This window comes from Silurus aristotelis (assembly GCF_946808225.1).
Source record: "Silurus aristotelis genome assembly, chromosome: 13".
Taxonomy (NCBI): Eukaryota; Metazoa; Chordata; class Actinopteri; order Siluriformes; family Siluridae; genus Silurus; species Silurus aristotelis.
The window spans coordinates 7,669,986-7,814,164 of record NC_139586.1 but is presented as its reverse complement, the minus strand read 5'-3'; the positions used below and the strand labels follow the sequence as shown (position 1 = coordinate 7,814,164).

The following is a 144,179-nucleotide window of genomic DNA, read 5'->3' as shown; positions in this document are numbered from 1 at the left end:
GAACAGAATAGAAATCGATTATACAAAAAATTACAGTGTGGTCAGTTCGGATGTAGCACAGTGCTCATTTAGTAAATGCATAGATAAACAATATGCTAATTGTGTGTTATTGTTAAATTAACATTATGCCAAGTCGTCCCAAATAAAACACTGCATGGGAAACGACTTTGGCGTGTTAGTGTCAGTGCACTTTTCTACAAGCTATTGTAAACAAGCTAACGTAACTAGATAAGTCATATTTTAATCGCTTATATAGCAGATTCATGGAAAATTACATCGCTAATCAGCATTTTTGCTGCAACTAATTTATGTATGAGTAGAGCTTTATTTAAAGTGAATAAAATACCCTAGTTAATAGAGTTGAACATTAATTGGGCCGCAGCCACACACCAGACTCGAGTATGTAGAGTAGGTGAGATCTACTGGGAACGCAGGCAGTGGGTCAAATCACTGTGAGGAAGGGGAGGGGGGAACTCAACTGTTTCTAAATGCATTTTCTACTTACACAATTATTTAGGTATACATAGATATATTGTTTACTATAGAGAGTGCGATATTTTTTAGATAATCTTTTTTGGGGGGGGACAACCCTCGGATGGGGGGGGCATGTTCCCTCCTTCCCCCCTGGGATTTACGCCCATGTGTATAGAGTAAGACACAATTGTTTTATTTTATATGTGTAAACTAATGACAACTGTAAATTGTTCCTGAAATGCAGGTGTAATTAAGTTTTTCTTGCACATGCTTGAAGGTCTTGCGTTTGTTGTGTAAAACAATCCATGAATGCCCTCATTTTATTGCATCTGTATAAACCAGTCAGGTTGGAAAAATGTTTTGCGAATGCCCACTTACCGCAACTAATTATACTTTACAATTATTCGTTGGAAACCGAGCAATGAATTACCTTTTTTCAGGTAAAGTGCTGCATTCTAATGAGTGCTGCTTGAGTTTAACCTGCATTGTTTACAAGGCAACTGATGAAAGGCAAGGTGTGACAGTATGCTCCTCCCATAATGATTATTTTGTTTGGAAAGCAGGATATTTGTATATTTGTATAAATATTTGTATATATATTTATATCACCAGTGTATATTTACCCGTTCTCTGTGTATAATAATAGGCATCTGTATATCATGTTCACAATACATATATATATCCATCCATCTGTATATTATTGTTCATAGCACATATATATTTATATTTATCTGTAATTATATTCATAGTACACATATATATATATATTAATCTGTATATTATGTTTTTAGTACATATATATTCATCTGTATACTACATTTATAGTACATATACATCTTTAAATTACTGTTTATAGTCTATATTTCATTTGATTTAACTTGTTAATTCATGTAAAAACTATATATCCTGCACTTGCTGTTATTGCACTCTGGATAACCCAAACTGCATTTTGTTGCCTTGTACTTGTACATGTGTAATGACAATAAAGTTGAATCTAATCTAATCTAATCTAATCTAATCTAATAAGAACAGTATGTATATTGTTTTAAAACACTATAAATAATCAGGTATTTCAGTCTACGAAAATTTGAAACACAATACACCAGACCTGACAAGAAAAACTGGGAAATGGGGAAAAATACACAGGACCAGGCCAAAGTTTTGAATTGCAGTAGTTTATTGAGTGCTAAAAGACAGAGTAAACGAAGAACTTCCACACCTTCACTTTCTTTGTTGAACATCCAGTGTTAACAAGCATTACACACATTCCTACAATAATAATAATTATAATAATAATAATATAATGTGAAAATGTTTTTCCTTAATTTAACAACTTATTGCATGCAAAACTAAGAAGAAGAGAAGAAACACTACATAGACTATTTAAGAGAAAACCTATACTTTAAAGTAAATCATAAAATCTTTTGTCATGGATAAAGATGAACATGCTTTATGCCGTTCCGTGGTTCAAGACTGGTCCAAAGTTCAACGTCTCCTTCGGCGTCCCTGCGTTCCTGTACATTCGGTTTTCTGGCAGCCACACGAGTCGATGTAAATATATGTGTATGTGATCTTCGATCCATCAGGGCAAATCATTTCCACACTTTTCTTACTGGTTTGCTGCTCCTGACAGCACGAGCAGGTGTGCATCAATGTGTTAGAATCTGCAGAGTACCTGTTAAAGGTGGGACAGAGGCAGGACGCTTTAATCGTTCAGCTTTTGCTTGGATGTGTGATAATTCCGTTTTAAGAATTGATTCTCATACTCACATCGAAGATGTGCCACAGAATCCACCGCAGGAAGTGATCTCCACCGGAGTTGTACTTATGCATTTATCATGTGTCAGCACAGTAGTGTTTTTCTGGATGTTACAGTCGCTCTTTGGAGTACCTGTAGAGTAAATAGAGAAGACAAGGGTCAAGATTAAGGAAAATCCAATACATTGCATTTTTTAGACAAATATGCAGCCGTGGCTTTTACTTACAGCTCATACAGCAACCGTCAGCATCAGATGTCTCTGTTCCCTGTTTTAAAAGCGACAGACATTGTAAATGCATTTAATTTCACAAAAAAGCAGACTATTGAACAAAAATCTATTTTTGTGGTATTTCTCATTAGCAAATAATTTTTAACCATCCATGAAGTCAATGTGATTAAATGGCAGTGTTTTTTTTTTTTTTTTTTTTTTTTTTACCAGATATGGAATGTCCATATAGATAATTCGTTATTGTTACTGATGAACAAAATTGCTTTAAATGTTGCAAAACATTTCCAGGTTTTGTGACTGTTAAATAAATGCCTAAGAAAATACCAAGAGATTTCAAGACTGGTCCTGAACCTGAGCTTGTTTCTCCTAGTTATCTAGCATGCTAACTATTTGGGATCGCAGGCAAACGAGGACATTTACAAATATCATATTCAAGGTAAAAATGACCTAAAGATCATTTAATAATGAATTCACCTCCTCATACTTTAACTATTAATCATAAATATAGCTGTTGTGTCTAATTTTGGAAAAGTATATATGATTCTTACCGGGACACAGATATCTGGGTTGAAATTAGGACACGTTTTTCTGCTTTCCTTGGTCATGGGCTCACCATTGACATCTTGGCAGGTGTATTTCACACATTTATCTCCAGGTGGGGAAAGTGTTTGGTTAATCTGTGGACAAATTACAAATGCCATCAGGACAGGTCAAATGCTTCACATTCTATGTGCGTTTACTCAGGTACTTCGGATAAAAGATAGATTTACAAGGATACTCCACTCACCAAGATGGTCGTTGGGACATTATTGATCATGACCACACAGCTCGTCCTCACACACTCTCCACAGCACTTGCCAGAGACAGACTTGTACTCATAACCCTTAAAGAAAAACAGGTGGATATTTTTCAGATTTTTTTGGGGGGGGCGGGGGGACAACTGCCATATTTTTCAACACATTTGAACCTCGCATTACCTCATTACATGTCGAATTACAAATCATTGCCACGCACACTGGAGTCAGAAGCTCAGTTTTGGGATCCACAACTGAGCCACATTCACATTCGTCACACACATTATCACTGGGCATGGGGGAACCAGGCTAAACAGAACACATGAATAATTGTTAGGATAAATTATACAAGAAAAGCACAGATTACTTTGAGTCCCTGTCCAAAAAAATTTATATGAGTAAATACTGGATCTCACTTTACCTGGTATATTGTTCCATTCTGCACACAGGCTTTCATTGGTTCTACAAAAAATTGTGTGGATGTTTATTTTTATTTTACTTACTCAGAATTTTAACGTTCAACACTTTAACGTTGTCCAAGTTTAAATCTATTTTAGAATCTTGTGATTTATGTGCATATGTACTCACTGCAGGTGTATGTAGGACAACAGTCTCCTGCTTTTGATTCTATCTCTTGTGTGAAGCCCAGAGGGCAGCTCATAGTGGTCATGACACACTGACTTGGATCACACTCTGCAATGAAAAAAATAGCATTATGCACAAATGAAAGATGAAAAGGCATCTGATCATCTATGTTATCTATAGAAATCTTATATCTATGATTTTATATTAATATGTCAAACGATTCTTTCGGTGCATTAGGGAAGCTTTTTTTAGTACAGAAACCATGACATGCTTGGTGCCACATTACTCACGACATTCATAGCTCTGACAACAGCCATCTGTTTTGTTGACAACCACGTCTCCAGCTCGATCACAAACGGGCACCGTAATGGTTGGACACACAACTGGTTTGCACTGAACGCTCTTGCTTTCCTCATCACACTCACACTGTTGGCAACCAACTTGCCATGTTTCATTGGGCTGAAAAAAAAAGAAAAAGAAGTATGTATATTAGAGACAATGCTGTGAGGCTGTAGAAGGCTCTTGGTTTACACAATAAATAAAATAATTAAACACCTTGTTTAAACATAATTTTTATGACAGCTACTATTATTCCTGAAGCAGACTTGATTTATATATTTTATAATCATGATGAAACAATGAAATGATTAAACAGCCAGTTTCACCATACACCTTAAAAGGTGTTCGGCCATTTACACACTTTATCTGTTCAACTGGGCTACAATGGTATGGTTCATAGATGACTGAGCCATTTGTACATGTTAAAGTGGTGCAGTTATCCACCTTCCAGGACTCCCCATCCAGTAATTGTTTGATTATTGCAAATAAAACTAGAATGATCATAAAATATTCTAGAAAAAGATCAATCATTGGTAAGTAAAAATAGTATCTACAATGTTGTACTTTGAATTTTTTTTTGGTTATTTTATTTGCAGTTTTATGTGCATTTAACTCTTTAGACCCTAGGATGTAACATTCGGTCACAATCATTATTCACTAATCCAAATCTTGTCTTAAAACTACAAATGATTCTGGCAGGTTTAAATATGTTTTTACACAAGTAGTTACAGATAATTAGATTTATAATAAGCTGGGAAATGGAGATGGAATGTTTTAAGTTTACCTTTCTTGGTGGATTAAGACCAGTACAATATGGGGTTACAGTTGTAGGAGGTGTGGCAACAGTGGAAATACTTGTAGGAGGTATGGATGGAGTACTAATAAATGCTGTGGTGCTGTGTGGTTTGGTGGTAATCGGAGGAGGGGTTGTCAAACAGGAATATGACTCAGTCTCAACATCACAAGTGGCATTGCAGTATGCAATAAAGCACCACCCGAAGCCATCGGTTACATTATAAATAATGGTTTCTGAAGAATAGAAGACGTTTAATATAAATTAAAATGTCAATGTAAATAAAAAATATATATTTACAACAATGTAATTAAATATATGTATGAAAGCTTACCTGATGGAAAATTTGTTCCATTTACAAAACAACATACGTGTGGTGATGTCAAAGCTGCAGATGTAGTAGTACTGACATTCAGTTGTGGGCCAGTTGAGGGAGGTAAAGTAGTTGGCCCAGTTACAATACTAATTGTTGTCTCAGGAGTACCTGTGCTAATGAGTAATGTCGGTGTACTTGTTAGTGTTGTAATTTCTGGTGATATTGTGGTTTCTGTGGAAGGACCAGTGCTTGTTACTTCTGGTGATTCGGTGGTGGTGGTGGTTGGAAGAGTTGTAATTGGCAATGTTGTTATTTCTGGGGAAATAGTGGTTTCTTCACCAGTTGTTGTTTCCAAAGGCTGGGTGGAGGTTATTTCTGGTTGCAAGGTTGTTATCTGCGGAGCAGATGTAGTGGTCAGAGGTGTTGTTTCTCCTGGTAATGTTGTCTCTGTGGATAGAGCTGTAGTAGCCTGAGTAGTTGATACTATTGGACCCACTGTTGTTTCCTCTACAACTGGTGTGGTTGTCATTGTTGTAATTTCTGGTGATATTGTGGTTTCTGTGGAAGGACCAGTGCTTGTTACTTCTGGTGCTTCGGTAGTGGTGGTGGTTGGAAGAGTTGTAATTGGCAATGTTGTTATTTCTGGGGAAATAGTGGTTTCTTCACCAGTTGTTGTTTCCAAAGGCTGGGTGGAGGTTATTTCTGGTTGCAAGGTTGTTATCTGCGGAGCAGATGTAGTGGTCAGAGGTGTTGTTTCTCCTGGTAATGTTGTCTCTGTGGATGGAGCTGTAGTAGCCAGAGTAGTTGATACTATTGGACCCACTGTTGTTTCCTCTACAACTGGTGTGGTTGTCATTGTTGTAATTTCTGGTGATATTGTGGTTTCTGTGGAAGGACCAGTGCTTGTTACTTCTGGTGCTTCGGTAGTGGTGGTGGTTGGAAGAGTTGTAATTGGCAATGTTGTTATTTCTGGGGAAATAGTGGTTTCTTCACCAGTTGTTGTTTCCAAAGGCTGGGTGGAGGTTATTTCTGGTTGCAAGGTTGTTATCTGCGGAGCAGATGTAGTGGTCAGAGGTGTTGTTTCTCCTGGTAATGTTGTTTCTGTGGATGGAGCTGTAGTAGCCTGAGTAGTTGATACTATTGGACCCACTGTTGTTTCCAATACAACTGGTGTGGTTGTCATTGTTGTAATTTCTGGTGAAATTGTGGTTTCTGTGGAAGGACCAGTGCTTGTTACTTCTGGTGCTTGGGTAGTGGTGGTGGTTGGAAGAGTTGTAATTGGCATTGATGTTATTTCTGGGGAAATAGTGGTTTCTTCACCAGTTGTTGTTTCCAAAGGCTGGGTGGAGGTTATTTCTGGTTGCAAGGTTGTTATCTGCGGAGCAGATGTAGTGGTCAGAGGTGTTGTTTCTCCTGGTAATGTTGTCTCTGTGGATGGAGCTGTAGTAGCCTGAGTAGTTGATACTATTGGACCCACTGTTGTTTCCAATACAACTGGTGTGGTTGTCATTGTTGTAATTTCTGGTGATATTGTGGTTTCTGTGGAAGGACCAGTGCTTGTTACTTCTGGTGCTTGGGTAGTGGTAGTGGTTGGAAGAGTTGTAATTGGCAATGTTGTTATTTCTGGGGAAATAGTGGTTTCTTCACCAGTTGTTGTTTCCAAAGGCTGGGTGGAGGTTATTTCTGGTTGCAAGGTTGTTATCTGCGGAGCAGATGTAGTGGTCAGAGGTGTTGTTTCTCCTAGTAATGTTGTCTCTGTGGATAGAGCTGTAGTAGCCTGAGCAGTTGATACTATTGGACCCACTGTTGTTTCCAATACAACTGGTGTGGTTGTCATGGTTGTAATTTCTGGTGATATTGTGGTTTCTGTGGAAGGACCAGTGCTTGTTACTTCTGGTGCTTCGGTAGTGGTGGTGGTTGGAAGAGTTGTAATTGGCAATGTTGTTATTTCTGGGGAAAGAGTGGTTTCTTCACCAGTTGTTGTTTCCAATGGCTGGGTGGAGGTTATTTCTGGTTGCAAGGTTGTTATCTGCGGAGCAGATGTAGTGGTCAGAGGTGTTGTTTCTCCTGGTAATGTTGTCTCTGTGGATAATGCTGTAGTAGCCTGAGTAGTTGATACTATTGGACCCACTGTTGTTTCCAATACAACTGGTGTGGTTGTCATTGTTGTAATTTCTGGTGAAATTGTGGTTTCTGTGGAAGGACCAGTGCTTGTTACTTCTGGTGCTTGGGTAGTGGTGGTGGTTGGAAGAGTTGTAATTGGCATTGATGTTATTTCTGGGGAAATAGTGGTTTCTTCACCAGTTGTTGTTTCCAAAGGCTGGGTGGAGGTTATTTCTGGTTGCAAGGTTGTTATCTGCGGAGCAGATGTAGTGGTCAGAGGTGTTGTTTCTCCTGGTAATGTTGTCTCTGTGGATGGAGCTGTAGTAGCCTGAGTAGTTGATACTATTGGACCCACTGTTGTTTCCAATACAACTGGTGTGGTTGTCATTGTTGTAATTTCTGGTGATATTGTGGTTTCTGTGGAAGGACCAGTGCTTGTTACTTCTGGTGCTTGGGTAGTGGTAGTGGTTGGAAGAGTTGTAATTGGCAATGTTGTTATTTCTGGGGAAATAGTGGTTTCTTCACCAGTTGTTGTTTCCAAAGGCTGGGTGGAGGTTATTTCTGGTTGCAAGGTTGTTATCTGCGGAGCAGATGTAGTGGTCAGAGGTGTTGTTTCTCCTAGTAATGTTGTCTCTGTGGATAGAGCTGTAGTAGCCTGAGCAGTTGATACTATTGGACCCACTGTTGTTTCCAATACAACTGGTGTGGTTGTCATGGTTGTAATTTCTGGTGATATTGTGGTTTCTGTGGAAGGACCAGTGCTTGTTACTTCTGGTGCTTCGGTAGTGGTGGTGGTTGGAAGAGTTGTAATTGGCAATGTTGTTATTTCTGGGGAAATAGTGGTTTCTTCACCAGTTGTTGTTTCCAATGGCTGGGTGGAGGTTATTTCTGGTTGCAAGGTTGTTATCTGCGGAGCAGATGTAGTGGTCAGAGGTGTTGTTTCTCCTGGTAATGTTGTCTCTGTGGATAATGCTGTAGTAGCCAGAGTAGTTGATACTATTGGACCCACTGTTGTTTCCTCTACAACTGGTGTGGTTGTCATTGTTGTAATTTCTGGTGATATTGTGGTTTCTGTGGAAGGACCAGTGCTTGTTACTTCTGGTGCTTGGGTAGTGGTGGTGGTTGGAAGAGTTGTAATTGGCAATGTTGTTATTTCTGGGGAAATAGTGGTTTCTTCACCAGTTGTTGTTTCCAAAGGCTGGGTGGAGGTTATTTCTGGTTGCAAGGTTGTTATCTGCGGAGCAGATGTAGTGGTCAGAGGTGTTGTTTCTCCTAGTAATGTTGTCTCTGTGGATAGAGCTGTAGTAGCCTGAGCAGTTGATACTATTGGACCCACTGTTGTTTCCAATACAACTGGTGTGGTTGTCATGGTTGTAATTTCTGGTGATATTGTGGTTTCTGTGGAAGGACCAGTGCTTGTTACTTCTGGTGCTTGGGTAGTGGTGGTGGTTGGAAGAGTTGTAATTGGCAATGTTGTTATTTCTGGGGAAATAGTGGTTTCTTCACCAGTTGTTGTTTCCAATGGCTGGGTGGAGGTTATTTCTGGTTGCAAGGTTGTTATCTGCGGAGCAGATGTAGTGGTCAGAGGTGTTGTTTCTCCTGGTAATGTTGTCTCTGTGGATAATGCTGTAGTAGCCAGAGTAGTTGATACTATTGGACCCACTGTTGTTTCCTCTACAACTGGTGTGGTTGTCATTGTTGTAATTTCTGGTGATATTGTGGTTTCTGTGGAAGGACCAGTGCTTGTTACTTCTGGTGCTTGGGTAGTGGTGGTGGTTGGAAGAGTTGTAATTGGCAATGTTGTTATTTCTGGGGAAATAGTGGTTTCTTCACCAGTTGTTGTTTCCAAAGGCTGGGTGGAGGTTATTTCTGGTTGCAAGGTTGTTATCTGCGGAGCAGATGTAGTGGTCAGAGGTGTTGTTTCTCCTGGTAATGTTGTCTCTGTGGATGGAGCTGTAGTAGCCTGAGTAGTTGATACTATTGGACCCACTGTTGTTTCCAATACAACTGGTGTGGTTGTCATTGTTGTAATTTCTGGTGATATTGTGGTTTCTGTGGAAGGACCAGTGCTTGTTACTTCTGGTGCTTGGGTAGTGGTGGTGGTTGGAAGAGTTGTAATTGGCAATGTTGTTATTTCTGAGGAAATAGTGGTTTCTTCACCAGTTGTTGTTTCCAAAGGCTGGGTGGAGGTTATTTCTGGTTGCAAGGTTGTTATCTGCGGAGCAGATGTAGTGGTCAGAGGTGTTGTTTCTCCTAGTAATGTTGTCTCTGTTGATAGAGCTGTAGTAGCCTGAGCAGTTGATACTATTGGACCCACTGTTGTTTCCAATACAACTGGTGTGGTTGTCATTGTTGTAATTTCTGGTGATATTGTGGTTTCTGTGGAAGGACCAGTGCTTGTTACTTCTGGTGCTTGGGTAGTGGTGGTGGTTGGAAGAGTTGTAATTGGCAATGTTGTTATTTCTGGGGAAATAGTGGTTTCTTCACCAGTTGTTGTTTCCAATGGCTGGGTGGAGGTTATTTCTGGTTGCAAGGTTGTTATCTGCGGAGCAGATGTAGTGGTCAGAGGTGTTGTTTCTCCTGGTAATGTTGTCTCTGTGGATAATGCTGTAGTAGCCAGAGTAGTTGATACTATTGGACCCACTGTTGTTTCCTCTACAACTGGTGTGGTTGTCATTGTTGTAATTTCTGGTGATATTGTGGTTTCTGTGGAAGGACCAGTGCTTGTTACTTCTGGTGCTTGGGTAGTGGTGGTGGTTGGAAGAGTTGTAATTGGCAATGTTGTTATTTCTGGGGAAATAGTGGTTTCTTCACCAGTTGTTGTTTCCAAAGGCTGGGTGGAGGTTATTTCTGGTTGCAAGGTTGTTATCTGCGGAGCAGATGTAGTGGTCAGAGGTGTTGTTTCTCCTGGTAATGTTGTCTCTGTGGATGGAGCTGAAGTAGCCTGAGTAGTTGATACTATTGGACCCACTGTTGTTTCCTCTACAACTGGTGTGGTTGTCATTGTTGTAATTTCTGGTGATATTGTGGTTTCTGTGGAAGGACCAGTGCTTGTTACTTCTGGTGCTTGGGTAGTGGTGGTGGTTGGAAGAGTTGTAATTGGCAATGTTGTTATTTCTGGGGAAATAGTGGTTTCTTCACCAGTTGTTGTTTCCAAAGGCTGGGTGGAGGTTATTTCTGGTTGCAAGGTTGTTATCTGCGGAGCAGATGTAGTGGTCAGAGGTGTTGTTTCTCCTGGTAATGTTGTCTCTGTGGATGGAGCTGTAGTAGCCTGAGTAGTTGATACTATTGGACCCACTGTTGTTTCCTCTACAACTGGTGTGGTTGTCATTGTTGTAATTTCTGGTGATATTGTGGTTTCTGTGGAAGGACCAGTGCTTGTTACTTCTGGTGCTTGGGTAGTGGTGGTGGTTGGAAGAGTTGTAATTGGCAATGTTGTTATTTCTGGGGAAATAGTGGTTTCTTCACCAGTTGTTGTTTCCAAAGGCTGTGTGGAGGTTATTTCTGGTTGCAAGGTTGTTATCTGCGGAGCAGATGTAGTGGTCAGAGGTGTTGTTTCTCCTGGTAAAGTTGTCTCTGTGGATGGAGCTGTAGTAGCCTGAGTAGTTGATACTATTGGACCCACTGTTGTTTCCTCTACAACTGGTGTGGTTGTCATTGTTGTAATTTCTGGTGATATTGTGGTTTCTGTGGAAGGACCAGTGCTTGTTACTTCTGGTGCTTCGGTAGTGGTGGTGGTTGGAAGAGTTGTAATTGGCAATGTTGTTATTTCTGGGGAAATAGTGGTTTCTTCACCAGTTGTTGTTTCCAAAGGCTGGGTGGAGGTTATTTCTGGTTGCAAGGTTGTTATCTTTGGAGCAGGTGCAGTGGTCAGAGGTGTTGTTTCTCCTGGTAATGTTGTCTCTGTGGATGGAGCTGTAGTAGCCTGAGTAGTTGATACTATTGGACCCACTGTTGTTTCCTCTACAACTGGTGTGGTTGTCATTGTTGTAATTTCTGGTGATATTGTGGTTTCTGTGGAAGGACCAGTGCTTGTTACTTCTGGTGATTCGGTGGTGGTGGTTGTTGGAAGAGTTGTAATTGGCAAGGTTGTTATTTCTGGGGAAATAGTGGTTTCTTCACCAGTTGTTGTTTCCAAAGGCTGGGTGGAGGTTATTTCTGGTTGCAAGGTTGTTATCTGCGGAGCAGATGTAGTGGTCAGAGGTGTTGTTTCTCCTGGTAAAGTTGTCTCTGTGGATGGAGCTGTAGTAGCCTGAGTAGTTGATACTATTGGACCCACTGTTGTTTCCTCTACAACTGGTGTGGTTGTCATTGTTGTAATTTCTGGTGATATTGTGGTTTCTGTGGAAGGACCAGTGCTTGTTACTTCTGGTGCTTGGGTAGTGGTGGTGGTTGGAAGAGTTGTAATTGGCAATGTTGTTATTTCTGGGGAAATAGTGGTTTCTTCACCAGTTGTTGTTTCCAAAGGCTGGGTGGAGGTTATTTCTGGTTGCAAGGTTGTTATCTGCGGAGCAGGTGCAGTGGTCAGAGGTGTTGTTTCTCCTGGTAATGTTGTCTCTGTGGATGGAGCTGTAGTAGCCTGAGTAGTTGATACTATTGGACCCACTGTTGTTTCCTCTACAACTGGTGTGGTTGTCATTGTTGTAATTTCTGGTGATATTGTGGTTTCTGTGGAAGGACCAGTGCTTGTTACTTCTGGTGCTTCGGTGGTGGTGGTGGTTGGAAGAGTTGTAATTGGCAAGGTTGTTATTTCTGGGGAAATAGTGGTTTCTTCACCAGTTGTTGTTTCCAAAGGCTGGGTGGAGGTTATTTCTGGTTGCAAGGTTGTTATCTGCGGAGCAGATGTAGTGGTCAGAGGTGTTGTTTCTCCTGGTAATGTTGTCTCTGTGGATGGAGCTGTAGTAGCCTGAGTAGTTGATACTATTGGACCCACTGTTGTTTCCTCTACAACTGGTGTGGTTGTCATTGTTGTAATTTCTGGTGATATTGTGGTTTCTGTGGAAGGACCAGTGCTTGTTACTTCTGGTGCTTGGGTAGTGGTGGTGGTTGGAAGAGTTGTAATTGGCAATGTTGTTATTTCTGGGGAAATAGTGGTTTCTTCACCAGTTGTTGTTTCCAAAGGCTGGGTGGAGGTTATTTCTGGTTGCAAGGTTGTTATCTTTGGAGCAGGTGCAGTGGTCAGAGGTGTTGTTTCTCCTGGTAATGTTGTCTCTGTGGATGGAGCTGTAGTAGCCTGAGTAGTTGATACTATTGGACCCACTGTTGTTTCCTCTACAACTGGTGTGGTTGTCATTGTTGTAATTTCTGGTGATATTGTGGTTTCTGTGGAAGGACCAGTGCTTGTTACTTCTGGTGATTCGGTGGTGGTGGTGGTTGGAAGAGTTGTAATTGGCAAGGTTGTTATTTCTGGGGAAATAGTGGTTTCTTCACCAGTTGTTGTTTCCAAAGGCTGGGTGGAGGTTATTTCTGGTTGCAAGGTTGTTATCTGCGGAGCAGATGTAGTGGTCAGAGGTGTTGTTTCTCCTGGTAAAGTTGTCTCTGTGGATGGAGCTGTAGTAGCCTGAGTAGTTGATACTATTGGACCCACTGTTGTTTCCTCTACAACTGGTGTGGTTGTCATTGTTGTAATTTCTGGTGATATTGTGGTTTCTGTGGAAGGACCAGTGCTTGTTACTTCTGGTGCTTGGGTAGTGGTGGTGGTTGGAAGAGTTGTAATTGGCAATGTTGTTATTTCTGGGGAAATAGTGGTTTCTTCACCAGTTGTTGTTTCCAAAGGCTGGGTGGAGGTTATTTCTGGTTGCAAGGTTGTTATCTGCGGAGCAGGTGCAGTGGTCAGAGGTGTTGTTTCTCCTGGTAATGTTGTCTCTGTGGATGGAGCTGTAGTAGCCTGAGTAGTTGATACTATTGGACCCACTGTTGTTTCCTCTACAACTGGTGTGGTTGTCATTGTTGTAATTTCTGGTGATATTGTGGTTTCTGTGGAAGGACCAGTGCTTGTTACTTCTGGTGCTTCGGTGGTGGTGGTGGTTGGAAGAGTTGTAATTGGCAAGGTTGTTATTTCTGGGGAAATAGTGGTTTCTTCACCAGTTGTTGTTTCCAAAGGCTGGGTGGAGGTTATTTCTGGTTGCAAGGTTGTTATCTGCGGAGCAGATGTAGTGGTCAGAGGTGTTGTTTCTCCTGGTAAAGTTGTCTCTGTGGATGGAGCTGTAGTAGCCTGAGTAGTTGATACTATTGGACCCACTGTTGTTTCCTCTACAACTGGTGTGGTTGTCATTGTTGTAATTTCTGGTGATATTGTGGTTTCTGTGGAAGGACCAGTGCTTGTTACTTCTGGTGCTTCGGTAGTGGTGGTGGTTGGAAGAGTTGTAATTGGCAATGTTGTTATTTCTGGGGAAATAGTGGTTTCTTCACCAGTTGTTGTTTCCAAAGGCTGGGTGGAGGTTATTTCTGGTTGCAAGGTTGTTATCTGCGGAGCAGATGTAGTGGTCAGAGGTGTTGTTTCTCCTGGTAAAGTTGTCTCTGTGGATGGAGCTGTAGTAGCCTGAGTAGTTGATACTATTGGACCCACTGTTGTTTCCTCTACAACTGGTGTGGTTGTCATTGTTGTAATTTCTGGTGATATTGTGGTTTCTGTGGAAGGACCAGTGCTTGTTACTTCTGGTGCTTCGGTAGTGGTGGTGGTTGGAAGAGTTGTAATTGGCAATGTTGTTATTTCTGGGGAAATAGTGGTTTCTTCACCAGTTGTTGTTTCCAAAGGCTGGGTGGAGGTTATTTCTGGTTGCAAGGTTGTTATCTTTGGAGCAGGTGCAGTGGTCAGAGGTGTTGTTTCTCCTGGTAATGTTGTCTCTGTGGATGGAGCTGTAGTAGTCTGAGTAGTTGATACTATTGGACCCACTGTTGTTTCCTCTACAACTGGTGTGGTTGTCATTGTTGTAATTTCTGGTGATATTGTGGTTTCTGTGGAAGGACCAGTGCTTGTTACTTCTGGTGCTTCGGTGGTGGTGGTGGTTGGAAGAGTTGTAATTGGCAAGGTTGTTATTTCTGGGGAAATAGTGGTTTCTTCACCAGTTGTTGTTTCCAAAGGCTGGGTGGAGGTTATTTCTGGTTGCAAGGTTGTTATCTGCGGAGCAGATGTAGTGGTCAGAGGTGTTGTTTCTCCTGGTAAAGTTGTCTCTGTGGATGGAGCTGTAGTAGCCTGAGTAGTTGATACTATTGGACCCACTGTTGTTTCCTCTACAACTGGTGTGGTTGTCATTGTTGTAATTTCTGGTGATATTGTGGTTTCTGTGGAAGGACCAGTGCTTGTTACTTCTGGTGCTTCGGTGGTGGTGGTGGTTGGAAGAGTTGTAATTGGCAAGGTTGTTATTTCTGGGGAAATAGTGGTTTCTTCACCAGTTGTTGTTTCCAAAGGCTGGGTGGAGGTTATTTCTGGTTGCAAGGTTGTTATCTGCGGAGCAGATGTAGTGGTCAGAGTTGTTGTTTCTCCTGGTAATGTTGTCTCTGTGGATGGAGCTGTAGTAGCCTGAGTAGTTGATACTATTGGACCCACTGTTGTTTCCTCTACAACTGGTGTGGTTGTCATTGTTGTAATTTCTGGTGATATTGTGGTTTCTGTGGAAGGACCAGTGCTTGTTACTTCTGGTGCTTGGGTAGTGGTGGTGGTTGGAAGAGTTGTAATTGGCATTGTTGTTATTTCTGGGGAAAGAGTGGTTTCTTCACCAGTTGTTGATTCCAAAGGCTGGGAGGAGGTTATTTCTGGTTGCAAGGTTGTTATCGTTGGAGCAGGTGCAGTGGTCAGAGGTGTTGTTTCTCCTGGTAAAGTTGTCTCTGTGGATGGAGCTGTAGTAGCCTGAGTAGTTGATACTATTGGACCCACTGTTGTTTCCTCTACAACTGGTGTGGTTGTCATTGTTGTAATTTCTGGTGATATTGTGGTTTCTGTGGAAGGACCAGTGCTTGTTACTTCTGGTGCTTGGGTAGTGGTGGTGGTTGGAAGAGTTGTAATTGGCAATGTTGTTATTTCTGGGGAAATAGTGGTTTCTTCACCAGTTGTTGTTTCCAAAGGCTGGGTGGAGGTTATTTCTGGTTGCAAGGTTGTTATCTGCGGAGCAGATGTAGTGGTCAGAGGTGTTGTTTCTCCTGGTAATGTTGTCTCTGTGGATGGAGCTGTAGTAGCCTGAGTAGTTGATACTATTGGACCCACTGTTGTTTCCTCTACAACTGGTGTGGTTGTCATTGTTGTAATTTCTGGTGATATTGTGGTTTCTGTGGAAGGACCAGTGCTTGTTACTTCTGGTGCTTGGGTAGTGGTGGTGGTTGGAAGAGTTGTAATTGGCAATGTTGTTATTTCTGGGGAAATAGTGGTTTCTTCACCAGTTGTTGTTTCCAAAGGCTGGGTGGAGGTTATTTCTGGTTGCAAGGTTGTTATCTGCGGAGCAGATGTAGTGGTCAGAGGTGTTGTTTCTCCTGGTAATGTTGTCTCTGTGGATGGAGCTGTAGTAGCCTGAGTAGTTGATACTATTGGACCCACTGTTGTTTCCAATACAACTGGTGTGGTTGTCATTGTTGTAATTTCTGGTGATATTGTGGTTTCTGTGGAAGGACCAGTGCTTGTTACTTCTGGTGCTTGGGTAGTGGTGGTGGTTGGAAGAGTTGTAATTGGCATTGTTGTTATTTCTGGGGAAAGAGTGGTTTCTTCACCAGTTGTTGTTTCCAAAGGCTGGGTGGAGGTTATTTCTGGTTGCAAGGTTGTTATCTGCGGAGCAGATGTAGTGGTCAGAGGTGTTGTTTCTCCTGGTAATGTTGTCTCTGTGGATAGAGCTGTAGTAGCCTGAGTAGTTGATACTATTGGACCCACTGTTGTTTCCTCTACAACTGGTGTGGTTGTCATTGTTGTAATTTCTGGTGATATTGTGGTTTCTGTGGAAGGACCAGTGCTTGTTACTTCTGGTGCTTGGGTAGTGGTGGTGGTTGGAAGAGTTGTAATTGGCAATGTTGTTATTTCTGGGGAAATAGTGGTTTCTTCACCAGTTGTTGTTTCCAAAGGCTGGGTGGAGGTTATTTCTGGTTGCAAGGTTGTTATCTGCGGAGCAGATGTAGTGGTCAGAGGTGTTGTTTCTCCTGGTAATGTTGTCTCTGTGGATGGAGCTGTAGTAGCCTGAGTAGTTGATACTATTGGACCCACTGTTGTTTCCTCTACAACTGGTGTGGTTGTCATTGTTGTAATTTCTGGTGATATTGTGGTTTCTGTGGAAGGACCAGTGCTTGTTACTTCTGGTGCTTCGGTAGTGGTGGTGGTTGGAAGAGTTGTAATTGGCAATGTTGTTATTTCTGGGGAAATAGTGGTTTCTTCACCAGTTGTTGTTTCCAAAGGCTGGGTGGAGGTTATTTCTGGTTGCAAGGTTGTTATCTGCGGAGCAGATGTAGTGGTCAGAGGTGTTGTTTCTCCTGGTAATGTTGTCTCTGTGGATGGAGCTGTAGTAGCCTGAGTAGTTGATACTATTGGACCCACTGTTGTTTCCAATACAACTGGTGTGGTTGTCATTGTTGTAATTTCTGGTGATATTGTGGTTTCTGTGGAAGGACCAGTGCTTGTTACTTCTGGTGCTTGGGTAGTGGTGGTGGTTGGAAGAGTTGTAATTGGCATTGTTGTTATTTCTGGGGAAAGAGTGGTTTCTTCACCAGTTGTTGTTTCCAAAGGCTGGGTGGAGGTTATTTCTGGTTGCAAGGTTGTTATCTGCGGAGCAGATGTAGTGGTCAGAGGTGTTGTTTCTCCTGGTAATGTTGTCTCTGTGGATAGAGCTGTAGTAGCCTGAGTAGTTGATACTATTGGACCCACTGTTGTTTCCTCTACAACTGGTGTGGTTGTCATTGTTGTAATTTCTGGTGATATTGTGGTTTCTGTGGAAGGACCAGTGCTTGTTACTTCTGGTGCTTCGGTAGTGGTGGTGGTTGGAAGAGTTGTAATTGGCAATGTTGTTATTTCTGGGGAAATAGTGGTTTCTTCACCAGTTGTTGTTTCCAAAGGCTGGGTGGAGGTTATTTCTGGTTGCAAGGTTGTTATCTGCGGAGCAGATGTAGTGGTCAGAGGTGTTGTTTCTCCTGGTAATGTTGTCTCTGTGGATGGAGCTGTAGTAGCCTGAGTAGTTGATACTATTGGACCCACTGTTGTTTCCTCTACAACTGGTGTGGTTGTCATTGTTGTAATTTCTGGTGATATTGTGGTTTCTGTGGAAGGACCAGTGCTTGTTACTTCTGGTGCTTGGGTAGTGGTGGTGGTTGGAAGAGTTGTAATTGGCAATGTTGTTATTTCTGGGGAAGTAGTGGTTTCTTCACCAGTTGTTGTTTCCAAAGGCTGGGTGGAGGTTATTTCTGGTTGCAAGGTTGTTATCTGCGGAGCAGATGTAGTGGTCAGAGGTGTTGTTTCTCCTGGTAATGTTGTCTCTGTGGATGGAGCTGTAGTAGCCTGAGTAGTTGATACTATTGGACCCACTGTTGTTTCCAATACAACTGGTGTGGTTGTCATTGTTGTAATTTCTGGTGATATTGTGGTTTCTGTGGAAGGACCAGTGCTTGTTACTTCTGGTGTTTCGGTAGTGGTGGTGGTTGGAAGAGTTGTAATTGGCAATGTTGTTATTTCTGGGGAAATAGTGGTTTCTTCACCAGTTGTTGTTTCCAAAGTCTGGGTGGAGGTTATTTCTGGTTGCAAGGTTGTTATCTGTGGAGCAGATGTAGTGATCAGAGGTGTTGTTTCTCCTGGTAATGTTGTTTCTGTGGATGGAGCTGTAGTAGCCTGAGTAGTTGATTCTATTGGACCCACTGTTGTTTCCTCTACAACTGGTGTGGTTGTCATTGTTGTAATTTCTGGTGATAAGGTGGTTTCTGTGGAAGGGCCAGTGCTTGTTACTTCTGCTGCTTTGGTGGTGGTGGTTGGAAGAGTTGTAATTGTCAATGTTGTTATTTCTGGGGAAATAGTGGTTTTTTCTCCAGTTGTTGTTTCCAAAGGCTGAGTGCTCGTAATTTCTGTTTGCAATGTTGTGGGCGGCGTAGTGCCAGTTAGTGTGCTAGGTATTTTTGTGATAGCAGAAATTTCTGTTATTGCTGTTGTTACAGTGATTTGTGTTGTTCTGCCCTCTGTTATCGTGCTTGATGGAGTTGTTGTAGCTGCTTCTTTTGTAGTTCCACTTGGAGTGATTTCTTTTCCGCAAGCACATAAAGAAACGGCACACAATCAGTTTAATATCTATGTTATCTATATTCTATAATAGATTTATACAACAAAAATACAAATTAAAAATACATTTGTATATTTGTTTTAGGCAACAATTTAATACTCAAGCCTGATACACACCTGGCGTGGTGAAAACAAATACAGTTGTAGGCATAATTGTTGTTGTGAGTGTTGTTGTTCGCACTGCAGGGGCAACTGTAGTTTCACAAGGTGCCAATGTCTTATTAATGTTTCCATCTTCAGCACAAATAGCAATAATGCAGTTTCCAAGTCCATCTGTTGTGTAGTAGATTATGTCTCCATACTTGTACATAGTATTATTATTTTGGCAGGTACACGCTGGAACCATAAGATTGAATTTATTTTACTTACTTATTTTACTGAGATCTGATAGACAAAAAAAGCTAAAATATGCAGCAAAAGAAAACATGAATAGATAGAAAATGCTTACCATTTACATCATATTTGCAGCTCTCGCCACCTGATGTGCACTCACTTTATATTAAAATAGAATAATAATTTTATTACATATACTGTTTATACTGTTTTACTTAAAAAAAAAACATTATTACCCCTACAGTACTTATCTTTACACACATTTTTACCCCTACAGTAATAATCGCGTTCACGTTTATGTATACATTATTTCAATACCTTGCAAACATTCAACAGACCATTTAAATATTCATATATATAATTTAAAAAGCGATGGAAAATCAAATAGAGATTTTGAACATTGTTTTCTTAAGTAGTTTCTAGAAATGCATTTTGAATAGAAAGAGAATGACAGTGCAATTAGATGTCATGGATCCGTTTGCTAGTGACACTATACTCGACTGCAGCAAACATTTTGTTTAGAACTAGAAAGAAGACGATAATAAACAAACCATTTCTCGCAGTTGTTTATAGAAGGGATAGACTGGCCCAGCTCATAACGCATCATTTCAGCATAGCAGCCACACTGATTCTGTGCCACGCACTTCATATTATCCTCATCAAACAATGGGAGATCAGCTGGGCATTCAGGATAGCAACCTGCAGAGGTCAAAGCATGTATTTATTTTAATGACATTTTGATGTGCTGTCTGCTTTTTCATTAGTAAAATTCTGGATCCTTACAGTCAAAGGAAAATTATTTTTATCTAAAGATTAGACAAAAAAACACAAGTTCATACCTTCAAGTCCTGGAGACTGCATTGTACAGTTTCCTGTAGGGTTCCTGCAGGTCTTCATACAATTGTGACCACAAGGTTTGTAGTGCCACTCGCACTCTCCAGGCGGGTTGTAGAAATCACAGAACAGTGCTGCAATGACAACAGCAACATCTTTAATATTGATTTGTCTTAGAATAAATAGAGATTAAATGATTTATCTGGTTTTCCCATATTTGTTAGTCCTGTAAGCTATAATGCAAACTACTTGTGGGTGCTATGTGCTAGTGTATGTAAAGATTAAAAAAAGAACTATGTTTAAGCATATAATATAGTATAAGTTAAATTGGTAGATCATTACCACTCGATAAGATTAGCTAGCCAGCATTAACTGTAAGCAAAACTAACACGTATCCCAATGCTTTCAGTAGTGATACGAAAAGTATACACGACTCACGGCAAATTCTTGGGCTTCTCCATTGAACACACACACCAGCAGCATTACAGGCCTTGGCATAGGCTGCTACAGCAGTACAGAAACACTCACAATCTCCTCCACTGTCACAAGCACATGCATCACTCACACATGAAGAATAATATGAAGATGGTTCCACCTAGCAAAAAATGATAAAAATGATGCATTTCATTGTGTACTAGCTGGAAAAAAGAAGCCACTGGATAATACAAATTCATATAGTATTATCATCAAATTTATTACATGAATATACTCTAATAAAAATTTAAACATTTAATAAAAATTCACTTTCCCTATGGAGTCCTCATCCTCCATTCCCTGACAGACGAATTAGAATTTCTCTCGCTACCATACAGTTATAGACAACAACGATTGTTTTGTATTGTGTCTGTGTTGTGATGATACCTTGGAATGACAGGCTGCAAAAGTGTCACTGTTTATAATGCTGCACTGTTTCTGTGCCCATGCCTCCCTGTATGGATTATTAGTGCAGGGATCTTGAATGGCCATTGCTTCTGGACAGGTAGGAGACACTTTCCAGCTGTTACCAAAAATGAGCGGGTCAATGACAACTTCTTGGGTTCTTGTGGTGAAGTCGTTGTTTGCATTGCCATCAAAGTTTCCACAGAGACCGCAGACATTTCCCTGAGAGTAACATCAAATTAATCAAAACCATATAATAATAATAATAATAATAATAATAATATTAATAACAGTAGTAATAATAAATTCTATAACTAATTCATTTATACACCTCAAAATCTGTTACACCTAAACACAAGGCATGAATACTCACATTAAATTCAGGCTTTAGAACAATGTATATTGATGTTTTTCTGTCCCATACGAGCATTACACCATTATAGGTCTCAACCACCAAGTAGTTTCCCATCGTGCGGATCTGGTATGGGATTTCCTCTCCATTGGTTCTCTGTATTACTTGGTATGTTCCATCAGTAAGGATTAGCTCATTGCTCTGTGAAGAAAATACATATGTTTTATTTTTTGCCATCGGGATCTCTAGCCGACTCAGATTTTCCCCTGATATGTCTCGATATAAACCCCCCAAAACAGTTCGAAATGTTGGATTTTGCTTTCCAACAAATATACAAATAATAGTAATAATAATAGTAATAATAATAATAATAATAATTGAATTGACTAATTAATTATGATTATGATACATGTTATGATTATGATTCCTTTGAAAGGAATCTTTAAAAAAAAAATTATTCTTTCTATATATTTTTTGTACCAGCACATACAAACACTGTGTTCAGTTGTAGCTATCTAGCATGTGATTCAGACTGAATGGTTTCCCTCTCTGTCAGCTCAGTGCTTTGATTTGAATTGCACGTGAATCGTGTTTGATAAAGAAATTCGTCTAAACTCACTCCTATGAAGAGCTTGATGGCTTTGGAACAGGTAGTGCCAGTTGTTCCACAAGGAATGTTTTCAGTGTTGACTCTGAAAGTGCCGTTGGTGCTACTGCCACTACAGTAGTCCTAAAAATCACACAAGAATGGGGTTGCATATTGAGTATTGAGTATTTTACAACCATCTAGAATTTTTGTGTCAGTTAATCTTTTGAACTTGCAAACTTGGCTTTCTCAGTAATGTTGTTTGATCAGTACCTGAGCCAGGGCATATTCACAGTTTCCACTGAACATGTATCGTTTTTCATCAAAGGTTATGTAATGCCCATCTCCATAGATGCTACATGTTGCACTGCACTGCTTTGTGGTGCATTGCCATTTCCTATCCTGACATGTGCTACAATATATATTAAATGTTAGTTAAACAATTTGCATTAAAAACATTTATTTCAAAAATCAAAAAAATCAAAAATTTCTTTGAATACCATGTGTTGCAGCCATCTTGAACAGTGTCCCCAGGTTGATAATTCTCTCCATTATGGACACACGGACAAAGGTCTGTAGAGATACAACCACCAGTTTCATTGGACACCAAGCCAGGGGGACACACACATCCAGACACGCACTCTGTGCTGATCTGTAAGGAGGCAGGGTAACGTTATGGCATGAATCAATCATGAATTAACTAGAAGTCATCCAATTGATATTGTTGTGGCTGTTATTTTTCGTATATTTCCAAAATGCAAAAATTTTCTTTTTTGTAGCAAAAACTCACACAGCTCATATCCAGTGTTTGACAACTTTTCTGACATTCAGAGCCAGTGCTTCCAGGAGCAGCACTCGAGCAGTTGAAAAAAGTCATTGGAGTGGTACATTCTAGTGAAAAATTAGTGAAAATATTTAGGGTTCAGTTTTGGTGCATTTTTAAAATCAGAATCATCTTTATTGACAAGTATCATGGTTAAATATACAAGGAATTTGTATATAAAGAAAAAATATATAAAGAAAAATATTACAATGAAGTAATAAAATTATAAATAAAGATACAAAATAAACACATAAACTAGGCAAATTAACTTGCAAATGAATCATTATGTCTGATCAAAAAAAAAAAAAACCCCACCAAAAAAATATTTTTAAAAAAGCATGATTTTTTAAATAGAAATATAAATAGGGAATAGTATGAATCTGCATCGGCATTTAAATCAGCATTAAGGCATTACTTCGTATCCATTTTTTTCTTACACTTTACAGTATCAAACTTGTTCCATGTACAGCCTAATATATAATATATTAATAATATTATAAAATATTATTATTATGACTAAACTACTACTACTACTACTACTAAGAATTATAAGTAATCTCTAGCACAGTGCTACATACCTTCCACTTTCATGACACCGATGCAGTTCAGTTTGCCTTGTCTACATATGCTGCAATGATGAGAAATCAAAATCAATACTCCAATTCATTTCACCAAACGTTTCCAAATATTTTTATTTAATTTTTTTTGTCACCATACCATGTGGTGCCATCTTTGCTGATGATGTCGCCGGGCTGAATAATTGTGTTCGCATCGTAACATGGACAGTTGTTTTCCGTGACACAAACGTTATTTTCGTTCATGTAGGTACCTGATTGACACCCACAACCATCCGTCACGGTTTCAATGTCGCAGGTGTAGTCAGTCTGCCCGATTAAGCGACATGTACGATGACAGCTGGTCATGTCATATTCATAAACTAAGGAGTTGGGGCACACTGTGTAGTTGTCTGAGTACAAAAAAAACATACAACAGAAATTAGAGGCTTATCATGTTCTGGCCCTGTAGTCCTAAAGTCCATTCCTGTTCTGCTGAAAATGTGTGTGTGTGTGTGGGTGTGTGGGTGTGTGTGTGTGTGTGTGTGTGTGTGTGTGTGTATTCATTCCTAGTTATTCTTTTCTATCTTAAGTGTGTACATAACAGATCCGTGTTTCTCTGAACTCATATTTACTTTACTAACCTGAATAAAATGAAATATTTGAATTTGCTTAAAGCAGGTATTGACTGATCCCAAATTTAAATCTCTACTAAAAAACATCCAGCATAAACACTTGCCAAGCCAATACAAATATATACTGAGTGCTAATATTGAATGTTTAGATTATCTCAATGGCTTCATTTTAGGAGTGCCAAAATATTGTACTCACTGCAAGCAGCATCTCTCCAGCCAGTGAGGATGATTCCAACAGCAGCACAATCGTGTGCATATGAAGACAGTGCAGCACACATGCAGTCCTCAGACTTCTCACAATTACATGTGTCATATATACAGCTCTGTAGACAATTAAACAACAATTATATGTATAAATAATCAACACATGATTAAAACGCAATCTTTACATTGATTATAACATGGAATAGTGAGTATAATAGTTCAGTTGATTGAGAAAAAAATGCTTGAATAATGTTAAAAGCAGATCTGATCAAGTCATCTGCTGACTTGGCAACCTGCTATACCTAGGAATGATCTTATTTCTCATATTGCTAGATTTAACATGAAAAAAACCCCAATTTTACCGCTTTGTAGATGTCAGGGCTTATCTGTGAATGACAGGGGGAGAAAACTCCGTAGGGATCCGATAGCAGGGAACACCAGTGTTGTGCATATTTCTCTGTAAAAATAAAATGAATATTTATCTTTATTGTTATATATTTTACATCATATGACTGTGATACATAAAGTACATTTATAGTACATATTCACAAACAGGATAGCAAGATATTAATGGACATTGACTGATGTTAAAAGCTGCCATGTGTTTGTGTGCGCACCATTTTCAGTGCTCAGACTGCATGGGTTCTCAAAGGTTCTTTGGATATCTGGGCAGTTTGCTCTGGTCTTGTATGTGTTGGCAAAATCCACTGCTGTTCCTTCTCTAAGTCCACCAGCCGTGGTGAAATCGTCTGCCTGAATGTTATTGAAATTGCCGCAAAGTCCTGCAGAAGGGTAAAGGTTGGTTTCAATTTGCTCAAGTCACAATCTGCTCAAATAATAAACGTAACTTAAATGTTTACCGAAATGCTTATCATAAATTCTGTAAGAAAGCTTGATTGTGTGTACGCACCACATGTTTGTCCTTGAAAAGCTGGATCTATCGTGATGAAGACCTGCATGAGGGGAACGAGCTGGATTTCCACAATAAGCTTAGTTGTGAAGGCACTGATGGTAATGTAGAATGAAGATGGCTGGAAGATGCTCACATCAGCTGTGGATACATAATCAAGCATTTTAATAATAAAAACTCAATGTTAGGTCTTTTGTTAATGGTTTAGTGCTCAGTTGTTGCGAATCAATAATTGCCTGTCTCATTTATTTTTTATTTGTATTGAACATTATATGTGAAGTTTTAACTGTAACGCAAATGGCAGCATGGGTATGTAAGAATGTATTGCTAACAAAAAAACAACGTTTATTTTTAAGGTGATAAAATTATTTAGTTTTTGCTTCACAAAGAACATTTCGTTTTAATCATCGGCTGTATTGATCTGTTTTTGCTGATTGAATGGTTGATTAATTGATTAATTAAGTGATTGATTGAGTTTACCTGTAAAAATTGGAAGCTGTGTCTTAATCCTGTCCACTTCAACAATCCCACTTGAGTCCACTCGGATCACCTAAATGATAAATCATTGATATCTGCTTATGATATGATACACAAAACAGCATCAGCGGTGTTTTGTTACTAATTTTATTTTTAGTTGTGATTTAATTAACCAATTGTGCATCATGTGATCTCTTGATGTAAAACCTTTCACGTAATTAGTTTTGTAATCATTGTGTATCAATAAACCAGGACAAAACCTCAAGCAATACTGATATAAAAGTATATCAGTACATGATGCATCTCTATACCTATCATCATTATTCATTCTTTCCTACCACATTATCTGTGTAAAGCTGCTTTGAGACAATTTCTGTTTTTAAAAGCGCTATACAATAAAAAATTAATTGAATTGAATAGAATGGAATCCACAGAAGTATGTTAATGTGCTCTTCTAATCCTCTTACCTTAGTGCCTTGTGATAATCCTAGAGTGACTGTTTTCAGGCAAGTCTCAGTATCTGTCAGTCCGCATTTGGTCAAATCACCAAGAATGGTGAAATCTGTGCCTGTGCACTCCTAAACAAAGCATAACCACATATGTGAATCGAGAAATGCAGTATAATGAGGAGTAGAGAGTGCCCTTCAGTTTAAAGTTTTCAAAGAATGTGCCACTATTTGATATTAAGAAAGGACAGTCAGGACTGTTACCTTTGTGAGGACATATGAACAATCGCCATGGAACGTGTAGGGTTTGTCGTCAAATGTTATGATGTGTGATCCTCCCAAAACCGAGCATGTACCAGGGCAGTCTTTATTCACACATATCCACTGACCTCCTGTGCAGGTGCTGAAACAGAATAAAAATACAACAATAAGAAAAGGGGGAACAAAAAAAAAAGTATTTTGGCAATTTCCAAAGAAAATGAGAAGTAGGGAGTTTTAGCTACGAGTGTGTAAACATTTGTTCATATAAAAAGCCTTTCACTGACACACACACAACATGGTGCATATGGATTTTGCTGGCTTTAAAGATAACATTATAATAAGACTCATAAAAATAAATTGTACTTAACTTTACATTCAAACCTTTTTTTAAATTCAGGACTTACCATTCTTTGCAGGTAGCTGTGTATGTTTCCCCAGATTTATAAATCTTATCTCCGTGAACACAGGAGCATGAACTCAGTGGAATACAGCTGGAGTTGGTGACATCGTCCCATACAGTGCCTTGAAAGATTTACATTTTTGAAGAAATGTTATTAATTACTGCAAATACTGATACATTTTGAGGTATATCTCAAAAGTTGTAAATGAATCAGTGTTTTTGCTGGTTATTTGAGTTTGAGGTGATGTTTTGAGAAGTGCATGTTACCTGGAGGACAGAAGCATCCATCGATGCAGTGCTCTGCACACACGTCTCCTCTGTCTGAGTTTGAGCAGGTATTTATACATGGGCTGCCACACTCGGTGTATTGCATGGTGTTGGGGCATGGCTTGGCTGCAAGAGTTAGCAAAAACAATTTTAGTAAACAAAATTTCAACCAAAACCCACAGACAAACATTTTCAAACTAAGATAAGCGATATGAAAATTTTTTGATTGCCAGCAAAACAAAAAGAAAGAAAAAATATACTGACGGCAGAAGACATCAGTTCTCCATTCTTGTGGTTTTCCTCCAGCGTGCACACACTGGCGTGAATATTCTGCTAAAGTTTTACACAAGCAGGAAGCATCTGTTGTTGTATTACACTGGCACAGATCCTCCATACATGCTGTCACAAACATATCGTTTGACACCAGAAGGTTGCAGCTGCCGAACGCCTCACTGGTGAATAGCTGACGGCACAAATCCTGTCCAAGAAGACAAGATATTTTTTTATTCATTTATAGGTGCTGATCTTAGCTAATTATTATATATCTGACCCAACTTTCTTATTAGATGCAATGCCTGAAGTTTCTTATTAGATGCAATACTATCAATCAACCATTTAGATATAAAAGCTTTGTTATTTAACTTTTTGTAAAAGTTTAATGACTGCTTTGTTTGATAGCAGCCAGCTGCAAACTTTTATATAACTGTATGTATCAGTTATCCCATCTAAACTGTATGCCTCAGTTATCAATATTATTATTTAGCTATTCTCTTATAGCTAAGAAAGGTAAGTATTTTAATGTAATTTATCCAGCGCTCTTGTTTGTGATACTGATACACCTGCAGCTCTTATTCAAATGATAATGTTTATTAAAGCTATGATCGATTTTTCTACCTCGTCTCCACAGTCCTGATATTCTTGGATGGGTTTATCCTCGCATCTTTCTGTGGGTCCATCCATCTTCCAGAGATTTCCATAATCAGAAGGAGAGAGTGCCACACCTGAAACATAAACAAAGAAATGTCATACCTATCCCATGCACAAATTGGAATGTTCACAACACATACACCCACACACTCACACCCACACACCTGTAGCCAATACACCTTTATTAAACACTTTTAAGGCAACACCAACTACCTCTCAACCCCCCTATTTGACTTTAAAGAATATTTTAAAGTTCTATTTAAACTAAAAGGTAATTACCGTTTTTTATCATTTCATCGTAACGAGGGACGCCATTGAAATCACCACAAAGCCCACATGTCTGATTTTTGTACTTTGGATCTAATTCAACCTGTAAAAAAAGAAAAGAACCCATAGTGAACATTTTATTCTCGAATGTTTTACTTGACTACTTTACTATTACTTTCATTTGTTGTTTTAGAGAAATGAATTGTGCATTGAGTAGATGAAATTGTAAGAAATAAAGGTTTACCATGAACGCATCATCTTCATTCCACAAGGCAGTTATCCCCACTGTGGATTTGATGGAAATATAAGAACTGACCAATTCTATATGAACTCCACCACTGACATATGGTGCTGTGACCCTTGAAAACAAACAAATAAACAAAGAAAATTATAATAATAGTAATCATTTTCAGCATCACAAGCAATCGATTATATGTTTATAGTAGGTCAACGCAACACTGGTAAAATTGTACATGTCTTTCTCTTTACAAATCGATTACAATTTTCTAAAAAGTTTTTGGTTTTAAATCAATATATTGTTGTCATTTGATATATTATAAATCAATGTTAGTGCATTTTTTTTGGTTGGAAGCCACAGTCTCAATACACCTCACTTAGTAGTGTAAACAGACGTGATGTTTAATCTGGGCATTTTTAGTTTGTTGAAATGAATTAATGAAAACAGTTGTTGCTGTGGGCTATTTGCTAGTTTTACTCACGGTTGGTTATTGATGCTGATCGAGCCTGTACTGAGCTCTACCACTGTGCCATCCAGCTTCAGGGTGATTTTGGTAATTGTGGGTTCACCGTTCACGATCTTTCGTCTCAGCTGAATGTTAAATTCTTCATAACTGCCTCCGCACTGAGATGTCAGGATGTGATTACATTCAGACGGGAGCTGGAAACTGTCTCCATCAAATGTCAAGAAGTGGAAATTTCCCCATGTGCTGCAGACAAGCTTATTATGTGCTGATGGTATTCCTAAAAAATGATGCACAGCGAGATTTGAGTGTGCGTAATTCTGTAACACAATTGACTTTATGTGCAAAAAAAAAAACGTAATACAGATTTGTATATTTTATTTTTGTCTACCTGAAATTAGCTGCAATTTCGTCACGGGTTCGATGATTGCTACGGACCCTGAAATATTTAGAGAAACATTTATCAACCATTATGTTGTAATTTATTCAAAAGGTTGATGATCGATTGACGTATATACTGGACTGTAAGCAGTTTTATTTACTACAACACCTATAACATTCTCGTGGTAATAAGCTCCTCGATATGAACATTTTAATTGACAAAGCAGTATTACTTGGTTATGAAGGTGTTTACTTACTTTGAGCAGCAGTCAGTCCAATAGATAAAGTGATCCATGTTAACAACATTACAGTTGTTAATTTGAAAGTCCCCATGGTGGTGGTGTGGAGAGGCTAATGCTCCACAGGTACAGTGGTACAATCCTACTGTCCGTTCAGATTTTTATACTACCTGAGTTTTGCGTCATATTTGCAAGCTTTGGTTAAGGAGGGGCAATGAGTTAGTTTAACTTTCCTAAGATAAATATTGCTCTGGTTTTTGCTAGATGATGGCGTGGCTTTGGAAAATCACTCCAGCTTTCGGGTAAAGGTGTGGATGTCTTCTTTTGTGTTCATTACCATTACCTTAATATGGTTAAAATAATAAACCTTTGTGCGATAGAAGAATCTCTTAAGAAAATTATATATAGAAACAGTCTTGCCTCACTATGGAGAAGTAGAAGAGCCAAATTTCTGTGCCTTAACACACAAAAGGTTTGTAAAGTCATGGGCCATTAATAATCATCTTTGGCATCAGCTCCATATATTTTGGTACCATGTTGGATTTGGAGACCAGGAACACTGGACATGAGGCAGAAAACACACCAGTTCAATGCAGAGCAACATATACACACATTCACACATTCCTATACTCACCCCTAAAGCAATTTCATACATATCCACCTACTGGGATGTTTTATATGGCAAAAGGAAAATAGCCAGAGGAAACCCATGGGAACAGAATTGCATTTTATAATTTCACCATTAATATCTAAATACTGATTACTTCACTATGTTTTGTTAATTTAGATAATAACCTCAGAACATATGTTAATTGTATAACTTGCTAACTTTGTACAGTATATATTGTCAAACTATTTAAATCTCATTTTCTTCATCTGTTTTGTTATAAAAAATATAGAAATATTATCGATTCTTTGTCAAGGTGTATGGTTTGTTAAAGAACCCTAAACATCTGTGAAACATTTTCATTCCAAAGGTTATTTGTAGTGGAAAGTGGTTCTTAAAAGAAAGGTTCTTCACACTCACTAATATAAAGGCTGGTCATTTATAATCACGTAAAGAGCAGTTCACTAAGTTGAACTGAATAGGTGGGAACAGAACTGATTGTATAATAGTTTAATCAATTAATAATTCATGTTAATAATTAATATTGTATGTGTAAAATATTTTATTTGCAAACTAATGTAAATTAATTCTACCATGTAGCTAATAGCTAATGTTAATTATATTGAAGTTCTAACTTTAAAGTATTAACTGAATCGTAGCTGCTGCGACAACTAATTTAAGTTATTTTTCTCTTTTTTTAAAAGGTTAATTTAAGAATTGTTTATTGAAAAGTTTTTTGGGAAACTGAAAGTAGTTCTTCCAAGGCTTTCAAGCCCCAAACAGCTTCCTGGCACATATATATTTATTTTGAATTTGCATTATCATACACAGTATACACAGTAAACACAGAATATTTGCATCCAAGAGTGATTGTGAGTAAATATACTATGCCACAGTGCTTTTATTAAGCAACTGATAAATAAACATCACTGCCCATCCTATTAAATAAGGCTCCATGATAGTGATTCAACTTGTGTTAGTGATTCAACTTAAACACACAAAACTTTACACTGAAGCTTTGAAGGATGAAGGACCTATTGTTTCAGGCCAATTGGTGACTCAAGCTGCTTTTAAGGATCTGTATCCTGATAAATACTACCAACTTTCAATAGCACAAATTCAACAACTGCATTTATAATAACACAATATTGCTTTACATTGGTATACAGTGTACATTATAACAACAAATAGTAATAGTAATGGTACACATGGTAAAGTTAATTTTGTATGTTCTTTATATTCCAATATTTAACAAAATATATAAAAGTGGAATTAATTAAAATACTAGGTGTCAGCTTGAGTAGACCTACTAAACAAGCTTAAAAAACTACAAATATGGTAGAAAACAAAAACTTTAAATAGTACGAGCATAACAAAGGCATTTAGATTTTGATTTGATATTAAAGATATTAAACAGGTGTAAGAATTCTGACTCTAAATTGCTTCATGTATTTTGTCACTGCAATGCTGTTATAAACTTCTTCATTACAATCATCGTTGTCCTCATAATTTTTTCTTGCACGGGTGATCTCAAGTATAATTTGTACTTGGTTTGTATGCAGGTAAAGTCACTGAAGATGAGCAGAGCCAGAAAATTTTAACCATGTTGTTTTAACTTATGCGCTGTTGTTTAATGATGGCTGATGAGGCACTTTGATGTAACTGATGACAACTATCATCTTGTTGACATTCAGGGAGAGATTGTTGAAATAACCCAACATTATAATTTGGTTCACCTTGTCCCTATAACCTTGCTTGACAATGAGCCTCTGTGTGTGTCATTTAGGAACTTATGCTGATGCTGTTGCTTACTGTACGTGTTTTACGTTAGCAGGGTGTACAAGAGTGGGTTTAGTACACAGACCTGTGGTGCACTGGTGCTTAGTCTGATGAGTTAAGAGGTCTATGTGTTGTTTCTGAAGATCTGTTGCTCAAGAACTTTAATATCTAAATGCACACTAATGCACTTAGTTTAAGTGATGACAGTTTTTCAATTTGTGTGAAAGGATTGTATTGAATACTGAGCTGGTCAACAAACAGGATTGGAATTTATCCCATAAACCTATATTTAATTTACAATAGAATATAACATTTTTTTGGAAATTTTACATTTCAAATCAAATCACATCAAATTTTTAATGGAAATATGTAAGAAAAACAAGGAAAAATATAATAATTTTATATTTGATGGCTGCAATATGTCTGCAACATGGTTTATTGTGTGTTGTACACGGTGCCCCAAATTTTTTGGAACTGGGGCTGTATAAGTCTTGTTTTTTCGAGGGTAAGGGGTGAAGTGAATTGTGAGTATGAATGCATAACCTGTATAGTGGTTATGTCTATCTGCCTTTTGTTGAACGTCCAGTGTGGGTGGGATGAGTGTTTCGAGGTGAACCATGACCAGTCAAAAAATTTTGTTTACTGGATTATAATCAATGAAGCATGCAACTACAGATTTCTGACTGTCTTCTTCTTCTTCTTTCGGATTCTCCCATTATGGGTCGCCACAGCGGATCATCCATCTCCATAACCCCCTGTCTTCTACATCTGCCTTTTTCAAACTAACTTCCTGCATGTCTTCATTCACCATATCCATAAACCTCCTCCAGACCTTATCTCCTCTAGCAACTTGTAGCACAACCTCCCCAGCTCGATCCCTCTGTCTGGCCAATCGGTACAAATCCTTTTCTCCTTTCTTAGTGTCCAAATTCACATACAGCTACACATATGCCTTTTCCTTTCACAAAGAAGAGGCAGCCAGAACACATCCACTGCACTGAAGCTGCAGAGCAGGCATTCTATCCCTTTAAAAAAGATACCCAACAGCAAACCTATACTGGAGAATACATACTTTGATCTACACTTTATTGTCCACACAGTACAAAAAGTCTCAGTCTCAGTCTCTTCATTTTCAATTCAATTCTTTTTTATTTGTATAGTGCTTTAAAAAATGGATATTGTCTGAAAGCAGTTTTACACAGATAATGTGTTATGAAAGAATTAATACGATTGTATAAGTATAAGTATAAGTATAAGTTTGGCTTTAATGAGCAAGCCTGTGTCAAGAAAAAATTCCCTCATATGGCATAAGATGGAAGAAACCTTTAGAGCAGGGGTCACCAGCTTTTTTGAAACTGAGAGCTACTTCTTAGGTACCATTAATGTGAAGGGCTACCAGTTTGAAACACACAGTTTTCAGTTTGATCCGAAATAACAAATTTGCTCAAGTTACCTTTTATTATATGTTATTATTAATAATTAATGATATTCATCTATGTAAAGACATTGATCATGCTAATGATTTCTCATAATAAATATCAACAATGATTTAACAAAGTAGGAAACAGCTATTTTTAGAAAAGGCCCGCGGGCTACTCATGCTACTACCACGTTGGTGACCCCTGCTTTAGAGGAACCAGACTCAAACGTTAACCCATCCTCATCTGGTTTGCACAGAATGTCCTTTTATTACAGATAAATGATGTTGAGGTGTGCAGTGATGGTAATCAAATGCAATCTGTAGGCCTAAATCAGTGTAGCAGAATGTTGCCATTAAGTACAGTCAAAATCCATCCTCAAAGTTCCTGTCTTACTCCCTAATTTAATGGATCCCCAGTTATGCATAATATCACATATTAATAAAACAATTGGTGAGATGTGTGCTTTTCCAAATTATGTCCAATTAATATATCATTCTACAGGTAAACTCAAGGTGTAGAAACCTCTAAGCAATAATCAAGAAGATTGGGAGGCACCTAAGCTAAAGTATTGTTGCAAAGCCTCTGAATAAATATGTACACGTGATATTTAAGTTTAAGTTTGTCTCAAACTTGTTTCTTGATTCAACAGGTATGGCAGTAATCAAGCCTGGATGTGGCAAAAGAAATGTAAACTTTAAGCTTTCTAAAAAAATGTGTCAAGCAGTTTCAGAAGCTGCTAGGGCTTATGGCAGCTGCGTCCATTTGGCCCGCGTCCATAAGACCACCGCAGTGGTGGCTCAGGACACGTGGGTTCTTATGAAGGGGCAACCCTCTCTGCACCATCAAGGTTACGCAGCGATACCTACGTGCCTTGGATGTTTGGAGAGATCTCCGGTTCTATCTCTAGGCCCCGTGCTGGGAGTCCCCAGTCATCAATTAACGCTAAACACGGATGCGTCCCTCACGGGGTGGGGAGCGATCATGAGTGGATTTCACCAGAGGTCTGCGGAAGGGCCCCATCAACCCTGGCACATCAACTGCATAAAGATGCTGGCCGTGCTTCTATCACTGCAGCATTTCCTCTCACACCTCAGAGCTCACCACGTGTTGGTCCATACGGACAATACTGCGGTGGTCTCCTACATCAACCATCAAGGAGGTCTAGTGCACTAGAGCCTCCTTTGGGCCCAGGGGAAACTCCTCTCTTTGAGAGAAGAGCGTCCAGAGCTGTGGAGGCTGTGGCTGTGGACCCTGAGGGAGCACAGTTTAGAGGTTCTGGTCTCTCCACTGAGGTGGTAGAGACCATTTTCCACTCCAGAACTCCCTTCATGAGGAGGTTGTATGCCACCAGGTGGCGTCTGTTCTGCTTGTGGTGTGAGCAGCACCAGCTGGATCCAGTCCAATGCCCGGTTGGTTCAGTGTTGGATTTCCTCCAGGGACAGTTCACTAAAGGGTTGGCTCCGTCCACCTTAAAAGTTTACGCGTCTGCCATTTCGACTTATCATGCCCCCGTGGCCGGGCAATCTCTGGCTAAAGACCCGATAATAACCACCTTTCTCTGCGGCACCAGGAGGCTGAGGCCCCCGGTACGACCTAGAGTGCCTGGGTGAGGCCTGGTCGTCATTTTGGGGGCTCTGTCCGAGCCCCCTTTTGAACCTCAAGCCGAGGCATCTTGGAGGCACCTTTCAATCAAGAACACATTTTTGTTGGTCATGCTCTATCAAGAGAGTAGGGGACCTGCAGGCACTTTCTGTGACCCTCCTTTTTCCTGGAGTTTACCCCAGTAATAGCTCGGTGCCTTTCGGTACCCCATACGGGTTACATCCCCAAGGTCCCCTTGGTCGTCCCACGCCCCGTAAGATTACAGGCGTTCTATCATCCTCCGTTACAGGCCCCAGACCAGGAGAAACTGCATGCACTGGACACCTACTTTCACAGGACAGGTCCTTGGAGAAAGACAGATCAGCTGCTCGTCTGCTATGGCCCTCCCAAGAGAGGCCTCCCTGTTAACAAGCAGATTTAAAGCAGGTGGATTGTTGATGCTATCACATCTTTTTAAGACTCCTCTGGTTTCCCCGCTACCTTCGGAGTCAGACCTCACTCCACTCGGAGTGTGGCTGCCTCAAAATCTTGGTCCTCTGGAGACCCCTCCAAGACATACAGTATGTAACGCTGCGGATTGGTCAACCCCGCTGACCTTCATGCGGTTCTTAAACCTAGACCGCAGTGCCGCTCCTGGTCACTCAGTCCTCCTCTAGCTGTGTTCGACAGACACATACTAGGCAGGGACTGGTCAGTCTGGCGTGATTGGGAACTCGTTCCCAAAGTGTTTCGACGCAGCTTGAGTTTCTAAAAGGGAATGTCTCTAGGCTACGTAGGTATACCTAGTTCCCTGAGGGAACGAGACACTGTTTATGAATAATATTTTTTAATTGTATCAGTCAGGTTTTCGGCCTCATCATAGCACAGAGACGGCGCTAGTTAAGGTGGTAAATGACCTGTTATTGGCCTCTGATCAGGGTTTTGTCTCCTTACTTGTTTTGCTCGACCTTAGTGCAGCTTTTGACACCATTGATCACACTATACTACTTGCTAGACTTGAGAACGTTGTTGGAATAAAGGGAACAGCTCTCTCTTGGCTCAGGTCTTATTTGACTGATCGCTATCAGTTTGTTAATGTTAATGGTGAGTTCTCCACACTCTCTGAGGTAAAGTTTGGTGTTCCTCAAGGATCTGTCTTAGGCCCTCTGCTTTTCTCTTTATATATGCTGCCTCTTGGAGAAATTATTCATAAACATGGTATTAGATTCCATTGCTATGCTGATGATACACAGCTGTATATTTTAGCAAAGCCAGATGAGAGAGATCAGCTTAACAATGTTGAAAAATGTGTAAAGGACATTAGACAGTGGATGCTCTATAACTTTCTTCTGCTAAACTCAGATAAGATTACCTAGCATCTCTGGATGGTGTTTCTGTTTCAGCATGTACGGCTGTCAAAGACCTTGGTGTGATTATTGACCCGAGTCTTTCCTTTGAGGCTCACGTGAATAATATTACCAGGATCGCCTTCTTTCACCTTAGAAATATTGCTAAAATTTGAAATACGATGTCGTTACAGGATGCAGAAAAACTAGTTCATGCTGGGTGTGCGAGTAGGTGCATAAATAAGCTTCAGTTAGTTCAGAATGCAGCAGCAAGAGTCCTCACTAGATCTAGGAAATATGACCACATCACCCCTGTATTAATCAGTCTACACTGGCTCCCAATTAAATCTCGCATTGATTATAAAATACTACTACTGACATATAAAGCACTTAATGGTCTCGCACCACCGTATCTGAGTGAACTTCTGTACCAGTATGATCCTCCACGCCTACTTAGATCAAAAGGTGCTGGCTATCTGTTGGTTCCTCCAATAGTGAAGATTACAGCAGGGGGCGGATCTTTCTCTTATAAAGCCCCGCAATTATGGAACAGCCTTCCTATCAGTGTTCGGGACTCAGACACAGTCTCAGTGTTCAAGTCGAGGTTGAAAACATATTTATTCAGTCAAGCCTTTAATCAGTAGATTTTTTCTCAGGTAAAGGCTCAGATCTGGAGGGAACATTGATATAGAGTGTTTGGTGAACTGGGATATTTGTACGCTGTCGTCCCCTCACATTCACGTGTTCACTCAGGTTTGTTGATGGTGGTGTGGTGGGCCGTCTCTTATCCCAGAGATGCCTCATGTCTGTGTTGCCTTCTGGTTCTCCCTTTTAGTTTTGCTGCCATATCGAGTTTTGCCGGAGTCCAAACTGCACAGTGACTTTAACTCTCATGCAACAATAGGTACACTTAATAATCCATATCCTTCTCTTCCTGTCACCCTCTTCTCTCTCTCTCTCTCTCTCTCTCTCTCTCTCTCTCTCTCTCTCTCTCGGTCGAGTTAAACATGCTCCTGAGGCTCCAGTGACCACTGTTCCTGCCCCTCTCCCCCCACGTGGATCTTCCCACTTCATCCAGGCCTGCCTCTGGATAGTGTTCTCTTTGACTGGAGGCCACTCTGTGCAGCTGGGGAAGGTTTGTCATCAACGCCTTGGGTGGTTCCATGAAATTCCGGCGTAAGAACGGGAGCTTTGAGGATGGATTGGACTGTAGTTGATGTCAACAGTCTCCTACACTGAATTAGAAATACATTTCGCTTTTGATCATCATCACTGCACCCCGCAACATTGTATACCTGCCACAAATGGACATTCGGTGTAACCCAGATTAGGATGGGTTCCCTCTTGAGTCTGGTTCCTCTCAAGGTTTCTTCCTTATGCCATCTCGGGAAGTTTTTCCTTGCCACAGTCGCCAGTCGCCACCGGCTTGCTCATCAGGGACAAACTTACTCATAAAGAACATATTCATTTTTTAATCAACGCATTATCTGTGTAAAGCTGCTTTGAGACAATGTTCATTGTTAAAAGCGCTATACAAATAAAAATGAATTGAATTGAATTGAATTGACTGTGTCTCTATGCCACAGCTCTGGCGTCCGTGCATCACTCGATATGCGTTTTATACGTTTTGGTCCTGACTTCACCCCGCCGGTGACGTCCAGCGTCCAATTTTTGACTGATTACACACATTATTTCAGAACGTGAACACTCGGGCACGTTCCTAAAGTGTTTCGACGCAGCTTATCGTTCCCTCAGGGAACTAGGGTTACTTACGTAACTTAGAGACGGTTCTATGTAGGGGACATTTTTTTGACCACAATTCTTCTATAAAGACAGTACATGGATGTATCTTGGTGCCACTGGTTTCTGAAAGTTCTTTGCTAATGGCACAGCTCAACATTTTCAGATGTCGAAGGGAAATAAGAATGATGTGTCTTTTATCTGCTAAATTGTTCTCAACACTGATACAGTATAACTACCTTGTGTATGTTGTTGTGCTTGGTCTTACCATGTTGCATTAACTGTGACATAAAAATGTCTTCCACAACCTCACATTAGTAGCCTTCTACACAGCTGTTACCTTTTCAGTTAATGTCTGTGTTCCAACCTACATATTAAATATGAAACCTCATTCATTCACATTCATACATGGTATTCATACAACAAATATTGTTTTAGCACTGTTAACCACAGCAGTCACACCCAAATTAGCCTATAAAATCCACCCAAACATTTACATATACACTTTTTTTTCTCAAAGTGTAGGGATGAATGCCTGCTAAAGGGAAATTAAGTCTGTAAAAAATATTTGCTATTTAGTGGGCCTTGAATACATGACTTGGGAAACCATCTTACCATACATCCTATATTGCTTGAAGAAACAGACACACAGAAGATGATGAGATTTCAATTGATTTAATATACCAGTTGCTGTCGAGATATGTGAAGACACTTTTAAATGCTTTAACATATTATTATATTAACACTCATATGATATGCTTATAGAAACTCAATGTACAATTTGTGTGATATGCTAGTAATTAGTGAAAAAAAAGCAAACAGTGTATTCATTCATTAAAGTTTCATTTTATTAGAAGTCAAAATGCAGATTTCTGTGTGTTCTGTCTGACTAAAGAGTCAGGAATAAAATACAATTAAAAATATTTTGCGGTAACAACGAGTGTTCATTCTGCATGAAGGTCAGAGTCATGTGCAATGGATGACTATTCAGTGTCTAAATTTGTCACCCTTATCTTAATTTCTGCTTTTCTCTATATATTTTAAATTTAATTTACTGCCGCACAGACCTGAATAAATGGAGACACGCCCACAGTGCGTCTTCTTCGTGTATAGAAAGGTTCATCCACCAATCCTACAATGCGTCGCTGCTGTAAACAGGTTAGACTGTAGGATACACTTCAGCCGAAATTCATTCATTTAAAAAGTAACGGGTAACGCACCATATGGTAACGGTAACGAAGTTACTTTATTTTTAAAAGTACCAGTAACACGTTACTTTTGACAGTAACTAATACTGTAACACGTTACTGGTAACGCGTTACTGCCCAACACTGAAATGCAATATGTTGCGCTTCTATTAGGAGCATAGCGGTATTTTGGGAATAGAATGTCACTGCATTCTTCCGGTATTACTGGTGTGTGGAGACAGATGATTATGTCCTTTTTATTTTATGATGCTCATTTCTAAGTTTCTTTGACTAACCCATAACGCTGTTGCCAAGAAAAATAAAAAAGCAAGAGTTTTGGAAACCTGTCTGTGCTTATATGATTTCTGTTGCAACTGGAGTTAGCGAGCTCTCCCTTCACCCAGACTCAACACGCTACAACGGCTTGTATCTAAACAGTAGCCTACCAAGTAAGTCATTGTTTACTGTCTTCCTCCTTCCTTTCACAACTACAGTGGTACCTTGACCTACGAGTGCATTAATGTACGAGTTTTCCGAGGTACGAGCGGTCACTCGGTCGATTTTTTTGCTTTGTTATGCGAGCAAAACATTTGGGTACAAGCTCGAGACGCTGCTGCTAGATGGCGAAGCGAAGCCAGAAAGTGAAGATTGTGACAAAAATTAGGATAAGCAAATTTTAAAGTTTAGGGATTCGTAGTGTACAGGAGTGATAGTAAAAAAACTAGTTCCCCCCCCCCCCCACACACACACACACACACCACAGGCGTTTTCATTAGCTCAAGTCGTCTCATCTCCAAGGAAAATACACTGATAACACACCTTATTATATCTTTACATACTCTCTCTATTATCTTTTTATACAAGATTTGTTATTTAGAAATGTATTTTCCAATTTAATAACATGAAACATAAAAATCGGGTGTCATTTTAATGGTTGGAACGGATAAAGATAGGGTAAGATAAGACCACCGGTCGTGCGCCACCGGTGGAAGTTTTTCTCCCGATGCCGTGCAGCTCAGAACACAGGTGAGTTGCGTTTTTCGTTTCCAATCGGAAATTTTATTGGTCTAATGTTATGTCGCTCAGTTTTTTTGGCTTGAAGTTTGTGAAACCGGGAAAAACCCAGGAAAAATCCATAAATAAGCTGCTTCGTTGTTTAAGCCGTGGTGTTCAAAACGTGGGAAAAAAGTAGCGGCTTATAGTACGAAAAATACGGTAATTATTCTATTTGTCTTATTAACTTGTCTTATTATTCCATCTCTGTTTTTTACCATAACTTTGATTTTATTTTTGCAACAATATTCTATTTTATTATATTGTTAGTCCTATTTTATTTCTCTATGCTATTTTTATCTATATTTTTATCTATCTATTATATCTCTATTTGATTTCTCTATGCTATTTTTTCCTATTGTTTTTTTATTGATTTTTTAACTCTTTTTTTATTATTATTATATTTTATGTCACCTGTATGTGACAAGTAAAATGTGAATTTAATATGAACAGATTTCATGAATTTTAACATAAATTACTTACATTTGTTTTATTCAATTTTCACTTACTTATAGACAGCTACTCTGTCTTTTTGAACTGCTGTTTACATGATGGCCCTTATTCACTGAACAAAACTTGGTTTTGAAGCATTTTATATGTATGCTTAAACACTCGTGTTGTCAAAGCATGTCTAAATCTGACCATACCTTTTTAATAACCTGGGAAACACTTAATCTGGAAAATTTGTCCAGATTAAGTGTTGAATTGTGCATGTCCATGTCAATGTTCTAGTGCAAACCCCTTGGATTTATTCAAATCCACCAGAATCTACAGAAGTTTTCTTCTGTAACCACTATTAAATAAATAGCACGTTAGCACCTGGAAAGTCTAAACTGGCTTGTGTGCCTGAAGCCTTTAAAGCCCTTACCAACTTATCTACCAATTTCTCAGCAAACCAAGTTTAAAGCAGTATTCAAATCTGGAACTTTCTTTTGCCCAAGCTGGCATTTTAGACCTTTAGGTTTACACAATTCAATGACGTTCTATGCTTGTGTAAAATGCGTCAGAATCAGAGAGTAAATCAGCAACTTACGTTCTAATGTTAGATCAATATTTATGCAAGGAAAGTGTCTTGCATTTAAGTCAGGTTATGCAGGTTTTGATTTTTTGCCAGTCAATTTTAGTTCCAAGGTTGCCAGGTTTTTAATGACTAGAGGTAAATGAGATTTTAATTTTTCCTCAATAAAAGCATTGCCTTTAAGTAAAAAAGAAACAATCAGAAATAGAAAATGCTAAGTGAATAAATCGCAGTTTTATTAGGAAATTTTACTCAGCTTATTCAAAATATATTTATAATTGTATCTATTTATTTTCACCAACAGATGGAATTAATGCAGCTACAGAATCCTAAATTGTGTTTTTTTCATTTTGTGTGCATTAATGCAGTTTCAATGAGGGATACAAAAAATTACCACTAAAGATTATTTTAAAAAGGTCAAAGGATTATACACAGCATAAAAATTCTATAACTCTTAAAAAAAGATGCTGTATATACATATATATATATTTTGTTTTTTAAAGCTCAGGATGAGCAAATGGGAGTTCTGAAGAAGTGTACTGGCTTTGTGGAGTGAAATGGGGTGTCTATTGTTTATTTTTACATCAAAGCTAAAAAGCCAAATATGTGGAAACAAGCAGTCATTAATAAAAATTCAAAAAATATAAATCAACTGGCTAACAACTAAAATGACAATATTTGTAATATTTGTACATTTTCAGAACACTTTTCAATGTGCAGTGAAAGGTTAAAAATGTGGGTGTTTTTAAAAAACAGTGACAACTTTCACAATATTACATACCATATTGTACAATATGGGAAAACTACAACATGGGCTCCAAAAGAATGCATTCTTGATGTTTTTTTTTTTTTTGTATCGACACTGTCAACTGAACAAAGAATCAGTACAAAATTACTTTAAAACAATGAATTTCCCATCAAAAAAACAATTAACATCCGTTTGTCTGTTTCAGATTAAAATCTTAGTTAATGAATGAATATTTGTATAATCACTATGCAAGCAAAGAAAAGGTTTTATTAAGGTGGAATAATCAAAAATAATTTTTATAATATAAAGGTGCAGCTGAGATGTGACACGCAATAGGTGTTGTTCATGTCATGTCAGAAAATTTGCTTAAAAAAAGACCTGAGGAGAAAAAGCCAAAGATATTGAAATTGTTGATGTGGCATGTACTGTAAATCTTCAAACAGTTCCGCCAACCTTAAATTTGTCAGAAGTTATAGAAAACATGATCGTGATCGGTCAAGTAAGACCTAAGCCAGGAGAGAGCTGTTCCCTTTATTCCAACATTTTCAAGTATAGCAAGTAGTGTAGTATGATCAATAGTGTCAAAAGCTGCACTAAGTTCAAGCAAAAAAGGTAAAGAGATAAAACCCTGATCAGAGGCCAATAGCAGGTCATTAGAATATTCTTCCAGGCATTATTAGCCAGAGTGTGTGTGTTTAGTCGCTCTGCCCTGTCAGATTTTACTTTTGGTGGACCTACTCTAAAACAAAACTATTATTTAATGGTGACTAAGTAAATAGATGAAGCCAAATATCCTAGTGGAATAGGCTCATTTCAGGATCTAGGGACTGAAAGCAAATTCAAACAGAGAAGTGGATGATTGATCATTGAGCTGACATGTGCTCATACATTAACCTGGGTAAGAGAGCGACAGAGCAAGAATCACTTTCATGTAAAGGTTACTTTTGAACCATTGTACGATGAATAAATATGTACAGAAGGATAGGACAGTGGGAGGACACCAGTCTACACACAGCCAATTTGTCTCATGTTTGAATTCTATCATGACGCTTGGCTTTTTTTTTTTTCTTTTAAACATCATATGTCATTTAGTAAAGACCAATTAGGTCTTTACTTTTCAAAATATGTGGCCTGACATTTACTGTAGGACTGTAATTAAAATATAATTAAGTCCTTAAATGTTGGTCATGAGAGATTTATTAGACAAACTTTGTCAATAATAAATGTTTGTATATGATATTTTGCGACCCTCCACTTACATCCTCTATTTTTAGCACATTCATCATGCTAAATAGTTTCAGAACCTTATACAAAAGCGTTTTTTTGTTCTTTAAATAGGAGAAATGTATAAATATATATATATATTAGCACGGGTTTTCAAATTACACCTTTTGCATGCTCTTTCTAATAATGAAATCATGAACCGTATTTAAATAAACATTGGGGACTGGAGTTTGTTAAATGTTAATCTTCTTTCTTTTGTGACTTCCTGGATTAGTTATCTATTCTCTCTTGAAGGAGTTTTAGTATAGAAGCCACTTTTGGGAAGATTCACCACGTCTCTAGGTTTTTTATTTGGAGATAATTGCTCTCAGGGTGATTTGCTAGAGGCCCAGAGCCTTAAAAATGGTTTTGCAAACCCTTTCAAATTATTTTTTTATGCTTCTGAATCTGTTCTCTTCTAGAAAGTTTTTTAATTCATATATTGTATGTAATATATTTCATCATTCACCTATATTCAGTAACAACATGCTGTAACAACAGTAAATGTTATTATCAAACCCAACTGTTATTGTGAAATCAAATCAAATCATTAACAGACCCTATCAGGTACTTATCTTGCTACAGATTAAATAATCATGTCATGTTTGTAGCTTATGACTTTAAATAAAATTTTAAGTCTGTACTGCCAAAGTGTCTAACAGACTATTCATGGCACATGTATCATTATATTTACAGTACATCACCTCCAACATGCAGATATGTTATATGTATTAAAGCAATTTTGGTGGAAAATCCATCTCGATATATGGCAGCCAGGTTTTTCAGGAGTAATTTCTGAAGTCTGTTAAAAAATGTTATACGTCTAAATTGCGATCAAACTGTTGTGTCCAAGTGGCAGATAAATTAGCATAGGACAGAAGTGTTTCTACCAGTTCTGCCAGGGTATTTTTTTTTCTGTAAACACAGATGATCATGTTATACATGTGGTCATGTGGTCATGAAGACAAATGTGTCTTTTTTTTTTCTTTCGTATCAATTAAAGCAGCACCTTATGGACAACAATTCTAAACAAATTTTTTGCAGATTTTACAAGCAGCATCTCATGGACATCACTTCTAGTCTAATGGTTCCTTGTCCTAAGAGCAGAGGTAGGCTTTGGTCACACCTAAATGGATTTTGGTCCAGGGATTCAAGCCTTTCATATGGTAAAACTGCCATGCATTCATATACTTTTGCTACTGTCAGCCATCTTAGAACTAAAGCCTTTGAACTCAGTCTAAGACAATTGTAAAGACCATGATGTTAGTTCTGTCTAGCATTTTTAGAACATACATCACCTTTACATTACTTTGCATGTAAATCATACTTATGTCATCCAGACACTTCTTTAATCACTCTTGAAAATGGCAGAATATTGTAACTGTCATTTCAATTAACATTTTTGGAAGTATAGTATACACAGTAATTTCTGTATGAATAGTCCTATTAGTAATTATCACATTAGTCAAAACATTTTGTCATAATTTATCTGGCATCCCATTATTTACCATTTACAGATACAAAAGATGTGATGCTCAGGCAGGTGTGGAAAAAAAATGCATGAATTTGTATGAAATCTTTATATTGTCATGCCACTCCTCAAATGCACTAGTGGTGGACAAATTAATAGACTAGGTCAAATATAACTCCAGTAAAAGTAAAGGTGGTCGCTTTAAACATTCACTTGAGAAAAAGTACCAAAGTACCTTCAAATGTATCCAATGTATTATTCATTATGGCTATAATGTGTTATTATCATTTTTGTTACAAGACTCTTGCTCCTTCTTCTTCTTCTTCTTTCAGCTTCTCCCATTAGGGGTCGCCACAGCGGATCATCTGTCTCCATAAACACAGTCCTCTACATCTGCCTCTTTCAAACCAAGTACCTGCATGTCTTCCTTAACCACATCCATAAACCGCCTCCTTGGCCTTTCTCTTTTCCTCCTTCCTGTCGGCTCCATCCTCAGCATTCTCCTACCGATATACCCCTGTCCCTCCTCTGCACATGTCTAAACCATCTCAATCTCGCCTCCATCACCTTGTCTACACCTTGACGACCTACATGCGCTGTCCCTCTAATAAACTCGTTTCAAATCCTGTCCATTCTCGTCATTCCCCATAAAAACCTCAACATCTTCAGGTCTTACTCAATGCCACTGTCTCTAAACCATACAACATCACAGGTCTCACCACAGTCCTATAAGCTTTCCCTTTCACTCTTGCCGATACCCATCGATCAAAAGTCACATGACTCTTGCTTAAATCAACTCAATTTACAGCATGTGAAAAGACTCTAATGTGACTCTTAGCACACTAAACTAATAATAGAATGATATTAATGAGTCAAAAAACACTGATTGATAACTATTAATATTTCATAAACACAAAACCTTCATTTTGACTACTTCATTTATTCCTCTGTAATGCGATCGATTTCACAAAATGTAGTTGAGTAAAAACCTGAGTAAGTAAAAAATATATTTGACTTTTAATGTGTAGTGGAAGTTAAAGTAAAGTTTTTCCAAATGGAAATATTTCAGTAAGATACAGATACTACTTAAGTACAGCAATAAATGAAGTTGTTACTGTCCACCACTATGAAGAAAAATTTACTGTGGTAAAAGAAGTTAGAATAAATCCCCGAATTAATCACATTGATAAGTGATTTTCTTCTTGAAGATGCTCTGACTTGCGGGTTGAGTGTATAACTAAGAACATGATTACGCCATGTTAATCAATTCACCATGTCATAAAAACCAAAACAAAGCTGAAAATATTTTTCTTTCCTTTTTTTTTTACAGCAGAAATTTTTTGATTGCATGTGTACTTTTGATTTATGGGTATCACTGTCAGTGTAACCACAAATGGTCAGCTTTAATCTCGTTAAAGCTGATGTCATATGATAAAAATGTAATGTTAGAAAAAGCTTTTGGTCTGTCAATATATTAATAAAATTCACACAAAATTTCATTTAAAAAACATGAATTTTCACCCAAAGAAGATGCAAGCAACAGTGATGATTGCTGATGTTTATTAGCATTAGTTTTGAGCATCAGAAAGAAATTACAGAAAAAAATAAGACTTCAGACTTCTTTAGTCCTCACAATTCTTCAGTTGATTCGTGTAAATAGAGTCATAAATAGATTAACATTGATTAGAGAAATTAAGACGTTTCTGTGTTGGATCACCGACGTCTACGCCGCTGCTTCTCAGCAGGAATCTCCTTCAGTGTGCACTCTCTCTCATAACAGCCACACTTCTCCACGTAGACATATGTGTGGGTGACTTTTGTTCCATCTGGGCAGAGGAATTCTGCTTCCTTCTTGCTGGTAGACACTTCCTGACAGCAGGAGCACGAATGCTCAAACGTGTTGGCAGCCATTGAGTAGCTGAGGGGTAAATCAAGAAAGTGAATCATTTCATTTTGTGGTACTAGGAAACCTCATCATCTCCACCGATGTAAAACATAATACAAGTAGAAAACTGAAGCTTACAGGGAAGATGTGACACAGGAGCCTTTACAAGCTGTCAACTCCACTGGTTTTGCAGTCCTGCAGCCATTGTTCTCTAAGTAAGTGGAGTTCCTGGTACGGTTGCATGCACTATTCTTCAGTGTGCCTAGAAAACCCCCCAAAGAAAAACATTTAGATTATTTTTATTTGCATTCACAGCTTGGGTTTGCTCAATTGTTTACTTATCAGCCTGTAAAATCTCTTTGGGTAACAAATGTAATTAAATACATGTAAATAATGATCACTTACATTTAGGACAGCAATCAACAGTGACAGTTGTTCCCTGCATGAAAAAATCCAAAGACAAACAACGCCATCAACATCAACAACATCATTCTGAAGTGGCATCATATAAGCAACATATCTAACCTGATCTACTGGAATGTTCTTGTAAGAAACAATGCTTTATATGTACTGAATGAAGCTGCAATTAATGTCCCTAAGCTTTAACAGTCCTTGATATACAGTCTTCATGATTTTCCTATTTACGACATTACCAGGGTTATTTGCTATGCAATTGCTCATTATGGCTTGTGGCAACTCACAGGAATGCAGTCATTCTCAGAGAATGGTGGACAAACATTCTGGGTCTTTACAGGCATGTACTGTGTCCCATTTTTCACACAGTTGTAAGTCACACACTTGTCATTAGGTGGAGTCCAGGTATCACCAGGCTAAAAAAACAGAAAAAAGTTTTACTGAAAATAAACACCCAGGTGGCAGCTTCCCTTTTCTCTTGTAATTTTATCCAGGCATAATCAAATAAAATCAAATAGAAAATTTTATTCGTCACATACACATTCATACAAAGTACGACATGTAGTGAAATGCTTATTACGACTGTCCAACATGTAAATAGAAATAGAATATAAAATATAAAGGAAATAAAAGTATATAAGTATAATAATAAAAGTATAAAGTATAAAATAGAGGTATTAAAACACACACACACTATATATATTTATTTATTTATTTATTTATTTATTTATTTATTTTTTTATATATATATATATACTATAAAATACTATAAAATATATATACAAAATAAGACAAAAAGGGTAGAGTCCCATTGTTATTGTTTCTAAAGTGTTCATGTGCTGATATTAAAGTGACACTAATGTGTGCCAGTCCAGTGTTAATGTGACAGTTCTGCAATGTTGCAAAATGCACATAGTGCCTAAATAAGTTTTAAACAGTGTTGATTAGTGTAACAATGAACTGTACATATTTAATTTCATCTTATCCTATTATTGTGGCAATTTACCGTATGTTTACACCAGGCCATGAATGAACTTAACTTATAAATGATTTGACATTACTGACCATCAACAGTCGAAAGCTGTTGAATTGAGACTGAATTGTATATGTGAGGTTAAAGGATTGTAGTCACTAATTTGTAGAGCTACTGACTTAATTTATTTTACAGAAGTAAAGAACAAGCACTCTGACATTCAAACAGATTAAGGTTTAGAGATTACATTACAAGCTTACCCTGATAATTTGAGGTGTATCTCCATACGTAACCACACAGCTTATCTGAACACATTCTCCACAGCAATGTCCTGGAACCAGCTGGTACTCATATCCCTAAATAAATGCATTTGAAAACTTTAGTGTATTTTAATAGTTTCTAAATTTCAATATGCTTATATAACTGTAAAATATCATATACAGTGACGTTTACAATGCACTTTATTACTACTAGTGGACATGGTGAAACATAGTCATGGTGATTTTCAGTACTCACCAAAGGACATTGTTTCTGACAAGGTAGAGGAGAGCATGAGATTTTGTAAAGTTTTGTTTGTGGATCGACTTCATCTGTACATACACAAGTCTCACATTTTTCCTTAGGAACAGCTACACCAGGCTGTAGGAAGACAGAAAACATTTAATGAAGATTTAAACAGATATAGTACATTTATAAACTCTTTATTAGATCCACAAGAAGCAGATAACTTATGAAACTCATAGGGACTAATATAATAACAGGAAGAAGAATACAGTATTACACAGCAAGTAAATACATATTTGGGCACCTTTGCTTTTGTGATATATTGTTATACCTTCAGGTCCTAAATCTGCTTTGAGTTTACATGCAATAAAAATAGGATAGCAGAAAGTGACCACAAATCTTTAGCGCAAATATTTGCTCCAAAGCTTTTCGAATTAAAGCTACAGCTTCAGTTCCCCAAGGTTATGACAGTCCCACTGATGATTCATAGATTTTAATAAATTTCATGTTTACTTGTCCATACTTGTCCATTTCAGAAATAGTATAATCAAAAGTTTGGCTAGACCCATGCAAGGCTTTCTTGAGTTATTGTACCTGTTCAGTTTCTTCATTGGTGTGAATAAATTTAAATAAATACCTCAGTAACATCTGTGGAGAAATAGCCTCATATAATGATCCCGACTATGGTGTTTTACTTTGGGCGTAATGTTTATGGGCAGAAGAGTTCAACTTTGTTTCATCTGACCAGACTGTACTGCTCCAAGAGGATTTGTTTATGTAACTGTTATTGTTCATGCTGTTTTTAAGGTTGTCCTACAGCTTTTTTCATGTGTACTACTAGGTTCTTTCTTTCCTTTTTTTTATTATTTAATGTTTATAAATGTATACTTATTTAAAATCATTTTTATAAATACAAAGTTAAAAGACATAATGTGTGCAAATTTACTGTGCTGGGAGTGTGTTAAATAATAAAAACAAAAGTGCTCAAATACTTGTTTACCTTCAATCTAAACCAGGGCCTTTCATAAAATGTCTGTGCTTAATCTTTCTGTCAATGTCATATACACACAATTACACAACAAATCCTGGCCATAATCTTACCTTATATACTGTGTCATTAAACACACAGACAGGTTTAGGTACTGTGGAAAAGAAAAAAAAACAGACATTTCATTGTTTTTTTTTTCTTACAATATAAAACATTTTTATGAGAATAAATATATGCTTCTCTGCACCCACCACAAGTGTAAATTGGACAGCAAATGCCTATTGCAGCATTTAGTGTGAATCCGAGAGGACAAGATTGCGTCTCCTTGGGACATAGAAGGCCATTACACACTGTGAAAAAAAAAAACAATACAATACAGTCACAAGATTGATGTGGATTGTAACAGGTAGGCTTTTAAACTTTTTCAGATTAAAATATCACTGATTACCTCATGGAGACTTTTTGCATGTTTTTCACTACACAACTACTCAAACAGTCTTTAATTCAATATTTTAAACTTGGGTTTCTTTAGTACTCATTTTTGATAAGACATGCACAAAGTTATTAAAGTGTAGAAACTTACCACAGCGGGACTGTTGGCAGCAATCTATAGTCTGTGAGATTATCATCTGCCCAGGTGCGTCACATTTAGGAAGCACTTGTGTAGGACATGGCGCAGGCATGCAGTTCACTGTCAGACTCGGCGCCTCACAGGTGCAGCTCATACAATTCATTACCTGGGTCTCATTGATCTTAAAAGAAATCAATACAATGTTTAGTTTATTTTTGGCATACAGTAAATAATGTCAATAATAAAAACACATGCAGATTGTAAATGAGATATAACAATCAAAATACGGAAAAATATGGGAACACTCATGCTCTAAAAAAACACAATACAGTACACAGATAAAGATGCATTACAGCCATAGTAGATATACATTTCAAATCATATTTGCCCTAAAATTTCAGAACATTCGTCTTAAACATAGCAAGTATGGGTTCAAATGCTCAAAAAACTCACCTTGATAATTTTAATGGAACCTCCAGAGATAATCACACAGTCCACTGGCACACACTTTCCACAGCACGCTCCTGGAAGAATCTGGTACTCAGTTCCCTAAATAATTTAATTAGCATACTTTAGTTTATAGATAGTTTTTTTGTTTATTGATATAGATTTAGTAAAAAGGTTTTATTTTAATGTGCTTCATTTAATACTATATTGATAGCATTTTAGTAAGATTGTATAATCTTATACAACATACGGTGTTTTTAATATACACAGCATTGTGACCACTAGACATGATGTAACATTTCAGTATACTCACCAAAGGACATTGGGTGTTACATGGAAGAGGAGTGCATGTGATTTTGTGCAATTTAGTTTGGGAATCCACTTCATTTGAACATACACATTCGTTACATGTGTCCTTAGAAACAACTGCACCAGGCTGAAATAAGACAAAAGTTTCATAACTTAAGACAGAGATCCCCAACCACTGGACAGAGACCCAGTACTGGGTGAGTTGTTACTGTGTCACAAAGATATTCTGTAGAAGATGTCTATAAATGTGACACTGTAGTATTTATTGAGAATTTTGCCCTTTAAAGATATTATCCAAGTGTGTAAAAGACACTCTCAGAGTCCTTACCTTATGTATTGTATCATTGAATACACAGACAGGTTCAGGCTCTGTGTAAAGAACAGATTTTAATGTTTTATTTCTGTATTATACATATTACTATAGTGAACATGTGCACAAGGGAAAAAAGCATTGGAAACTATCCACACTCACTACAGGTGTAAACTGGACAACAGTGCTTTGTTTCAGCTTGTGGAGTGAATCCAAGGGAGCAAGTATGCTTCTCAGTGGGACAAAGACTGACATTACACACTGTGGAAGAACGGAATATAATACAGTCACATGTGTATAATAGCAGGTTGATTTAATAGCTTTTTTAGTCGATAATTTAAAACCATATGCACCATCAGTGATTTAAGTGTGTAAACTCACCACAGTGGTCATACTGGCAGCAATCCACAGTCTGTGAGATTATCATATGCCCAGGTTCGTCACAGCTAACAGGCTTTTGTGTAGGACATGGCAGAGGCATGCAGTTCATTGTCAGACTCGTTGCCTCACAGGTGCAGCTCATACAATTCGAGACCACGGTCTCATTTACCTTAAAATAAACCATTGCAGTTTATGTTATTTTTCAGTAATTTATACATAAGCAGATGTATTTTCAAAATCACATATGTTCCAGAGTGTGCATTTATTTCTTATTTTTTTTTGTATACTTTATAATCTCACCTTAATAATTTTAACTGTATCTCCAGATTTAACCACACAGTTAATCTGCACACATTTTCCACAGCACTTGTGTGGAACAAGCTCATACTCATATCCCTGTACAATTGCAATAGCATACATTAGTACATAATCTTTTACACACTTACCATACACAGTGATCAGTGCAAACGAGAAAAAGGAAATCACGGTTCAAAGGTGAATTTTGGTATACTCACCAATGGACATTGTGTCTGACATGTAAGAGGAGTACATGAGATTTTCTTGAGCTTAGTTTGGGAATCCACTTCATTTGTACATACACAGGTCTCACATTTATCCATAGGAACAGTTACACCAGGCTGCAACAAGAGAAAGGAAAAGGGAAATCTGAATGACTAAAAGCCCATGCTCAAGGTAACACTGGAAGGGATGAGGAATCAATCATTTACTTGCCACTACAGATATATCTGAAAGATGAATAACATGCAGTGCCTTGCATGAGTATTCACCCCATTAAATATTTCCATAATTTTGAAATGCTATAACTTGGAACCTAGTTTTTAAAACCTACCAATCTTAAGCCATTTTTTCTTAACAAATTAAGGAGTATGGCACAATCACAGTTTGAGGATGTCATCCAGTCATATTCAGTGTGCAAATAAAAAGGAAATTAAACAGAAATGAATTGACAAACCTGTATTTTTTTTAACCTTGGCATAAAGCCCTACATTTGGCAGAACTCGGTCGCCCTAAAGCGGTGGCAGCATCATATAAGATGTTACAGTTGTTTCTTTAACCCATCCTTATCCTTTGACAGGTGAGTGTAATATCAGCTCAGTAATAGATGTTTCATATATATATATATATATATATTCTGTATATATACATAATTGTTCTCTACATGTTCTCTAAAAAAGTCTTCCAAGGGAAAAAAAAAGTGTATTTTCTGTAGATATCATGTGGCACTTTAACTGCAAACAGGTCTACAGATACCTGTACATACTGTACAGACTCCATTTAGAGGTCTTGTGGATGGCAACTGGTTTCACCAAAACTAATTTAGGTGTTTCAAAACCATGGAGTGAATACTAATGCACTATTAACCTAATGTTCTTTAGAATCATTGCTAAACACTTTTGCAAGACGGGTAATATGTTGTGCTATTATTTAATTTCTCGGTAATGTTCTCAAAGTTCTTACCTTATATACTGTGTCATTGAACACGCAGACCGAGTCAGGCACTATTCAAAGTAAGTGAATAAACACAACATTTCAATGCATCCTTTCTTATGCTACATTTCTTTGGAAAGAAAACGTTTTTGAAGTTTTGCACTCACCACAGGTGTAAACTGGGCAGCACACCTTTGTTTCAACTTTTGGAATGAATCCGAGTTGGCAAGCTTTTGGCTCGTTGGGACAAGTACTGACATCACACACTGTGGACAATTAAAATGTAATGCAAGAGCATAAAAGATGTGTTCACTAACATTTAATTGACCTATAATCGTTTTCATTTTCTGGACAGCAAACCTGAGAGGTTTTGTTATTTCTGTATTACACAATCTTTGTAAAACAATCCTAAAAGTCCCAAAAAGTTTTTTTGGAATAAGTCAATAGAATATGCAAGCTTACCACAGCTGTCATTTTTGCAGCAATCCACAATCTGTGTGATTCTTTTCTGCCCAGGCTCATTACAGTTAACAGTAGTTGGTGTAGGACATGGCAGGGGCATGCAGTTCACTGTCAGACTTGGTGCCTCACATGTGCAGCTCGTACAATCGAAAACCTTAGTCTCGTTAACCTTGAAGGAAATCATTGATGTGTATGTTACTTTCTTGTTCATATTAGGGGAATTAGGTAAAGAGAATTATGGAAGTTTTGATATGAAATGAAATTTAAGTAAAAGTAAAACATTTGAATCTGATTTCTGGTACCTTTAGCAAATGTCCATCATGTGCGACGCAGTAGTCTGATTATTAGATAGATAAAAAAAAATAATAATAAAAATTAATATCTAAGCCAAACTATTTATTTAAACAAGAACACAGTCGACCTAAAGATAGATGAGAAACTTAATGTAAAAACGACAAAGTGTCACAGAAATGTGTGGGGCCCTCATGCAATTCCCTCATGCAATTGAACACTACAACCTCTTCATTGGCATAGACTAACTGGAACTGTGCTAAATGAATAAAATGTCATTCTTTTACAAGATCTTTCCTCTATTAGTGTTTTGATTATGATATTTGGTATATGGTATTTGACTTTGATGGCAATAGAATAGGAATAGATTAGCTTAATCTTGTATCTTTATCACTGCCTATAAGTTTCAAGTTTTGCAATAAAATTGAAGACTTACCACAAGAATTTACACACAGGTTTAAGTCTGGATTCAACTGTATCATTCCTTCAGGACAGTAGCAGCCTTCCCATATCATACTTTCCAAAGCTTTAAATGCACTGGGTGCATTTATAAATTTGAGGTTAAATCTATAAAAGCAAGCAATAAAATGTCAATGTAATACACATTTGTAATAATTAAATAATTACTGTGTGTCAGACAGCACTTTACTTCAAGTCACACGTTTCTGGAATCTGAGGTCCACAAGCTTTGTACACTTTGGGCTCTTCACACTTGAAATCTTCATACACAGGACACAAAGGTTTGTAATTGCTATGAGCAGACAATGCATGTTATTCGTTGCTTTTCAATTGAATGCCACTTACCACACACTCCATTCGTGGCTGGCCTCCAGTCGATGCAGATTCCTGCCAGAGCACACTGTTCAGCATAAATCTGCAAACTGGAACAACCGATGTCTTGATTGTTCATGTAGCACACATCATAGTTGCAGGCCTCCTCATAATACTGGTGTGGGACAAACTCATGGCAATCCTTAAAGATACTTAAAAAAAAAAAGATCCAGATCAGAATTAAGCATGCCAGACCATCGTGTCATAAGTAGTTAGATCAAATGTGTTAAAAAAGGAGATAAATATACTTACTTGCTAATATTCTGACAGATTGGAGAATTGGTGCATGGAACTGGTGTTGGCCTTGGGTGTGGCTTTGGACAGAATTCATCATTCTTACTGACATTCCAATATGGGGCCATTTTCTCACAGGAGGAAACAATTGTGCCATTTGGTAGCCGGCAATCATTCTTGCGGTTATTATCACATGTTCCTTAAAGTGAATAAATGGCAGCTTTTTTAAGAATGAATTGCTTCATCAGTTCACTACAGCATCTATTCTCAGTTTATTTATAATTTCTAACAAAAGTATAATTAGCTTTTTTGTCATTACATGTTGAATCTATCTATCTATCTATCTATCTATCTATCTATCTATCTATCTATCTATCTATCTATCTATCTATCTATCTATCTATCTATCTATCTATCTATCCATCCATCCATCCATCCATCCATCCATCCATCCATCCATCCATCCATCCATCCAATTACATGACCTACGTTAACGCATTTTAAAAGATACAGACTTTAAATTTGTATTAATATTATTACGAAAATCATTAACTGTACGCAGAATGTTTCCATGTCTATTCTGGGCTAAAACAAAATATCATAGACAACTAATTGGCAAGTTTTACCATTATGCACTTTTTTAGCGACTGGAACTTACCACACTGTCCTTCAGTGTTTCCGTGGAACTTTTGCCATGGGAGGTTGATGAAAAACATCATGCCAGTGAAGGTAACCTGTGCATCAATTGCTGGTATCACCACGAGTGATTCAATACCATTGTCTGTAATTCGGAAGTCCTCGTTCTCATATGGGAGTGTAACCCGCTTGTTGTTGACAATAATCTGTTAAACATTGAACATAATCATTTGTTTTGTGTGCTGTTTTTATTTATTTGTTAGTTTGTTTGATTAGTGTTGAGGTCCAAAGCTTGACACATATAAAGGCAAACAAAGCTACTAAAGGAAATAATACTAAGAAAAATACTGTTAAAAATGTTAAGAGTTTATAAAACTAAAACACTGGTTGTTTTATTTTATTCTGCAATTTCTGAGTATACTTTTAATCTAAAATATGTTATATTTATAGATGTAATATTATAGATTTGTTTATTTAATCACTGTTACCAAACTAATATAAAAAATAATTCAATTATTTACCACATTTGTGACAATTCCTTTAGAAATCTCCTGTGTCAAAAAAATCTCAAAGGATTTATAGTGAACAGTCAATGATTTAGGACAGGACAGACCATCTTCAGAGGCACAGTAGACATTGTCAATAATGACACTAAAGTTGTATTTTGGATGTATCTCTTTGACGAGGACATAGGAGCAGTTTCCTTGAAATGGGTAGTATGTTCCATCAAAAGTGATGTAATGTGGATCTCCAAAGCCACTGCATATACCTGAAAGAGGTACATAAACATGCAATCATGAATACAGCTGTGTTTTTTTAAATGCTGTTGGTCAATAATTACAATATACAATCACTTAAATAGAATTTACAGTAAACATTACTTACACTGGCACTCATATTTGGAACAACAGCCAGACTCATCAGTGACTTTCTTGGGCAAGTGGTTGTTCACACATACAGGCAGAGGTGCATCCTCACATTTCATATGCTCATGAATGATTATTCCATTGTTGCATGTAATATTGGAACATTTTCCATCTGGTATAGTCTGTCCATGCTGAAAATACATGACTCTTAAACTTGATGTGCATAAGTTAATTAGAAGACTTTTTTTTCTAAATCCATTGTCAATCGAAAGAGAAGGAATAAATTTGAACTAAAATAGGTACAGATTCTTAACCCATTTTAGATTTCTACTATGAATAATGAAGATCTCAAATGTTAAGGTCAAGAAAAAGAAGAGCAATAAATAATTTTAGAATCACTACATATTTGTCTAAAGTGCATTATAACAAATTACTGTAAAGTTTTTTAATGTAATTACACATTGATCATATGATTTGATTTATTCATATTAATAATAAAAAAACTTGCATTTACATGGTTAAAAATCATAATTGTGATCAAAAATCTATATAATAGAGAAAATAAATGAGGTTGAGAGTAAAGTTAAAGCTTCCTTAAGGTGAAGTAAGAGAAAATTACCTTTGTGAAATTGTATTAAAAAATAGGTGAATTGACAAAGAAAAGTAGAAGTATCATGTCTTTCATAAGTGCATTACCTTTAGTGGTGGCTTTTCACAGGGCATGTGGCTTGTGGTTGGTGGGAGCAAAGTTGAATGTACACCACACTTAGTCGAATAAGAATGAACTACACACAAATTCGGCTCTGTTAGTTTGCAAATGGCTCCATAACACCATCCATCAGAATCAGTCACGTTGTAAATCTGGGAACCTGGATGTAGCATATAAAAATAGGTTGACCATTACATGTTTAAACAAATGAAAAAGAAAGAATGATAATTATTCATTAAAGTGAGAAAGTAGGTCATTGGAGCAATGTGTTACCTGGATATACTTTAGTGCCATTAACGAAGCAATAACATTGGCCAGCTGAAGCAGCTGTTGATGTGGATCCAGTTATGACCCGAAATGTTGTAGGTGAAGATGTCATTGTTGTCGTTGTTGTGCTAGTAGTTGGAGTGTGAGTGGTAGAACATCCAACGCCTTTCATTTCACAACAATACACTCTAATTTCATAGTCCAAGCACTGCTCCTGAAGGCCTTGATCTTGGTTGAGACAAATGAATCCATCTTGGGCATTACATGTCAATTCCTGCCCCAATTCTGAAAGGGCCATATCAGGGAAGAGTTTTGCTCTGCAATCAACTTTTGTTGGGGTGGAGCAGCTCATAGGATAAGTGTCACTAATCCTTTTTATTGGCACAACCTCACCACCATTAGGACCAGTTGTAGGAGGGCCAAAGTCCATCCAGTCAGACCAAGAGCAGTCAAATGTGCATGATTTTGTGGTATGAGTTTGACTTGTAGGCTTTGGTGTTAATGGTGATGTTGTAGTGGGGTTTGTTGATGTTGTTGTAGTTGTTGTTGTTGTTGTTGTTGGTGTTGTTGTGGGTGTAGTTGTTGGTGTTGTGGGTGTAGTTGTGGGTGTTGTTGTTGGGGTTGTAGTGGGAGTAGTAGTAGTACACCCAACTCCTTTCAATTCACAACAATACACTCTAATTTCATAGTCAAAGCACTGCTCCTGAAGACCTTGATCTTGGTTGAGACAAATGAATCCATCTTGGGCATTACATGTCAATTCCTGCCCCAATTCTGAAAGGGCCATATCAGGGAAGAGTTTTGCTCTGCATTCAACTTTTGTTGGGGTGGAGCAGATCATAGGATAAGTGTCACTAATCCTTTTTATTGGCACAACCTCACCACCATTAGGACCAGTTGTAGGAGGGCCAAAGTCCATCCAGTCAGACCAAGAGCAGTCAACTCTGCATGATATTGGGGTATGAGTTTGACTTGTAGGCTTTGGTGTTAATGGTGATGTTGTGGTGGGGGTCATTGTTGTTGTTGTTATTGTGGGTGTAGTTGTTGTTGTTGTTGTTGGAGTTGTTGTAGGTGTTGTTGTCATTGTTGTGCTGGATGTTGTTGTGGGTGTTGTTGTGGGTGTTGTTGTTGGGGATGTAGTGGGAGTAGTAGTAGTACACCCAACTCCTTTCATTTCACAACAATACACTCTAATTTCATAGTCAAAGCACTGCCCCTGAAGACCTTGATCTTGGTTGAGACAAATGAATCCATCTTGGGCATTACATGTCAAATCCTGTCCCAATTCTGAAATTTCTATATCAGGGAAGAGTTTTGCTCTGCAATTAACTTTTGTTGGGGTGGAGCAGATCATGGGATAAGTGTCACTAATCCTTTTTATTGGGACAACTTCACCACCATTAGGACCAGTTGTAGGAGGGCCAAAGTCCATCCAGTCAGACCAAGAGCAGTCAAATGTGCATGATTTTGTGGTATGAGTTTGACTTGTAGGCTTTGGTGTTAATGGTGATGTTGTAGTGGGGTTTGTTGATGTTGTTGTAGTTGTTGTTGTTGTTGTGGGTGTAGTTGTGGGTGTTGTTGTTGGGGTTGTAGTTGTGGGTGTTGTTGTTGGGGTTGTAGTGGGAGTAGTAGTAGTACACCCAACTCCTTTCATTTCACAACAATACACTCTAATTTCATAGTCAAAGCACTGCCCCTGAAGACCTTGATCTTGGTTGAGACAAATGAATCCATCTTGGGCATTACATGTCAATTCCTGCCCCAATTCTGAAAGGGCCATATCAGGGAAGAGTTTTGCTCTGCATTCAACTTTTGTTGGGGTGGAGCAGATCATAGGATAAGTGTCACTAATCCTTTTTATTGGCACAACCTCACCACCATTAGGACCAGTTGTAGGAGGGCCAAAGTCCATCCAGTCAGACCAAGAGCAGTCAACTCTGCATGATATTGGGGTATGAGTTTGACTTGTAGGCTTTGGTGTTAATGGTGATGTTGTGGTGGGGGTCATTGTTGTTGTTGTTATTGTGGGTGTAGTTGTTGGTGTTGTTGTTGAAGTTGTTGTAGGTGTTGTTGTCATTGTTGTGCTGGATGTTGTTGTGGGTGTTGTTGTGGGTGTTGTTGTTGGGGAAGTAGTGGGAGTAGTAGTAGTACACCCAACTCCTTTCATTTCACAACAATACACTCTGATTTCATAGTCAAAGCACTGCCCCTGAAGACCTTGATCTTGGTTAAGACAAATTAATCCATCTTGGGAATTACATGTCAAATCCTGTCCCAATTCTGAAATTTCTATATCAGGGAAGAGTTTTGCTCTGCAATTAACTTTTGTTGGGGTGGAGCAGATCATGGGATAAGTGTCACTAATCCTTTTTATTGGGACAACTTCACCACCATTAGGACCAGTTGTAGGAGGGCCAAAGTCCATCCAGTCAGACCAAGAGCAGTCAAATGTGCATGATTTTGTGGTATGAGTTTGACTTGTAGGCTTTGGTGTTAATGGTGATGTTGTAGTGGGGTTTGTTGATGATGTTGTAGTTGTTGTTGTTGTTGTTGTTGTTGTTGTTGTGGGTGTAGTTGTGGGTGTTGTTGTTGGGGTTGTAGTTGTGAGTGTTGTTGTTGGGGTTGTAGTGGGAGTAGTAGTAGTAGTACACCCAACTCCTTTCATTTCACAACAATACACTCTAATTTCATAGTCAAAGCACTGCCCCTGAAGACCTTGATCTTGGTTGAGACAAATGAATCCATCTTGGGCATTACATGTCAATTCCTGCCCCAATTCTGAAAGGGCCATATCAGGGAAGAGTTTTGCTCTGCAATTAACTTTTGTTGGGGTGGAGCAGATCATGGGATAAGTGTCACTAATCCTTTTTATTGGCACAACCTCACCACCATTAGGACCAGTTGAAGGAGGGCCAAAGTCCATCCAGTCAGACCAAGAGCAGTCAACTCTGCATGATATTGGGGTATGAATTTGACTTGTAGGCTTTGGTGTTAATGGTGATGTTGTAGTGGGGGTCATTGTTGTTGTTGTTATTGTGGGTGTAGGTGTTGGTGGTGTTGTTGGGGTTGTTGTAGGTGTTGTTGTCATTGTTGTGCTGGATGTTGTTGTGGGCGTTGTTGTGGGTGTTGTTGTTGGGGTTGTAGTGGGAGTAGTAGTAGTACACCCAACTCCTTTCATTTCACAACAATACACTCTGATTTCATAGTCAAAGCACTGCCCCTGAAGACCTTGATCTTGGTTAAGACAAATTAATCCATCTTGGGAATTACATGTCAAATCCTGTCCCAATTCTGAAATTTCTATATCAGGGAAGAGTTTTGCTCTGCATTCAACTTTTGTTGGGGTGGAGCAGATCATGGGATAAGTGTCACTAATCCTTTTTATTGGGACAACTTCACCACCATTAGGACCAGTTGTAGGAGGGCCAAAGTCCATCCAGTCAGACCAAGAGCAGTCAAATGTGCATGATTTTGTGGTATGAGTTTGACTTGTAGGCTTTGGTGTTAATGGTGATGTTGTAGTGGGGTTTGTTGATGTTGTTGTAGTTGTTGTTGTTGTTGTTGTTGTTGTTGGTGTTGTTGTGGGTGTAGTTGTTGGTGTTGTGGGTGTAGTTGTGGGTGTTGTTGTTGGGGTTGTAGTGGGAGTAGTAGTAGTACACCCAGCTCCTTTCATTTCACAACAATACACTCTAATTTCATAGTCAAAGCACTGCCCCTGAAGACCTTGATCTTGGTTGAGACAAATGAATCCATCTTGGGCATTACATGTCAATTCCTGCCCCAATTCTGAAAGGGCCATATCAGGGAAGAGTTTTGCTCTGCAATTAACTTTTGTTGGGGTGGAGCAGATCATGGGATAAGTGTCACTAATCCTTTTTATTGGCACAACCTCACCACCATTAGGACCAGTTGAAGGAGGGCCAAAGTCCATCCAGTCAGACCAAGAGCAGTCAACTCTGCATGATATTGGGGTATGAATTTGACTTGTAGGCTTTGGTGTTAATGGTGATGTTGTAGTGGGGGTCATTGTTGTTGTTGTTATTGTGGGTGTAGGTGTTGGTGGTGTTGTTGGGGTTGTTGTAGGTGTTGTTGTCATTGTTGTGCTGGATGTTGTTGTGGGCGTTGTTGTGGGTGTTGTTGTTGGGGTTGTAGTGGGAGTAGTAGTAGTACACCCAACTCCTTTCATTTCACAACAATACACTCTGATTTCATAGTCAAAGCACTGCCCCTGAAGACCTTGATCTTGGTTAAGACAAATTAATCCATTTTGGGAATTACATGTCAAATCCTGTCCCAATTCTGAAATTTCTATATCAGGGAAGAGTTTTGCTCTGCATTCAACTTTTGTTGGGGTGGAGCAGATCATGGGATAAGTGTCACTAATCCTTTTTATTGGGACAACTTCACCACCATTAGGACCAGTTGTAGGAGGGCCAAAGTCCATCCAGTCAGACCAAGAGCAGTCAAATGTGCATGATTTTGTGGTATGAGTTTGACTTGTAGGCTTTGGTGTTAATGGTGATGTTGTAGTGGGGTTTGTTGATGTTGTTGTAGTTGTTGTTGTTGTTGTTGTTGGTGGTGGTGGTGTTGTTGTGGGTGTAGTTGTTGGTGTTGTGGGTGTAGTTGTGGGTGTTGTTGTTGGGGTTGTAGTGGAAGTAGTAGTAGTACACCCAGCTCCTTTCATTTCACAACAATACACTCTAATTTCATAGTCAAAGCACTGCCCCTGAAGACCTTGATCTTGGTTGAGACAAATGAATCCATCTTGGGCATTACATGTCAATTCCTGCCCCAATTCTGAAAGGGCCATATCAGGGAAGAGTTTTGCTCTGCAATTAACTTTTGTTGGGGTGGAGCAGATCATAGGATAAGTGTCACTAATCCTTTTTATTGGCACAACCTCACCACCATTAGGACCAGTTGTAGGAGGGCCAAAGTCCATCCAGTCAGACCAAGAGCAGTCAACTCTGCATGATATTGGGGTATGAATTTGACTTGTAGGCTTTGGTGTTAATGGTGATGTTGTAGTGGAGGTCATTGTTGTTGTTGTTATTGTGGGTGTAGGTGTTGGTGGTGTTGTTGGGGTTGTTGTAGGTGTTGTTGTCATTGTTGTGCTGGATGTTGTTGTGGGCGTTGTTGTGGGTGTTGTTGTTGGGGTTGTAGTGGGAGTAGTAGTAGTACACCCAACTCCTTTCATTTCACAACAATACACTCTGATTTCATAGTCAAAGCACTGCCCCTGAAGACCTTGATCTTGGTTAAGACAAATTAATCCATTTTGGGAATTACATGTCAAATCCTGTCCCAATTCTGAAATTTCTATATCAGGGAAGAGTTTTGCTCTGCATTCAACTTTTGTTGGGGTGGAGCAGATCATGGGATAAGTGTCACTAATCCTTTTTATTGGGACAACTTCACCACCATTAGGACCAGTTGTAGGAGGGCCAAAGTCCATCCAGTCAGACCAAGAGCAGTCAAATGTGCATGATTTTGTGGTATGAGTTTGACTTGTAGGCTTTGGTGTTAATGGTGATGTTGTAGTGGGGTTTGTTGATGTTGTTGTAGTTGTTGTTGTTGTTGTTGTTGTTGGTGGTGGTGTTGTTGTGGGTGTAGTTGTTGGTGTTGTGGGTGTAGTTGTGGGTGTTGTTGTTGGGGTTGTAGTGGAAGTAGTAGTAGTACACCCAGCTCCTTTCATTTCACAACAATACACTCTAATTTCATAGTCAAAGCACTGCCCCTGAAGACCTTGATCTTGGTTGAGACAAATGAATCCATCTTGGGCATTACATGTCAATTCCTGCCCCAATTCTGAAAGGGCCATATCAGGGAAGAGTTTTGCTCTGCAATTAACTTTTGTTGGGGTGGAGCAGATCATAGGATAAGTGGCACTAATCCTTTTTATTGGCACAACCTCACCACCATTAGGACCAGTTGTAGGAGGGCCAAAGTCCATCCAGTCAGACCAAGAGCAGTCAACTCTGCATGATATTGGGGTATGAATTTGACTTGTAGGCTTTGGTGTTAATGGTGATGTTGTAGTGGGGGTCATTGTTGTTGTTGTGGGTGTAGTTGTTGGTGGTGTTGTTGGGGTTGTTGAAGGTGTTGTTGTCATTGTTGTGCTGGATGTTGTTGTGGGCGTTGTTGTGGGTGTTGTTGTTGGGGATGTAGTGGGAGTAGTAGTAGTACACCCAACTCCTTTCATTTCACAACAATACACTCTGATTTCATAGTCAAAGCACTGCCCCTGAAGACCTTGATCTTGGTTAAGACAAATTAATCCATCGTGGGAATTACATGTCAAATCCTGTCCCAATTCTGAAAGGTCCATATCAGGGAAGAGTTTTGCTCTGCATTTAACTTTTGTTGGGGTGGAGCAGATCATAGGATAAGTGTCACTAATCTTTTTTATTGGGACAACTTCACCACCATTAGGACCAGTTGTAGGAGGGCCAAAGTCCATCCAGTCAGACCAAGAGCAGTCAACTGTGCATGATTTTGTGGTATGAGTTTGACTTGTAGGCTTTGGTGTTAATGGTGATGTTGTAGTGGGGGTCGTTGATGTTGTTGTTGTTGGTGTTGTGGGTGTGGTTGTTGATGTTGTGGTTGTAGTTGTGGGTGTTTTTGTTGGGGTTGTAGTAGGAGTAGTAGTAGTACACCCAACTCCTTTCATTTCACAACAATACACTCTGATTTCATAGTCAAAGCACTGCCCCTGAAGACCTTGATCTTGGTTAAGACAAATTAATCCATCGTGGGAATTACATGTCAAATCCTGTCCCAATTCTGAAAGGTCCATATCAGGGAAGAGTTTTGCTCTGCATTGAACTTTTGTTGGGGTGGAGCAGATCATGGGATAAGTGTCACTAATCCTTTTTACTGGGACAACTTCACCACCATTAGGACCAGTTGTAGGAGGGCCAAAGTCCATCCAGTCAGACCAAGAGCAGTCAACTGTGCATGATTTTGTGGTATGAGTTTGACTTGTAGGCTTTGGTGTTAATGGTGATGTTGTAGTGGGGGTCGTTGATGTTGTTGTTGGTGGTGTTGTAGTTGTGGGTGTTGTTCTGGGTGTAGTTGTGGGTGTTGTTGTTGGGGTTGTAGTGGGAGTAGTAGTAGTACACCCAACTCCTTTCATTTCACAACAATACACTCTGATTTCATAGTCAAAGCACTGCCCCTGAAGACCTTGATCTTGGTTAAGACAAATTAATCCATCGTGGGAATTACATGTCAAATCCTGTCCCAATTCTGAAAGGTCCATATCAGGGAAGAGTTTTGCTCTGCATTTAACTTTTGTTGGGGTGGAGCAGATCATAGGATAAGTGTCACTAATCTTTTTTATTGGGACAACTTCACCACCATTAGGACCAGTTGTAGGAGGGCCAAAGTCCATCCAGTCAGACCAAGAGCAGTCAACTGTGCATGATTTTGTGGTATGAGTTTGACTTGTAGGCTTTGGTGTTAATGGTGATGTTGTAGTGGGGGTCGTTGATGTTGTTGTTGGTGGTGTTGTGGGTGTGGTTGTTGATGTTGTGGTTGTAGTTGTGGGTGTTGTTGTTGGGGTTGTAGTGGGAGTAGTAGTAGTACACCCAACTCCTTTCATTTCACAACAATACACTCTGATTTCATAGTCAAAGCACTGCCCCTGAAGACCTTGATCTTGGTTAAGACAAATTAATCCATCGTGGGAATTACATGTCAAATCCTGTCCCAATTCTGAAAGGTCCATATCAGGGAAGAGTTTTGCTCTGCATTGAACTTTTGTTGGGGTGGAGCAGATCATGGGATAAGTGTCACTAATCCTTTTTACTGGGACAACTTCACCACCATTAGGACCAGTTGTAGGAGGGCCAAAGTCCATCCAGTCAGACCAAGAGCAGTCAACTGTGCATGATTTTGTGGTATGAGTTTGACTTGTAGGCTTTGGTGTTAATGGTGATGTTGTAGTGGGGGTCGTTGATGTTGTTGTTGGTGGTGTTGTGGGTGTGGTTGTTGATGTTGTGGTTGTAGTTGTGGGTGTTGTTGTTGGGGTTGTAGTGGGAGTAGTAGTAGTACACCCAACTCCTTTCATTTCACAACAATACACTCTGATTTCATAGTCAAAGCACTGCCCCTGAAGACCTTGATCTTGGTTAAGACAAATTAATCCATCGTGGGAATTACATGTCAAATCCTGTCCCAATTCTGAAAGGTCCATATCAGGGAAGAGTTTTGCTCTGCATTGAACTTTTGTTGGGGTGGAGCAGATCATAGGATAAGTGTCACTAATCCTTTTTATTGGGACATCTTCACCACCATTAGGACCAGTTGTAGGAGGGCCAAAGTCCATCCAGTCAGACCAAGAACAGTTAACTGTGCATGATTTTGTGGTATGAGTTTGACTTGTAGGCTTTGGTGTTAATGGTGATGTTGCAGTGGGGGTCGTTGATGTTGTTGTTGGTGGTGGTGGTGTTGTTGTGGGTGTAGTTGTTGGTGTTGTGGGTGTAGTTGTGGGTGTTGTTGTTGGGGTTGTAGTGGGAGTAGTAGTAGTACACCCAACTCCTTTCATTTCACAACAATACACTCTGATTTCATAGTCAAAGCACTGCCCCTGAAGACCTTGATCTTGGTTAAGACAAATTAATCCATCGTGGGAATTACATGTCAAATCCTGTCCCAATTCTGAAAGGTCCATATCAGGGAAGAGTTTTGCTCTGCATTCAACTTTTGTTGGGGTGGAGCAGATCATAGGATAAGTGTCACTAATCCTTTTTATAGAGACAACTTCACCACCATTAGGACCAGTTGTAGGAGGGCCAAAGTTCATCCAGTCAGACCAAGAACAGTCAACTCTGCATGATTTTGTGGTATGAGTTTGACTTGTAGGCTTTGGTGTTAATGGTGATGTTGTAGAGGGGGTCGTTGTTGTTGTTGTGAGTGTAGTTGTCAGTGTTGTTGTGGGTGTAGTTCTTGGTGTTGTTGTGAGTGTAGTTGTCGGTGTTGTTGTGGGTTTAGTTGTTTGTGTTGTTGAGGGTGTAGTTGTTGTTGGTGTTCTTGTTGTTGTTGGTGTAGTAGTAGTAATTGTTGTTGTTGTGGGTGTAGTTGTTGTGGGTGTAGTTGTAAGTGTAGTTGTGGGTGTATTTGTTGTCATGGGTGTAGTCGTTGGTGTTTCAGGTGTTGTCATTGTTGTGCTGGAAATTGGAGTGTGAGTAGTAGTACACCCAACTCTTTTCATTTCACAACAATACACTCTGATTTCATAGTCAAAGCACTGCTCTTGAAGACCTTGATCTTGGTTGAGACAAATTAATCCATCTTGGGCATTACATGTCAATTCCTGCCCCAATTCTGAGAGGGCAATATCAGGGAAGAGTTTTGCTCTGCAATCAACATTTGTCGGGGTGGAGCAGATCATAGGATAAGTGTCACTAATCCTTTTTATTGGGACAACTTCTCCACCATTAGGACCAGTTGTCGGAGGGCCAAAGTCCATCCAGTCAGACCAATAGCAGTCAACTGTGCATGATTTTGTGGTATGAGTTTGACTTGTAGGCTTGGGTGTTAATGGTGATGTTGTAGAGGGGGTCGTTGTTGTTGTGAGTGTAGTTGTCAGTATTGTTGTGGGTGTATTTGTCGGTGTAGTTGTTGGTGTAGTTGTTGGAGTTGTTGTGGGTGTAGTTGTTTGTGTTGTTGTGGGTGTAGTTGTTGGTGTTGTTGTGGGTGTAGTTGTTTGTGTTGTTGTGGGTGTAGTTGTTTGTTTTGTTTTGGGTGTAGTTGTGGGTGTAGTTGTTTGTGTTGTTGGTGTTGTTGTGAGTGTCGTTGTCTGTGTTGTTGTGGGTGTAGTTGTTTGTGTTGTTGTGGGTGTAGTTGTTGTTGTTGGTGTAGTAGTAGTTGTTGTTGTGGGTGTAGTTGTGGGTGTTGATGTGGGTGCAGTTGTTGGTGTTGTCTTGGGTGTAGTTTTTGGTGTTTCAGGTGTTGTCATTGTTGTGCTGGAAATTGGAGTGTGAGTAGTAGTACACCCAACTCCTTTCATTTCACAACAATACACTCTGAGTTCATAGTCAAAGCACTGCTCCTGAAGACCTTGATCTTGGTTGAGACAAATTAATCCATCTTGGGCATTACATGTCAATTCCTGCCCCACTTCTGAAAGGGCCTTATCAGGGAAGAGTTTTGCTCTGCATTCAACTTTTGTTGGGGTGGAGCAGATCATAGGATAAGTGTCACTAATCCTTTTTATTGGGACAACTTCACCACCGTTAGGACCAGTTGTGGGAGGGCCAAAGTCCATCCAGTCAGACCAAGAACAGTCAACTGTGCATGATATTGGGGTATGAGTTTGACTTGTTGGCTTTGGTGTAAATGGTGATGTTGTAGTGGGGATCATTGTTGTTGTTGTTTTTGGTGTAGTTGTTGGTGTTGTTGTCGTTGTTATTTGTGTACATTCTGTTCGCTCACAACATTCTGCTTTAACCTCATAATCAAGGCAAATTAGACTCTGATATTTATTTTCACAAAGTAGACCTTGGTTACTGCAGGTTACATTTTGGAGTAACTCTGATATTGGTACCCCTGGATATTGTACTGCTTGACACTCAACTTTAGCTGGTTTTTCACATACTTTATAGCGACCTGATTTAATAATATTTTTGATAGTTTCATTGTCCCCTCCTTCTGGTCCATATTCCGGATAATCAACGTTCATCCATGGTGTCCATGAACAAACTTCACAAGTTGGTCTTGTTTGGGTGGTTACAATTGCTGTTGTTGATATTGGTGGTGATGTTGATGGTGTGCAGTGACTCGTATCACAGCAGTAAACTCGTATCCGGTAGTTCAAACATAATGGAAACGGGCCAGACTGCTCTTCATTTTTGCATATCAAACCTATGTTAACATTACACTCAACATTCTGCCCAACTTCATTTATGCTTTTATTTGGATACTTTTCAGCACGGCATTCTATTTTGGATGGTTGTTCACAGATCTTGTAACCAGCCTCTCTAATATTTTTGTATGTTTCAGAGTCACCTCCACTTGATCCAGGTGTGGGGAATGTTGTGTCGAACCATTTTGACCATTCACATAATTGCTGGCATGTAGTAGATGTTGGACCTGTTGTCGTTGCTGGTTGTGTTGACACTAGGGTACTGGGATGCATAGTAGACACTGAAATACAAATGCATTTAATGCATTCAAAGAACAATCTAAGTGAAAATGTACATCAGAGATATTTCACACAAAAGCTTTTTTGATTTTTGTTCCTGATTTCAGTAAAAAAAAAAAATCCTATACATTTATTTATTTCCTTTAAAAAATAAAGACATTTCATATTCAGATTTTTTTCTGTATGGTTTAACAGGTTCTTTTAAATTCTTTCCTTGTTTCTTTTTGATCGATTGATATGGAACATGCACAACAATAAATTCCAATGGGGAATTTGAAGTGAATTATCCAACTAAAAAAAACCCATTTAAAAGCCTACCGTAATCTTGCTTTATCTAATGCACCAGTCATGTGAAAATTTAAAATGTCCCACTTTCTGTGAATTAAAACAAAATCCCTTTCCAGTCACTATTAACACTATTTAATAATTGACCTTTAGATGAGTTAGCTCATGAGATGAGTTAAAGCTTTAGTTTTGTAATTAACTGTCATTCATAATGTAATTAGTTTGTCTGTATCACCTAACTACCAGACAAATATCTGTTTATTAAATACAGAATTAGGTACTTGACAAATTGACCCAGCACTAACCAGATGTTGAAGAGAAGTCGAAGACAGTTGTTGTTGGTGGTAGTGTTGTAGGGCAAGGATATGAAGCCCTGTCAAGATTTCCATTTTTTCCACATTTAGCTGTGATGCAGTTGCCATATCCATCAGTAGTGTTGTAAACAGTGTCACCATAGTGATATATTGTTCCTTTATATTGGCAGGTACAAGCTGCAGAGTTAAAGTAACAAAGATTTTAATTTACTCACCGTTTAGTTTTAATTGCTCATAAATATTTAGAGTACTCTAAATTGTAATTGTAACAATTCTTACCACTGTCATCTGTTTCACAATCGATTTCTGATGCACTGCAATAGCTTAAAAACAAACACATTCTAAGTACAATAAATCAATGAAACAAAATTGCCTTTGCATGTGTAAAGCAAAACTTACCATTTCTGGCAATTTTTTGTGCTTGGAACCTCGTCTCCATTGTTGAAATGTTTCGCTTTGTAATAGCAGCCACAGCTTTCCTTTTTCACACATTTCATTGTGTCCTCATCAAAATATGGCTGATCAACAGGGCATTTCGGGTAACAGCCTAACGAGTAATGTGTTATGAATAAATTCCCAAAGTTAACTGCTGTACAGTATAGGTTAACTTAAGAGACCTGGTTGTACTGATGAAACGTGATTATGAAATTGTGTCAGCTGAAAATCATTTGAATACCTTCCAATGGTGGTATCTGACTGGAGCATGTTCCATCAGGGTTCCTGCAGGTCTTCATACAGGGTGATCCACAAGGTTTGTAGTGCCATTCACACTCATCAGGAGGATTGTAGTAATCACAAAACAGTGCTGCGTGATCATAAATTCACACCCAAGAGTTCATTAATTCAAACCTGTAATCATCAACCTCTGGTTTAAACTTGACACTGAAATCTAGAGAAACTCACGGCAGACTTTTGGTGTTCTCCATGCAACACATACTTCACCCTCGTTACAAGCTTCCGCATAAGCAGCTACAGCTGTGCAGAAGCACTCGCAATCTCCACCACTATCACATGCACATGCATCTCTGACGCATGCAGAATAATACGGTGCAGGGTCAACCTTTAAAAAAAAATGTCATAGCGCCAACATTAGCACTATTTTCCGAAAATCAAAAGTATTAATGTCATTGAACAAATAGCTGCAGTCCACTCTGGGCAAGAAAACATACATGTGTGTGACAGGTCACAAAGATTTCACTCATGATGATGCTGCACTGTTTCTGAGCCCAGGCTTGCCGATAGGGGTTAAAGGTACATGGATTTTTGATCTGACTTGCATCAGGGCAACTGGATGACTCCTTCCAGCTGTTTCCAAATTCCAGTGCATTGTTTACCACACCTTGGTTTCTCAAGGTGAAGTCATTTTTTGTGTTGCCATCATAATTTCCGCAAAGACCACAGACTTCGCCCTGTCATGAAAGATTTATTGCAGTTGCTTTATTCTTTTTATTTATAATTGTATTATTAGCTAATCCTTATGCATGTATACATACCTTAAAGTCAGGGCTTAGCTTAATGAATATACTTGTCTTCTTGTCCCACATTAGAATTAACCCATTATTAGCTTCAATAACCATGTAAATTCCCTTCACACTAATCTGATAGGGAATTTCATCTCCTGCATTTCTCTGAATAACTTCATAGCCTCCATCTGTTAGTAAAAGCTCATTACTCTGGAAAAGAAAATATGTTTATATTATAAAATGAGTTATCTGTGTGCCCTTGAAGGCTCTATAAGGAGTAGAACTTAGTTTTGTAGCAGTGATGCAAGGTGGTTCATTTGAAAAAAGTTTTTGGTGAAGCTAAAACATTGTTGAGATTGTATGATACCCACAATTATTCTGACAGATTGTTATCATTTAACAAAGATTTAGCAAGAAAAACAATATCAAACTGAAAACCTCACCCCCAGAAAGAGTTTGATTGCTTTGGAGCAGGTGGTGCCAGTTGTTCCACAGGGAATGTTTTCTGTGATTACTCTGAAAGTGCCGCTGGTATTGCTGTGGCTGCAATGATCCTAAAATAATTACAAAAACAATATCTATGTCATTATATATTCATGAATTGTAGTTTTTGGGCTTTCATTCTTCTTAAATATAGTTTTTTTGTGTTTCTTGTTTAAGCTAAGTGGTGTACACAAAATGTATTTATTGTTTTTTTTTGTTTGTTTATCAAGCATTCTACACAATCTATGGCTAATTACAAACATGAAAAAATTAGCTTGAAATTCACATGATCTTATCCGGAAAATGTACTTACTCTGACGAGAGTGTATTCGCAGTCGCCATCAAAGGTGTATCTTTTTCCATCAAATGTTATGTAATGGCCATCACCATACACCGTACAGGTCCCGTGGCACAATTCTGTGCTACACTGCCATTTCCTGTCTTTGCATGTGCTTTGTTCAAAGGAGACAAAAATACAGTATTCTTGTCAATTTTCCCACAGTGGCTGGTCAGTGTTTACATTCAGGTGAAGAGATCAACAAAAACTGCATAGCAAGTCTATGGCCATATGCACACTGCAGGGAAAAGAGACTTCACCTTTTTGTGATTGCGAACAGAGGTTTTATAGTGTCCATGTGAATACTGTAAATATTACAATTTCAACCACTACAACCAACTAAGATAACTATAACCAATGTTACTTAATAATTTATTTACTCATTCGTTCATTAATTCATTACCAGGTGTTGCAGTCGACTTTAATGGATTCTCCAGGCTGAAAGATTTGACTGTTATGGACGCAAGAACAAAGAGCCTCATCAATGCAGCCGCCTTTCCCATCGGACACAAGTCCCGCAGGACACATACAGCCTGAGACACATTCTGTGCTGATCTGTTGTAGAAAATATTTGACTTAATAATAATAATAATAATAATCATCATCATCATCATCATTATCATAATCATAATCATAATATTAATCATAATAATGATAGCTACTTGTGGGATTTTTTTAGTAAATGTAGTTTGAAATAATTTCTAGGAGAAATAAGAATTCCCTTTCAAGTGAAGAAGTGTTTCATAGTATCTGGTCAACTCAATTTCTTTTCAAATTTTATATTCATAAACTTACACAGGGCATGTCGAGAGTGTTACAGCTCTTTTGGCACTCAGCTCCTGTAGATCCTGTAGCATCAGAGCAGTTAAAGAACACCATAGGTGAGGTACAAGCTGAAAAGGAAAGTCACAATAAAGTTTTAAATGCTTACCAAAATGTAAAATTGTGCACACCAGTGTACTTTTGCAAAATAGTACCTATGTTGCCCTAAATGTTTACCAAAACAGAGACTTGCCACATGTGACATCAAAAAACAGAATACAATACAATTTCATTGTGTGTTCATGATTTTTTCTTTTTTTGTAAAGTTTGAACCCATCAAAAATGTTCTATTTAATATTCTAGGTTTAAAAGAACAATATCCAACTAAGAAATTATTGCTGGAAAGAAGTTTTATTTTTTATTTATTTCTTAATCCCAATTTTTGTATTCAATTGAATATATTGACAGGCATTATACTGTATGTCAGAATAAAAAGCCTTTTTATATTTCTTTTAAAATGCTAATGGGAGCTAATAAATTGCAATCAAATAGTTAATATCTAACATGAAAAAAAAATAATTGGCTTCTTTTGCTTGTATTAATGTGTGCAAAAAATATTAAAATGTAAGGTTTTACTGTTTTTTTTATAGTTTTCAGATGCACCAAAAATGTACTAGATTACTCATTTGCAAGACAAAACCCTGTATACATCCTCTTAGTAAAGCACTAGTGTAAGTAAAGACCTGATTTTTTTTTAATGATTAATGCATCTCTTACAAAGTTATATAAAGTAATTGATGGAAATGAAACACTGTATGATTAAATGATCCTATTTCCATAAAAGCTTGATATTAAATAATAGCACTTACATGGCTCATCGGTGGTAGATCCAATACAGCTGAGTTTGCCATTCTTACAGGTGCTAAAAGAGATGTTTATGAAATGTTTAAAAGTGATTTGAAAGCTTCCATCTATTGCCAATCATAAACAATGAACAAAAAGACGTTTTATGCAAATCTTGGTTAATATGATGTACCACATGACGCCGTCTTTGCTGATGACTTCTGCAGGAGGAATCACAGACCCTTTGTAGTAGCAGGAACATTTATCCAGGGAAACACATTTGCCATTATCACTGAGATATGTTCCGTCGGCACAAACACATCCATCCACTGGGTCAAAGGTCACAGAGCAGGTGAAATCTGGGTCGCTTTGACAGCGGCATGACTGAGTGCTACTGCGGATGTCATAGGTGTAAACCATGGTGCTTGGACAGCTGGTGGAATATTTCACTGTAACCAAATCATGATATTGGGTTTAGAAGATCATGACCCATTATTCTATTAAACTGGCAAATATGGAAAAGTTCCTACTTACTGCACACTTCACTCCTCCAGCCAGTGAGCAAGATTCCTTTAGCAGCACAGGCATGTACGTAAGATGAGAGAGATGCACACATGCAGTTCTCACTGTTCTCACAGTTGCAGGTGTCATATATGCAGTTCTTAAGGGCAAAACATCATGTTAAACATTGTGCTCTAATGAAAGCTACTGAGTTTAAATATACAATTTACCACTTCATCATACCTTTTGGTAGATATCTGGGCTGATCTCAGCGTGACAAGAAGCAAAAACACCATTAGGGTCTGACAGCAAGGAACACCACTTCTGAGCATATTTTTCTGAAATAATAAGAATAAAAAAACTTGTATTTTACATTAAAATCCATTGTTTGTAGGTTAATTTTGTATGATGACATTTGGCTTTTAGCTTGCAGTCAAATAGAGCAGCAATATTTTGCAATGTGATTTGCAACTGCAGAAAAAGTCACTATAATTATGAAGAGCCCTAACTACCTAGTGTGGATGTGGAAACAGAGTGAAATTGCAAGTATACCCAGATTAGTGATTTTCAAAGTACTGATAATTAAAAAATAAAAATGATAATTTCCACTATTTGTATATTAACATATGATTGAGATGAACATTGTCCTGTGTAACTTTTGTCCTGAGTTTTGTTCTGAGTTTTTGTTAGGTGTGTTTGATCACACAATACTAAACACACCAATTGACTGTATAAATACATCATTATACATCATTACCACACACTCTTCAAATTGTATCTAAGTATGAAAAGATTATGCTTCTGTCAGTGTATAACGTTTTTAATTATAGTGTCTTTATGTTCAACTTTAAGTCAAATGGTGGTGAGAATGAAGAGTTACCATTTTCCACACTGAGACTACATGGGTTCTCAAAGGTGTTCTTCATTTCAGGACAGCTAGCTCGTGTCCTCCAGCTGTTCCCAAAACCAACACCGGTTCCTTCACGTGATCCACTCATGGTTGTGAAATCATCACTTTGGACGTCATTAAAGTTTCCGCACAGACCTAATCATAAGAGATCAGAGAATCAGTATTCAATAGACACACACACACACACACACACACACACACACACACACACACACACACGCATATGTATATACTTTAATGTACTAACTTACATTAAATTACATATAGTACCAGTCAAAAGTTTGGGTATTTAATGTAAATCAGTGGTTTTTGGTGCTTGTAATTCTAATAAATGTATCCCATGCAATTTTCTCAATTACATACAGTACCAATCAAAAGATTGGATATTTTATGTAAATCAGATATTTTTTTGAGGCTGGTAATCCTAATATACTTATCCTCTGCAGCAGAGGTAGCTTTTGGTCTTCCTGTCTTGTGATGGTTCTCAAGAGCATGTTTCCTCATATCGTTTGATGGTTTTGGAGACAATACTTGGGGATACATTAAAGTTTCTTGAGATTGAAACGACTTAACCGAGTGTTTCTTGCATAATACAGATTTGAACAGTAGTTATAGGAGCACTAATAAGTCTTTTTTTTAATCACGCCTTCCTCTGCACAGGACAAATGATTGTCTAAAGCACATTAAGAGGGACATAAATGTCAAAAATTAACTCTTGGCTAGGCACACCTGTGATTTGAAAACCATTCCAGGTGACTACCTTGTGAATCTGATGAGAGAATGCCGAGAGTGTGTGAAGCTGTCATCAAAGCTAACTGTAGCTACTCTAAAGAATCAAAAATATAAAACATATTCTGTGTTTATAACTTTTTGTTAAGTACATAATAGTTTGGATGTCTTCAGTATTAATGAATAATGTAAATATTTAAATAAAAGATGAAGGGAAAGTGTACAAACTTTTGACTGGCACCAAATGTAATGAATGCAATATCAGTAAATTTTATTACTTATAAAACAGTGATGTAGTTTGAAACAATGATGATCACTGAAATCAGTTTAATGTTTAAACTTTAAATCATTAAACATTAATAGAACAGTTAGAGAGCTGAACGAACCCAGTAAGTTTTGCTTGTGAGACACATCCACTGTTATGTAAACCTGCATGATGGGCACAAGCTGAATCTCCAGCTGAAGCCCAAAAGACGTCTGGACAATGATGTAAAATGTGGTCGGGCGGAAAACATTCACACCAGCTATAATTGAATAAAAAGTAAACAGGATTGCCAGTTGAATGTAGCATTAACAAGACATAAAAAACATGAACATTTTCTTAAATAGTTATACACTTCTTACACATTTACTCACCTGTAGAGAGAGGAAGCTGAGAGTAGATTCGGTTGAGAAAGACCTTTCCGTCAGGCTGGATGTTAAACACCTGAAGCAAAATGTACACACTATGCATTAGTATACTGGACTACACACTCTTACATTGTCAAACCTACCCTTACATTATACACTATTTAGATGACAATCTAGAAAACTGGATTATGTAGCATTCTAATATTCACAATATGTTACTCACAGTGTTTCCTGCAGACAGAGCCAGGGTCACGGCCTTCAGACATGTTTCAGTAGTCGTTAAACCACAACGCACTAGGTCCCCTACAACCACAAACTCAGCACCTTTGGTTTGCTGAGAAGAAAAAAATTAACAACATCCATAACGATAGAACTGATTGTTTCATTTTTTGGGTGGAAAATTGTAATTAATGAATTGCAAAATTAAGTAATAATTTGTTTAAATAAACAAACAAACAAACAAACAAACAAATAAATAAATAAATAAATAAATAAATAAATAAATAAATAAATAAATAAATAAATAAATAAATAAAAGGCCCATTTTAGCCACTCCTCAAATTTATACTTACAATTCCTTGGCCCTCGGTGTGAAAGAGAAAGTTTCAACATGTCAGATAAGTATATAAGCAGATAAGTATATAAGCTCAAGCTAAATTTTATTTAGAATTAGTGGAAGTCCAAGTTAACACAAAGAGATCACATGTAGAGATATGAAGTGTTCTGAGAGGTGAGGGATTCCAGGAAAAGCATACTGTTTTTTTGTTTATCACCAGCATAAGATGTTATCAGGATTGTCAAAGAATAAAAATGATATGATGTGGATAGAAAAAACATTTATGTAGATGTGATGAATATGACACTGGACATGTGTATAAGAAAGCAAATGTGTCAGCAAAATAAAATGAATTTTAAAAAGAAAAAAAGTGTACAATATATGTATTCGTGAAGGTGGAAGTGAGGATCATTTCACAAGAGTTAAAAGAATGAGCATGTGGTGTAAACTGTACAATATCCTTTTAAGGCTATTGTAAAAGACATAAAGAATAAATGAATTTGAAATACAATAAATCCCATTTTCAAGAAAGAAAAAAAACAAGACAAGATGACAAGATGACAAGAGAAAAAAATTGGATGACGAAGATGGTGTAGACCTTAAACCAAAATAGAGAGAGAAGTTCTGATTTAAAAAAAAATATACCACAAATGGTATATAAAGATTTGCCATTGTTGCAGAAGTGTTCAGAAAACAGTAAATAACAATGTCTTTAATAGGTCTAATGCAAATAAACTCAAGCTTAAAAGACTCAAATGAAGGCTAAGCTTGTCATGAAACAATAATTTGCATATTCTTGAAATATAGGCAATCGGAAACTGTTTAAACATGTTGTGCAAGATAAATGAAGAGAACGAGAATGACAATTAAAAGTGTTTTAAGAAATTGATGAAAATTATGGAAAATTATAAATGAATATGTTCATGAGGGAGAGTCTAATGGGAAAAAAATTGCTCAGAAAATATAAACAAGTGTGGAGACCTGGACAATGCAGTGATTAAATGGGAATAAAAGTTAATGTTAAGTAAGAAGCTTGGAATACAATAAATATTTAGTGATATATGTAAGTGAATATCTCATATTTTAACACTGAATGAATACTCTTTTATAAAGAGTTATAAATAAATTGAACTCAAATAAGAATTCTCACACCGGCACACTGACCTCAGCCAGAATGTAGGTACAGTCACCATGGAAGTTATATGTTTTTCCATCAAACGTTGTGATGTGAGAGCCACCCTCCACAGAGCATGTACCAGGGCAATCTTTCTGTATGCAGCTCCACTGGTTAGAGGTACACGTGCTAAACACGAGAAAATATTTAAAAAAAATCAAATGATCAAAACTCATGAAACACCATTGTACACAAATCCGCATTAAAACCCTTCAATGCTGTGGTCTATTTTATAAAGGTATATATCTTTCAGTAGGGTCTATATCTTTTACAGATACTACAGATAGTACTAACAGTACTGTTTATTTTCAAATCCTCTTATCCAGTTTTATCTGTGTTATAATACTTTCTTTTTCAGCCCTTCTAAACAGAGCATCTAAAAGTGACCTGACCATCAAGTTCTCAACATTAATTAGATTTTTTGAGTGAAGGCTAACACATCTTTTGGTTCCTCAAAGACACATAAAAGCATTGAATCCTCCTCACCATTCTTTACAGTTGCTGCTAAAGGTCTGACCAGTCTGATAGATTTTGCCATTGTGAATGCAGGAGCAATGATCCTGTGCAATGCACCCTTGACCAGTCAGATCATCCAGGACCAAACCTGTAATATTTTTTCATTAGTATATATAATTTTTTGTAGTTGAAATTACCAAAAGGCTGCAAGAAAAATACTTGACTTATTTACATATATTAGACAGTGGCATTGAGTAAAAGACAGCAGGTGGAGCTGAAGGTAGCAGAGCTGAAGATGTTAAGGTTTTTGTTGGGAGTGACGACAATGGACAGGATTAGAAATAGGTTTATTAGAGGGACAGCACATGTTGGACGTTTTGGTGACAAGGTGAGGGAGGCGAGATTGAGATGGTTTGGACATGTGCAGAGAAGGGACATGAGTTATATTGGTAGGAGAATGCTGAGGATGGAGCCACCAGGAAGGATGAAAGAGGAAGACCAAGAAGGAGGGTTATGGTGTGGTGAGGGAAGACATGCAGGTAGTTGGTGTAAAAGAGGCAGATGTAGAGAACAGGGGGATATGGATACGGATGATCCGCTGTGGCGACCCCTAATGGGAGCAGCCGAAAGAAAAAGAAGAAGATTTACATATATTAGCAGAGAAGTGAATGTAGTTTGATACCTGGAGGGCAGAAACAGCCATCGATACAGTGTTCCGCACAAACTTGTCCTCGGTCAGGATTCGAGCAGGTATTAATGCAAGGGTTTCCACACTCCTTATGCACCATATTTGGATAAGGGCATGATTTGGCTGTAAAACAAAATCAAATCAGATTTACTTCAAAATAACTGCAATATATTGTGTCCCAATGGTTCAATTTCAAATTCTATAGCAGTACATCAGCATGTAGTGTAACTTTTTAATTCCACATACGGCAGAACTGCTCCGTCCTCCACTGGTTCGGCTTTCCTCCAGCATGCACACACTGGCGTGAAAACTCAGAAATGGTGCTGCACAGGCAGACGTTGGTGGAGTTGCTGCTGCACTGGCACATGTCTGATTCACAGGCTTTGATGAAGTAGTCGAGGGAGACAAGGTTTTCACAGTCACTGAAAGCTGGACTTGAGAACAACTGCTCACACACTGACGTCTGTCAAGGAAACAAAATATATGTTCTCACAGTTATGCAGGTAATTAAATAACAATTCATTATTATACTAAGAAGAAGAAGAAAAATCACAAACTTTAATCTAATAATAAGAATAAGAAGAATAAGAAGAAGATTAAGAAATTGATTTTAGCTCTTACCAGTCTCATGCAGGTGTCCACTGAAGGAGGTGGTGATTCACTGCAGCTCTCCGTCGGAGCGTCCATCTTTGAAAATTGGGCGTAGTCTGATGGTGAGATCTCAACCCCTTTTATGTCATAAGGAAAAACACAACACAGTTACTTTAGGTAATATTTTTTACATTTAAATATTCAATCACTGCTGCATAATAACATTTAAGAATGTCCTAAAAATAAACATACATTAAACACAGTACAAAAGCATAATAAATTGTCCTCCAATCTAAAATGCAAAACCAACCATTTTTGATGAACTCATTATAGAGCTGAACTCCATTGAAGTCACCGCAAAGTCCGCAAGTCTGATTTTTGTATTTGTTGTCCAATTCCACCTGTGAACAAGGGCAGAATTTGGGTGATTAAATGATGAATCTGACTCAAGGAAAAATGTTGGACTCATGGAAAACCTTCAAGCACAGATTTTTATACAAATGCACACAGTATGCAAGCCCTACCAACTCATTCCTTATATACTCACAATAGGAAATCCTTATATATAATACATATATATATATATATATATATATATATATATATATATATATATATATATATATATATATATATATATATATATATATATATATATATATATATATGTATTATATATAAGGATTTCCTATTGTGAGTATATAAATATATATATTTATTTGAGTAACCGTATATTTAATAAACACTCACCATGAAAGCATCATTTCCATTCCACATGGCCACAAGTCCCAGCTTGGCAGTGACTTTAATGTAAGTGGGATTTTCCTCAATGAGGACACCAGAATGGCTGTAAGGCAAAGTGACCCTGTGGAGAGGGGTTATACATTTTCATTAAGCATTATTTCATTATTTCTACTAATACAACTGTTAAATGTCTTCTATTTGTTTTTAGGTCACTTACTGGTGTCCATTTACACTGATGGAGCCTTTGGAAAGTTCCACTACTGTGCCATCAAGCTTCATGGTGATCTTGCTGATCAGGGGCTCGCCATTGATGACCTGTCGCCTCAGCTGAATGTTGAAGTCTTCATAGTTGCTTGAGCACTGTGATGTCAGGATGTAGTTACAGGTGGAATGGAGCTGGAAAAAGTCTCCATCGTAGGTTTTAAAATTAAAATTACCCCAGGTGCTGCAGACTCGTTCGTTATGAGCCGGACTCAGACCTGTTGTGTAGAAGCACACAAGAGAAATCTGATCCTAATGTACTTAAGTACTTAAGAAAGAATACCAATCCAGTCTGCCAGTATTTGATTAGAAATTAATGCTTTACATATCTAAATACATCCAAAATCAAATTAATCAAATTAAGACATAGCAAACAGAAAAACAACTAGACCCATACACACAGGCTTGCTCTAATGGATTATATTTTGATAAACGTAAAATAAAAAATACCCCAACAAGAGAAATGTGTATAGTCACACTTATATATTTAGAAATAAAGTCACATTTATCTGATATTTTCTGCTATAAGATTGCAGAAAATATATAAAATATATCCATATTAGTAATCCTGATTAAAATCCTTATTAATCCTACAATATATGTGGACACACATACTATCTGCACACTTTATTAGTCTTGTTGGCAGATTTCTATAAAGTTATATATCTTTAAAGTTATATATATTTTTTAAAGGACCAAAATGATCTGTCTATAGAACCGCTTCAATTTTGAAGCTATAAACTACCAAACATATCTCGAAGGTTTAATCATTTTCTGTATCTTTTGCTGTAATCATACAATAGGAAATACCAAATTAATGACACTATATTCAAGTATTAAATACAATTCAATATTTTTGCTTGATATTTTTATCATTATAAGATATCATTTTTAGTGTTCTTTGACAGTGTTGTTGTTCTTCTGTTAAAATTAGATGCATTCAATTTTATCAAAGACTCATTATACAAATTTTGTGTCATATCATTCTAAATTCTTTTGTCCCCTCCCTTCCACTTTCCCTAAAAGTTCTATATTTTGTTCTCATTAACCTGTTGCTATGTTTTATGTCATATATTTTAAGATGCATGTATTTTTTCTCTAGAGTTTGCTATATCTTAAGAATGCATCTTTACTCTAGAACTGAAAATTTATCTTTAATATGAATTTGAAGTGCATCGCTATATACAGTATTAGAAATATGATTTTACTTGAAATCATTGATTTCCTGACTCCAGCTTGGGGGAATATTGGCTTGAATTTTCTCTACTCCTATCCAAAATCAATTTATTTAAAAAAGAAAGCAACAATCATCTGCACAATTTAAAGATTTATACCAAAGTTATTAAACATGCACACCTGAAAATATACCAGTTTCAGCAAGGCATTTCTTTGTAAAACAATATCTATAACTGTGTGATACAGCTGTGTGACTCACCAGAGATGGTCTTGGTCAGTAGTGAAACGTTAACTGGTCCATCTGCTGTCGAAAAGAAGGAAAAGTCATTGTGATGGTCATATATTCAGGTATATACTTTAAATAATGATCATTTTTAATTATTGATTCATTATATTTAGCATTTTTTTTGCTGTAGATAATTTTTTTGCTGTAGACCTGTAGCCATATTGCATCAGTGAAAGTTTTATAATAACATTAATGTAACATTTATTTAAAATATAATTGGATCATTATGATGAAGTTCAATCATTTATTGATAGAAATGATTCACCAAGCCCACAATACGTGGGTTTCCCATGTGTGTGTGTGTGTGTGTGTGTGTGTGTGTGTGTGTGTGTGTGTGTGTGTGTGTGTGTGTGTGCATGATGGGGCAAATAGTAGTTGTGGGTCATTTTGCAGAAGATAGAGAATGGAAATAAAATTACAGTTTTATCATACCTGATTGAGTGGAGCTTATTCCAATAACGAGTATGATCCAGCTAATAGTCCATTTTGGACTGTCTCTGTCCTTCCCCATGGCTGGTTTGTGGATACCCTGAAGGCCCACAAACGTTTGTGAGAGACCTTTATACATTACCTTTAGCTTATATACCACCTGCTATTGTGTGACTTCCAAGGAGGGGCCAAGGCCTGGCCCTTTCTCAACATCATACTGGCCAACCAGCTCCTTACTAAATCACAATCTCTCTCACATTCAGCCTTATGGATCATGGGTGCTTTTACTCCAGTATCATTTTTCACTTAAAAATAAAAAACATAAAACAATGTTTTATAATTCCTTTCCATGAAGTAAATTTCCATAAGCATGCTTATTTTCGAAACAAAGTCATAAAAGTCAACAGTTCGATGTGTTTTTGATCAAATTGTGTCTCAGATAATGGTCATCATTTTTCATTTATTTTACTTGTTTGATGAATATTCACATTTTGCACATTCATAGGGTTTCCATGACTATTTTGCTGTATTTGATTAATTTATCTTGACTCATAAGCTACACTCATGCCTTTGCGGGCGTGGACCAGTGTACCATAGATTAAATATCGATCATGCTCTTTCACCTCCCAATCATGCTTTTGTCTTTCTTATCAATCTTATCTATAACGAGCAAAATGACACAAATGGAAAGTGAACAAAACGCAACATTCCTATGTCAAATACAAGGAATGTTTCTTATCAGCTTGCTGTCACGGCAGTAATATACAAGCTTTCAATTAGACGGCTCCACCAACAAATGGCAACAGCACAACTTCTGTCAGTGCCACAAGCATCATCACTTACAGTCCAACTTCTGATATGTATTCCACTTTGGATTGATTCTATTGCACTTTTTTAAATCACATTAAATGCATGCCATTTATTTAATAATAATATAAATAAATACTATCTTTATTTGTAAAAAAAATTATATATATATATATATATATATATATATATATATATATATATATATATATATATATATATATATATATACATATGTATGAGAGAGAGAGATTGAGAGAGAGAGAGAGAGAGAGAGAGAGAGAGAGATTGAGAGAGAGATTGAGAGAGAGAGAGAGAGAGAGAGAGAGAGAGAGAGAGAGAGTAACAATGCGTTGATTTTATTTACAGAATTATTTGATTCCTTGATCCAGAGTGATTTAAAGATCCGAAGCAAAGACAGTGATATGACTGACAAAGTCAACATTAAGAGTTGAGGGAAACATACTTCACAAAGTGAAGGTGTACTAATGGTACTTATATGGGTGTTCAGCTGTTTGAGCCCAGATGTTTAATCAATAGTAAAGTAAACTTGAATGAAAATCAATGATTGTTGTCAGGTACAGTACTTGGTGGCCTGGTTAGTAGGCTGTGCTGTAGTTTGAAGCACTTACATGACAAAACCATAACCCTGGCTTATAGGACAAAAAAACATGTTCATAAATGTAATTTTAATAAAAACTTTCTTTCAGCTTCTCCCATCAGGGGTCGCCACAGTGGACCATCCACATGTTTTGATTTTGCACATGTTTTTACGCTGGATGCCCTTCCTAACGCAACCCTACTTATTTATCCGGGCTTAGGACCGGCACTAAGACAACCCTAATGGCTGGGGTCGGTTCCCTGACCGGGGATCGAACCCAGGCCGCAGCGATAAGAGCACCGCATCCTAACCACTAGACCACCAGGGAAAATTTAATTTTAATTAAAGCTAACTATTTGTAGGGGGATTTTTTCCATCAATGATTGACTCTTGTAGTATGCTCACTCCAGCTTCTGGTTTAAATCTGTATATGAAAACAGATACACATGTTTGGAGTGCTAAATAAATTCAGATCCTACAGATAATGACAGTTAGTTAGTTACACCCCTGTATTCTACACAGTTTAGCCAACAGTTCTTTCAGACAGTTTTCAGTATTCAAGTCAACTAATTTTTATTTTAATAGTGTTTTTAATAATGAAAATTGTCTCAAAGCAGCTTTACAGAGATAAAGCGGTTATAAAAGAATATATAAGTTTGTTGTTTATAATTGTAAGCTTGTTATTGATGAGCGAGCCAGTGGCAAGGAAAAACTCCCTGAGATGACATGAAGAAGAAACCTCTAGAGCAGGGGTGTCAAACTCAAATTCACAGTGGGCCAAAATTAAAAACTGGGACGAAGTCGCGGGCCAAACTTAATATTTATTTAAAGATTGACTGCAATTGCGCATGTTTTCTGTCTCTCCAGATGTGTAATGTTGAACCTTTTTATATGGAAACAAACTTTAGTTTTGCATAAACATTAAATTTGGAACAACCAAAGCTTAATATTATAAACACATAAGAAATTTGATTTGAAATAAAACACAAATCAGTGGTATTTGGTTCTTATTATGTCTCTTTCTCTATCTGTAGAATGACAAATTCCTTTATGATGTACATTTTTTTTTCACAGGCCAACAACAAAACCAAAAATAATAATAATTTCCTTCAATTACTAACCATTAACAGTCCATGCCTTGGAGTAGAAAAAGTGCATAAAGACAACATTCATTCATACTCAGTTTGCTACACTCTGATTTACTCTGATTGGTTGAAGACAGATACCTGCATCTCTTCTTAGATGCAAGTGCATCATGTCTGGGTTTAGGCTCTGAACTGAGGAAATCCTCAGGATTGAGTGAAGATGTTCATCAGTGTGACTCCTGAGTGGTGTTTTGTTCATCTTCATTAAAGAGTTAACAGTTACTCGCATAGATATGTGCTGGTGAACACAGAGAGATTTGAGCAGCTTGGGCACGGAGTTGGAGCAGTGTGTCGGGGAGGAAACATGGAAACTGTGCAGCACACACAGAGTCGTACTTTGACTCGAGCGTGTCTCTACACTGGAGTTCAATCAGCTCCATTTGGAGGTTGGTTGGTGCGCTTTTCACGTCAACCACAAATGATTACTGAGCAATTCAAATCTGCATTGCTGGGTAGACCACACTGCTACACTTAATTCTTTCAAACCATCTACATGAACTCAACCAAACACTCACGAAAATTGTTCCGAGATTTTAGATACAGAACGTGCTTGCATCTTAAAATCTAAATTTATAATACATTTTTGCATGTTGACATACAAAGTAACACTTTTCAAGGTGTGGCATTCAAATGCTGTACAGAAAAAATGTTTTTCCTATCAATGGCACACCCTGGTGCATAAGTGTTACTGTGATATGAGTCAAAAACAAGCAAACAATTAAAGTCAAATTAAAACACAACACAGCTTCTATGTTTGTAAAAATGCAAAAGGCATCTTATTGAACCTAGAACAAACTTTAAATTAGCAGCCAATGATACGTATGCTAATAAATAATAAGCCTGCTCTAGACCCTAAATGAGCTATACTATTTGCCACAAATTTGATACTATTATAGCCTGTTGATATTAACACCTTTTGAATGATGATCTTCAAGTGTGGGTGTTTGGGTGTGTATTCGTTACAATCTGCAATTAGTGACAAAGAACACACCTTGATGCATACAGTATATGTGGATGTGGTATGAGTCAAACAAACTGATAATGTAGAGATTAAAACATTAAAGCCTGTACCCAGCTACTGAAAGAAACACTTATTTTGGATGATAGAGTAAATGTTTGGGCAAAAAATATAATTTACATGTAAATATATTTACACAACTACATTTATATGTAAGTGTATGCATTTTACCAAATGTGTGCCATTTCCAGACATTATATATATTAATATATTATATGAAATATATGTATAATACACCAACTAGGCATAACATTATGACATTATAACATTATGACCAGTGACCTGAATAACACTGATTATCTCTTAATGATGGCATATGTTAGTGTGTGGAATATATCATGCAACATGTGAACATTATGTCCTCAACATTAGTGATAGAAGCAGGAACAATGGGCAAGCATAAGGATCTGAGCGAGTATGACAAGGGCCAAATTGTGATGGCTAGGTCAGACTGGGTCAGAGCATCTTCAAAACTGCAGCTCTTGTGGGTTGTTCGTGGTCTGCAGTGGTCAGTATCTATCAAAAGTGGTCCAAGGAAGGAACAGTGGTGAACCGGCGACAGGGTCATGGGTGGCCAAGACTCATTGATGCAAGTGGGGAGTGAAGGCTGGCCCATATGGTCTGATCCAACAAGCGAGCTCCTGTATCTCAAATTGCTGAGGATGTTAAGTCTGTTAATGCTTGATGGACGGGGACTGTTTTGGCAGCAAAAGGGAGACCAACATAATATTAGGCAGGTGATGATAATGTTATGCCTGATCGGTGGCCATAAAGTTATGCCTGGTTGGTGTATATATTATATATGTATATAATTATTTATTTTTTTTAAGTTTACTTAAAAGTCCAGCATATTAACCTTACTGCAAATTAAAAATACATATTTTATTACATTGATTAAAAACAACTAAAATACTGAAAAACTGACTTTGTTACCTGTCACTACAAACACAACACTTGTAAAGCACAACATGAAATAAAATAGCCAAATCCTCAAATCTATCCTATTTTGCTTTGCTTTGCTTTGCTTTGCAAAGCTTTTTGCTTTTTGTGACTCTATATGCCATCTATACCTTAAATATCTTCATAACATATATTTAAAATACACATTTTAGTCATCTAGAGTCCATATTAACATATGTTTCAAACCCTCACTTCACAGGCCACATGTTTAACTGAATACCTCATCATCTGGATCTCCTGTAGGCAATAGGAAGACCAATAGGCAGGAAAAACTGTGCCTCTTCTAACTTTCATATGGATTACATAACCATGAATATTTGTTTTTAATGTGAATTGGTTTATTTAAAAGTAGACATATCAAGCATTATATTCGCATATTTACTATCTGTGTGGCAAGTATTCACTAAGATTCAGGTTGTTTTATTTATGTGTCTTTAAAGCAAGACCTTTACAGATTTGAATGATGTATTGCTGTTATCTGTATGATCAAAAAAATACTGAGTAATTTAAGTTTCTTTCAGCATTATGGGGAAATATTGCCACAAAACACGGCAGCATGTTTGTCAACCCCAGAGGGTTAATTGTGTGCATCATGGCGGATTTTGGGGCTGATTTGGGACTTAGTGCATCAGTAAAATTAATGTTTACTCATTTTAAAATTGATTTTTGTGGTGTTTATGTTATATATACAGTACAGACCAAAAGTTTGGACCTTCTCATTCAAAAAGTTTTCAAAGCAGTAATCAAAGCGAAAGGTGGCTACTTTGAAGAACCTACAATATGACATTTTTCAGTTGTTTCACACTTTTTTGTTATGTATATAATTCCATATATAATTCCACATGTGTTAATTCATAGTTTTGATGCCTTCAGTGTGAATCTACAATTTTCATAGTCATGAAAATAAAGAAAACTCTTTGAATGAGAAGGTGTGTCCAAACTTTTGGTCTGTACTGTATATATATATATATATATATATATATATATATATATATATATATATATATATATATATATATATATATATATACACACACACACACACACACACACACACACACACTCACTGGCCACTTTATTAAGTACACCTTACTAGTACCGGGTTGGACCCCCTTTTTGCCTTCAGAACTGCCTTAATCCTTCATGGCATAGATTCAACAAGGTACTGGGAACATTCCTCAGAGATTTTGGTCCATATTGACATGATAGCATCACGCAGTTGCTGCAGATTTGTTGGCTGCACATCCATGATGCGAATCTCCCGTTCCACCACATCCCAAAGGTGCTCTATTGGATTGAGATCTGGTGACTGTGGAGGCCATTTGAGTACAGTGAACTCATTGTCATGTTCAAGAAATCAGTCTGAGATGATTCGCGCTTTATGACATGGCGCGTTATCCTGCTGGAAGTAGCCATCAGAAGATGGGTACACTGTGGTCATAAAGGGATGGACATGGTCAGCAACAATACTCAGGTAGGCTGTGGCATTGACACGATGCTCAATTGGTACTAATGGGCCCAAAGTGTGCCAAGAAAATATCCCCCACACCATTACACCACCATCACCAGCCTGAACCGTTGATACAAGGCAGGATGGATCCATGCTTTCATGTTGTTGACGCCAAATTCTGACCCTACCATCCGAATGTCGTAGCAGAAATCGAGACTCATCAGACCAGGCAACGTTTTTTCCAATCTTCTATTGTCCAATTTTGGTGATCCTGTGCGAACTGTAGCCTCAGTTTCCTGTTCTTAGCTGTCAGGAGTGGCACCCGGTGTGGTCTTCTGCTGCTGTAGCCCATCCGCCTCAAGGTTCGACGTGCTGTGCATTCAGAGATGCTCTTCTGCCTATCTCGGTTGTAACGAGTGGTTATTTTAGTTACTGTTGCCTTTCTATCAGCTCGAACCAGTCTGGCCATTCTCCTCTGACCTCTGGCATCAACAAGGCATTTGAACTGCCGCTCACTGGATATTTTCTCTTTTTCTGACCATTCTCTGTAAACCTTAGAGATGGTTGTGCGTGAAAATCCCAGTAGATCAGCAGTTTCTGAAATATTCAGACCAGCCCGTCACCATCACCTTTCTTCCCCATTCTGACACTCGGTTTGAACTGCATCAGATTGTCTTGACCATGTCTACATGCCTAAATGCACTGAGTGGCTGCCATGTGATTGGCTGATTAGAAATTTGTGTTAACGAGCAGTTGGATAGGTACCTAATAAAGTGGCCGGTGAGTGTACAGAAAGAGTGTAAAGATGATAATGATCAGGTGATCAGGAATGTCTCCCTCTGACTCATCCATGTTAACCCCATATTTTGTGTTGCCTTCTGGCTTGCTCCTAGTTGGCAGGGAACTGAGGAGACCAGCTGCCGGAGTTTTGAATGAGGAATGTTGTTTTGTTCATGTCTGATACAGGATTCTAACTGCTCAACAGTCCTGGGTCTTTTTTTTGTTTCATAATGTGGCAAATGTTTTTAATTAGTTTAAATGAACTGTGTTCATAGACATGGTGTTTCTGTGCCTATGCAGTGATTTCTATTACGGAATCATGCCTGTTTTTTAATTTACATTTACATTTGTGGCATTTAGTCTCTAGCAATGAATACACCTACACTGGCACGCTAGATTACAAACTTTATATAAATCAGACTATAACTCTTGGTTTTTACAAAGCAAACTTGGAAAGTTCGAATTTAAGTGTTTTCGGTAGAGGTAGGTCTTCACCCGTCGATTAAAGATAGCCAGGGACTCCGCTGTATGGAATAGGGAAAGTTCATTCCACCACCTCGGTGCCAGAACAGAGAAGAGCCTTTAAGTATACTTACCTCTCATTCTGAGGGAAGGTGGTACCAGTCGAACAGTGCTGGAGGATCTCAGACAGCGTGGTGCAGTGTGAGGTGTGATGAGGTCTCTGAGGTAAGAGGGTGCTGGTCCATTTTTGGAGACCAGCGCAGAGAGTTGCAGTAGTCCTGTCTCAAAATGACAATAGACTAAACAAGCACCTGGGCAGCCTGTGTGGACAGAAATGGTCAAATATTTTGGATGTTGTAGAGAAGAAATCGACAAGAATGAGCCGCATTAGCAACATGTGAGGAGAAGGACAGCTGATTGTCCATAGTTACCCCAAGGTTGCGAGCAGTTGCTGAAGGGGAGAGCAGAGAGTTATTAAGTTATTCGGATATCTTGCCCTGGAGATTAATCATCTGGGTTTTTAATGCCTGAGGGTCCGAAAATCCCAATTTCTAGATTTTGGTTTTTACAGATTGGTGAACCTCTGCCCATCTTTCTTCTGAAAGACTCTGTCTCTCTAAGTTACTCTTTTATAACCAATCATGTAACTGACCTGTTGTCAAGTAATCTAATTAGTTGTATTAGTTGCTCTGTATTTTAGTCAACATAAATAGAGCCATATAAGAAGCTGAAAAACTACTAAAAACAAAGGTTCACCAGATAGTGTTAGAGGGGCCCTAAAAAGAATTTCTGACAATCTAGTCAGCAAAAGAACATACACACATACACGTACAGTATTAACCATAACACTGAACCCACATTGACAGATAAATTACATTGACTATTTACAGTGAAATCTGTTAAGATGTACAATATTAAAATATTAAATGGTTAGTTATCAAAGTTGATATACTAAAAGCAAATTTAAAAAAATTGGCAAATGTATAAATGTTATAAAATAACATATATTATAATGTTATAAAATAACATAATAACATATATTAAACAAGGCACAAATTGTGATGGTTGGAAAAGATGGATCATAACATCTCCAAAAGGTGTTGTCAAGCGTTCTGGCATCAGAGCTGTGTGAGCATCAGAACTTGACTATAGAACATTGGAAGAAAGTGACCTAGTCTGATAATCAAAATATTTTTTACATCATGTGGATGGCGTGATGCAGGTGTGTCACTCAGAGATGCTGAAGCGCTAACAGCTCTGATCGAGCCAATCAACCAATGGCTGATATAGTTAAGGATGCGGATGACCTGAAGTCTTAGGGAGACCAGAGCCGCATCGACACATTTTGTGAAGATACTGGTAAGCTTCGGCCCCGAAAGCAAACCTCAGGAACTCCCTGTAAGAGGGTGAATTATAAATCTATGTGCTTTCTTAATAACCACGCAGTACACCGTCATGTCTAACTCACATGGTGAACATCCATTTCTTTATTTTACTTCCGTCCCCCCCACATACATCATCACTCCGCGCTCTCCAGTGCATTATGGTTAATGCAGTCCCTATTGTTACACCTCCCCCTTTTAGCTAAGCAATGCATTTTCTTTTTTCATTACGCACACATATTAACATTTTCCTTTTCAACACAGTCTAACACTTTTTTTTTTCCAACACATTGTAACACTTCCTTTTTCAGCACATTATAAGACTTTGTCTTTTTTTTTTCTCAAAACATCGTAACCTTCTCTATATTAAATCCTCATTAACATTTCCATCTTTTCCTTTTCACATTCTTTCACTGTAGTTGTCCACAGACTCAATTGAACTATAAATTAAGTCTTTCTGGGGGCTTATAAACCCTGCCTACTCTAGAAATGCCTCCAATGGGTCGAAGATGTTTTCTGTTTCTCTGGAACACCCCTTTATCAGTTTCTACAATGTACGATCTTGGAGTCCGAGCTGGTCTGCGCACATATCCATAATTCCTCTCTGTGACCAGCCACACTTTTTGATCCGTCTGCAAATGGTTTTTGGTCCGTGAGCATTGTGAAGTGCAGACTGTGTAGAAATTAAACTCACATGCCAATGTCACTGCTAGCGCTTCCTTTTCGATTTGCGCATAGCGCTTTTCTGTGTTTGTTAGTCTCCTGGATATGTATGTTACTGGCTTTCATGTTCTGTCTTTTTGCAAGTTGAAGCAAGTTGTGGTAAGAATTTAGCAAGGTAATTTGCCATTTCGAGGACTCTCGGTGCCTTTCTGCCACACTCCTGGGCTCTGGCATATCCAGAATAGCACTGACCTTGTTTGGGTCCGCCTCCAACGCTTTTGTTGTGATTTTGTGTCCAACAAAAAGCATTTCAGTCTTAGCAAACTCACATTTTTCATTTAGTGTAAGTCCCACTGCTTGTAGTTTTGTCAATACTTTGTTCAGATGCTGGTCATGTTCAAATTTCTCTAGCCCAAAGACTAGGATGTCATCTGCATGACATATGACGACGCTGAAATCCTCCAGCAGCTGTGACATTCACCTTTAAAAGTGTTCCGGTGCCGATGCAATGTCAAATGGAAGTCTATTGAAAAAATATCTCCCAAATGGAGTAATAAATGTGGTGAAAGGTCTTGATTCTTCTGGCTTTTGGGAATCCGCCAAAAGCCTGATTATGCATCCAGTTTTGTAAATACTGTAGCGTCTGACAACATGGCTAAAGACTGATCAACCGCTGGAGAATGTGGCGCTCTCTCTTGACCCATTTGTTAAGATTTGTCAAGTCCACACATATACGTATTTTTACATTTGCTTTAGGAAACGAAGACAATTATTCCTGCGCACCATTCTGTGGGGCTGCTCACCTTTGAGATTACACCCATTGACTTCATTCTGTCAAGTTCTTTTTTCACTTTCATTCTGAGGGGTATAAGAACTCTACGGGGTGTTAATAATGTATTAATTGTATTAATTGTATTAATGTGTGCAGAGCACTAAAGACGTGTTTTGCCAGTCAAACATGGCTGTAACAGTTTCGCTCTGACCAACCAATCAGAGGATAGAAAAATGCTGACGCTATTCTGGGCCGGCTATCTTAAAATCTGATTGGTTAAAAAAACAGACCAATTGCTAATTTGCTCTAATTTAAAATGGCCAGCAGAACAGACTTTAAAGGGCCTGGGCAGATTAGATTGACATGGCATAACATCCACATACACGTACTGGAAGCAGTGCAGCCAAGATAAATGCTACGAAATGAAGAGAATAAACTGTTGGGTATAAATTGATGCAATTTCATGGAACAAATATTAGAGTTTAGGTTCTAAATGTAGGTCAGTACTTCTGATATTGTTTAGGTGAGCAGAGAAGGCATTGCTGGCCCTGACTGCCCACCACTGAAGTGACCATAACCTGCTATAGGCTTCATCACCATGCAAGAATGGGAATAAGGCCAGAGCATAAAACTACACTGTACACTGACTTCGCTTATTTACACACTTTTACAATGTTACTCTTGGTAATCTCTGTATTTCCTTAGGTTTTACCTTTAAAAATCTATGCTTGCCCTGGTTGTGTGCTGCTGAAGCCCCTAAAAGACTAGCTAACATCATGTGTCTTAACATTAGTCTTCTATAAGCAGCTCTCTGTGGGTGACTTGACAGAGGTAAACCTGTTAGAAATGGGAGTAGCTAGTAGAAACACCTGTGCATGAGAAAAGAAAAAAAAGATGTGGACAAACATTAGTAATATTTAAAGATACTCAGAATTCACCTGTACATCTAAATCTTTTTGAATCAGAATCAGAATCAGGTTTATTGGCCAAGTGTGTTGACACACACAAGGAATTTGGTTCCAGCTGTTAGTGACTCTCAAAAGTACAGACATAAATTAAACCTATACAAGACAAAACAGACAAGACAAGACAAGAACAGACTATACAAGACAATACAAGACAATACAGACAATGTGAGACAGTATAGACAGTGTGGTTATTAAATAGGGATACAGATCAGTAATGTACATAAAGTGTGAGAGTGCAGGGTAGTGCAAATGACAGTATTGTGTGTCAGGTATGATAGAGAGTTTACTATAAAACTTTGTACAGTAAATAGCAGCCATAGTGTGTGCAACATATACAGATAATGTGATGACTGACAGTTCTGTGCAGTACTTATAGATATGAGCAGGGAATATAATTATGGTCAGTTGTTAGTGAGGGTGATTGCTTGGGGAAAGAAACTGTTCCCGTGTCTGGCAGTTTTAGTGAGCAAAGTTCTGTAGCGCCTGCCAGAAGGGAGGAGCTGGAAGATGTTGTGACCAGGGTGTGAAGGGTCATTAATGATTTTTTCTGCCCGGTTACTGGTTCTTGTTTGGTACAAGTCCTGGAGAGTGGGCAGAGGAACACTAATGATTTTTTCTGCTGTTTTAACAGTTTTCTGCAGTCTGTTTCTGTCCTGTTTTGTTGCTGCTCCAAACCAGATGGTGATTGATGAGCACAGGACAGATTCAATGACTGCAGTGTAGAACTGCATCAACAGCTCCTGTGGCAGACTGTACTTCCTTAACTGGCGTAGAAAGTACATCCTCTGCTGGGCCTTTTTCAGAATCGAGTTTATGTTGCATTCCCATTTCAGGTCTTGGGAAATGGTAGTGCCCAGAAACTTGAAGTTCTCCACAGATGACACTGGGATGTTGGATATTGTGAGGGGAAGTGGTGTTGAAGGGTGTTTCCTAAAGTCCACTATCATCTCCACAGTTTTGAGTGTGTTTAGCTCAAGGTTGTTCTGACTGCACCATAACACCAACTGCTTCACCTCCTGCTCATATGCAGACTCGTCACCATCTTGGATGAGTCCGATGAGCGTGGTGTCATCTGCAAATTTCAGGAGTTTGACAGTTGGGTCACTTGATATGCAGTCATTTGTATAAAGGGAGAATAGCAGTGGGGAAAGGACACATCCCTGAGGAGCACCAGTGCTGACTGTCCGAATACTGGAGGTAACATCTCCCAGTCTCACCTGTTGTTTCCTGCCTGTCAGGAAGCTGGTGATCCATTGACAGGTGGCAGGGTGTATAGTGAGGTTAAGGAGTTTGGACTGGAGAATACCTGGAATTATTGTATTAAAAGCCGAACTAAAGTCAACAAACAGAATCCGGGCATATGTTCCTGGGCAGTCAAGGTGTTGTAGAATGTAGTTTAGCCCCATGTTGACTGCGTCATCCACCGATCTGTTTGCTCGGTATGCAAACTGTAGGGGATCCAGCAGCTGTTCTGTCACCTTCTTTAGATGGGCCAATACCAGCTTTTCAAAGGTCTTAATGACGACAGATGTCAGAGCGACAGGCCTGTAGTCATTCAGTCCAGTAATGGAGGGTTTCTTGGGGACCGGGATGATTGTGGAAAGTTTAAAGCAGGAGGGGACCTCACACAGCTCCAGTGATCTGTTGAAGATAGAGGTGAAGATAGGAGCTAGTTGGTCAGCACATGCTTTGAGACAGGAGGGGGAGACACCGTCTGGGCCGGGGGCTTTCCTTGTCTTCTGTCTCTGAAAGAGCCGATATAAATCCTCTTCACAAATCGTGAGCGCAACTTAAGTGCTGGGAGGAGTTGTAAGAGGGGTTCCCAGAGGTGTGATGGTGGCAGACATTGGGCTGGGTTGGATGAGAGGTGTGAAGATATTGTTCTCAAACCTGCAGTAGAAGGTGTTGAGGTCGTCAGCCAGGTCTTTGTTTGCTTCAGTGGGGAGGGGTGGTCTCCTGTAGTTTGTGATATCTTGCAGGCCTTTCCACACTGATGCAGGGTCGTTAGCTGAAAACCTGCTTTTCAGCTTTTCAGAGTAGCATCTTTTGGCTATTCTGATCTCTTTTGTCAGTTGATTCCTGGCCTACTTGTACAGTGCTTTGTCCTCCCCTCTGTAGGCATCTTCCTTGGCATGTCGAAGTTTTTTCAGTTTGGCTGTGAACCATGGCTTGTTGTTAACTTGCAGAAGGTTTTGGTTGGCACACACATGTCTTCACAAAAACTGATGTAGGATGTCACAGTGTCAGTCAGCTCATCCAGGCTGTCAGTCCCAGCCTCAAAGACACTCCAATCAGTGCAGTCAAAGCAGTCTTGTAGTTCCTGCTTTGCCTCACTGGTCCATCGCTTCACTTTTTTGACTACAGGCTTAACAGATTTTAGTTTCTGCCTGTATGTTGGAATAAGATGAACCAAGCAGTGATCAGAGTTCCCTAAAGCTGCCCAGGGTACAGAGCGATATGCGTCCTTAAGAACGGTGTAGCAATGATCCAGTTTGTTTTTCTCTCTTGTCGGACAGTTAATATGTTGCCTGTATTTTGGAAGTTCAAGTGTTAGTTTGCTCTGTTAAAGTCTCCAAGGATAATAAAAAGAGAATCCGGATGTTTTTGCTCCAAGCCGGATATTTGGTTTGCCAGGTTTTGCAGTGCATCACTCACGTTGGCCTGCGGTGGGATATAAACTCCGGTCAGAATGAATGAGGAAAATTCCCGCGGTGAGTAAAACGGTTTACAGTTTATTACCAGTGATTCCAAGTTTGGGCTGCAGTATTTATCCAGCACTGTGACATCTGTACACCAACGTTCGTTAATGTAAAAGCAGATTCCGCCGCCTTTCGTTTTGCCCGATAGCTCCGTTAACGCGATCCGCTCGGTGTAAGTGGAAGCCCGAGAGAAGTAATCCGCTGTCCGGGATTGAGTGACTGAGCCAAGTTTCAGTAAAACAGAGTGCAGCGGAGCATGCAAAATCTTTGCTTGTTCCGTTGAGAAGAGTTAGTTCGTCCATTTTGTTCGGCAGTGAGCGAAGGTTCGCCAGGTGAATCGACGGGAGCGCAGTTCTAAATCCCCTCTGTCGTAGCTTCACTAGCGCGCCGGCGCGCTTCCCCCGCCGGCGTCTCCTCCATGTGCAATAGAGAGTAGCTGCTGCTCCAACTAAGATCTCCAAAAAACTTTCCGGGTTTGTAAAAACTGGTGAAAAAGTGTCTGGAGTGAACTGCCCGATGTTAAGCAGTTCATCTTTAGTGTAAGTTATTAGGGTAGGGTAACTAAACACACAGACAATAAACAAAAAGAAAGACAGTACTAGAGAGAGTCGTGCCGAGGCTGCCATCTGCGGCGCCATCTTGACCATATATATATATATCTTCATATATTCTTATTTTATTTTATAAAGTTTTTATACTTTATTTATCTGCCTTCTTTTTCTTTGTTTTATTTTTCTCCCCATTTTATTCCCTCATGCCGGACCATCATAAAAAGCATTTCACTGCATGTCGTACCCTGTATGTATGTGTATGTGACAAATAAAATTAGATTTGATTTGATAAGTTTTCTGACTGGTTCTGTCACAATACTGACACAAGACTTGCATATTTATTTGTTGCTTTAATAAGAATAGATAGAAAGATACTTAGATCCCTTAGCCACGAGTGTTGGATTTATTAACCTCCAAATCTTTAGAGGGAGAACGATTTATCATGAGCCCAAAACCCTCTTTTCAATTACTTCAAAAAATCCCGCAAAAAAGCAACGGGTGTTGTGGAAAGTATGAGTCAGGAGTTTCTTCAATTATTCTATTATTTCTCTCAAAATGTTCTGGTTGCTGTTGAACTGACGCTGAACTGTATGTTTGTGCTAAGTAGATACCACCAACCCCCAATGGTAGTTCTAGCTTAAATGGTGCGTAACTTCCCAATGTCTCCCCTATTGATTAATTTCAGCTTTGAGAAGCTCCTCTCTGCTTCAGCTACCATTGCCAGATGAGTAGAACATATTCTCAGAGCAGTTCACAAATTTGAATACATTTCTGAGAGCTCAATTCCATGTTTAAATATTACCCTAAATGCATTTATTGCATTTATTATAAATACACATCATTGTGCACAATTTATCAAACTCTCAGAACCAAGAACCATCTCCTTGGCTAATTGTAGCCATAAGGTACAGACAACATCTATATCCTTATAATATATCTTTTAAATTAGCATTTTAAGCTGCACTGTAGATTCTCCTTACTGAGCTCAGTTCAGGACTTATTCAGTTTAATAATTTAATCACAGAAAACCTTTATGACATCATCTGAATTGAAGGTATTTAAATCAATAAGTTGATCAATAATCTATTTACATACTATAAATTATAATGTTATGCAAACTAAAAGAAATGTTTTTGCTTTATGTGTAAAAGCATAGCAGGCAACGCAGCATAACTTAAGTTATATACAGTTATTAGCCTATTTCATTAAATGCATAACCTCTCCTTTCTCAATGTATTAGTGAAGAAACTTCCGGCTGTGGGCACACGCTCCGAGTCCCGACCAGGTTCATTAACCATACGATGTAATAATTGACACTAGCGTGCAAATAAACTTTTTTTTTGTTGCGTGGACGCCCAGCGCACCTTGTCAAGTTGCCACTCTGGGCAGCTTCCCATGTCGCCTATGTTTAACTCCACCACTGCCAAGCAGCAAACAAAACAATCAAAACAGAGCGTGTGCTCCACCCTAGTTGGTGGCTTGATGTGTGCTTGACCAGTTAAGTTTTTATCAGCTCATAAATAAAAAGAAACAACTCATCTTGCAAAATGTAGTTGAGTAAAAAGTACGAAATGTAGTGAAGTTAAAGTAAAAGTTCCCCAAACGGAAAATACGTGAGTAAAGTACAGATACGTGAAAAACCTACTTGAGCACAGTAACGAATTACAAACCCGATTCCAAAAATTTGGGACACTGTACAAATTATTAATAAAAAAGGAATGCAATCATTTACAAATCTCATAAACTTATATTTTACTCAAAATAGAATATAAATAACATATCAAATGTTGAAAGTGAGACATTTTGAAATGTCAAGCCAAATATTGGCTCATTTTGGATTTCATGAAAGCTACATATTCCATAAAAGTTAGGACAGGTAGCAATAAGAGGCTGGAAAAGGTAAATGTACATATAAGGAACAGCTGAAGGACCAATTTGCAACTTTCTGTGTATCTCAGAATATAATTGCAAAGAGTTTGAAGTTATCATCATCTAAAGTGCATAATATCATCCAAAGATTCAGAGAATCTGGAACAATCTCTGTGCTTAAGGGTCAAGGCCAGAAAACCATACTGGATGACCGTGATCTTCTGGTCTCCTACAAACAATACTCCAGATGATCCAGAAGCGCAGGCGTTTTCTCTGGGCTGTGGCAAAGTGAAAAACTGTTCTGGGGTCAGACGAATCAAAATGTAAAGTTCTTTTTGGATAATTGGGACGCCATGTTGTCCGGACTAAAGAAGACCAGGACAACACAAGTTGTTATCCTGTATTAGACAAGAATGGGACAACATTCCTATTCCTAAACTTGAGTAACTTGTCTCCTCAATCCCCAGATGTTTGCAGACTGTTATAAAAAGAAAAGGGGATGCCACACAGTGGTAAACATGGCCTTGTCCCAAATTTTTTGAAATGTGTTGATGCCATGAAATTTTAAATCAACTTATTTTTCCCTTGAAATGATACATTTTCTCAGTTTAAACATGTGATATGTCATCTATGTTGTATTCTATATAAAATATGGAAATTTGAAACTTCCACATCATTGCATTCTGTTTTTATTCACAATTTGGAATCGGGTTTGTACATTTACTTCGTTACAGTCCACCACTGCTATTATATATCTAAAAGATTGCCTTTTTCATATATCTGCCTAGCAACCCTATTTGAGTCCAGTAACTTATCAACGCAGTTAAGCGTATTCTCCTTAAGTGGCCTGTACTTGGCACATCCTGGAGCCACATTACTTCATGTATACATTGGGCCAGTGGATTATTTCCAATACTTTACAAGGGTTAATAAAATAAATTCAAACAAATGTCACACCTTAAGACTTTCCAACTTCAACTTGAATCTCCAGTGTTTAAAATAAGCGGAGTAAAATTTGCTCACATGAAGAAACAGTTTACTTATGTACAGTGAGGACCTGCTATTTTGCAAGTTCTCCCACTTAGAAATCATGGAGGGGTCTGAAATTGTCATCGTAGGTGCATGTCCACTGTGAGAGACATAATCAAAAAAAATAAATCCAGAAATCACAATGTACGATTTTTTTAACTATTTATTTGTATGATACAGCTGCAAATAAGTATTTGAACACCTGAGAAAGTCAATGTTACAGTTTTTCTCAAATGCTAAAACACATTTCACAAACGTTTCCTCCATGTTCCCCAATGTCTAAACACAACACCCTTTTCTAAACCTACATAAACACAACCACACCTTCTCACTTCAAAACTCAAACTTTCACACCAAAAGAGCTGCTCGAAGCTTTGAAAAATGTAAACACTATACACATCATTACACACTACAGCAAAACAATTGAAAACATAATGATCAATTTGTGAGAGGGTTCTTTGCTTTATAACTGCCAATGCATATTTTTGAAACTTTACAGTAATGGATGTTCTTAGATCTCTGCAGAGGTTTAGGCATTTAGATTTGAGAGCTTCATATGAAGAATATAAATCTATAGCAAATTCTGCATGTACACTACTGTAACACAACTCAATGCAAAAACAGAATCTGCACACAACAGTACTCTTGAAAACATGATCAGGGTGTGAAGTTTTTTTATTTACTTTATTCACACCACACACACACACCACAATCACTGTGTGGCATCATGTCGCTGAGCTGCATCCGGCCACATCACCTCATCCACATCGCAGGCTATATTGTCTCTTGCCAGGCACCGCTGGAAAAACGCCCTGGAATGGCGAATCCATCCATGGAAGGCCTCCACTGGGATGTCAACACAGGCCCTCTCCATTGCCCTTAGGAGGTTCTCTCTAGTGTATGGTTGTCTGTCATAAACCTTCCATCTCCATGATGAGAAGAACTCCTCTATAGGGTTCAGGAAAGGGGAGTAGGGTGGCAGACAGATGTTTAAAAAGTGGTTACTGTTGGTGGTGAACCACTCTCTGATTTGGTTTGTTTTGTGGAAGCAAAACATTTGGGATCATTGTCCCAAATGATCACATAAATTTGATGTGCGGGCCCAGGATGGTGTTGTTGGCAGTCCAGGAGGATGTCATTTAGCTCCTCTAGGAAGGTGAGGAGACGTTGGGTGTTGTAAGACCCAAGGACAGCATGCCGGTGGACAAGCCCCCTCCAAACCCATGGCCGCACAAAGAGTAATATTACCCCCCCCGTTGGCCAGGAACCTCAGTGATGGCTCTTTGGCCAATGATGTTACGGCCTCTTTGCCTTCGTTTCTGCAGGTTGAAGCCAGCCTCATCCAGGAAGAGGTACTCATGAGGTCTGGCCATCGTGTCCAACTGTAATATCCTCTGTGAAAATGTGAAAGTGCACAGGTGTTCAGAACAACAGTCAATCAGGTAGCACAGTATTGTCCAGAAGTAATGTAGGCCACTGAGCAACACAGTATGTCCACTAACTGTACTGTAAACATGGATGTATACTTACTTGCACATACTCATAACGTAGGTCTTTGTGTCGCGCAGAGTTGCGCTCAAAGGGAACCATATAGACCTGTTTCATCCGCATCTTTTGGCGCCGGAGAACTCGGTCTATTGTGGCCAAGCTGACATCATCAATGCTCTCAAAGTTGACATTATCGGCAATGACTTTGTCTCTGATCTCCCGGAGTCTGATGAGGTTGTTCTCACGAACCATATCCACAATGAGGGTTTCTTGTGCCGCTGTAAATATGGCAACCCTCCCACCTCTATGTGGCATTCTTTCAACTCAGAAGAAAGAAACATGTGTTGTCAGTTTTACAATACAGTAACAACTGATTTGAAATCAATAGACTACTTTCACAGGCTTGTAAAATTGTATTGTGACAAAGAAAGCAAAAGAGTACAATACCTGTTGTGTTGTCTGAATGCCCAGATAATGGTGGCCACGGTGAACCTACTCAGGTTTGGACGGACTCGTAGTCCTGCTTCAGCCATTGTCATGCCATGGACAATGACATGGTCAATGACTGTTGCTCGCATCTCGTCCGTAATGATGGTGCGAGGTTGTCTTGCTCTCCCTCCTGGACCTTCTCCTCTCCCTTGTTGGCCTGCTCCTCTTCCTCATCTGATTTGAACTCGTCTTCCTCGTTGGCATGCTCCTCTTCATCCTCTGAATTGAACTCCTCTTCCTCGTTGGCCTGCTCCTCTTCCTCCACTGATTTGAACTCCTCTTCCTCGTTGGCCTGCTCCTCTTCCTCCACTGATTTGAACTCCTCTTCCTCGTTGGCCTGCTCCTCTTCCTCCTCTGATTTGAACTCCTCTTCCTCGTTGGCCTGCTCCTCTTCCTCCACTGATTTGAACTCCTTTTCCTCGTTGGCCTGCTCTTCTTCCTCCACTGATTTGAACTCCTCTTCCTCGTTGGCCTGCTCCTCTTCCTTCTCTGATTTGAACTCCTCTTCCTCGTTGGCCTGCTCCTCTTCCTCCACTGATTTGAACTCCTCTTCCTCGTTGGCCTGCTCCTCTTCCTCCTCTGATTTGAACTCCTCTTCCTCGTTGGCCTGCTCCTCTTCCTCCACTGATTTGAACTCCTCTTCCTCATTGGCCTGCTCCTCTTCTCCCATGGCCAGCTCTTCTTCCTCCTCTGACTTGAATTCCTCTTCCCCTGACTCTGCCTTCATCCATTGTGTTTGTTTGGAATCTTCAGCAAACTGTGCACTCTGAACTTGCTTTTGTACATGTGGTCACAGCATTAGCAACGTGTCTTCAATTTTGAGTCGTTGTGTGTAATGAATGACGGCAGGTGTGTTCATTGTGTTCAAATATTGCTGACTGTGGCAAGCATTTTGCATCACCTGAGCTTTCATTTAAGAATATGAGTAGAGTTCTTTTGCAACTTGTGTTTTAGCAAAGAATCCAACTACTAACATGGCCAAGACCAAAGAGCTGTCTAAAGACACTAGAGACAAAATTGTACACCTCTTTGGTCTTGGCCATGTTAGTAGTTGGATTCTTACTGATTGTATGGGGTGGACAGGTGTCTTTATGCAGCTAACGACCTCAAACAGGTGCATCTAATTTAGGATAATAAATGTAGTGGAGGTGGACATTTTAAAGGCAGACTAACAGGTCTTTGAGGGTCAGAATTCTAGCTTATAGACAGGTGTTCAAATACTTATTTGCAGCTGTATCATACAAAAAAATTGTTCAAAAATCATATATTGTGATTTCTGGATTTTTTTTTTAGATTATGTCTCTCACAGTGGACATGCACCTACGATGACAATTTCAGACCCCTCCATGATTTCTAAGTGGGAGAACTTAGCAAATAGCAAAATAGCAGGGTGTTCAAATACTTATTTTCTTCACTGTATATGTACTTACTTTTACTAACATTACTTTTGTGTATACAGTTTGTGGTGGACTATCCCTCGTGTACTCTGTTCTTTGTTTTATTTAAATGCCAATATTTACTCAATTGTTTTACATGTATACAGCACAAATAGTAGAAATTCTGCCATACAAAGAAACTTAAATGCTGATTGATGACTGATTGCATTTGATATATATATAGGGTTTGTTATTACTTTTTTATTATTTGCATATAAAAATGGTTGGTTTTAAGTAAAGCACAGAAGAATTTTCCAGTTGAATGAGTAGGCTATCAGCTTTGTTGCACACATAACTCATATTTTTGATTGGAATATTATTGCTGCTCTAGGTAAACATTGTATTGAGGTTTTCAGCAAACACACCTGAGTACACATGCTCACCCAATATTGAGTACACACTCTTTCCAGGGCTTGCCATCTTCAAATTTGCTAATTGTTCAATTTCAAAGCAGCAGTGTTTTGTTTGGGCGTAAATGCCTTGAAAAGCAATGCTATGATAAAACTAGATAAAAACAACAAAAAAAAGTATTCTGACCACAAGGGCACGATTTCAGGTGTTAGTCAGCATGTAAAGATGCCCTGATTAGGGTTTTACACTTTTGATAAGATACTGATATCAGACGATTGTGCGTCAGCTGAAACCTCATTCTGACTTTGACGTTCTGATCACATTACAGTATCAGGGGCGTGTTGAATTAAATGGTAAGCGGAAATGGCTAATGGTGTCCATGTATAGTCTTTTTTTCTTACTTGCTGCTTTAAAAAATTTAGTGTGCCAAAACAGGGCGTTGAAGAATAAATATTTAATTCATCCAAATATTTGCAGTGAACACAGGTCAGTGCCTCCAAATTCAATAGGAGGAGACCAAATAGAAATTTTCCAAGTGCACAGCTGATCCTTATAATAGCATGATGTTAAAGATGCCATTTATGCTTTTCATCTTGGAATGCTTTAGAGAATTTATTTAAGGAATCTACAGCATTGTGACAGTGGGGTTAATAGAGACTATACAGTGCGAACTTGATAAGAAATTCTCTGGGAAGTAAAATGTAAGGTTTACATTTACAGCTTTTTGCAGATGCCTTTATCCAAAGCAGAGGTAGCAAAAGTAAACACATCCTTCGCTTAAATAGAAGTACAGATATTCATGTTTTAAAACACTCTGGTAAAAGTTGAAGTATTGACTACACTTTTTTACTCAAGTTAAAGTAAATAAGTTTGGGCTCTGATGTACCTAAGTAAAGAGTAGCCATTATTACTACCTGTTTTAGTGTCATGCTGGTAACTGGACCTCACATCATATTAATATTAGGGCTGTCAATTGATTAAAAATGTTCAATTGTGATTAAGCGATTAAACTTATTCAAATTTAAATACATTTTACATTTGTTTTAAATGTACCATAAATTATTACTTTTTTAATACTCAAAACAACATGGGCATGGAGAAATATGGATGCTTTATGCAAATGTATGTGAAACCAAACTTAACATAGAGCATGAAGAAAAAATATTCTTTTAAATATTTTAAATTAATTATGGTGCTTTAAATTACGTAAATCATCAAGACACCAAATGGAACTTTTGCTGTTTCCACACGGATGGTTAATGAGGTGATACCGGAAAAAACTTACCTCTTCTAACTTACATTTGGATTACACAAACAGAGAATATTTGTTTTCGATGCGAATTGGTTTATTTAAAAGTATTATTATTATGTTTATGAGGCAAGTATTAACTGAAATTCGGGTTTGTTTTATTTCTGTGTTTTTTCTGTGCAGAGCACACACCCTTTATCTTTTCTTGCTGTTATCTGTACGATCCAAAAATACAGAGTAATTTAAGTTCGTTTTGGCGTTATGAAGAAAAATTGCCACAAAACGCCCCGGCGTGTTTGTCAACCCCAGAGGGTTAATTGTCTGCATCACTAAAGAATTCGGTGCTGATTTGAGACTTGCCGCATCAGTAAAACAAATGTTTACTTATTAAAAATTATTTTTTGGTGAAGTTTATTTATTTGTTTATATCCGAGTAAAGAAATGATGCCGTGAATAAACATAAATTCACCATATAAAACACAAGCAGAGAAAAATGATGATGATCAGGTGCTCAGGAATGTCACTGTTTTCAGTCAAGTTTACATCGTTGACTCCCACTCCATCTACGTTACCCCCATACTTCTTGTTGCCTTCTGCCTCGCTCATTGTTGGCTTCGTAAACTAGTCTACATCTGTGGTGTGTGAGAGCCAGGAAATTATACACAAGTGGAAGATTGAAAAAGCCACACAATGACAGGAAATAGGTTAATGGGCTGAAAAGGTGCGCAATTAGATGAAAATATATTGATCATGATTGATCAATTTAATCAAGCTAAAGTAACAAGCCTGATTTGCAAATGTAATAAGTAGAAAGTACAGATATTTGTGTAAAAATGTAATGAGTAAAAGTAAAAAGTTCGTGGAAAAAATTGTAAAGTACTGATACCAAAAAAATCTACTTAAGTGCAGTAATGAAGTATTTGTACTTCATTATTTCCCACCTCTTATCCAATGTTACTTACAATTATATAATTTTCACAACTGAGTATGTGATGGTTTAAGGGCTTTGCTCAAAGCCTCAGCAGAGTTATTTTAATGGAGCTAGGACGTGAACTTACAACCTTCTCATCAGAAATCCAACATCCTAACCACTGAACTACCTCTTCCCTGATTAAGTATTATTTTGTATAAATACCTCAATGGCAGGACATTGCATTTTATATTATCATTTGCTATAAACTTTCACTATAATCATTATTATTATTATTTAGTTCTTTATATAGCAGGTTTATTGTACCATTCATTAGTCAAAAGAAATGTGGACTTATTCTGAGGATTGTTAGTAAAGCAGAGACACAGAATGAAGTTACAGCAGATAAGCCTGAATGATGTGATAATAACAAAACACGATAGTTACTCAATAATCAGATTTTTAGCTTTACAATACTGAATTCGTTGTGCTTTAAATGCACCTTAAGAAATAGCCTCAGTGACTGATTTTGCCAGCTACTTTATTGTGCTTTTACAGTCTCTACTACTACCTTAATTAGCATTTACGGTATAGCACTGTATTACCAAATACTGTATGTTATTGTAATATTATGTAATTGTGCAACATTAATCTGTGTTATTTAATGAATAAATGAATATTCACAGGGGTATAGTGTTATTAATGCGTTTTTTTTATTTTGTTAAATAATTACTAATAATATAATTTTAATATTTAGAACAGTAGATTTAAAAAACAGCATGCTATGAGCTTTAGTGACCATCAGCTAGAATGTCTTTTTTTTTTTACTTATTTTTAAACAACAGTTAAACAATTAACAGTTAAAAATGTACACAAAATCTCCAGTTTCTTCCTAAAATGTCAAAAATGACTTGTAGGACATAACAGCATGTTAATGTGTTTGTATTTAACAATTAAGTCAGTGCTTTCCACTACCGTTTTATCATATTCTACTAAAGGGTGCCATCGGCTGTCTATAAATGCATACATTCATTATAAGCAAACATCAAACATGGCATATTATCCATTATAAAATTGCACACCTCATTTTTGTACAAGATAACTATAGATGAATAAAGTAATTGATGATCTTTAAAGATTCAGATACAACTGGAGAAAGAAAGGGATGAATTAAAAAAATATATAGTTTCATTTATTAGCCACTACAATTGATAAAGCGGTAACATTTTTCAGAGCAGGTTGTAAAAATGTCATGCGGTATATTGCTGAATAATCTAAAATATGAAAGTTACTAAGTGCACTCGGAACAACAGTGTTAACCGTGTATCGTTCAAGTAGAAACTTAAATGATCAAAGATTTGATTTACTGTATAAATATCCAGATTAATTATTTTTTTCTGTCTTGTCACATTTCAAAGTCCATTTATCCATGTACAGATGTTAGATTATTTAGTCAAAAATATATTTCTTGATCTAATGTAGTGCCGTCTATGTATCCTTCTGTGGGAAGTGGGAAGCTAATGCAAACAAAAAAGCTAACCGAAGCTCTCAAATGCTTTAGCTACATTAAAATTCATACACCCCTGGATTATCATATGATCACTAATAATTAATTCTGAACTTTGTTCATTAATGTCCCAGATGTCACTTTTGGCTGAAGTGAACTGTAACTGCAATTTGGCACACACAAGTCAAACCAATCCTAGAATGCAAATAGTTACAAATAGTTACTCTACAGTATACAGTACTGTGTTAGTGATTAAACAAACTGAAAATAGAATAACTGCTGCATGTTTACAGCCACTCTGTAAAACATACAGCATCTTACTCTTTTATGGCCAGACAGTACAAAGGTTTGTGTCAAAAGTGTCTCCAGCTACCAAATATGGTTCTTCCACAATGTTTTGCCACAAAGCACACAATTACTTAGAATGCTTTTGTTCGCTGTAGAATTACAATTTCCCATTACTGGAAATAAGATGATCAAAATTGTTCCAGCACGACCATACGCCCTGTGCTGAAACTGAGCTCCATGGAGATATGATGTGTTCTGTTTTAAATAAAAGAAATTGAGCCTCTGATTGAGTTGTGTAGTGTTCTGGGTGCTTAATGAGTGAGATAATGAAACGCACCAGACCATTTAACCAGTTTACCATTAATTCATGACTTAATTTTTTAGACAATATTATAATATAATACTTTATATAATTCTTTATCAAAAGTGTTTATTTTTCAACAATATGTATACTATTTAGAAAGTTAATGAAACGTGTCCAAGATTACACCGCACATGGAGGTGAACGCTTGACCAGTTCTGGTGACAAACTGGACCAACACGTTCTCTAGCTTCTAAAAATCTGACAACTGTATCCGTTAAACCATATGCTGATTGAGGTGTTTGGCAAGAAGGAGTGGCACTGAGCACAAGGAGTGTCAGTGATTCCGATTAAAACCCAGCCAAAAATAGCTGGATGCTTTCAAACCCACCAAACTCCATGTCAGAGTGTTTTTTTCCACTTGTGCTGCTGTCTAGTTTAGTTCATTGTAACAGTAATTCAAGAAAGGATGGAACTGCATGGAGTGAGATACTTCATCAGCGTCTAAACAATAATTAACAACAATAATAACAGAATAATAATCAGTTTCTTTTATCAAATAATATTTTTTCATGTTACTGTACTTGATATTTAGTACTCAGATGAATTAATCTCTATTCTGTGTAGACATTTTGCTGGTTTGGTCTGTGTTCATGTGTCTCCTCAGACAGAAATTCTTCTGTCTCTACATATCAATCCTATGAGGAAACATTTCCATATTGATAAAAGGGGTCTCTTCCAAAGTGTCCCCATTCACAATGCATTATTTCACACTGAATGAATTGATTAGTATTAAATGTATGTAATTCACATGCTGTGCCTTTTTACAGTCATCAAATCCCAAACATTATCGGTCTGTATTAGGCTTGGTAATTTGATGTGATGTCTCATGCTCTGTCTTATGGTTGATTCAGAGATTAATCATTAATTAAGAAAGCAATCAGGGATTTTTTGTACAAACGGAGTGCTAAAAAGGTTTGAGTCATTGTGGTAAGAACTTCAATTGACTCTTATATGAACATTTCTTTTTTCTGTGTAGAAGTAAAACTAGCAAAGCAATGGCTCCCTCGCTCTTTTAGATAAGAATCTCCCAAGATAAGTAAGTCTGCTTTTCTTGTATATCAGGGTTCATTCAGTTATTTTTACAAATTAACACAATTGTTGTACTGTCATGGAAAATGAATCAACGTCAGCGTGGCGTGATGTGATGTGATGGGAGACGCCCAACTTTTTGGCAGAGAAGAGAATTGGTCTTTTATGTTTCTAATATTAAACATATGTTATTTATACAATAAAATGTTTCAATGTTACAGTAGTATTAGATTTTAAATCCGGTAAAGCTCGGAGTTCTGCCCGAAAACATTGTAAGTCACATCATGAACTGTCTACAAACTGTCTTTGCATGTGCATGCAGAAGCAGCAATATTAGCCTTTTTAGTTCTACTAGATGACACATTCTACTAGATGACACATCAAATCTAAAACATCCTTGTTCAACAGGATTTAGTTCAACGCAATTCTTCACACAAAGCGATGTTCAAAACACAGAAAAGTGTCTGCTGTTGTTGTGATTGCTGTCATGAATTGTGTCTCATATTGAAAAGTCTGGCCTTACACCGAAAATATATTTTTTGAATCTAAAAAACTCTAGAAGGCTTGGATGACATGAGAGGTTTTTAATATGTAAATATGATCTGTAATTGGGAAACCGGTTAGTGATCATGCTCAAGTACAGTCTAGAAGTATGTGATTTGAGCCCCAGTGCTGATTTGTTTAGCAGTCGCAGTCAAACTTATCTATGTGTCTGGAGAGTGAAAAAGACTGTGTATCCTATTCAATAGATTTAGGGGTGTTCACTGGTTCTGCGTGCACATGCAAAGCCATGCACTGGTTCACTGGTTCTGCGTGCACATGCAAAGCCATTCATCATGTAAAAAAAACCCTCCTCTGCCAAATGTTGGCCATATCACATTACACCACACTCGCAGGGATTAGTTTTCAATCGCAGCACGAGACTTTCCTTTAGAATCCATTTGCTTTGGAGTTCTGCCCAAAAAACTGTTTGTGTAGCCTTTTTCATACAGTTATGTATATATATATATATATATATATATATATATATATATATATATATATATATATATATATATATATATATATATATATATATACACACAATTATGAACCATCTACTAACCAGAAGAAGTGTAAAGGGAAGTGTTTTCATAGGACACTAATCAACACCAGCCTGGTGAGGAAGACACACTCACAGATGACATTAGTTTTCACACACTTATCTGTGTAACCTATTCAGAAGATTTATTCGGATATTATTTTTGATTAAAGGTTTTATTGTTACAGAAGTACTAGATTATAATTCTGGAAACTGCTTGTGTAGCCTTTTTTGGTGTTTTTTTTTTTTTATGTCAAGATATCAAATTATATAAATACTAAGCAAGTGTACATAGGAAATATAGATACAGGACAGATTAATACAGAATGTACACCTAAAAACTAGCAAAATAAATGAAAATGGAGCACAGGTTTATTGTCAACAGCTTTTAAGCTCTTTGAGGATGAAATAGCTTGAATATATTAGCAAACTTCCTTTTCAAAAACAATGAAAAGTGGATTTTGACCAATGAAATTATAGAATACGATGAATATGAAATTCTGGCAGCAGCAATAAGAGATTAATAATAAAGTGCTCATCATATTTGACTTTTCCCATATTATAGAATCAAAACAATTCATCCTTAAACAATAGAGAGAAATCCAAAAGCAAGCTACAGTTTATAAACATAGTAAATTCAATCCAAAATAAATGTGTATGAGGACAATCTACACTGTCCAGATGTCTACACTGACCAGGCATAACTTCATGACCACCTGCCTAATACTGTGTTGGTCCACCTTTTGCTGCTAAATAAATTCCAGACTTGTTGAGCTTGAACTTTTTTTAGCAATTTGACTTTAGTAGCTCATCTGTTGAATTAGACCACAAGGGCCCGCCTTCGCTCAATATGTACATCAATGAGCCTTGCCCACCCATGACCCTGTCACCGGTTCAACATTGTTCCTTCCATGAAGCATTTTTGATAGATGACTGACTGACCACTGCAGACCGGGAACAGCCCATGAGAGCTGCAGTTTTGGCGATATCAACTTTGAGGACATAATGTTTACTTGCTCCCTAATATATCCCACCCACTAACAGGTGCCATGATGAACAGATTATCTGTTAATTTCATCGGTCATAATGTTATGTCTGGTCGGTGTATTTCGGACTTAAATCTCTTGAAGTATGCTTAAGCTGGATAAAATCTATGCAAAAGTTTTAAATGAAATTTCCCTAACTTTATTAGTTATTATGTACTTCAGAAGCTGCTTATGTACTCTTTTTTTCTTAGTTATACAGTATATTAATTCACTTCACAACTTTCTGCTGTATTGCGGTACAACAGCGACCCCTGAAGGCCAAAGAGCGGTGAGAGTGAAAAAAAAAAAAGATCTCGCGCCGTGACACCGGAAATGTAGTAGAAGAAGAACGTCCGCAGCACCCAAGCTAATCTACCCTAGCCTAACTGTCCAGTCCTTGTTCAGGGGAAAATAACGGCCTCGGAGGCAAATAAAATAAGAAGGGAAGAAAAATGCCGGCGGTTTCTAAAGGAGACGGGATGCGCGGCCTCGCCGTTTTCATCTCGGACATCCGGAACTGTAAGTGCTAACGTGCTAACGCCCTGATTTCAGCTGCAACAGCCCCAGCTGGACAAAGTGAACTAGCGCGAGCGCTAACTGCTTCAGTTTAATTAAAATAATCATAACACACACACACACACACACACACACACACACACGACTCCAACTGTCTTTTAAGAATTTAACTGTGACTCTCTCGTAAAACCGTTTCAGTCCTACACGCTCCCAATGTTTCATATAATATTCATAATCATTCATACAAATCATGTGTTTGTTTATCCGTGTCAATTCTAAACAGTGTGTGTGTGTGTGTGTGTGTGTGTGTGAGAGAGAGAGAGAGAGAGAGAGAGAGAGATAGATAGATAGATAGATAGATAGATAGATAGATAGATAGATAGATAGATAGATAGATAGATAAACTGTCAGGTAGATAGATAGATAGATAGATAGATAGATAGATAGATAGATAGATAGATAGATAGATAAACTGTCAGGAAGATAGATAGATAGATAGATAGATAGATAGATAGATAGATAGATAGATAGATAGATAGATAAACTGTCAGATAGATAGATAGATAGATAGATAGATAGATAGATAGATAGATAGATAGATAGGTGTGGCTCTCTGGACACTTCATTCACTTCTTTCTCATTGTTGCGCTGTAGGATGAGGAAAGAAAACTGTCATTTTGTTTGTTTGTTTACTTTCAGACATTCTCCCCTGTCCTTCTCTACTGTCACTCTTTCTTGAATAAATTGTGTGTGTGTGGGGGGGGGGGGGTGTGTATATATATATGTATATATATATATATATATATATATATATATATATATATATATATGTATGTCAGTGGCAAGCCATGCAGTTCATACAGCTAGGCCTTCACTGATGTCCCATCTGAATCAATCCACCCCGAAAAACTATCAATTTTATGCTACAGCTATAGAAACATCCCATATTATACAGAAACACTGTATAATGGATCACTGCGTCACAGACGGGTGTCTCATACAGCGAGAATGAATGCCATTACTAAAGGAAGAAACCCACTGAACACGATAAAAAAAAAAAAAATAAATCTCCTTTCACTGCAGCCACAGCTGCACCACTCACATACATCATCTCTAGCAGAGGCAATATTAACCTTATAAAATGACCCTGAGTGTGTTAGATCTTCTAGGTGGGGCTCTCTGGACCCTTCATTCACTTCATTCTCATGCTTGTGTTGTAGGATAATGAAAGCAGGTCTTAAAATGAGGTGTAGACCCTCAAATAAACAAAACCACACGACATAAAATATAGCATATTACACGTCATAATTTATTTTACAAAAATCAATCAATGTTTAGGGAGAAAAAAAACACATTTTGACCACCTCTATGAAAGTTTTAGGAGTTTAGTGCTGGTCTGGAGCATACAGGTGTGTGTTAACACAAAGACAAAAGGCATCAGCAATTATGTTAGAGGAGCAGTTGTTGCTGCACGTCAGTCTGGGAAGGGTTATGAGGCCATTATCAAAGAATTTAATGTCCGTCATCCTACAGACATTTGATACTCTTTCCAGGAGTGGACGTCCCAGCAAATTCACGGCAAGGTCCTCCCATGCAATGCTCAAAGTAATTGTGACTTTACAAGCCTCAGTTAGCATGATAATTGTGAACGTTCATGACAGTACATTTAGAAAAAGACTGAACAAAAATGGTTTGTTTAAAAAGCCTCATCTCTCCGAAAAGAACAATGTCCTTTGGACAGATGAGACCAAAGAGGGGATGTTTGGTCGTAACGCGCAGTGCCGCATTTGGCAAAACCCAAACAAAGCATACAGTGGTACCTCGACATACGAGTGCCCTAACATACTAGTTTGCTTTGAAAAGCGAGCAAAAACTTGAGGTACGAGGTTGAGACGCCGCTGCTAGATGGCGAATCAAAGCCAGAAAGCGAATATTGTGACGAAAATTAAGATAATTAAACAAAAATGTTCTTCACTATAGATTTATTTTGCAATCCAGTTCATCCCATAGCAGTTGAATAGGATGTAGGTGCAGTAATTGGGCAGGCCATTCCATGATAGATAACACTGCAGTCAACTGTTTTCTCTTTAAATAATGCTTGGACGTATGCTTCAGGTCATTGTCTTGTGAAGTTGTTTCCAATTAGCCGGAGTCCAGATGGATTTGCATGGTGTTGGAAGTACGGAACGGTAGCCATGTTGGTTTAGTATTCCTTACGCCTAGATTGTCTAACATTCCCTGCTCCACAACAACTCCAAACCTCTCTGTCTCACAAAAGTTCTTCTGTTAGAGATCAAAATGCCACATTTTGACTACTCTGTCCACAGAACTGTCTTTCCATTTATTCACTGTTCATCTCTTGTGTTTTCTATATAAACAAAAGGAACATGAAAAAATATAAAACACTGGGTTTTTCCAAACTTCTGGCGTGCCCTGTAATCGTGTATTTTGCCACACCTTCTTTGATCTCTGTGTATAATTTTCTATCAACATCAGAACATCAGTTTTACAATAACGGCGACTAAATCAAGGAACTAAAATGACATGATTGCAAAACACAGTGAAACAGGAAGTGAGGATTGCCATAGACTGAAAGTTAGTTGTTTGAAACTATAAGGGGACAAATATGTATGTCCACACTTAATAGAGTCCCACCTCACCATAGCTGTTCTGCAGAGGAAAAGCTGAACAGTGATTGTTAAAGCTATTCATTTGTGTGCTTCCAGCCTTGTTTGGGGGAAAAACCACATGTGGAAGTGATGGTCAGAAGGGCACAGTTGTTGGAAGTGTTGTACTTCACCTGTGTCAGACTCTTCATTAGAAAAAGGAAGCTGGGGTCAAAGCTCAGGGTCAGCAATGTTACAGCATCCCTGAAGCACAGATGGTTAAGGGCCTTACTCAAGGGCCCCAAGAGTGGCAGCTTGGCGATACCAGGGCTTGAACCCCAGTCCTTCCGATCAGTAACTTGGAGCCTTAACCACTGTGCTACCACTTCCCTATTTGTTAAATATGTAACATTGGTGTGAAATTCAAAAAATAGAGTGAAATCTCAGGTGTGATACAGCATTCTCTAGAGCAGACAGGGTTAATCCTCTTGGTGGGGTTTGGGCTTGAACCTCTGACCTTCTCATCAGTAAACTAGATGGATGGGCTTCCACTGTTCCCTGCATTTATACTGTAAATATAGTTTATAAGTTTATTTGCAAATCCAACACAGTGTTATAAACTGACTTCATGATTAAGTGTGGAATAACATTTGCAAAGCACTCCAAAACTAGGAGTAGTATTATGGGATGCCTTCATCTCCATCTTTCTGTATTTACAGGTAAAAGTAAGGAGGCAGAGATTAAAAGAATAAACAAAGAGTTGGCTAACATCCGCTCCAAATTTAAAGGTATGTTCCTATATATATATATATATATATATATATATATATATATATATATATATATATATATATATATATATATATATATATATATATATATATATAAATAAATGTGTGTGTGTTTGTGTCTGAGTGTGTGTAAGTGAGAGAGAGAAGATTGATGATTGTGTTCAAATTCTTATTATAAGTGAACATGGCATCTGTTTTATCACGTGTTAACGTTCCGGTGTTGCGTGTGTTTAGGAGATAAAGCTCTGGATGGCTACAGTAAGAAGAAATACGTGTGTAAGCTGCTGTTTATTTTCCTATTGGGCCATGACATCGACTTTGGCCACATGGAGGCAGTGAACCTTCTCAGCTCCAACAAATACACGGAGAAACAGATTGTAAGTGCTACAAGAGGACCTGCTGGTCACAGATTTCCTCCTTCGTGGTATTTAAACCACCAAAAAAGTTGTAACATCCCTTGCACAATATTTTAACTGACACAGTAATCTGGAATTCTGGTCATACTTGCAGTTGTATCACCAAACATGAAATAATCCAAACAAGTATTAGGCTTCTTATTGAAATGTGTACAATGCACATATTTCAGTTTGGATATCAATCGTAGTCAAACAGGTTTGAAGGTAGCGAGGCTTTTTAAGTGAACTGTAATCTCTCTGAAATTTTCAATCACGTCCATCAGCCCTACTGCAGAGAAGAAAAGCTTTTGGAGTGGAGTTGAACCTGATCCAGATGCTCCTGTTGAAAGTCAGAAGGAAAGTCAGTGGAATGAGACGCCTCAGTGTTTTACAGGTTGAATAAAACAATGTGCTAAATTGTCACAGTGTGAGGGTTAGAGGTTGAGGTTGGGCTTATAGAAGGAATCAGATCAGATTTAGGTCCTCCTTCTGCATATTTGGTTTTGCAGAAAAGAACATTAAACATTAAAAAAAAAAAAAAGGTTAAATATTGAAGGCTTCATAAAGAATGTATTAGATTGTGTTATTGAGTCTAAAGAGTCTAAAATGTACTGTTATTTTGTGTAAGAATTGTTATTTGACATGATGATGACAGCAGATTGAAGTCCTGTTTAATGAAGTTTCTCTTCCTGTGTGGTTTCTGTCCTGTGGTGTTTCAGGGCTACCTGTTTATCTCAGTGCTGGTAAACAGCAACAGTGATCTCATCCGCCTCATCAACAACGCCATCAAGAATGACCTGAGCAGCAGGAACCCCACCTTCATGAACCTGGCACTGCATTGCATCGCCAACGTGGGCAGCAGAGAGATGGCTGAGGCGTTCGCTTCCGAGGTGCCGCGCATCCTGGTGGCAGGGTGAGAGATCTCCCTATACTGCACTTTAATGGACTGCGCAATTTTTCTTATATATAAATCTATAACGTCGACGTTTTACCGAATTATGAATTAAGAATCTATTTAATTCCTCACAATTCAGTTTAATTCAGTGAAATTCAGTGTAATTAGTCACTTTATTACAAGAATAATGGAAGTATTTTATCATGTGTTGAATGAAATTTTAAGCAAATCGAGAGAAAGGGACCACATCTGACCAATTTATTTATTGAATTCGTTATTTATTTGTATATTTATTTTCCAGAGACACAATGGACAGTGTGAAGCAGAGTGCAGCTCTGTGTTTGTTACGACTCAACCGGACGTCTCCCGATCTGATCCCCATGGGCGAGTGGACGTCCCGTGTGGTGCATCTTCTCAATGATCAGCACTTGGTATCTTTTTTTACACATTTCACACACATTTACATATCAGTCATTTCCTATGCCTTCATCAATCGATACGATTTGAATGCAGCGACAGTTATGAAAATATGACGCATATTTTAACCACCAAAAATTCTATAAGCATTAGATGTATGTTTTTCAGTTAATTGCAACTTTCTGGTACATCTTATTGTTTCAGATGTTTTTGTGTGAACATCTTTCAAATAATTTTCCACACATTTATAGATTTGGGAGAAGTACATTTTATGGCTTCTGTAAAGCTTTTTGTTCCTGCGGTGTTCATGGCATTTATCCTTTAGACATTTTGCCATTATCTGCGGGAATTGTGAACTAAATCACAGCGTGATGGGGTTTATAAACTGTTTTAATGGAAAAGGAACCAAATAACAACACAGGGTTTTAATGCATGACTAGGAGCTAAAGTATACAGAACACTACTGTTGTATCTGTTATATACAAATTTATTGTGTGGGAAAAGTTTTTTTTTTTTTTGCTTCACACTTTTCATTTAGATAAAATAGTATAATGAAAACAAAAATATCTTAGCTTTTTATATATATATATATACAGTGGGTACGGAAAGTATTCAGACCCCCTTAAATTTTTCACTTTTTGTTATATTGCAGCCATTTGCTAAAATCATTTAAGTTCATTTATTTTCCTCATGAATGTACACATAGCACCCCATACTGACAGAAAAACAGAGATTTGTTGACCTTTTTGCAGATTTATTAAAAAAGAAAAACTGAAATATCACTTGGTCCTAAGTATTCAGACCCTTTGCTGTGACACTCATATATTTAACTCAGGTGCTCTCCATTTCTTCTGATCATCCTTGAGATGGTTCTACACCTTCATTTGAGTCCAGAAATTTTTGATTATACTGATTGGACTTGATTAGGAAAGCCACACACCTGTTTATATAAGACCTTCCAGATCACAATGCATGTCAGAGCAAATGAGAATCATTAAGGTCAAAGGAACTGCCTGAAGAGCTCAGAGACAGAATTGTGGCAAGGCACAGATCTGGCCAAAGTTCCAAAAAAATTTTTGCTGCACTTAAGGTTCCTAAGAGCACAGTGGCCTCCATAATCCTCAAATGGAAGACGTTTGGGACGACCAGAACCATTCCTAGAGCTGGCCGACCGGCCAAACTGAGCTATCGGGGGAGAAGAGCCTTGGTGAGAGAGGTAAAGAAGAACCCAAAGATCACTGTGGCTGAGCTCCAGAGATGCAGTCGGGAGATGGGAGAAAGTTGTAGAAAGTCAACCATCACTGCAGCCCTTCACCAGTGGGGCTTTATAGCAGAGTGGCCCGACGGAAGCCTCTCCTCAGTGCAGGACACATAAAAAACCCGCATGGAGTTCTCCAAGATGGTGAGAAATAAGATTCTCTGGTCTGATGAGACCAAGATAGAACTTTTTGGCCTTAATTCTAAGCGGTATGTGTGGAGAAAACCAGGCACTGCTCATCACCTGTCCAGTACAGTCTCAACAATGAAGCATGGTGGTGGCAGCATCATGCTGTGGGGGTGTTTTTTAGCTGCAGGGACAGGACGACTGGTTGCAATCAAGGGAAAGATGAATGCGGCCAAGCACAGGGATATCCTGGACGAAAACCTTCTCCAGAGTGCTCTGGACCTCAGACTGGGCCAAAGGTTTACCTTCCAACAAGACAATGACCCTAAGCACACAGCTAAAATAACGATGGAGTGGCTTCACAACAACTCTGTGACTGTTCTTGAATGGCCCAGCCAGAGCAATGACTTAAACCCAATTGAGCATCTCTGGAGAGACCTAAAAATAGCTGTCCACCAACGTTTACCGTCCAACCTGACAGAACTGGAGAGGACCTGCAAGGAGGAATGGCAGAGGATCCCTGAATCCAGGTGTGAAAAACTTGTTGCATCCTTCCCAAAAAGACTCATGGCTGTATTAGATCAAAAGGGGGCTTCTACTAAATACTGAGCAAAGGGTCTGAATACTTAGGACCATGTGATATTTTAGTTTTTCTTTTTTAATAAATCTGCAACAGTGTCAACAATTCTGTGTTTTTCTGTCAATATAGGGTGCTATGTGTACATTAATGAGGAAAAGAAAAAACTTTCTTTCGGCTTCTCCCGTTAGGGGTCGCCACAGCGGATCCTCCGCACGTTTGATTTGGCACATGTTTTACGCTGGATGCCCTTCCTAACGCAACCCTCCCCAATTTATCCGGGCTTGGGACCGGCACTAAGAGTGGCTGGGGATGGTTCCCTGACCGGGAATCGAACCCGGGTCGCAGCGGTGGGAGCGCTGCATCTTAACCACTAGACCACCAGGGGACCACATTAATGAGGAAAAGAAATGAACTTAAATGATTTTAGCAAATGGCTGCAAAATAAAAAAAGAGTGAAAAATTTAAGGGGGTCTGAATACTTTCCGTACCCACTGTATGTATATATATATATATATATATATATATATATATATATATATATATATATATATATATATATATATATATGAAAAAATACATATTCAATTAAATAGATAAATAGAATACTTTGCCCAGATGTTTTTTTTTTTTTTTTTGCCCAAATTTAACTTTTACCCCACTGGTCTCATCTAATACCTCCAGCACTCGTCTTCCACCACAAGCCCCCCGGCCCTCATCTAACACCACCAGCCCACCAGCCCTCATCTAACACCACCAGCCCTCATCTAGCACCACCAGCCCTCATCTAACACCACCAGCCACCAGCCCTCATCTAACACCACCAGCCCTCATCTAACACCACCAGCCCTCATCTAACACCACCAGCCCACCGACCATCATCTAACACCACTAGCCCACCAATCCTCATCTAACACCACCAGCCCACCAACCCTCATCTAACACCACCAGCCCACCGGCCCTGATCTAAAACCCACCGGCCCTGATCTAAAACCCACCAGCCCTGATCTAACACCACCAGCCCTGATCTAACACCACCAGCCCTGATCTAACACCACCAGCCCTGATCTAACACCACCTGCCCTGATCTAACACCACCTGCCCTGATCTAACACCACCAGCCCACCGGCCCTGATCTAACACCACCAGCCCACCGGCCCTGATCTAACACCACCAGCCCACCGGCCCTGATCTAACACCACCAGCCCACCGGCCCTGATCTAACACCACCAGCCCTGATCTAACACCACCGGCCCTTATCTAACACCACCGGCCCTGATCTAACACCACCTGCCCACCGGCACTTATCTAACACCACCAGCCCTGATCTAACACTACCAGCCTTCATTTAACACCACCAGCCCTGATCTAACACCGCCAGCCCTGATCTAACACCACCAGCCCACCGGCCCTGATCTAACACCACCAGCCCACCGGCCCTCATCTAACACCACCAGCCCACCGGCCCTGATCTAACACCACCAGCCCACCGGCCCTCATCTAACACCACCAGCCCACCGGCCCTCATCTAACACCACCAGCCCACCGGCCCTCATCTAACACCACCAGCCCACCGGCCCTCATCTAACACCACCAGCCCTCCGGCCCTGATCTAACACCACCAGCCCTGATCTAACACCACCAGCCCTGATCTAACACCACTAGCCCTGATCTAACACCACCAGCCCACCGACCATCATCTAACACCACCAGCCCTCATCTAACACCACCAGCCCACCAGCCCTGATCTAACACCACCAGCCCTCATCTTACACCACCAGCCCTCATCTTACACCACCAGCCCTCATCTTACACCACCAGCCCTCATCTTACACCACCAGCCCTCATCTAACACCACCAGCCCACCGACCATCATCTAACTCCACCAGCCCTCATCTAACACCACCAGCCCACCAGCCCTGATCTAACACCACCAGCCCTGATCTAACACCACCAGCCCTGATCTTACACCACCAGCCCTGATCTTACACCACCAGCCCTGATCTTACACCACCAGCCCTCATCTAACACCACCAGCCCACCAGCCCTGATCTAACACCACCAGCCCTGATCTAACACCACCAGCCCTGATCTAACACCACCAGCCCTGATCTAACACCACCAGCCCTGATCTAACACCACCAGCCCACCGGCCCTGATCTAACACCACCAGCCCTGATCTAACACAACCAGCCCTGATCTAACACCACCAGCCCTGATCTAACACCACCAGCCCTGATCTAACACCACCAGCCCACCAGCCCTCATCTAACACCACCAGCCCACCAGCCCTCATCTAACACCACCAGCCCACCAGCCCTCATCTAACACCTCCAGCCCACCAGCCCTGATCTAACACCACCAGCCCTGATCTAACACCACCAGCCCTGATCTAACACCACCAGCCCTGATCTAACACCACCAGCTCTCTTATAACACCACCAGCCCTCATCTAACACCACCAGCCCACCGCCCATCATCTAACACCACCAGCCCTGATCTAACACCACCAGCCCACCAGCCCTGATCTAACACCACCAGCCCTGATCTAACACCACCAGCCCTGATCTAACACCACCAGCCCTGATCTAACACCACCAGCCCACCGGCCCTGATCTAACACCACCAGCCCTCATCTAACACCACCAGCCCTCATCTAACACCACCAGCCCTCATCTAACACCACCAGCCCTCATCTAACACCACCAGCCCTCATCTAACACCACCAGCCCTCATCTAACACCACCAGCCCACCGGCCCTCATCTAACACCACCAGCCCACCGGCCCTCATCTAACACCACCAGCCCACCGGCCCTGATCTAACACCACCAGCCCTGATCTAACACCACCAGCCCTCATCTAACACCACCAGCCCTCATCTAACACCACCAGCCCACCGGCCCTCATCTAACACCGCCAGCCCACCGGCCCTCATCTAACACCGCCAGCCCACCGGCCCTGATCTAACACCGCCAGCCCACCGGCCCTGATCTAACACCGCCGGCCCTGATCTAACACCGCCGGCCCTGATCTAACACCACCGGCCCTGATCTAACACCACCGGCCCTGATCTAACACCACCAGCCCTGATCTTACACCACCAGCCCTCATCTAACACCACCAGCCCACCGACTCTCTTCTAACACCACCAGCCCTCATCTAACATCACCAGATCACTGACCCTTATCTAATATCACCAGCCCACTGGCTCTTGTCTAACACTTCCAGCCCTTAAAAACCACTGGCCTAACACCACTGACCCTCATCTAATACCTTGAGCGTGTTATTTTATGTATAATAACACACACAATCCATGAACAATGGGAGTGTCTGAGAGCATTATCCCAAGCTGCATTCTTCTGTTTAATTTATTCATTTTTACAGTTTTACTTGATTTTGTTCATCAGTCCCTCTTCTGTCTGTCTAATAACAGGATGAGATTAGACATTGATAATGAGGTTAATGTCCTTTTCTCAGGGAGTCGTGACGGCAGCGACAAGTCTCATCATAACTCTGGCTCAGAAGAACCCAGACGACTTTAAGACGGCCGTGTCTCTGGCTGTGGCGAGACTCAGCAGGGTAAGCACATCAGTCCATCACATCCACTACGCCAAATGACATCTTTAAAAATGCATCAAGTTCATTTACAACAGAAAATTGTATTTATATCCAGCAATTCAATGTCTCGTCATGCTTGTTAAAAAAAAAAAAAGTGTTAAATGTGACATTTTACATGTAGATGAGGGGTGTTGAGGTTTTGTCAGTTTACATAGTACCCAAAAGACTCAAAAAAATGATTTTACTTTCATCCTCAGATCGTCACCTCAGCCTCCACAGACCTGCAGGACTACACGTATTATTTTGTAGCAGCGCCTTGGCTGTCAGTCAAACTGCTCCGCCTACTGCAGTGTTATCCACCGCCAGGTAGGTGTGTGTGCGCATGCACGCATGTTAGTATTAATTACAGACCTATTACATGCATGTTATTAATAAATGTTATCCTTGTAATGAAACCCATTAGAATTTCTGGACATAGGTACATTTTTCCTGATGTCTCCATCTCCGTGTTTAAAATGTGGGATGGGGTAAAAATGTAGTAGGGTTAATTTTAAACTTCTTTGACTATACTTCTTCGGAGCCGCCAGGAAGGAGGAAAAGAGGAAGGCCAAAGAGAAGGTTTATGGATGTGGTGAGGGAAGACATGCAGGTAGTTGGTTTGAAAGAGGCAGATGTAGAGGACAGAGGGGTATGGATACAGAAGATCCGCTGTGGCGACCACTAATGAGAGAAGCTGAAAAAAGAAGACTATACTTCCTCAAAAATCTTAGCTATACAATTGAATACTCAATGCTGTGTGCCAATCAAATGTTGACTTCTGGGGTTGTGGTAAAAGCCAAAAAGCAGATCTAGCACTAAGAGTGCACTAGCAGTCTAACACTAAAACAGCTTGGCTTCTGTGTGATTGTATACACGTTTGTACATCCCTTTCATGAACATTACACAATCCGTGCCGTGACGGTGACTCACTGACTAGAACATTTCTACATTACTGCAGGTCTTTTGCTTTTTATATCCATATTTTTTCTACTAGAGTAGAATGTGAGGCATTATTAATGCAAAATTGAGATCAAGTATGTTATTGGGAAAGACTTTGGTCAGGCCAATACATAAATATAAATAAATATCAATCTAAATTCTGGAAAACCAAAATATTTGCATATACTGATTTCGGATAAGATTTCCACAAAAACATGCACATGTACGTACTCACTATATTTATAATCATCATCACCCAATGTTGTTCTTTCCATATTAAAAACTTGTTCCATAACCGTGTGGCATTGAAAACCAGTTAGACCAAAAACGCATTTAATTATTTATTCATTTTACTTTAACGTCTGATCAATCAGCTCAGTTTCTACACCCAGTCACTGGACTCTTGTGCTGCATTAACCTTACGACGGAAATCCTATGAAGTCGTCAACTATGTTCTTCACTTGTGCAGAATAAATAAGCTATTTAAAGCCTACGATACAGCAGATGGGTGAATTCTTGAATCAGATTGGCCAGGAGGTGCGCAGTATTTCTATATAATAGCACGGCTCGGGCAGTAGCTTTAACACGAATGACAGGATTTTATCAACATGCTCGTTCTAATATGTTGTTGCTGCTATAGCAACAGAGAACGCACCACATAATCTAGCATTAATAAGTTCGCATAAAATTTGTCGTACATTTTGGTTTCGAATTTCCTCCTGTGCTGCTTATCCTTACGTAAGTGCTTTCGTGCTGTATTTCACACCGCCAGGACATTCCGATATCTGTGTTGTCATTTGCTTAATTAATCACAAATGAGGAAAACGGCATGTTCCCTCTTGCTAATGGGTTCAGAAGGCTGAAGCAGCGCGTCACTTGGACTGGCTCCCAATTGTGCTCTTCTCCTGCAGTCGTTGCTGCCTGCTAATATTAGGGGAGAAAATCAGACAGCTCATCCATTAACCTCGTTTTATTAGAAAGTTGCTAGTGCAAGACGTTCACTCGATTCATTATGGTGAGGTCATATGAGTGGAAATGTGGCACTGTCTACACCGTTACAGCACCACATCTTCATCATGCTGGATCTCTGTCTACTCCACATTGTTGTATATAGTGTTACACACTGAGGCTCAGTTGTGCAACGTTTTACAAAAATAAAACAGAAATAAGCAAAAACACAGAACAGTCACACAACAGTGACAAAATAATAACCTTAAAGGAACAGAACAGACTTGGGAATTAGATTGAGGAACTTAAGACTGAGGACGTTTTTTTTTTTGTCCAAATGAACAAATAAACAGTGTACCTCTACTTTAATCTCAGTGTTCTCGTAAGAGAGCCTTTTACTTTATCAAATGCCCTTGATTTTAGTGTGATTAATAAATTAGTCTACTGATTATGTTCACTAATCACCACTGCAGGAGGAGTCCACTAGTCAGGTGGTGGAAAAAACAGTAGTGAGTTAGACAGTAAAGAAAGCAGACTATATTATTGTTCAGGAAATATTTCAGACTAGATTTTTAGTCCCAGTCTGAGAATGTAGTGCCTTTAAACAGTGGACTGTGGCACACATTTTGTAATTATTTTTAATTTATTAAATAAAATTAATTAAAGTCACTGTTGATGATGTTTATCATTATTTAGTATTTGCTTTAACTGAGGGACTAGACTGAGGGAAGCAGAATTCAGTAGTAGTGGCACTTAGAATTGTTCTGTATTGTTTGTATATACATAAATATGCATTGATGTTTGTATGACCTTTTCATCATACATCGAATGAAAGTTGAATGTAAATGGTTTCAGAGGATGCAGCGATTCGTGGACGCCTAACCGAGTGCCTGGAGACAGTTTTGAACAAAGCCCAGGAGCCTCCCAAATCCAAGAAAGTGCAGCACTCCAACGCCAAGAATGCAGTGCTGTTCGAGGCCATCAGTCTCATCATCCATCACGACAGGTTAATGCTTTTTCCTTCACACGCACTTACATTTTTATCGGCGCAGGTCTAATTTTCATTTAAACTGCTCATCCTTCTTCTCACACTCTTGCTTTCTATCTTGTCTCACATTTCATCTACGGTATATTCCTCACTGTCTTTCACTACCTTCGTTGTTGTTTTTTTTTGTTGTTGTTGTTGTAAATCAGGCTTGATTAATATTTCATAAAGCTACTGGTGGTCTCTATAAAAATCCCACCGATGAAGTTTAATCTAGTTTAATTTAAAGTCATAATTTACATTTACAGTTTAACAGAGTTTAAGGGTTGTGGATCGTTCACATTATATTAGGGGGTAAAGGGTGTTAATTACTTGGTTCATTGCTATTATAAAATTTTTGTTTATATTTATATATTTCAGGAAGATTATACCAATCATGTTTTTTTTATGTTTATTAGAAAACAGTAGATTGTGCTGCTTATCATTGCTGATACAACCAAATCAACCAATAATTTTAGCTATCTGTATCTGTCGAATTGTTCTAGACCATTCTTGCCCTTCTAGCTCTGCTCCTAGCTCTACTTTTGGCAATGATCATTTTAGCAATCGAATTAGTACTTTTACTTGAACTGCAAGAAAATATATGGTCTGCTATTGTTGTCCATCGTCCACGAGGTTGGACATTTGCTGTTCTACTTAATGTAGTTATGAGCAATAGTTATGAACTGCTATGAGTGCCCTGTTATAATATTTTCTGCATCTCTCTCACTCTCTCTATCTCTCTACCTCTAGTGAGCCGACCCTGCTGGTGCGCGCCTGTAATCAGTTGGGCCAGTTCCTTCAGCACAGAGAGACAAACCTGCGCTATCTGGCACTGGAGAGCATGTGCACTCTGGCGAGTTCAGAGTTTTCCCATGAGGCTGTCAAAACCCACATTGACACTGTAATCAATGCACTAAAGGTAAACTCTTAGAGGTGATAAAGGTATTTCCCATAGAACTGCTGAGCTGCTGTGCTAAAAATGGGCCTTCACTAGCAACTAACTGCTAGTCGATTAATCTGGCAGCTTTACAAGTTGATATTGTCAGCATACAATTTTGAAAATGCACATGGTGCTTAGTCCTATTAAAAACAGAAACAAGGTGCAGTGCAGAAGAACATTGCTGAACAGTAAATTACAGGAGGGACGTGCATCACAGCACCATGAAATCTAAATATTTGTTTTCATCAGAGACTGACTTAATGTCTTAAAGTACATCTACCACACCTGTTACAAGCATCACACTCATTCAGCAGTGATGGTGGTGCTACAGTGCTGAAAATAATATCTATATCCCGTATGGTAGTTACAGCCGATGTGGTCAAATGCACAGTTATTATATCCACAGTGATCTAAACTGAAACTGTGTGTGTATGTGCAGACTGAGCGTGATGTGAGTGTGAGGCAGCGTGCGGTGGATCTCCTCTATGCCATGTGCGACCGCAGCAACGCCAAACAAATTGTCGCGGAGATGCTCAGCTACCTGGAGACCGCCGATTACTCGATCAGAGAAGAGATTGTAAGTTTGTGCAGAATCTCCTCCTCCTCTTTTTCACTAAGTGATCGTGTATAGATTTACAATTCCCCACACAGAGTGAACATCAGCAGAAGTGCTACATACACTATATGGAGAAATGTTTTATGTGGTTCTTTCCCAAACTGTTCCCAAACTGAATTATAAGAGCAAACTGAAACTAGATGTGGAATGGGATGCTGAAAAAGCACATGCCATACTTATTACTTTTGCCAATAAAGTGTAGTTTGTTTGTGGAGAGAAAAACATCTTGTGCTTCTTATCCAAATTAAATGTGCTTTTTCAAACTATTGTTTCTTTTTTTTTTTTTATCTTGACATGTTCTCCTGCCTCAGGTGTTGAAAGTGGCCATCCTGGCTGAAAAGTATGCAGTGGATTACACGTGGTACGTAGACACCATCCTGAACCTGATCCGCATTGCCGGGGATTACGTGAGTGAGGAAGTGTGGTACCGAGTCATTCAGATCGTCATTAACCGAGACGACGTGCAGGGATATGCCGCAAAAACCGTGTTTGAGGTATCGCTCGCACTTGCTCTCCCACTGGTTTCCATGCATGTGACACTTCTTTGAATTCTCCTCTGTGTAATGGAGCTGTGCTTCTGTTTCACCATGTGTGAAACTCTTCAGCTTTAATGCCAATTAGTCTTCTGCAACTCTTCCCTCTTTTATAAAGCTTCCATCTGTAGCTGTTACCTTATACAGGACGACTTAGATTTATCTCATTTATACAACGGATCAGTTGAGGAATAAGGGCCTTGCTGAAGGGCCCAGAGTAGTGAAGCCAGGATTGAATTTATGTCAAACATCTTAACCACTGAGCTACCACTTCCCTCATCTACTTGAGCAGATTTTTAGTGTTTAATGATTGTGTTCAGCTAAACGATTCCGTTGTTAATACTGACTAATTAAAAGGTGTCCATTGATTTTTCAAAACGTACTAAAAGCTCAGAGCAAATCTTTTATCATGTCCACTGTGACACCCCTCGCCCATGCTGAGGCATTTCATTTACACACAAATGACTTATAGAATTTTAGACAAGACACACTCAACTCTCCAAAAGCTTGATTGTTTGGGTGCTCTAAACCTTTTCCATGTGTCATCCCTCTATAGACAAGCATAACCTCCATCCTGTATCTTGCACCTCTTACAATTTCTAATAATAACCAACATCAGTTCTTTTTATCTGTTTGTGTCCTCCACAGGCCCTGCAAGCTCCAGCCTGCCATGAAAACCTGGTGAAAGTGGGCGGATACATTCTGGGCGAGTTTGGAAATCTTATTGCCGGAGACCCGCGCTCCAGGTAGTTTTAACCATATTTCTGCAATGTGTCAATTTGCATCTTTATTCAGCATTTTTGAAACTTGACATGGAGCTGGATTTAGGTCACATCAGGATTTACAGCCTTTACTGAACTTCCAAAAGCCTCAGGGTGTTTGTTAGGATAGTAGAAAGTTGTTGGCTGTGTGTGGTGTGGGGAAGAAACCAAAACGCATTTGACTGCAACAATGCTCGAAGGTTCTCTCACTAGAGTGCACAAAATTAAGAAATACTGTATCAATCTCTCTATAATCTTTTGTTTTTGTCCCTCTTTCTTTTCAGTCCACTGATTCAGTTTAACCTTCTCCACTCGAAGTTCCACTTGTGTTCGGTTCCCACCCGGGCTCTGCTCCTTTCAGCTTATGTCAAGTTCATTAACCTTTTCCCTGAGGTGAAGGGCACCATACAAGAGGTGCTGCGGTCAGACAGTCAGCTGCGTAATGCCGATGTGGAGCTGCAGCAGCGTGCTGTCGAATACCTGCGCCTTAGCTGCATCGCTAGCACTGATATACTGGTACGACCCTCAAAACACGGTTAAAGCTGGACTAGTGGTCTTTCCGAATAAATTGACATTTTCTTATCTTTATGAATTTCATGAACCAAAATTTAAGTTATTAATCACTGCTAAAGCTTGAGTAGGTTTCAGCACACACACACACACACACACACACTGTTAACACTGTAAAATCTATAGTTGAATTTCCTGCATGGTTTTTCTATTAAATTTGTAAAAGGCCACAGTGTTGGAAGAGATGCCGCCTTTCCCCGAAAGAGAATCCTCCATCTTGGCCAAGCTGAAGAAGAAGAAGGGATCAGGAACTGTTTCTGAGACAGATGACAGTCGAAAGGAGCGCAATGCTAACGTGAACGGGAACAGCGATCCCACCACGGCCAGCACAAATGCAAAGGTGGGCGTCTTCATGTTCAGAGTCTGCTTTGGCTCCAGGTTGAACATATTTGGTCCTGTAAAACTGTGGTCTTTTACCATGTGTACATATTTCAGTGTCTATTCTACAGCACAAGGTTCATGTGTATGGTCAAGGCCAGATAGATCCTTTATCTAAATTCAAAAAAATATCCAAAAAGTAGTATTAACTATGAAGTAATGTAGTGTAACTGACATTCCACACATTTGGTCTGAAGTAATATAAGATCACTAATATGTATATTAAGTATAAATATGTGTGTATTGTTTACATTAAGTTATAAAGAAAGAGAGATAGCAGCACGGCACTACTCTAGCAATAAATTGGAAAACGTACTGCTTTACTACTAGAGCTGAAAAATTCAGTCTAGAAAGAGAATCCAGTGGTTTTATTAATAAGGGATTTCTATTTTGTTTTTAAGAGCAAGAGAGTTAGTATATAAGCATTCATAAGCTTTAGATTATCTTAAATAAATGGTGTTCATGTTTATTTAATAGAAAAAATCTCAGGAACATTATGAATTGTATTGCATGTAGCGCTTTTAACAGTAGACATTGCCCCAAAACGCAGCTTTGCAGAAATAAATGGGTAATAAAATAAGAATTTGTCAGTCCTTATATGATCATCCCTTATAGTTTATCCCTTGATTTATATTTTCTTTTCTTCAGCTGTATTTTTATACTCGAGACTACCACCATCTTGTCTAATGCGGATTGTGTTGATTTTTTTTATGTTTTTGTTAATGATGCGTCTTCTGCATCAACATTTCAGTATCATTCTCCTTCATGTTGTTCTTTTTTCTCGGTACTCCTCAGCCTTCTCCTCCATCTTTTGCTTATGAAGCTTTGGCTAAAGCCACACCCCCAATCAACAGGCCACGCCCAGTTCCCATCTCCTCCACTCTGAACACGCCTCTTACCCCTTTATCACTTCAGGCGTGTGCACTTCAGACTTCCGCCGTTGCTGCTTTCTATCAGGTCCCTGCATGGTGTGGGGTTTCAGTGTGTGATTCCTAACAGACACTGTGTTTTAAATATTAGGGAATCCTTGCTTTTGTATCAAGATCCAGTGTTCACTTTGTTTTTAAACTTGTTTAAAGAAAATAACTGAATGTGCGTGTCTTCTGTGATTTTTGTTAGAACAGTTGTGTTTCTGTATAATTCATGGCTTTTCTAGGGATATATTAATGTAAAAAAAAAAAACAAGGTCAAATCCAGTGACCATTAAACCCTTTGTAAACTGCTTATCTTTAGCAACGTCACCTGTATGTCAGAAATCTGCAGATGAATGTGGGAACAAACAAAATGTTCATGTAAATTCTTTCAGGTGAACTCCTCTCCTCCTTCTGACCTTCTAAATTTGGGAAACAGCACCACTTTGAACTCTGCCAGTCCTCCGGTGGCCTCCAGCACAGGCAGCCTGCTGGTGGATGTGTTCTCCGAAAACCAGCCTGCTGCTAGTTTTAGTTCCCCTACAACGATCATCGAAGATAACCTCTCACGGTGAGCTCCAATCCCAGATTCAGTGGTTCTTTAATACAGATGATGTCATTTCCATCCAATTATTTGGGTAAGGACAATAATTGCCATGAACATTTTTTTGTACTCGTGTCAATCAGTTAATAAGCTTAACAATAATGAATAAGTTGTCTGGTTCCCCTCAAGGTTTCTTCCTCCTTTCATCCTCACCTCTGGTTTGCTCATTAGGGATAAGCCCATAAGGACTAATATATGAATTTAAAATGCAATCAATTTATTTCTGTAAAGCTGTTTTGGGACATTGTCTACCGTTAAAAATGCTATACAAATAAAACTGAATTGAAATTATCACACAGTACAAACCAACCATAATGAACTGCATTTCACTTCAGCTGGCAAATGATCCTCTGTGAAGGTCCTGTTTAAATCTTTAACAAACTTTATATAATGATTTATTTTGTGTAATTATATACACTGTGTATATAGTTTTTCATTGTTAGTTCAATATGTATGAGTGAGTGACCGACCGACCGACCGACCGACCGACCCAGTTGCTGAAAAGTATTTTTGTGCGCTTTCAGGTTTGTTTGTAAGAATAACGGGGTCCTGTACGAGAATCAGCTGCTGCAGATTGGCCTGAAGTCTGAATTCAGACAGAACCTGGGTATGTGCCTTGAACCTCTTAACCACATGCACATTATTTGATTATCCTCGTATCCTATTAAGTTCATCTTTAATCATACAGTTTTATGCTTTTATAATCAAACGCACCAAAACAGTACTCGGTAATCTTTTCTATTTTTTTATATATTCATTGCAGAATGTGAGTTTTGTAAGCTTTGGGCTAGCATGTGCTTGCATGTCATAGTTATGAATGTTTGATGCAAGGTGCAAGATACAGATCTCCCAGATTTCCTAGTTAGTCTGCAGACAGCATTTTCTCTCTCTCTTTCTCTATCTGTGTGTGTGTGTGTGTGTGTGTGTGTCTGTGTACGCGTGCGTGTGTGTGTGTGCGCGTGCGTGCGTGCGTGTGGCTAGGTGTTGATGACATTTCTGAGATAACGTTATGTTCCGGTGAAATTTTAGGCCGCATGTACGTGTTTTATGGAAACAAAACTTCAACGCAGTTTGTGAATTTCTCCTCCTCTGTGGTGTGCCATGGTGCCCTCAGTAATGATATCCTTTTTTTAATTATTTATTAAGTGAATAAATAATGTATTACTGGATTGCAGTAAAATTGCATGGATATCAGTTATATACTCTTGTTGAAATCCACAATCTCGTAACTGTCTTGGGACATCTGTACACTAGGTGGCGATGTATGTCTGTAGTTGTGTCCTTAATCGCGCATTTACAGCTGAATGTTCACACAAAAGCCTCCGATCCTGTGATAGATGGAGGAGCTCAGCTCCAGCAGATCCTCAACATCGAGTGCTTATCCGACTTTGTAGAAGCTCCAGTGCTCAATATACATTTCAGGTGGGTGTGTTCCTCAACATACGCCCGATCGTTTCACTAATCATCAGCGTATGTACACTATAAGCTGGAGACAGTAGCTAAAGGATATTTAAACTAAAACCGTGTAAATTGTAAAGCTCTGTTGCTCTTACAGGTATGGAGGCAGCATGCAGAACATCTCAGTTCGTCTTCCCATCACTCTCAACAAGTTCTTCCAACCCACGGAGATGACGTCTCAAGAGTTCTTTCAGCGCTGGAAGCAGCTCAGCATGTATGTAATCGTGAACGTTCCACATTATACAGCAGTATGTAGTAATTTTGGGATCTAGTGAATAAAACTTATTTCTTTTTTTATTTCTTAGTTTCTTATTTCATCCAAGACTGTAATGAGGATCAGCTCAGCATTATTCTAGACTCTCTTCTACAGCATTCCTCACTTCTACTCGGGCCATGTGAATGTTTCTGTTCTTTGGCTATTTTCGGTCTAATAAGAAGAATAATTGAAATGGCATTGATCCGATGCCCACTGTTAGTAAACCAGTAAAAAGATATAATGGATCGTGCTTCAGAGAAAACATACTGAATATTGGATCCTGGAACAAACAGCTGACTGGACATGGTTGAGCTATGATACTTTAGGATAAGCCATGATAAGAATGAAAAGCTGTATCCAATAAGGGGGCATATTAGGACCCCAAAAAACACCAGAAAAGTACTTTCCCTGACTAATAAACGTTAGCAAAGATTGATTTTTACGTCGTTTTCTCACCGACTGTCACACTAATGTGCATGAAATTTCCGTTTCTGCACATTTCCTAATTTAAAACATTACTGTTGCCTGGAACAATTTTTTCGACCACATTGTTTCCATGTGATTTGTTCACCATGGCTGTCCCATTTAGGTGGCAATTATTTAGGAAATAAAACTAATTTTTGTTTCTTGTATCAATTGTTTTCCTGCAGTCCTCAGCAGGAGGTGCAAAAGATCTTCAAGGCAAAGCATTCCATGGACACGGAGATCACTAAGGCTAAGGTGACTGCGCAATCAGGAAAAGCATGACTAGACTTCTGTTCACTTGAAGGTTTTCTTGGGTGTTTATTGGACCAAACAAAAAAAGTCATCACTTCTCATTGCTGCTTCATGTGCGCTGTTGATTAATCTGCATGCTTCAAGCGTCATTACAGCTGTGTTCATTTTTCATTCTGACTAGCATGTGTGTGTGTGTGTGTGTGTGTGTGTGTGTGTGTGTGTGTGTGTGTGTGTGATAGATTATCGGCTTCGGAACAGCGCTGCTTGAAGGAGTAGACCCGAATCCTTCTAATTATGTTGGAGCTGGTGTCATACACACAAAGACGATACAAGTCGGCTGTCTGCTGAGATTAGAACCCAACACGCAAGCAGAGGTGAATAATCACACTGTAGCACACACAAACTCACATACACACATAAGCAAAGGTACACAATCAGTAACACACATACAAGCACAGTTAAATACTCAAACACATACAAGCACAGGTAAGAGAAGCTGAAGCTTGGGTGTCTGACTGAATCAGTCTCAGTGTTCTTAAGGTTTGTGGGATCCTCCAGCACCTTTTTAATTTGAGCCTTTAACAAGACGAGGTACCAGAGCTGTAAAAGGCACATGAGATCCACAGGAGATGTTGTAAAGGGAACTAATCAACACCTATGTGGAGTAATGCAGGAAAAACCATGTGCTCACCAGTGTGGCCAAGATGCAAGAGGTGGTGGTCTATTGGTGGAAGAAGACCATAACTAGCCCCAAAAACATCATGGGTCAAGACTCTGGGCTGGATGACTCCATTAGATTCCTTTGTGTCTCAACAAGGTTGATTAGAAGGTCAACTTAGTGGCTATGTACTGGATAGGAATGGCCAGACTACAGTCCGTAGAAGCTCAGTTTTCATTTTCTGTTTGCAGATTCCTGCTACCATTCAGAATTCTGTCTGTCCACATTGTAAAAATAAAAACTGAATGCAATGATTTGCATATATAATTAATCCATATTGCATTCACACTAGAACATAACAACATATCAGATGTTTCAACTGAATAATTGGATCCATTTTATAGAATAAATAAGGCAATTTTAAATTTGATGGCATCATCATGTCTCAAAAATGTTGGAATGGGGCAATTAAAGGATGGAGAACCCCTAGACGAACATTTACCTACTAATTAGTAAAAAGAATATCTTCGAGAGCAAAGTAAAGACAGGGAGAAGTTCACTAATTTGCACAAAACTGTGTCTACAACTTGTGGAAAGATTTCAGAATAGTGTTAATGTCAAATTGCAAAGACTTAGAACATCCAATCATGTACAGTATGTCTTATCATCAAAATATTTCTGCAAAATATAATAGCTGGTCTTCAGGCCCTCAGGCGGCAACTGCTTTGAAAACAGGTTTGGTTCTGTAATGGAAATTAGTGCATGGGATCAGAAACACTTTAGTGTCATCTCAAAGGAAGAGTGTAAATAAGGGAGAAATAAGGGAGACTGGCAAACGTTCACCAAGCAGAGCTTTCTTTATTTACTCTTATTTTTTACCCCAGCTCTTTCCTATCCAGTACTCACCCACCGCCTTTCTCAGGCGTCTTTCAGTTTTCAGTCACCGTTCCGTCACCCTTCCACTCGAATCTTCTTGGTGGCTCCCCCATTGTGGCATCCACTCATTAGGGATAAACTTAAAATGCCAAGGAACAAACTTATACTTTTTAACCTCTTTATCTCTGTATAGATCCTTTGAGACAATGTCCATTGTTAAAAGCGCAAAAAAAACCAAAAAAACAATTATAATTCAAGTGCCATTTATTGTCATTTCAACCATTTGCCATAAAAAGCTAACTAGAACATACTTACACTTATAAACCTACACTTATAAAGAACATCTTACTCATTTTTATCATCACATTATCTGTGTAAAGCTGCTTTGAGACAATGTTCATTGTTAAAAGTGCTATACAAATAAAAATGAATTGAACATGTAAAAGAGTTCACACACACACACACACACACACACACACACACACACACACACACACACATGTGCAAACAATAACACAAGCGCAGGTAAATAATCAGGGCGGTAATTGACCTTGACCCTCTTTCTGTCTTCTTTCCTGTCCAGATGTACCGGCTGACGCTGAGGACTAGCCGGGACACCGTGTCTCAGAGGCTGTGCGAGCTGCTTTCAGAACAGTTCTAATGCAGCTTTATCCCATCAGGCCTTGCTAGGCGATGAGGACAGTCCTTCATTTCCTCCGTGCGAGCGTGTGCACACTCCTGCTCTTCCCTGACACACTCCTCCTGGTGGTCTGATGTAGCTGATTTCTCATCTCTCTTTCTCTCTATACATCAATATTAATCCTGTGTACAGTGTAAATGTCCCAATGAAACTTTTATTTTTTACTCCCATATATAAGTGACCTTTTCTCCCCAACATTTAGCTCGACTAAACCATGTCTGCCTAAATCAGGCCTATTATTTTTTTTTATTTTCTACCATTTTGTTATACCATACCAAATGCAGACAGAAACAAATGCGTATTAAAAGTAAAGGGGACGGGAATAACATAGCTGGACAGAACTCCATCCTGCCTTATGTGAATCACTGAATTGAATCCAGTCGCTGAAACAAGTGCCTTGGACTAGAACAGATGGAACTCCAGAGTCTGAGTTCTGGAGAGGAGATATTTCAGTATTTTGTTGATCTCATGTGTAGAATTCTCAGGGGACGATAGTTTTATTCTTCTTCTGAAGCCTCAACGGCAGATCCATAAGCATAAATCAGTAACAAGTGCTTTGAAAATGATGTATTAAAAGTGCTTGAAAGAAAAAAAAAAAGAAACACGGTTTGGCCACTGCCAGTTCTCCATGTGCCTTCAACTTGTGTGTCCTGTCTGACTGTGCGTCTGTTGTCTGCATCTGAGCGCATGCTCTACTCCCAATTTTCACATGGGTTTTCTGCCAATTAAACTACAATGTGACACTCGTACAATCTGCTGAGGTTTTTTTTTATCTCTCCAGTTAAGAACCAGAGCTGTTTTCTCTTTCAATTTGCTTAAGTTAAATGTGCACGATGTCCCCATACACCACATTTATAGTAAACCAGATCAGACAAAGGTGTTGGATTCTGCTTCTTTTGTACTGCACTAAAGCAGTAAGGCTTAGTATAAGAAACTTACAGATATCAATTTATAATTTTATAAACTTTCATAATCATCGCATTCACCCGAATTGAGCTGTTTAGCATGTAGTAGTATATATTAGCGGTAGCATGTAGTTTCTGGCACTGTTCTATACACAGTTATCTAGTGAGTGAAAGCATGACACCAACATTTGATTTGAAATGAAATATTTAATGAGAATATTAGCAGTCATTATTTCATAAATCGAACATCAAGCATCACTTACTACTCTCTTTACAAAGTTGTATGTTTAACATAAAAAAAAGAAAGAAAAAAGTGACATTCACAAAAGTATTAGAAAAGCCTTTTTTTTTTTTTTTTATCATTTTTCTTCTCATGAGCGTATGTTGATGAACAGTAAACTGTAAAGCGTGCTTCTGACACGTTTGCATTTAGTGACACGCACAAAACTCCATTTCAGTGCACAAACTGCAGAAAACGTAAAATAAACAATTAGGGTGAAGTCTGAAAGACAAAAGCAGTAGTTTTACATCGAGATTTTATATCTGCAGGTGCCTCTCCATCAATTAGAATATCATTAAAAAAGTTTATTTATTTTATTAATGCAATACAAAAAGTGAAACTCGTATATTATATAGATTCATCACACACAGACTGATATATTCCAAGTGTTTATTTCTTTCAATTTTGATGATTATGGCTTACAGCTAATGAAAACCCAAAACAGTATCTTAGACCATTTAATAAAATAAAATAAAATGTTGGAAAAGTATGAACATGTACAGACCTTAATACTCCTTTTGCATGAATTACTGGAGTGGCATGTGAGGCGATCGGCCTGTGACGCTGCTGACATTATGGCAGTTGCTCCCAGGATGCTCTGATAGCGGCCTTCAGCTCTTCTACTTCTTCTGGGTCTGGTGTCTCATATCTTCCTCTTTATAATTCTCAATTGGGTTTAGGTCAGGTAAGTTTGCTGGCCAATCGAGCACATGGGTACCATGGTCCTTAAACAAGGTATTAGTAATTTTGCCAGTGTGGGCAGGTGCCAAGTCCTGCTGGAAAATGAAATCAGCATCTCCATAAAGCTGGTCAGCAGAGGGAAGCATGAGGTGCTCTAAAACGTCCTAGTAGACTGCTGTGCTGACCTTGGACCTGATAAAATACAGTGGACCAACACCAGCAGATGACATGACTCCCCAAACCACCACTGACTGTGACACCACTAACTTTACACTGGACCTTCAGCAACTTGGAATCTGTGCCTCTCCTTTCTCTCTTTTTCCAGACTCTGGGACCAAAATGGGGCAAAATTATATTTCCTTTCATCTGAAAAGACGACTTTGGCCCACTGACCAACAGTCCAGTCCTTTTTGTCCTTTGCCCAGGTAAGACACCTCTGACGTTGTCTCTGGTTCAGGAGAGGCTTGACACAAGGAATGCATCAGTCGTTGCCCATGGATATGTCTGTGCATGGAGGCTCTTGAAGCACTGACTCCAGCTGCAGTCTACTCCTTGTGAATCTCCCCAGATTCTTAAATGGGCTTCATTTCACCTTTTTCTACCACATTTTGTCTTCCATCCAACTGTCCATTAATGTGCTTGGATACAGCACTCTGAACAGCAGCTTCTTTAGCAATGACCTTTTGTGTCTTGCCCTCCATGTGCAGGGTGTCAATGATCGTCTTCTGGACAACTGTCAAGTCAGCAGGTTTCCACCATGATTGTGTAGCCTGAACCAGATGAGACACCATTTAAAAGCTCAGGAAACCTTTGCAGGTGTTTGTAGTTAAATAAATGACGAGTCTCCAATATTGAACTTTTCCACAATATTAACATTTTCTGAGATACTGAATTTTGGGTTTCCATCAGCTGTAAGCCAAAATCATCAAATGAAAATGAATAAAAACTTATATCTCATGAATCTATAGAATATACAAGTTTTACTTTTTGTATTGAATTATTAAAATAACTTTTGAATGATTCCCGTGGGCTCACCACCTGCAGGAGGGACCGTAAGGGACGGTGCTGTGAGGATTGGGCAGCAGTCGAAGGCAGGGGCCTGCTTAGACTGCTGCCCCCGCGACCCGAATTACGGATAAGCGGGAGAAAATGAATGAATGAATGAACTTTTGAATGATATTCTAATTTATTGAGATGCACCTGTGTGTATATATACGCTAGGGATGTGCATCTCAATAACTGAGGCATCTCAATGCATAGCTAACGATAAGATACATATAAAGCAGCTACCGATGCGATACGACTCACCCCATTACGATGCAGTGTGATTCGATTCGATTCAACACTATGTGATTCAATGCTGGAAAAACATATAATGCTATGCAATTCAATATTACACAAATAAATCACATTTATTTCTTTGGTTCAGACAGACAGCAAATCATAAATGTACCTAAAAATAAAAAGTGCCTTCTGACTTCTAAGGCATGGCCCTTTTACAATCAGGCCTGACCAGATGTTCTTTTCCTGTTCTGTCTCCAGAAAGATGCAGCTCTACCTCTGCCATGTTAATCTGTATTCTATGTGACTCTCAGGACACGCCACAGTGTTGTGATACGCCGTATTCACGTAGCACCAGTGGTTCTGAGAGAACGCGCTCGAGAAACAGTTTAGTGAGGAGAAATTAATCTACATATAAAATATTGGTCACTTTCTAAACAAATTTGTAATGTCTACTAAGAATTCTATATAAATAATCAGATTTTACTATGCATCACGATACAAATGGCAACGTGTATCTGAAACATTTTTAAATGGATACATCTTGATGCGAATCGCTAAATCTTACAATACACCCTAATATATAATATAATAAACCAGCATGAAATCGTTTGTTTAAAGCAAACGGATATAAAATAAACACTTTTGGAACACGACTGTACTGAAGTCGAGGTGCATTTCAGTAGTCTTCACTCTGCATTAATTCACTCAGGAGCTGGAGCATATGAATATTTTCCATATTTATGTGATTTGCATGAACGCCAAATCCCTTCTGTAAACAGTGATACGAGTTCTTCAGCTTGATAAAGGAGGCCCAACACCTGGCCCATAGACTTCCCCTTGAAAATCCTGGCCCGACTTTAACACTCAGAATGTAACGAAATGACTCTTGCATGGCATAAGCCTCCACATGCAATCCGTCTTTTGATTGGCCCCGAGGCCAGCATGTATTGACTCCTTTGATCTTTACCTGTTCGTTATTTCTGCTAAATGAAATAATACGCCACTGTGCGATCACGGCAAAGCGTAAACACGGCACCCAGCCAACCCCCAAGCAGACGCTCTCCACTATTATTTCGTGCGGAAAATAAGACAGAGCGAGCGCTAATCTTGATTAATGAGCCTCCTTCGCTCCTGATTACATAAGTAGCCCACTTAACACACTCCTCTAAGCTCTTCACACGTAAAACATTGTGCCCTCGCTCGCACCAGAACAACCCCAGCGAGAGTATTAAATTAATGCTCTTTATTCCACGGACTGATGACATGGCATCATCTTAAGTGGCTTTACAAAGTCATTTTGATAGTTGTATCCTTCATTCTTATTCAGTAAATGCTGCTCATTGGATCCTGGAGTCCTGGACGTGATGCCGGTTCATCACGGACCACCAAAAACACACTCTTAAACACTACTAGGCTTGTCTTACCAGGAAGAACTGAGCTCATGATCAAAACGGAGCCCCTGGAGCGTCGATCTTTGCGCCACTGTGGTACTAATTAAAGACTTTTAGAATAGAATAGCCTTTATTTGTCACATATACATTACAGCACAGTGAAATTTGTTCTTTGCATATGCCAGCTTGCTTAGAAGCTGGAGTCAGAGCACAGGGTCGGCCATGATACGGCGCCCCTGGAGCACAGAGGATCAAGGGCCTTGCTCAAGGCCCAATAGTGGTAGCTTGGACCCCCGACCTTCTGAACAGTAACCCAGCACCTTAACCACTGAGCTACCACTCCCCTATTTATGAAGCTAAAATGCCAGTCAGTCTGACTGTACACAGTGTCTAATCAGGAGTTGAATCTCCTGTGTGAGAGCAGTTCTGCATTAACAAACCGATATGAATGTGAGCCTCATAAATGTAATCATAGCTTAATAGCCTGCAATAAGAATCTGACTATTAATGTCCGTTGTCACAAAGATTCCTGAAACGTAAATAAGACCGGATTGCCACGATGAACCACGTAATGGCCATTTAAGACTGCTCTCTCCCAGTTCATCCCAGATCTCTGAATAACCATCATTAAGAAGTGTTGCATGAAGTTGGAAAGGGTAAGAAATTTATTTCAGAAGGCTTAAATATTCATCTGTCCACTGTCAGACAAACTGCCTATAAATGGACATGATTTAGCACTCTGGATCCAGCCGTCCAGCCAAGATGACTCAAAGGGCACATAGTGGAATTTTTAATGAGGTTAAAAAAAAATAAAATAAAAAATAAAATAAAAAGCCTAGAGTGACAGGTATAGACTGCATTGGAACTGTTTTTGCATATTCATTGCTATTAAAATCAAAACATTTACTTACTTATACATATGCATAAGGTTGTTTGAATAAAAAAAAATATTTGGCTATGTTAATAATTAGAGGTCGAACTAATAGTGGATTTTAGCGATTGGTTGTATCGTACTTGCCGATTACCACTTAATCATATATTAATATTTTTAATATTTTGAAAATGAATTGTGGATAAAAAAAAAAGCATAACACTACGTCAAATAGTAAAATTACTAAAATAAAAAAACAGTACTGAATCATGAAAATTAACACAAATGTAGTTATTAATAAATATTATTATATAATTAATAAGTAATAAATATTATATAGTGCTCTCTGTGCAGCGAGCAGTCTCAAGTGTAAAAACAAACAGCATGTGGCATCAGTGATACGCCTCTAGGGGCCGCACTCGTAATGACAGCGGACCGGCAGCCGGAAAAACTATTGGAATGGATTTTTGCCGATAGTTCTATCGGTGCCTCAACCTTTATTAATAACTTAATTAAATTTTTAAAGCTAACCTTTATTATCAAATAGAAATATGATATGAGTAAATCATATTTAAAATTGCATTTTCAAATTCTGTCTCTGGCACTTGAATTAAATTGAACAAAAGAATGGCTTCAGAAATGTGCCACAGAGATGCTTGATGATCTTAATAGAGTTGTTCACACCAGACATCCTAGGCATATTGCTGAATTGAAGCAATTCTTGACTAGTGACTGGTCCAAAAGTCCTTCTGAATGTTGAGGTAACTGCTGCCAAAGGATGATCAAGCAGCTAGTAAATACATTTTCATGTACTTTTGTCCTTAACACTTTGAATGATCATAAAAGTTGTTGTACTTATGTGTGTTGTTATCATAAGCGCATTGTGCTGCTTTGTGACTGCATGTGACTTTAATGAAGATGAGAAAAGAAAAGAATGACAAATTAATGCATAAAACCAATTCAAAAAGGCTTCAAAAAATGTTTTTCTTGCCTCTGTACTGTACATACGTAGTGCTCACATTACTGAATAGAGATGCCTGGTTGGAAAAAGTACATGTTTTGTTAGATACTTAGACCTGGATCAAATAAGTGCTTATTCTATTACAATGGATTGCACTTTGCAATGGAAAAACAACATGATGTTAATTACATGAGGTGAGAGTCCATATTCATCCAGACTGAGCTTTCTCTTTTGGGTCATTATGGTGTATATACAGCGCACTGCTCTTCAGTGACTAAACACAAAGGCTTTTCTATGAGCAGTGAGTCACTCTGGAATTTACTGAGAAGCAATATCAACACTCTTCAGGCTTATGCTTTACTGATCATGTGGCAGTTTTGCCAGTAAACTCCATAAACATAAAGCCAGCACAGATTCGGTTAAAAAACTGCAGGCTGAATAATCCTTCAGTTATTATTTTCACACTTTAAATTAACTAAAGCAACAGTTGCCTCAAAATGTTTCCGGTATACAGGAAAATAGCTTCTGATTATGTGTGTATCACATACTCAGTACCGATTTACTTCTTTACTGCAGTAATCAAGCAGTTCTGCTGCACTCTGCACATTATACATCATTTTGGACAATTATTCTGTGTATAATAGCATTATTCTTTTCAATCATTCTATCCAATTATCCTGTATATAATTCAGTGTATATCCCAGACCACCCTAATTATCTATATAGCATCTGTTCTGCACAATTGCTACCTATTGTCATTTCTGGGTTGAGAAACTTTGACAGTTATGTCTTGGTCAAAAACTAAACACTGAAAACAACTATTTTATTTCCGATTTAAACAACAGTCAACCACACAAAAGCAACTTTTAAAGGTATCCAGAATTAGATTTCCATTTAGATCTCTAATGAACAAGACAAGGAAGAACTCCCTGAGATAGAACTAGGACAAAAAAAGGAGGAATCTGACACTAAATGAAGCATAATTCTAGAACATTACAGTGGTGAGGACCATGGAAAAGGACAACTGGTTCAAATGTTCTTAAGAGCATTGTGAGTGCTGAGCTAAAATGGTCCACCACCAAAAAGTAAAGGACAGGGTCAAGAGGAGAGACAGCAGATGGCCTGTGGTCTGTAATTGTATACCTATGCAGGCCTATACTAGGGGAGAACAAACCAAGTAAAACACCTCATGAAATGGGCCTTGACCAAAGGACCAAAATCACAAAGCTGTGTGGGTGAGTTCTAAACATGTTAGCAACAAATTTCAGCTATAAAAAGGATCTGATAATTAGCGTATTTCAACACAGAAAAGTAAGACATTTGGCCACATTTATGTTTCTTTGAAAACAAAAAATACCTTCAAACCACAAAAGATGCTGCCAGCTATTGGGTAGCGTGTTGGATCCAGAATGGTATGGGCTAACATCTGGTTGAAAGGTTGTGAGTTTAACTCCTGGAACCACCAAGCTGCTACTGTTGGGCCCAATGAGCATGGTATTTACCCCTACATGTAAACAATGTGATGCATCAATTTAAAAAAGTGTGCATCTGATACAAACTGGCATTTGTTTCACGATGCATCATTTTTGCATATTTGCATCTGTTAAAAAAAAAAAAGGGGGTCTTTTTAAGAGAACAGGAGTTTTAGTGTAGCTGACAATGATGGCACACAGTTTCTTACTGAAGTAAGACACCAGGCCCACTGGAGTGGACTTTTTAAGCACTGGATACGAGTAAGCCTGCCGCTACAGGGGCCGTGCGTTAGAAGTCAGAAGGCACTTAAGGAAATTTATGATCCGCTGTCTGTCTGGACCAAAGAAATAAAAGTGAACTATCTGTACCATATTGAATTGTATAGTATTATAAAAATAATAATATTATTATTATATAGTATTGAATTTTTTCCATTGCCTTGTTTTGCATTGAATCGCATCGTATTGGTGGCTATGCATCGAGATGAGAATGGCATCGCCCTCAGTTATGGAGACGCACGTCCCTAATGTTAGGTTGGATATGCAAGTAAACCCATTGACGGGCGAAGTGAAGTGATAATTGTATTACGATGGGCAAAATGTCAGCAAGTGAACAGTCAGTTCTTAAAGTTGATGTGTTGGAAGCACAAATCTGAACAAATTCGACAAAGGACAAATATTGATGATTAGATGACCAAGTCAAAGCATCTCTAAAACTGCAGGTCTTGTGAGGAAGACGACTCATCTGTCTAGTCCAATCCTACAAAAAATAGCTACTGTAGCACAAATTGCTTTGATAGAAAAGTGTCAATCAAGCAGCTACAGAACAGTCACACTGCCCATGCCAAAAGTCCAGGTCTGGGGAACAGTGTTTTCTTTTACATCATGTGGAAGACCAGGCACCGGTCTTGTGCATCGCAAGAAAGAGATAGAACCAGGGTGCAGTATGGGGAAGAAGGTAAGCCAGCAAAGTGCAAGTCTCTGGACAAGGTTTTGTTTAGATATTTTGACACCTACCATCTACCTAAACATTTGTTTGCTCATCAAGGACACCCCTTAATGGCAACGGTATTCCCTAATAGCAGCATAATGGTTCCTGCCTGACAGCAATAATTGTCCCAGAATGCTTTGAGGAACATGACAGACTTAAAAAAAAAATTGAAATATTATGGTTTTATTTCATCCATTCACTTTTGACACATTTATAAACACATCACATGGCAAGTGTGTTTTAAATCAAACGCATCATGTGACTTTTCTTTCCACATGTACAATTTCACAGTCCTTTTATTTCCAAAGTCCAAAGTCTAATTATACTTGTGTATTTTCCTACACAAGAAACAAGAGCTAAAAGCATGCAGAAATGTTCCTCAATGTTCTGAAGTACAGCAGGAGTCCAAATTAATGACCTGAATAAAAGCCCAGAACATTTTGTCAATTAAATGGCATGTACAAAACATTCAAGAATTCTTTGGATACACCATTTTGGAGAACCGTAAGCATTCTATGCAGAACCCTACAATGGTATTTTCAGCTTAAAACCTGTAATTATCCAATGAATAATGTTTTTTCTTATTTCGCAACGACACGTAGTTATAATCTTCAAATAAATAGAGAATACACTCGTTGTGATGCCTTTGGAAAGTCTCCCAAACAAAAGCTGAAGACATTCCCTTTTTTTTTTTCTTCACGAAATCTTAAACTCAATTGAAAACCCATGACATAAAATAATGGATACATGCTGTTTTTCCACAAAAGCTTTTTTTTTCTTGGTTTTCTTTAAACTATAAAGCACCTATATTTAGGTGCCAACTCATGCAGAAGATAATGATGTTCCTTTAAACACAAGTGTTCCAAAAAGAAGGCTTTAAGGTACCAGTGTCTCCATTTTGGCTTATAATAAACCTAAAAACCAAGCAAATCTATAACAAGCAAATGGTGGTGGGGTTCGGAAGCTGAAAAGCTGAGTTTATTTTCAAGGCACAAAAACGATAGAATTATTCAATAACAAAAGCGCAGTTTCTGAATACTGTCCACTGAATTTGTGAAGGTTATCGTTTTAATAAGACTCATATTAGCTTTATAATTTCTTCTACTTTAGCACCCCCATCTTATGACCTTCTTGCCATCAGACTGACCTTCCTGCAAGTTCCTGAAATGTTCTTCCCCAGCGTATCAGTCCAAAATAAAAAAAAGCACAGCTTGTAGAGTTTCTTTTTTTTTTTGTTTTAAGCCTACAACACTTCTGACTAAAGCCATTAATTGAAAGACGTCTTCTTTTTTT

The 144,179-nt window shown here is 38.6% G+C and overlaps 6 protein-coding genes and 1 long non-coding RNA gene across 11 annotated transcripts in view; 2 read left to right on the top strand and 5 right to left on the bottom strand.

Annotated features, from left to right (window-relative positions):
• Positions 1–1,633: 1,633 nt before the first annotated feature.
• Positions 1,634–8,600, bottom strand: LOC310735531 (uncharacterized protein). 4 transcript variants are annotated; one of them, XM_083558296.1, is made up of 12 exons: positions 8,402–8,600; positions 5,308–8,073; positions 4,965–5,209; positions 4,132–4,300; positions 3,845–3,949; positions 3,678–3,718; positions 3,440–3,565; positions 3,250–3,345; positions 3,011–3,139; positions 2,460–2,499; positions 2,245–2,365; positions 1,634–2,149 (listed from the first exon to the last, which is right to left on the bottom strand). In XM_083558296.1, coding segments are annotated over exons 1-12 (4,029 nt in total). In that variant the 5' UTR covers positions 8,403–8,600; the 3' UTR covers positions 1,634–1,959. The 4 variants fall into 4 exon arrangements, with proteins under 4 accessions (XP_083414422.1, XP_083414420.1, XP_083414419.1 ...); XM_083558294.1 differs by having other exon boundaries at positions 5,308–7,419; positions 8,402–8,542; XM_083558293.1 differs by having other exon boundaries at positions 5,308–7,746; positions 8,402–8,470.
• Positions 8,601–17,723: 9,123 nt separating this feature from the next.
• LOC310736181 (mucin-5B-like) lies at positions 17,724–29,314 on the bottom strand (the record flags this gene model as incomplete). Its single annotated transcript, XM_083559555.1, has 32 exons — positions 29,120–29,314; positions 28,873–28,920; positions 28,500–28,761; positions 28,025–28,139; positions 27,793–27,883; positions 27,481–27,587; positions 26,851–27,064; positions 26,587–26,712; positions 26,324–26,441; positions 25,923–26,061; positions 25,680–25,790; positions 25,216–25,285; positions 24,736–24,876; positions 24,443–24,607; positions 24,188–24,282; positions 23,818–23,944; positions 23,150–23,399; positions 23,011–23,060; positions 22,400–22,500; positions 22,110–22,261; positions 21,883–22,021; positions 21,643–21,753; positions 21,045–21,224; positions 20,654–20,893; positions 20,231–20,387; positions 19,798–19,926; positions 19,510–19,657; positions 19,074–19,117; positions 18,743–18,961; positions 18,425–18,588; positions 17,959–18,100; positions 17,724–17,857 (listed from the first exon to the last, which is right to left on the bottom strand). Exons 1-32 carry the CDS (start codon positions 29,193–29,195, stop codon positions 17,724–17,726), a joined length of 4,365 nt encoding a protein of 1,454 aa, XP_083415681.1. The 5' UTR covers positions 29,196–29,314.
• Positions 29,315–41,672: 12,358 nt separating this feature from the next.
• Positions 41,673–45,350, top strand: LOC310736256. Its single transcript, XR_014536500.1, has 2 exons — positions 41,673–43,484; positions 43,562–45,350. It is a non-coding gene; the product is annotated as an uncharacterized lncRNA (long non-coding RNA).
• Positions 45,351–45,888: 538 nt separating this feature from the next.
• On the bottom strand, positions 45,889–97,261 carry LOC310736180 (mucin-5B-like; the record flags this gene model as incomplete). Its single annotated transcript, XM_083559554.1, has 68 exons — positions 45,889–46,233; positions 46,339–46,462; positions 46,606–46,639; positions 46,902–47,030; positions 47,848–47,943; positions 48,104–48,226; positions 49,193–49,233; positions 49,331–49,429; positions 49,663–49,831; positions 50,104–50,199; positions 50,411–50,533; positions 50,735–50,775; positions 50,879–50,977; positions 51,098–51,266; positions 51,398–51,493; positions 51,613–51,735; positions 52,577–52,617; positions 52,714–52,812; positions 53,009–53,177; positions 53,311–53,345; positions 53,736–53,866; positions 53,949–54,018; positions 54,104–54,282; positions 54,383–54,563; positions 55,023–55,206; positions 55,522–55,769; positions 55,886–56,057; positions 56,563–56,735; positions 56,849–57,189; positions 58,328–58,489; positions 59,321–59,500; positions 59,819–60,013; positions 60,827–61,021; positions 61,838–62,032; positions 62,428–62,530; positions 62,820–63,037; positions 63,356–63,505; positions 63,824–63,970; positions 64,289–64,438; positions 64,757–64,906; positions 65,225–65,383; positions 68,987–69,134; positions 69,264–69,392; positions 69,491–69,647; positions 69,757–69,996; positions 70,081–70,260; positions 70,494–70,604; positions 70,847–70,985; positions 71,274–71,425; positions 71,666–71,763; positions 72,502–72,554; positions 72,669–72,924; positions 73,010–73,136; positions 73,220–73,314; positions 73,857–74,021; positions 75,252–75,321; positions 75,469–75,579; positions 76,954–77,104; positions 77,629–77,635; positions 78,114–78,242; positions 78,366–78,582; positions 78,741–78,847; positions 79,021–79,111; positions 79,461–79,575; positions 79,672–79,933; positions 81,610–81,706; positions 93,832–94,359; positions 97,229–97,261. 68 exons carry the CDS (start codon positions 97,259–97,261, stop codon positions 46,029–46,031), a joined length of 9,762 nt encoding a protein of 3,253 aa, XP_083415680.1. The 3' UTR covers positions 45,889–46,028.
• A 2,158-nt stretch (positions 97,262–99,419) lies between these two features.
• On the bottom strand, positions 99,420–100,907 carry LOC310735397 (uncharacterized protein). The gene is made up of 3 exons (XM_083558085.1): positions 100,698–100,907; positions 100,293–100,566; positions 99,420–100,156 (listed from the first exon to the last, which is right to left on the bottom strand). The coding sequence occupies exons 1-3, from the start codon at positions 100,826–100,828 to the stop codon at positions 100,007–100,009; spliced, it is 555 nt and encodes a 184-aa protein (XP_083414211.1). The 5' UTR covers positions 100,829–100,907; the 3' UTR covers positions 99,420–100,006.
• A 9,370-nt stretch (positions 100,908–110,277) lies between these two features.
• Positions 110,278–134,802, top strand: LOC310735551 (AP-2 complex subunit alpha-2-like). The gene is made up of 23 exons (XM_083558328.1): positions 110,278–110,498; positions 113,821–113,889; positions 114,127–114,269; positions 115,007–115,200; positions 115,484–115,613; positions 121,039–121,140; positions 121,377–121,485; positions 123,901–124,051; positions 124,823–124,991; positions 125,452–125,589; positions 125,940–126,122; positions 126,810–126,907; positions 127,207–127,438; positions 127,659–127,832; positions 128,666–128,827; positions 129,177–129,352; positions 129,910–129,992; positions 130,415–130,498; positions 130,660–130,807; positions 130,941–131,057; positions 131,750–131,819; positions 132,056–132,190; positions 133,934–134,802. The coding sequence occupies exons 1-23, from the start codon at positions 110,432–110,434 to the stop codon at positions 134,009–134,011; spliced, it is 3,012 nt and encodes a 1,003-aa protein (XP_083414454.1). The 5' UTR covers positions 110,278–110,431; the 3' UTR covers positions 134,012–134,802.
• Positions 134,803–143,057: 8,255 nt separating this feature from the next.
• LOC310735239 (ras-related and estrogen-regulated growth inhibitor-like) overlaps positions 143,058–144,179 on the bottom strand; it is a 6,177-nt gene continuing 5,055 nt past the window's right edge. For both annotated transcript variants that reach the window (XM_083557835.1, XM_083557834.1), the window contains one exon: positions 143,058–144,179. This exon is cut by the window's right edge and continues 497 nt beyond it. The gene's annotated coding sequence lies outside the window, so the exon portion shown is untranslated.

Excerpts from the sequence above, each read along its gene's own strand:
- LOC310735531 (XM_083558296.1), bottom strand. Across the intron at positions 3,566-3,677 it reads AGAATGGAACAATATACCAG|CCTGGTTCCCCCATGCCCAG; the intron begins GTAAAGTGAGAT and ends TGTTCTGTTTAG. Across the intron at positions 3,140-3,249 it reads ATGTCCCAACGACCATCTTG|ATTAACCAAACACTTTCCCC; the intron begins GTGAGTGGAGTA and ends ATTTGTCCACAG.
- LOC310735397 (XM_083558085.1), bottom strand. The coding sequence starts at position 100,828 with ATGCGAGCAACAGTCATTGACCATGTCATTGTCCATGGCATGACAATG. Across the intron at positions 100,567-100,697 it reads GCATTCAGACAACACAACAG|AATGCCACATAGAGGTGGGA; the intron begins GTATTGTACTCT and ends CTGAGTTGAAAG. Across the intron at positions 100,157-100,292 it reads TACGTTATGAGTATGTGCAA|AGGATATTACAGTTGGACAC; the intron begins GTAAGTATACAT and ends ACATTTTCACAG.
- LOC310735551 (XM_083558328.1), top strand. The coding sequence starts at position 110,432 with ATGCCGGCGGTTTCTAAAGGAGACGGGATGCGCGGCCTCGCCGTTTTC. Across the intron at positions 121,486-123,900 it reads GCAGTGTTATCCACCGCCAG|AGGATGCAGCGATTCGTGGA; the intron begins GTAGGTGTGTGT and ends AAATGGTTTCAG. Across the intron at positions 130,808-130,940 it reads GTGCTCAATATACATTTCAG|GTATGGAGGCAGCATGCAGA; the intron begins GTGGGTGTGTTC and ends TTGCTCTTACAG.